Raw genomic sequence first — 126,300 nt, 5'->3', positions numbered from 1 at the left:
AGCCGCTCTGAGTTTCTGATTCAGAGAGAAGGGCGGGGGTGTAAATCTGCAGCCTTCTTCTTCTTCTTCCACTTGGTTGTTTTTGCCCAATGTGTTTAATATCAGGGACGCAAAAACATTCAGCCAAAGTCTCACACTTTACGTTTTTATCCCTCAAAGAAGGTTTACGTTTGCGGCCTGGCCTAACTGGACGGGGACTTTTAACGCTTGCCTGGTCTGTTATTCAGAGGAGAAAGGTGAACGTGGTGGGAAGGGAGAGGAATTTGCCCAATGAATAACGCCCCCCCCCCCGCTCCCTCATGGCTGGCAGAAAGAAATAAAAATATTCCCCGTTTTCCCTCTTTAACCTACCCCGATTATTCTTTAAATGACCAGACGCTTTCTATTTCTGCTTGACTGCGGATGCTTTGTGAATGGCGAAATGTTTGCGGGGCTGAAGCGTTTGCCTAAATATTTCTTTTGGACTGTAAAGAAACAACATTTTTAAAAGCTCGGAGAAGGGGCAGAGCAGGGGGCTGAGAACTGAGCCCACGAACTTGTAGAAGCCACGGAATTCTTTCCCCTGCTTGGCAAACTCTTATTTCCCCTTTGCACATATCCTGGCAAGCCGGAGTCCTCCGTCACCCCATTTTGAGACCATCTTCTTCGCACACATGAAGGGCAAGGATGCCTTTCGGTGTGGCTTCAGCCCCTGGCTAATTTTGACACTGGGTAGACATTTGGCAAGAGCGGAAAAGGAAAAGGAAAGGTCCCCTGTGTAAGCACCAGTCGTTTCCGACTCTGGGGTGATGTTGCTTTCACAATGTTTTCAGACTTTTTTATGGGGTGGTTTGCCATTGTCTTCCCCAGTCATCTACGCTTTCCCCCCAGCAAGCTGGGTACTCATTTTACCGACCTCGGAAGGATGGAAGGCTAAGTCAACCTCGAGCCGGCTACCTGAAAACCCAGCTTCCTCCGGGGATCGAACTCATGTCGTGAGCAGAGCTTAGGACTGCAGTACTGCAGCTTTAACGCTCTGTGCCGCGGGGCTCTTGGCAAGAGTGAGCCGTTTCTAAATCAAACAGGCGTTCTGGTCAACCTCTACTTTATGCAGGAAAATGCAAAAACCTAGGCCTGCGAAAGCATCACTTGGGAAAAGGGCCTCGGAGGCCGTGATGGATTTCCTTTTCTTTCGTCTTCGACTGGCGTCTTACGGTTTGAAGCTTTCCAGCCGTCTTGAAAGCGAGTATTTTTTTTTCCACCCTAGGAGACATTAAAGTACTCTGCCCGCATTTCCTCCCCCCCCCCTTCCAATACCCTATCCCTAAATCCCTAGTTACATCTGGAACTGGGCAATTCTTGCAAATCTGGAAAGAAAGAAAAAAAGAAAAGAGGGGGGGGGGTACAGAGTGTTGGAAGATTCGGCCTCCCCCTTTTTCTCTCTCTTGGCCTCTTTTGACGTACACGATCTGAAAGTTCCGTAGAGACACTCACTTAACAGTTACACCGTGCTGGACCTTTGCTGCAAATATTTGCGTAGCATATGGTGCGTGAACTTGTATAATGTATAGCCGGGAACACTCTGTCTCTCTTTCTAGCTACCCATCCAGATCTAGAGGGGGAAAAGTGTGGGAGGGGAGGAGAGAGGGGACAGACGTCACTGGCTGAAGACATAAATCACGCAACCGGATGGAGGTGGGGGCTCTCTGCCTTCCAAATGAGGCCTTCAGAATAACTGTCACCCCAGCAGAAATAATTTCTTACGGCCCATAATGACTTCTCGCAGAGCGAGCCGATCTACATTTTCCGTGATTTTCCTCTAGAACAATAAGACCCGTCAATCAGCTGTAGGATCAAGATCCCTGGTTTTAAAAGGTGCGCGGATTCGCTTTTTCAAAAATAGAGAAAGCAGAGAAAGAAGTCCTTTTCTCCCTTTCTCGCAATACGAGAACGCGTGGACGTTGGATGAAATTGCTGAGCAGTCGGGTTAGGAGAAAGCCTTTTTTCACCCAAAGGGTGATTAGCACGTGGAATTCACTGCCACAGGAGGTGGTGACGGTTAGCTTCAAGAGGGGACTGGATAAACATATGGAGCAGAGATCCATCAGTGGCTATTAGCCACAGCGTAACTAATTGAACTCTCTGTCTGGGGCAAGTGATGTTTTGTATTCTTGGTGCTTGGGGTGGGGGGGCACAATGGGAGGGCTTCTCGTGTCCTGGCTCCACTGGTGGATCTCCTGATGGCATCTGTTTTTTTGGCCACTGTGTGGCACAGAGTGCTGGACTGAATGGGCCATTGGCCTGATCCAACATGGCTTCTCTTATGTATTATGTATTTTCTCACAATACGAGAACTTGCGGACATTCAATGAAATTGTTGAGCAGTCGGGTCAAAAAAGGAAGTCCTTTTTCACCCAAAGGGTGATTAACACATGCCACTGCCACAGGAGGTGGTGGCAGCTACAAGCATAGCCAGCTTCAAGAGGGGATTGGATAAACATATGGAGCAGAGGTCCATCAGTGGCTATTAGCCACAGCATATTGTTGGAACTCTCTGTCTCGGGCAAGTAATGCTCTGTATTCTTGGTGCTTGGGAGGGACAACTGTGCGAGGACTTCTAGTGTCCTAGCCCCACTAGTGGACTTCCTGATGGTACTTGGTGTTTTGGCAACTGTGATGCAGATTGTTGGATTGGATGGGCCACTGGCCTGATCCAACATGGCTTTTCTTATGTTCTTAAAAAGGGGGTTTCTCTAGGAGCCGGCTCACGTATTTGCGCTTCTTGCCCGATGCTCATGTGTGAACCAACAGTCTGATGTGAAACTGTCTCATACAGCATCAGACTGTTGGTTCAGTTCAATGCTGTCTACTCAGAATGGCAGTGGTCTTCAGGGTCTCGGGTAAAGGTCCTTCAACATCACCTACTGCCTTGTCTATTTTACCTGGAGATGCTAAGGACTGAACCTGTGATTGTCAACCAGAGGCTCTGCCACTGAGCCACAGCCCAATTCATGGCTCTCCAGAGTCTCAGGCTGAGGTCTTTCCCATCACCTACTGCCTGGTCCTTTTAAACTGGGGATGCTGGGGATTGAACCCAGGACCTTCTGCATGCCAAGCAGAAGCTCTACCACTGAGCCACAGCCTCACTTTATGGTTCTCCAGGCTCTCAGACAGAGGTCTTTCCCATCACCTCGTGCCTGGTCGTTTTAACTGGAGATGGTGGGGATTGAACCCGGGACCTTCTGCATGCCAAGCAGAAGCTCTACCCACTGAGCCACAGCCTCACTTTATGGTTCTCCAGGCTCTCAGACAGAGGTCTTTCCCATCACCTCGTGCCTGGTCGTTTTAACTGGAGATGGTGGGGATTGAACCCGGGACCTTCTACATGCCAAGCAGAAGCTCTACCACTGAGCCACAGTCCAATTTCATGGCTCTCCAGGGTCTCAGGCGGAAGTCTTTCCCATCCCCTCCTGCCTGGTCCTTTCAACTGGAGATGCCGGGGATTGAACTGAGGACCTTCTGCATGCCAAACAGAGGCTCTACCACTGAGCCACAGCCCCACTTCATGGCTCTCCAGGGTCTCAGGCAGAGGACTTGGCACTGACCTACAGCCCCTCCTGAGCCACAGCTCCCCTGAAGAAAATGGCTGCTTGGGAGGCTGGACTTTATGGCATTGTAGAAGAAGAAGAAGAAGAAAAGGAAGAAGAAGATGATATTGGATTTATATCCTGCCCTCCACTCTGAATCTCAGATTCTCAGAGTGACTCACAGTCTCCTTTATCTTCCTCCCCCACAACAGACACCCTGTGAGATAGGTGGGGCTGAGAGAGCTCTCCCAGAAGCTGCCCTTTCAAGAACAACCGCTGCTGGAGCTATGGCTGACCCAAGGCCATTCCAGCAGGTGCAAGTGGAGGAGTGGGGAATCAAAGCCGGTTCTCCCAGATAAGAGTCTGCCCTTTCAAGGACAACCGCTGCCAGAGCTATGGCTGGTCATTCCAGCAGCTGCAAGTGGAGGTCATTCCAGCAGCTGCAAGTGGAGGAGTGGGGAATCAAACCCGGTTCTCCCCAGATAAGAGTCCGCGCACTTCACCACTACACCAAACTGACTCTCACTGGCTTGTACCCTGCTGAGGGCCCTCCCCTTCCCAAAATCTGCCCTCCCCAGGCTCCACCCCCAAAATCTCCAGGTATTTCTCTGCCTAGATCTGGTAACCCTATGTAATAGGGCTGGAGGATAATGAAATGGTTCAGGAAGTTGCATCGGTAGGAACTGGGGACTACACTACCGTGCACTGACTGTTCATCTTCGTTGCTTCTGTGCAATCCTGCAGTTCTCTTTTGGGGGCAGGTGTGCCCTCAGTCCCCCCCCTCCGCCCACCATGTGTGCCTGTACAGAAGGCCAATCAATGCACAATGGTTAGGCAGGCCTCGGATTCAGTGGGAGCTCACAGGAGCACAGCTCCTGAACCTTTCTACCTCCTCCTTCTGAGACTTCCACCTCCTCCTTCATAGAGTAGCTCCTTGTCCATTGAATAGTAGGTGCAGCTGCATAACAATCCCTGGATTAGCTCCACCACCTATTTTTTTTAACAAAATGACCCCAGTTACAGGGGTCACAACCTCATTTTACTCCTGCTGTGTGATTTCTGTATCGTTTAACGTGGCATCGGGTTTGTTTCAGATTTCTGGTCGGCTCCAGGTTTCTGCCATCCAAATCCTATTGCACCGTTCATCGGAAGTCCAGTTTTTTGGTATTTTTGTATTTTTAAAACGTGCAAGCATGTGAGTGTGTGCACCTGGAAGTCATGGCGACCTCTGGTGACTGGCCCCTACTGGGGGCCTGGAGGATACTCAAAGAGGTGACTGAATAAAGCCTACCCCTGCCTCCCAGCTCTGGTATACCAAGAAGGTCTCCCATCTAGCCAGAGTTGACCCTGCTTAGCTTCCAAACTTTGACGAGATCGGGCTTGCTTGGGCTGTCCAAATCAGGGCATTGGAATTCCTCTCCTGTTGATTGCCGTTTGACTTATGCTATGTAATTAGATTTGTTGTTCAGTCACACAGTCAAGTCCGACTCTTTGCAACCCCATGGACCAAGTCATGTTAGGCCCTCCTGTCTTCAACCATCCTCCGAAGTTTGCTCAAATTCACGTTAGTTACATCAATAACGCTGTCCAGCCATCTCCTCTTTTTCCGTCCCCTTCGGAAGCTGGGTTTTCAGGTAGCCGGCTCAAGGTTGACTCAGCCTTCCATCCTTCCGAGGTCTGTAAAATGAGTCCCCAGCTTGCTGGGGGGGAAGTGTAGAGGACTGGGGGAAGGCAATGGCAAACCACGCCTTAAAAAGTTTGCTGTGAAAATGTTGTGAAAGCAACGTCACCCTAGAGTCGGAAACGACTGGTTCTTGCACAGGGGACCTTTCCTTTCCTTCTTCTTTTGCCTTCTGTCTTTCCCAGCATCAGGATCTTCTCCAGTGAGTGCTCCCTTCTCATTAGGTGGCCAAAGTATTTGAGTTTTATAATTAGATTAGATTTATTAGATTTATATCCCGCCCTCCCCGCCAAAGCAGGTTCAGGGCGTCTCACAACAATGAAAACAATAAGTTACAATAAAACATCCATTCAACAATTACAACAATTAAAACAATATAGAACAATACAGCAGTTTGGCGCTAGTATCAAATTTTCGATGGCATTTCATGCTCTTAGGTATCCTTTTGTATTACTATATTGGCAATTCCATCCACTTTGCTCCTGTTTCGTAATGTCCGTTTTGATGACATTATTTGAACTCTGTGGTTTTTTTATTGTAAGCCACCCTTGGCCCGCTTGTGGAATAGGTCAGGATATAAATCTTTTTTAAAAAAAACCCTAAAAGAAAAATCTAAAATCTAAAATAAATAAATCCAAAAATTAAATTGGAGTCTCAGTGGGAAAGGTGGACTCTAAACAGACAAGCGCACAACAGTCTTGCGAGGTGGCTGTCTTTGACTCCCCTAATCGGCTGTGGCTCAATGTCTCCTTTGGCACCACAGGCACCCCTTGTTCCCGCTCCTGGCGCTCGTCTTTGAGAAATGTGAATTGGCCACCTGCTCTCCCAGGGACACCTCCGGCTCTTATCCGGGAGGCGACGTCTGCTCGTCGGATTCCTTCAATGAAGACATTGCTGTGTTTGCCAAACAGGTATGAATCTCAGAGGGAAGGCGGGGGGGGGGGGGGGGAGCTACGGGCTGCAGCGGAAGGGGGAGGGGAACGCTGGCTGGCTGGGGTGCGGGACACACAGTCCTCGAGACGACGCTTGGAAATAAATCCAGGACGTTAATGGTCCGTTAGAAGAGGGATGTCAAACTCATGAGGGTCAAATGTGATATAAAGGAGATCTTGTTGGGCCGAGCCATGTCAGGTTGGGCTGGGCCAGGTGTGTACCTATTTATGATTACGTAGCAGAGATAGAAACTTTATACAGGACAAAAAGATTTTTTTTTAAAAAAACTTAAAACATCCTGCGGGGTGACATGATAGAGGTTTACAAGATTATGCATGGGATGGAGAAGGCAGAGAAAGAAGGACTTTTCTCCCTTTCTCACAATACAAGAACTTGTGGGCATTTGATGAAATTGCTGAGCAGACAGGTTAAAACGGAGTGATTAACATGTGGAATTCACTGCCACAGGAGGTGGTGGTGGCTACAAGCATAGCCAGCTTCAAGAGGGGTTTAGATAAAAATATGGAGCAGAGGTCCATCAGTGGCTATTAGCCACAGTGTGTGAGTGTGTGTGTGTATAGATATATAATTTTTTTTTTTTTGGCCACTGTGTGACACAGAGTGTTGGACTGGATGGACCATTGGCCTGATCTAACATGGCTTCTCTTATGTTCTTATCCTTAAAATATTAGCACTTGGTCTTAAAGGTACTTTTTGTATTTCTCCCATGGGGCCCAGGCAACTGGGCAAAGGAAGCTCTGGCTCTTTCCTTCCTTCCCCAGGGGGCCAGGAGGGGGAGGAGCCTCAGCCAATAGACAGAAGAGAGGCTTGGCTCAGTAGCTCTGCTGTGCCTGGCAAAGCAGCTCTGCCTCCCCCCCTTCCTCCCTAAGGCAGGAGCCTCAGCCAATGGAGAAAATAGAGGCTTTGCTCTGTAGCTCCTGTGCGATTGAGCAAGCCTGGCAAAACAAACAGGGACACAGAAGGAAGCAAGAGAGAGCGAGAAGGAAGCAGATGACAGCCAGTTGCTTGAGGAGAGGGGCTGATAGGAGCCCTCTGGGGGCCTGATTCGTCCCCCAGGCCGCATGTTTGTCACCCCTGCGTTAGAAAGTGTACTTCCTGTCCATGCTGCTTTGTAAGTTGGAACAAAACAAGTGCGGTCTTGCGAGAAACGTGCGGGAGCAGTTATCCCATGCCCCCCTCGCCTCCTCCCCCTACTTCTCTTTCTCCCTCCTGCTGCCCCTCATCTTACTCTCTCTCCTCATGGCTGTCACTTCACTTCTCTTTCTGACCCCTACCCCATCACTCCCTCTTTTGCTGACTCCCCACCTTATGACTCTTTCTTTTTGTGCTTCCTCATCTCATCACTCTCTGTCATTCTGCCCCCACCCATTGCTCTTTTTCTTTCTTTCTACCCACCCTCCCTCACTCTCCCTTTCTGCCCGACCACTCTCCCAGCTGCCTGCCTGCTTCCCCCCTCCCACACCGCAGCAGCGGTGACACCCCTGGCGACCCACTGACCCCTAGGGCTGCCAGGTCCAATTCATGAAATAGATGGGGACTTTGGGGGTGGAGCCAGGAGACATTGGGGGCGGAGCCAGGAGCAAGGTCGCGACAAGCAGAAGTGAACTCCAAAGGGAGTCCTGGTCATCACATTTCAAGGGACCGCACACCTTTTCAATGCCTTCCCTCCATTTGGCAATAATGGGGGACGGGGCACCTTCTTTGGGGGCTCACAGACATGGACCCCCTGGTCCAATCTTTTTGAAACCTGGAGGGCATTTTGGGGAGAGGCACTGGATGCTATGCTGAAAATGTGATGCCTCTACCTCAAAAAACAGCTCCTCCAGAACCCCAGATACCTGCAGATCAATTCTCCATTATACCCTGCGGGAATCAGTCTTCACAGGGAATAATGGAGTGCCCAGCAGACATTCCCCGGCCCCTGCTTTCTGATGACCCTGAAGTGCGGGGAGGGCCTCCAAACTGGGAGATCCCCTGCCCCCACCAGGGACGCAACCAGCCGTAGAATTTGTGGGAGGCGATGCCCATTAACGTAGCAGGCCTGGGTCCTATTTAGCGAACGTTTGTTCCAAAAAATTGGAGAAGTTTGACACAGCTATTTGGATTGTGAGTGACGACTGAGAAAGGTGTGGCCGAAACCAGTCTCTATTTTCTTCTCCAACACTTCTTACAAGAGAGTCTAGATTGCATCTTAAAGCGTGTTTTGGAATACAGTGGACTTTTGTGGACTGGGACTTTAAGAATATGTTTGTATGGTTTGTGTATATGGAATGAGCAATTGATGAGTAACTTAATCTACGGTGTTTGTTTGCGCTACCCGAACTCTGTTGTTTTTGATACATCTATATCGGGTATCCTCTGTTCTTACCCACCTGGGGATTAGGCAAAACTGGAAACTGTAGTGGACTGATTAGAAACAACTGAAATAAACCACTGCATTACTTATTTATTGCAAATAATTGCTCCACAGATACTTCTTATATCCTATTTATGTATTCTTCACCAAAATTCTTACAGATGCCCATGAATACAGCACAACTCAAAATACAAATTACGGTAATTTCCAATTGCTGTAATGGTACCAAAGTCCACTGTCCGCATCCTTTCGTTTCGTTGCGCAGTACCAATAAATGTGCTACTTCTTGCTTGGGTAGCAGGCCGAAATTTAACAGATATGGCGTGTGCTACTTCTTACTTGGGTAGCAGTCCGAAATCCAACAGATATGGTGTGTGCTACTTCTTGCTTGGGTAGCAGTCTGAAATCCAACAGATATGGCGTGTGCTACTTCTTGCTTGGGTAGCAGTCCGAAATCCAACAGATATGGCGTGTGCTACTTCTTGCTTGGGTAGCAGTCCGAAATCCAACAGATATGGCGTGTGCTACTTCTTGCTTGGGTAGCAGTCCGAAATCCAACAGATATGGCGTGTGCTACTTCTTGCTTGGGTAGCAGTCTGAAATCCAACAGATATGGTATGTGCTACTTCTTGCTTGGGTAGCAGTCCGAAATCCAACAGATATGGAGTGTGCTTCCTCTTGCTTGGGTAGCAGTCCGAAATCCAACAGATATGGAGTGTGCTTCCTCTTGCTTGGGTAGCAGTCTGAAATCCAACAGATATGGTGTGTGCTACTTCTTGCTTCGGTAGCAGTCCGAAATCCAACAGATATGGTGTGTGCTACTTCTTGCTTGGGTAGCAGTCCGAAATCCAACAGGTGCAGTGACACAGGTCCTAGGTAGAAAAAAAACCCAGTAAGATTTTAGATTTTTCTGCAAGCCTGGGGATTTTTCTGCAAGCCTGCACCAAATTTGCAGCATAGCATCCGATGCCTCTCCTCAAAATACCCCCCCAAGTTTCAAAAGGATTGGACCAGGGGCTCCAATTCTATGAGCCCCCAAAGAAGGTGCCCCATCCTTCATTATTTCCAATGGAGGGAAGGCATTTAAAAGGTGTGCGGTCCCTTTCAATGTGATGGCCCTTTGGAGTTCAGTTGTGCTTGTCACAACCTTGCTCCTGGCCCCACCCCTGAGGTCTCCTGGCCCCACCCCCAAAGCCCCCAGATATTTCTTGAATTGGACCGGGCCCCCCTATTTTTAAAGCTGTCCATATTGGATGAATACATGTCTCTTCTGTATGGGATGTGCCTGAAGATTTGAGGGCGGAGCTTAGAGAGGGTGGGGTTTGGGAGGAGGTGGAGCCTTGGGATGGCAGGGTTTGGAAGGGGAGGGACCACAGAAGGGTACATTGTCATAAAGTCCCCCCTCCGAAGCATCCGTTTTCTCCAGGGGAAATGATCTCTGTAGTCTGGAGATCAGGTATGGTTGCCAACTCCTGCTTAGGAAATACCTGAAGATTTGGGGCTGGAGCCCAGAGAGGGCGGAGTCTGGAGAGATCTCTGTGGGGAGCCAGTTTGGTGTAGTGGCTAAGTGCGTAGACACTTATCTGGGAGAACCGGGTTTGATTCCCAGCTCCACCACTTGCAGCTGCTGGAATGGCCTTGGGTCAGCCAGAGGTCTCATAGAGGTTGTCCTTGAAAGGGCAGTTTCTGTCAGCGCTCTCTCAGCCCCACCCACCTCACAGGGTGTCTGTTGTGGGGGAAGAAGATAAAGGAGATTGTAAGTCGCTCTGAGACTCTGATTCAGGGTTTTGCAGTCGTCTTCTTCAATGCCATAGAGCAGGGGTGTCGAACTCATTTGTTATGAGGGCCGGATCTGACATAAATGAGACCTTGTTGGGCCGGGCCAAGTTTGGCTGGGCCACATGTGTACCTATTTAAGATTAGGTAGAAGAGATATAAACTTTTTAAAGGACACAGGCAAACACAAAGGTTTTTTTTAAAACCTTAAAATAAAACATGCTTAAAACGTTAGCACTCATTGGTCTTAAAGATGCTTTCTTTATATTTCTCCCATGAGATCCAGGGCAAAGGAAACGCTGACTCTTTTCTTCCTTCCCCAGGGGACCAGGAGGGGGGAGGAGCCTCAGCCAATAGAAGGAAGAGAGGCTTGACTCAGTAACTTTCCTGTCAGATTGAGGGAACCTGGCAAAGCAAGCTCTCCCTCCCCCCCCTTCCTCCCCAAGGAAGGAGCTTCAGCCAATGGAGAAAATAGAGGATTTGCTCTGTAGCTCCTGTGTGATTGAGCGAGGCAAGCTATTATTGAGAAGGAAGCCAGAGAGAGAGAGAGAGAAGGAAGCAGACAAGATCCAGTTGCCCCCGGAATTGCTCCAGCCCACCAGCTCCAATACTAAACTCACTCTCAGCCCCTCCCTGATCCCCAAATTTTGGAATCCTCATGACAGAGAGGCCTGTCCTCGATTCTGGAAGGGAGCGAGTGAGACCGAAAAACCCCTGACTCGGTTTGAAGCTCCGAAACTGTTTACCCGTCGGAGATTCTTACAGGAGACATATGGAAGAGAACTGACCTTGTGTTTGAAAAGGCAAGGAAAATGCTGAGGAATTTAAAAAGGGGAGGCAATGAGAGGGGAGTGAGTGAGAGAGACCACGGAGGATGCAAACTTTCGAAAGGGAAATATACAAACTCCTGCCAGCTGGGAAGAAACTCAGGGGGGGAAATTGCATATTTTTTTTTTGCCATCTCTTTACAGTTTCTGGGAAATGAGAGAAACAGATTTTTTTCACCAATGCGCATCTTCTGCCTCCCTCTCCCTCTTGTTTCCCCCCCTCTTTTCCCGCTCATACCCCTCCTGTCTTGCTTGGGTCCCCTTCCCTCCCCCCACCCCAATTGTCTATTTTTAGGTTAGGACGGAAAAGCCGCTATTTTCTTCGAATCCAGAGCTGGATAATTTGGTAAGGATACATCTTATTTCTCTCTCTTTTTGAAATAACTCCACAAGTGGCACCAACAACATAATCCATAATCCAGCCCCAAGGAGCCCCGTGGTGCAGAGTGATAAAGCTGCAGTACTGCAGTCGGAGCCCTCTGCTCATGACCTGAGTTCGATCCCAGCAGAAGCTGGGTTCAGGTAGCCGGCTTAAGGTTGACTCAGCCTTCCATGGTCGGTAAAATGAGGGCCCAGCTTGCTGGGGGGGAAGTGTAGAGGACTGGGGAAGGCAATGGCAAACCACCCGGTAAAAAGTCTGCCGTGAAAACGTTGTGAAAGCAACGTCACCCCAGAGTCGAAAACCAGCTTCCCCCTTACCCACTTTGACACGGGAATCTCAGTAAAGCGAGAGTGTATGACAATGCTTCCGCCCCTCCCTTCCAGATCTGCTTTACAGAGATTCCCGCCTTGAAGCGGGTAAGGGGGAAGCTGGCGTCACTCCTCTGAGCACCCCGGGGGGGGGGGGGAAACAGGAGGAATTAGGCATTTGTCTGGGGTACTGGGAGAGGGGAGCCCAATTCGGCGCCCCCCCTCCTGGCGTCCTAGGCAAATGCCTAATTTGCCTACTGGATGAGCCGGTCCTGCTTAAATCTAATCTCCTTTCCAACTTGGACCTGTTCCAAAACCGCAAGTTTCTAGTCCATAAGAAGCTTCAGAGAGAACAGAATGCCAAGCCAAAGTCTGATGCCGTATGGACCAGCTATGTGCTTGCAGGTTTCCCCTTCTTCTATGTCTGGTGCCAGTCCAGTATTTCCAATTTAGTGCAACCCCCTGTTTGCTCACAACGTCCAGCTCTGGGGCTCGAGCTTCTCTTCCGAATTGGGATTGTGAAACAGAATTTGAAGCTGGATGCAGTCCTTCAGTTGAAGAAGGAGCACACACCGCAGCCAACGTGCCCCTGCAAATTACGGATGCTGCCAGCGTAAATGCGGCGATCTCGGGGAATGCAAGGAAATATTGGGACTGGAGTTTGTCTGTTGCCGAGCTTCCGTCCTGACTTACGATGATGGATTTCCCATCGCATGTTCTTTGCTCGCTGTGAAATAGCTTCAACTTTGATTTGAGCCAGCGGCGTTTTTGTGGCTGGGTTGCATTCTATAAAGCAATCGAGAGTTTGAACGTTTCTGCGAGAGTGCAGGAATAGTTGACGTACATTTCTTGATGTTGGTACATTTCTATGAGAGTACAGGAGTATTTGATGTATGTTTGCAGGTAAGGAGCAGACTGTAAGGCTGGATTTAAACCCGTGGGCACCCCCCAACACTTTTATGCAGGGCTTTTTTTGTAGCAGGAACTCCTTTGCATATTAGACTACAACCCCCTGATGTAGCCAATCCTCCTGGAACTTACAGTAGGCCCTGTACTAAGAACCCTGAAAGCTCTTTATGGCACCCACCAACAATATTCCTTCTAAGCTGCAGAACCTTGTGAGCAAAAATTCTGCTTTGTGAGCTATTGTGAGCTACTGCATAAATTATTAAGCTTCGGGGCTATTTTTCCTGAGCTAAGGCAAAAATGTGTGAGTTGGAGGCTAAAAATCCGTGAGCTAGCTCACACTAACTCAGCTAAGAGGGAACACTGCCCGCCAAGTGTTTTTAGGAAGTGGGTGGGGCCCAGGTGGGACTGTTGCCCTGCAAGGTTTCTGATTGGCCCCTGGAGATTTGATTGGCTGTTGTTTTTTTTTAAGCGTTGCTTTGGCAACAGCTGCCGCCACAGCCCAAGGATCTTCACTGGGTGACTGAAGGGAAGCCGAGCCGCCATTTTGTGGCTGCACCCATCATGCTGTGTCAGAATTCCAAAGGGGCCCACGGGCCCAAAAAAGCAGCAGTGTTCTCTCTGAGTTAGTGTGAGCTAGCTCGCAGGTTTTTTAGCCTCCGGCTCACACCTTTTTCTCTTCGCTCAGGAAAAATGGCCCCAGAGCAAACTAATTTACGCAGTAACTCACAACTTTCATGCCAGTCGCTCACACAGTAGAATTGTTGCTCACCAGACTCCACAGCTTAGAGGGAGTATTGGTCTTCCCTGGCTGCTGGCGGGGTGTCTTTTTTCTATGGTACCATAGAGTTTTTTACCCAAATGCTAAGTATTTTTTACCCAAATGCTAGAGTATCCCTGCATGGCATGTCCGGTGCAATGATGTCACTTCTGGGTGATGTTATTGTGCCGGGCACATTGGGCAACAATGGAGCTCTTCACACCAGCCTTCATTGTACCGGTGGGCTGGAGGCCCTGAAATCAGGGGAACCCCCACGGGTGCAGGGGAATGGGAACCCTACCCCTGCCTTACCCACTCCTCCACTTGCAGCTACTGGAATGGCCTTGGGTTAGCCATAGCCTTTTGTAGGAGTTGTCCTTGAAAGGGCAGCTTCTGTCAGAGTCCTCTCAGCCCCACCCGCCTCACGGGGTGTCTGTTGCGGCGGGAGAAGATATAGGAGATTGTGAGCCGCTCTGATTCAGAGAGAAGGGCGGGGTATAAATCTGCAGTCGTCTTCTTCTTGCCATGCTGCTGCTTTCCCCATTTTCAGTAAAACTAGGGTTGCCAAGTCCTCTTCACCCCCCAGCGGGGGACATATGGATATTGTATCATAGAGTTTTACCTCCCAAATGGCTAGAACATCCGGGAAAAGCCATAGCGTTTTCCCGGAAGCGCCTAGAGCGGCCCTGCACGGGCGACGCCATTTTGATGACATCACTTCCAGGGGACGTCATTGTGCCAGCAACACAGGGGGAGGTTCCCCCCGCCGGCCCAATGTGGGCCAGCGGGTTGAGAACCTCCCGGGCGGGAGATTCCCCACCCGGACGAGGGGCTTGGCAGCCCTAAGCAAAACACCAGTTGAGTGCAAAGTCCCATGGGTGGGTGGGCTTACCCCTCCCGTGCTCCGGTTCAATCAAACCAAAGAACTTGAAGGACACCCCCCACCTCCCCATGCAGAGCCAACCCCAAACTGTCTGGCACCCTAGGCGAGTCTAACGGCTAGCGTCCCCCACTGCATTGATAACGTCACTGAGTCACATAGGAGACGTCCAATTCGGTGCCCCCAGAATGCCGTTGCCCTGGGCCATCACCTAGTTTGCCTAGGGGCATGGCCGACCCTGTCCCTGTAAAACCTTTTGTTTGAAGCCTAAAAACATGCTGTCAGAAACATCAGGGGCTCCGGAAGCAGAGAAGTCTACCATGCGGCCAACGTGCACGCACGCACGCACACCCCTGCGTTTTGAAAAAAGCCAGGTACCTGTGTCCAATGCAGTCACTGTTTTTCCAAATGGACGCGCCCAGGTGTTTAAAGATGTGTTCTGCAGAAGCCAACTGGCCTGTTTTATCGCCCGAGCCACTGCACGCTTACTCAGAAGTAAACCTTCCTATATGCAGCGCTGGCCCAAGGGCACGTGGTGCCCCGGTAAGGTGCCCCACACCGCCGCCCCTGCAGCGCTGAAACGCAGCACTGCACTCCGTCGTACCCCCCAAGTGCACCGCACTTCTGCGCAGTGTCCGCCCACCCCTTCCCATTGCCCCCCCCCACCTCCTGCGGGTGATCAGAGTGAGCTGTACCTGGGCCATACCGGCTGCAACGCAGCATGCATCATCTTTCGAAGAATACGCTGGAGGCTTCTCCTCCCCTTTCCGGAAGGGAGGGGGAGCCAAGCCTCCTCCACGTCACAGACAGCAGGGCCCAGGTGCAGGGCACTCTGATTGCACCAGGGGGGGAGGTGAAGGGGCAGGAAGGGAAAGGAGGGGGCGGGCGGTGGTGTCGGCTGGGCAGACAGGGAGGCAGGCAAACTAGGGGCTTGCCTGGGGCACTGGCGGGGGGAGAGCCCAATTCGGTGCCCCCACCCTCTCTGCGTCCGAGGCAAGCACCTAGTTTGCCTAGTGCAGGGGTGGGGAACAGTGGCTCTCCAGATGTTTTTTGCCTACAACTCCCATCAGCCCCAGCCATTGGCCATGCTGATGGGAGCTGTAGGCAAAAAAACATCTGGAGAGCCACTGTTCCCCACCCCTGGCCGAGTGGGTGAGCCACTCCTGCCTATATTTTATTTATTTATTTTATTCCATTTATATCCCGCCCTCCTCGCCCAGGCGGGCTCAGGGCAGCTTACATAGACATGCGTATGCATGAGTAGGCATAGGGGTGTGACATTAAAACTGTAAAACGTAGAGTAATAAAAAAAACATCAAATGCATAAAACTATTTCGGTGCGACGATCTAAAGTTTTCATATTTATAATTCTCCGTAAAGTGGATCTTAAGTTGTCCTCTCCACAGCTGCTGCACAGCAGCTTGTAAGGGGTGGTTCGTATGTTGCCCGGAGCACTAGTGGCCAGCAGTCTAGTTTAAAAATGGCTGGGGGAAGAGTGCCGTTTTACAGGCCGGCCCTAGGCTTTCTGGCGCCCTAGGCAAATCACCCACGAGCTCCCCCCCTCCCCATTATTAAAAAACATAGGGAAATTGAAGAGCGCCACACTTGAAACTTTTCACATTTTTAATTTACTGATTTTTAATATGACGTTATAAAAAAAACCTGGGAGAATAAGGTGTTTGCCGGCCGTGTCAGGAAGGAGGGTGGCAGGATAGGATGAGGTGGGAGGCCAAGTCACACTAGGGTTGCCAATCCCCAGGTGGGGGCAGGGGATCCCCGGTTTGGAGACCCTCCCCCCGCTTCAGGGTTGTCAGAAAGCGGGGGGAGGGGAAGGAAATGTCTGTTGGGAACTCTATTATTCCCTATGGAGATTTATTCCCATAGAAAATCATGGAGAATTGATCTGCGGGTATCTGGGGCTCTGGGGGGGGGCCTGTTTTTTGGAGTAGAGGCACCACATTTTCAGTATAGCATCTAGTGCCTCTCCCCAAAGTACCCCCCAAGTTTCAAAAAGATTGGACAAGGGGGTCCAATTCTATGCGCCCCAAATGAAGGTGCCCCTATCCTTCATTATTTCCTATGGAAGGAAGGAATTGAAAAGGTGTGCTGTACCTTTAAAGGTGATGGCCAGAACTCCTTTTGGAGTTCAATTATGCTTGTCACAGCCTTGATCTTGGCTCCACCCTAACGTCTCCTGGCTCCACCCCCAAAATCTCCTGGCTCCACCCCCAAAGTCCCCAGATATTTCTTGAATTGGACTTGGCAACCCTAAGTCATACATTGGGGAGAGGGGGGTGGCTTGGCTTTGTTGAAGGCAGCTTGGTGATGGGAAAGGACAAGGTGACAGCGATCAGGAGCCAGAGTAGTGCGTCAGGGAGGGGGCACTGGATAGCACCCTGGGCAACTTCCTACTTTGCCTACTCCCACGCATCGGCCCTGCCTGCAGAACTGTATGAGCTCTCGCAGGGCCCTGACCTCTTCTGGCAACTCATTCCACCAGCGTGGAGCCACTACAGAGAAGGCGCTGGCTCTAGTTGTCATGAGCCTGGTCTCCTTAGGGCCGCGGATTGTAAGTAGATTTTGTGATCCGTACTGAAGTGCAGTGGGGCTTACTTCCAAGTAAGTGTGCGGGGAATGTGTTCCGCTTCAATCTGTTCGCTATGTTTTAGAAACAAGCTGATTTTCTTTTTTCTTCCTTTCTGAAAAACAGATGATCCAAGCTATCCAAGTTCTGAGGTTCCACCTTCTGGAATTAGAAAAAGTAAGTTGTTCCTTTTGAAAGTGATAGATGCACTTGTCGTTTTTCTTCTCAGCATAGGAGGAGAGATTTGGCCAGCTGGCAGATGATTTCGGCTTGATCAGAAACACTCTGAACAGGAAACCTTCTAATCGATCAATCAACCGGACAATCAATCAATTAATTAGTATCCTGCCTTTCTTAAAGTAAGAGCCCCGTGGTGCAGAGTGTTAAAGCTGCAGTACTGCAGTCCTAAGCTCTGCTCACGACCTGAGTTCGATCCCCGGCGGAAGCTGGGTTTGCAGGTAGCTGGCTCGAGGCTGACTCAGCCTTCCATCCTTCCGAGGTCGGTCAAATGAGTACCCAGCTTGCTGGGGGGGAAAGCGTAGATGACTAGGGAAGGCAATGGCAAACCACCCCGTAAAAAGTCTGCCGTGAAAACGTTGTGAGAGCAACGTCACCCCAGAGTCGGAAACGACTGGTGCTTGCACAGCGGACCTTTCCTTTGCTTTCCTTTTCTTAAAGTGACTTACATTGTTCGCTCCTTCACTTTATCCTTTCAACAACCCTAAGAGGTAGGAAGGTTAGGCTGGGAGCGTGTGATTGGCCCAAGGTCACCTGGTGAGCTTCTATAGCACAAGGGGAGGCTTGAACTCAGGTCTTTCAGATCATATCCGATACACGTAACCCCTACACCACAGTGGCCTGCAGTTTGCGTCCGCAACCGTTAAAAGAGAACTGGGCTGTACGAATCCCACGTTAATAAAATCTAAAATCCTGCTATCCAAATTCTGTGAAGAGGAAAACAGGGTTTTGCTTGTGTGTGATACAAACCCACCGCATTTGCATGCTCTCTCCTGGCTTTACCTAATTGATTCTCGGTTTTAAAATAAATTTATGAGTTATTTTTGGTTTTGCTGATGGGGGCGTCAAAACCAGCCACTGAAAAGCATATTGATTGCCCGTCTGGCTTCCAAGCAGGCATTGCCTATACGGGGGGTGTCAAACATGCAGTTCGGGGGCCGAATCAGGTCCTTGAGCCACTGGGAATGGGAAGGACTTCAATGGAGAAGAATGTCACAGAGTCCACCTTCCAAAGCAGCCATTTTCTTCTGGGGAACTGATCTCTGTCACCTGGAGATCCGTTGTAATCCCAGGAGATGAAGAGGAGAAGAGATTGGATTGATACCCCACCCTTCACCACCTGAATGAGTCTCAAAGCGGCTTGCAATCTCCTTTCCCGCTCCCTCCGCACAACAGACAACCTGTGAGGCAGGTGGGGCTGAGAGAGCTCTGACAGAAACTGCTCTTGAGTGGAACAGCTCTGAGAGAGTTACGACTGATCCAAAGTTGCTCCAGCAGTTGCATGTGGAGGAGTGGGGAATCACCCTGTTCTCCCCTACACCAAACTGGCTCTCTCCAAGTGCCGCGTGGAAGTTGGCAACCATAGTTTACAGCCTATATTCCCCCCCTTCTTATCCAGTTTGGTGTAGTGGTTAAGTGTGTGGACTCTTATCTGGGAGAACTGGGTTTGATTCCCTGCTCCTCCACTTGCAGCTGCTGGAATGGCCTTGGGTCAGCCATAGCAATCGCAGGAATTGTCCTTGAAAGGGCAGCTGCTGTGAGAGCCCTCTCAGCCCCACCCACCTCACAAGGTGTCTGTTGTGGGGGGGGGGAGGTAAAAGAGATTTTGACCACTCTGAGATTCAGAGTATAGGACGGGATATAAATCCAGTTTCTTCTTCTTCTTCTTCTTCTTCTTCTTCTTCTTCTTCTTCTCTTTCTCAAATCATAGAGTTGGAAGGGACTTCGAGGGTCATCTAGTCCAACCCCCTGCACAATGCAGGAAACTCACAAATCCCTCCCCCTAAATTCACAGGATCTTCGTTGCTGTCAGATGGCCATCCAGCCTCTGTTTCAAAACCTCCAAGGAAGGAGAGCCCACCACCTCCCCAGGAAGCCTGTTCCACTGAGGAACCGCTCTAATGGTCAGGAAGTTCTTCCTAATGTTGAGCCGGAAATTCTTTTGATTTAATTTCAACCCATTGGTTCTGGTCTGGGGGCCACAGAAAACAATTCCACACCATCCTCTAGATGACAGCCCTTCCAGTACTTCTTCTTCTTCTCAATGGTTGCCCAGCATTGCAGGGGAGGCGCCCTTATTGTTTCAAATGGTGTGCCGGAGCCCCCTCCAGAGGGAAAACAAACCATTCCAAACTATAGGCTTTTGGCTTTTTTTTTTTTTTAAAAAGCTGTCCCTCCAGCAACGAAAAAGTTTACAAATAATTTCCCCTTTTCTCACTTGCAACGGCAACAGCTGGCTCCAATTTGGAGCGATCTCCTCTGATGAGAACGGCCGGGAGGGAGAGGTTTTGCAAATAGATTCTGGGCCTCGTTGGCTGTGCCCTTCTGGATTCTGTACCAGGCCCTGGATCAGTGTGCGGGGGGATTCTGGCATCAAATTGCTAGCAGTGCTCCCCCCGCCGCAACAATCATACCTCCCCCCCCCCACAGCCAACACCTGTCCTGAAAAGGAGGCCAAGAGCAGGGTGAAAAGCCAAATCTGCATTTATCATACCATCATTAGTTCTGTGGTTTCATCCACCTGTGTATCTCCTGGCAGACGGGTTATTGTTATTATTTTTACCTCCCAAATCATGCTCTGAGCCAGGGGTAGCCAAACATGCTTAACATAAGAGCCACATAGAATAAACATCAGATGTTTAAGAGCCACAAGACATGAGAGCCAGTTTGGTATGGTGGTTAAGTGTGTGGACTCTTATCTGGGAGAACCGGGTTTGATTCCCCACTCCTCCACTTGCAGCTGCTGGAATGGCCTTGGGTCAGCCGTAGCTCTCGCAGAGCTGTCCTTGAAAGGGTAGCCGCTGTGAGAGCCCTCTCAGCCCCATCCACCTCACAAGGTGTCTGTTGTGGGGGGAGAAGATATAGGAGATTGTAAGCCGCTCTAAGTCTCTGATTCAGAGAGAAGGGCGGCGTATAAATCTGCAGTTCTTCTTCTGATGAATGTCAGGTGTTTGAGACCAGGAAGGAAGGAAGGAAGGAAGGAAGGAAGGAAGGAAGGAAGGAAGGAAGGAAGGAAAATAGATGTGAAGAGGGAGGAGGGAAGGAGAGGTGGAAAGAAAGCAACTTTAAATGTGTTTTCCAAGCTGCCGGCTGGCTTGGCTTGGAGAAGTGATTTAAAGAGAGAAATTCCTTCTCCAAGCCAGCCAACGGGACAGTGGGGGCTTTGAGAGCCACACAATAAGTGTGGGCTTTGAGAGCCACAGTTTGGGAAACCTGCTCTGAGCCATTCCTTTAGCAAAACCTTTGTGCCATTGTTTCAGGAATCTGGCCCGGGCAGCTTACAAAATCAAAATAAGTTTAAAGATTTTTTAATTCAGATGTTATAGGGTACAGAAAGAAAAAAGGAAAGACGGGAATTAGTTGGAATCAAAGGAAATGGCCATTTTTAAAAAATCAGTTTATCCCTAAGCTCATTACAAAGCTACTCATAATTTAAGACTAACATCCAGTACATTTCATTTTAACACCAGTCTTCTAATGTTACACATTTAGTTTTTTAAAGCCAAATTATTTCCCATAACAGTTATCAGTTTTCTTCTTCTACCATATCCTCTTATCCTCAATCAATAGCTATTAACCATCTGCATAAAAAGAAAAACATCAAAATTATTAATAAAATAGTTATTAATAATTAAGTATAAACGTGAAATAATTGAAATTACATTATCACATTCAAGTAGAGCATTATAACAACGTAGGCGTCCAGTAGCACCTTTAAGACCAACAAAATTTTATTTGGAATGTCAGCTTTCGTGTGCAGGCACACTTCTTCAAGCAATGGAATGGGGTACAGTGAGCACAGCTACATATAGCTGGTGGGCTATAAGTGTGTTATATGAATGTTAACACACATATATGTTAAGAATGCAAAGTAGTACAAAGTTAGAATCCACTGCCACAGGAGGTGGCGGCGGCTACAAGCATAGCCAGCTTTAAGAGGGGATTGGATAAAAATATGGAGCAGAGGTCCATCAGTGGCTATTAGCCACAGTATATATATGTGTGTGTGTGTGTGTGTGCGCACACACACATATATTGGCCACTGTGTGACACAGAGTGTTGAACTGGATGGGCCATTGGCCTGATCCAACATGGCTTCTCCTATGTTCTTATGTTCTTTCATTTGGATTGTGCTTGAAATTACCGGAGTAGTCTCCGTGAAAAAAGACTGCAGAGTGTACCTTGCTGGATGGAGCTTCGAAGCAGAATATGAAGTCGACCGCCTGTGACAAGGGGACTCTACTTTGTATTGTGAACTTCTAGTGTGTTGAGACATTTTTGAGAGTGTTCCATAACTTAATGTATGTGTGCTTTTGCATTTCACCTATAAATTTGGAATTATAGTGCATGAAATTTTAGTAATTGCAGTCACTATAACCCTGTGGGTAGTTTCCATTTTGAAATCCCCAGGTGAGGGCAGGGGAGGCCCTCCCCCCCGCTGAGGGGTCATCAGAAAGCGGGGGGGGGGAGAGGAAATGTCTGCTGGAGACTCCATTATTCCCTATGGAGACCGATTCCCATAGGGCAGGGGTGGCCAACGGTAGCTCTCCGGATGTTTTTTTGCCTACAACTCCCATCAGCCCCAGCCAGCATGGCCAATTTGGAGAGCCAGTTTGGTGTAGTGGTTAAGTGTGTGGACTCTTAACTGGAAGAACCAGGTTTGATTCCCCACTCCTCCGCTTGCACCTGCTGGATTGGTCTTGGGTTCACCATTAGCTCTGGCAGAGGTTGTCCTCGAAAGGGCAGCTGCTGTGAGAGCCCTCTCAGCTCCATTCACCTCACAGGATGTCTGTTGTGGGGGGAGAAGATACAGGAGATTGTAAGCCGCTCTGAGTCTCTGATTCAGAGAGAAGGGCGGGGTATAAATCTGCAATTCTTCTTCTTCTTCAATGGCTGGGGCTGATGGGAGTTGTAGGCAAAAACATCTGGAGAGCTACTGTTGGCCATCCCTGCCATAGGGCATAATGGAGAATTGGTTCGTGGGTACCTGGGGCTCTGGGGAAGGTGTTTCTTGAGGTGGAGGCACCAGATTTTCAGCATAGTTTCTGGTGCCTCTCCCTAAAATGCCCTCCAAGTTTCAAAAAGAGTGGCAGTTTCCAATTCTATGAGCCCCAAAAGAAGGTGCCCCTATCCTTCATTATTTCCAATGGAGGGAAGGCATTTAAAGGGTGTGCGGTGCCTTTCAATGGGATGGCAGAACTCCCTTTGGAGTTCAGTTCTGCTTGTCACACCCTTGCTCCTGGCTCCACCCTGAATGCCTCCTGGCTCCACCCCCAAAGTCCCCAGATATTTCTTGAATTGGACTTGGCAACCCTACCAGGAATTTCCCAACTAGAGTTGCCAAGTCCAATTCAAGAAATATCTGGGGACTTTGGGGGGTGGAGCCAGGAGACATTGGGGCGGAGCCAGGAGCAAGGGTGTGACAAACATCACTGAACTCCAAAGGTTCACATTTAAAGGGACTGCACATCTTTTTTAAACACCTTCCTTCCGTAGGAAATAATGAAGGATAGGGGCACCTTCTTTTGGGGCTCATAGAATTGGACTCCCCGGTCCAATCTTTTTGAAACTTGGGGAGTATTTTGGGGAGAGGCACTGGATGCTCTACTGAAAATGTAGTGCCTCTACCTCAAAAACCAGCTCTCCCCCAGAGCCCCGCAGATCAATTCTCCATGATTTCCTATGGGAATAAGTCTCCATAGGGAATAATAGAGTTCCCAGTAGCCATTTCCTTCCCCTCCCCCCCGCTTTCTGATGGCCCTGAAGCGGGGGGAGGGCCTCCGAACCGGGGGATCCCCTGCCCTTGCCTGGGGATTGGCAACCCTATTCCCAACCTAGAGCCGGCAGTTCTGTCTGCAAGTCCTCCTGGCTGCTGTGTTTGGAGAAATCCTGCCTCCCCTGTGCTGACGGAAGGAACTCGTTACCCACTCAATAAAACCCTGTGTGCAAAACCTGATAAATCCCTCATTAATGTCCTAATTAACCCTTTGATTCACGCAGCGGAGGCCTGCTGGGGGGGTGGGGGGAACAGGCCCTCTGTAACCAGGTTTTAATCTTCCAGCGTGGATAAAGGGTGGGGGGAGAGCGACTGAGCTTGCAGGAGGGAGAGAGGGAGGACCCGGTGTTGATTTAGGGGTGGGGGGGGGCGTGCAGAGATGAAAAGATCCTGGGGGTGATTGAGGAGGTCTGGCCTCCTTTAGCCACCCGGAGTGAAACAAGCAACTGGCTTAGACAACTGGTGTGCATCATATTTCAGTCTCGTTGAGGGGACTCTGAAGCAGGTTGGTCCCCTCCTGGTTTGGGGGTCTAAAATAATTTAAAATAATCTAGGGCAGGCCTCAGATTCAGCAGGAGCTCACAGGAGCGCAGCTGCTGATCCTTTCTGACGGTTCACCCCTTTTCCTCTCCACCTACCTTGTCCGTTGAGTAGTAGGTGCAGCTGCATAACAATCCCTGGATTAGGAGAGCGGGCAGCCAGCCGGCCACCAGGGACTTTGCCACACCCCCTGGAGACACCCACACCACCCTTTCTCCACTTCTTATGTGATTTTGGACCGTGGGTCACTTGTTGACCTTTTGACTGGGGGGGGGGAGCAGCCCAGCAGAGCCCCAGGTGAGCGAGGCCTGCTTGGACTGGCTGGATCTCTAGCCAGCCCAAGCAGGCTTTGCTTGCCCAGGGCTTTCCTTTCTTGCATCAGGTTGCTTTTGGCTGGGGGGGGGCATATGCTAATGAATTTAGGGCTGCCAAGACTGCTAGAGTGTCCAGGAAAACCATAGAGTTTTACTGGAAATGTCTAGAGTGCCCAGCATACGACATCGCCAGTGCGAAGACGTCACTTGTGGGTGAGGTCAACGTGCTGGCGACGTCAGGGGAGGTTCCTCCCACCAGCCCAATGAGGGCCGACGGGTTGGCAACCTCCTGGGTGGGAGAACCCCCACCTGGCCCAGGAGCTTAGCAGCCCTAGACTAGATGGACCACTGGATGAGAATGCTGGTCTGATCCAGCAGGGCTCTTCTGATGTTCTTCTCAGGGGAAGGCCTCGGCCTCTCTGCCCTGTTGTTGGCCCTCCAGAGGAACTGGTGGTCCAGTGTTTGAGACAGGATGCTGGATGAGATGGAACATTGGTCTGATCCAGCAGAACTCTTTTCATGTTCTTATGAAGGCCTCAGCCTCTGTGCCCTGTTGCTGGCCCTCCAGAGGGATAACATGTGAATGTAAGAAGAGCCCTGCTGAATCAAAGCAGTGGTCCATCTAGCAGTCCAGCATCCTGTCTCAGAGTGGCCATCTAGTTCCTCTGGAGGTCCAACAACATGACATAGAAGACAAGACCTTCATTAGAACACAAAAAGACCCCTGGTGGATCAGACCAGTGGTCCTTCTAGTCCAGCCTCCTGTCTCACACAATGGTCAACCAGTTATTCTGGAGGGCCAACCACAGGGCAGAGAGGCTGAGGCCTTTCCCTGATGTTGTGCCCTGACTCTAGGAATCTGAGGTTTAGTTCCCCTCAGTCCCCATGGCTAGCAGTCACTGACAGACTTCTCCTCCATGAATCTACCTAATCCTCTGCTCAAGCTGTTTATTCCTGTGGTCATCTCCACATCCTCCGGTAGCAAATGCCACATTTCAATCACTCTCCGTGTAACTTAGCGTTTTGTCCATCCTCACCTGACCTCACCTACTTCCTAAAAACAGTTGATGGGTGCCAGGAAAGGTGTGGGTGGGCACCACAATAGGGACCCCTGACTTAAATGAAATACATGATAAGGACTCCCAATGGGAAACTACCAAATAGGCTAGCATCCATCTAGCCCAGGGGGGGCCGAACTTGCTTAATGCAAGAGCCAGATCGAATAAATGTCAGATGTTTGAGAGCCAGAAGACGTGAACGTGAGATGTTTGAGAGCCAGAAGACGTGAACGTGAGATGTTTGGGAGCTGGAAGGAAGGAAGAGAGGGAGGGAGGAAGGAAAATAGATTTGGGGAAGAGGTGGAAAGAAAGCAACTTTAAATGTGTTCTCCAAGTTGCTGGCTGACTTGGCTCAGCGAGGGATTTAAAAGAGACAAATGCCTTCTCCAAGCCAGCCGATGGGGCAGCGGGGGCTTTGCGAGCCACACAATACGTGTGAAAGAGCCACACGTGGCTCCCGAGCTGCGGTTTGGCCACCCCTGATGCGCTTTTCTTTTTAATGGCGTTTTTGTTGTCGCTGTTGTCCCCTGGTGCTGTGACAGGTCCACGACCTCTGTGACAACTTCTGCCACCGTTACATCACTTGCCTCAAGGGGAAGATGCCCATCGACCTGGTGATAGACGACAGAGACGGGGGCTCCAAATCGGACTTGGAAGATTTTGGCGGGTCTTGCGCGAGCCTCTCAGACCAGGTGAACCCCCACCCCACCCCGGGCAGCCTGGCCTCCCAGCCCCGGGAATGATTCCGAAAGCCTGTGTTGGCAAGGGTCACCAAACTGGCTCCCTGTTGTGCGGCTGGTCAAACTCTGCGGATGTGTAAAATCTCTGGCAGGGGCTAGAGGAGCAGGGTTGCCAAGTCCAATTCAAGAAATACCTGGGGACTTTGGGGGTGGAGCCAGGAGACATTAGGGGCGGAGCCAGGAGCAAGGGTGTGACAAGCATAAATGAACTCCAAGGGAGTTCTGGCCATCACATTTAAAGGGACCGCACACCTTTTCAATTCCTTCCTTCCATAGGAAATAATGAAGGATAGGGGCACCTTCTTTTGGGGCTCATAGAATTGGACCCCCTGGTCCAATCTTTTTGAAACTTGGGGGGTATTTTGGGGAGAGGCACTAGATGCTATACTGAAAATTTGGTGGCTCTACCCCAAAAAACAGCCCCCCCAGAGCCCTAGATACCTGTGGATCAATTCTCCATGATTTTCTATGGGAATAAATTTCCATAGAGAATAATAGACATTTTCCTCCCCTCCCTTCGCTTTCTGACGACCCTGAAGTGGGGGGAGGGTCTCCAAACCGGGGGATCCCCTGCCCCCACCTGGGGATTGGCAACCCTATAGAGGAGTCATCTGCCAAGCTGACCTCAGAATTTTGTAAACCCAGATTTTGGGGGGTGGTTGTTGTTTGGTTCTCGTGCTTGTGCTGAAATGCATTCCTGAGGCTCAGCACTTTTCGGTATATCACAGGGGTGGCCAAACTTGCTTAACATGAGAGCCACATGGAATACACATCAGATGTTTTAAGAGCCACAAATATGAACATCAGATGTTTGAGAGCCGCAAATATGAACATCAGATGTTTGAGAGTCGCAAATATGAACATCAGATGTTTGAGAGCCACAAATATGAACATCAGATGTTTGAGAGCCACAAATATGAACATCACATGTTTGAGAGGCGCAAATATGAACATCACATGTTTGAGAGCCACAAATATGAACATCAGATGTTTGAGAGGCGCAAATATGAACATCAGATGTTTGAGAGCCGCAAATATGAGCATCAGATGTTTGAGAGCCGCAAATATGAACATCACATGTTTGAGAGCCGCAAATATGAACATCAGATGTTTGAGAGCCGCAAATATGAACATCACATGTTTGAGAGCCGCAAATATGAACATCAGATGTTTGACAGCAGCAAATATGAACATCAGATGTTTGAGAGTCGCAAATATGAACATCACATGTTTGAGAGCCACAAATATGAACATCAGATGTTTGAGAGGCGCAAATATGAACATCAGATGTTTGAGAGCCGCAAATATGAGCATCAGATGTTTGAGAGCCGCAAATATGAACATCACATGTTTGAGAGCCGCAAATATGAACATCAGATGTTTGAGAGCCGCAAATATGAACATCACATGTTTGAGAGCCGCAAATATGAACATCAGATGTTTGACAGCAGCAAATATGAACATCAGATGTTTGAGAGCCGCAAATATGAACATCACATGTTTGAGAGCCACAAATATGAACATCAGATGTTTAAGAGCCACAAATATGAACATCACATGTTTGAGAGCCACAAATATGAACATCAGATGTTTGAGAGCCACAAATATGAACATCAGATGTTTGAGAGCCACAAATATGAACATCAGATGTTTGACAGCCAAAGAAAGGAAAGAAGAAAGGAAAGCAAATAAATGGGGGAGGAAGGGAGAGGTAGAAAGAAAGAAACTTTAACTTTAAATGCATTCTCCAAGCTGCTGGCTGGCTTTTCTGGGAGAAGTGATTTAAAGAGACAAATACCTTCTCCAGGCTGGCCAACAGGGTGGTGGGGGCTTTGTGAGCCACACGATATGTGTGAAAGAGCCACATGTGGCTCTTGAGCTGCAGTTTGGCCACCCCTGGTATATCCGTTTACAAAGAAAATTGTCCGTGTTTCAGAAAATGCTTCAGCTGAGATTAGGAGTGATGTGGGGATCCAGCTTGCCAAACAGTGGCCGTGGCATGTTCGGAACATTTGTGAGAAGATGTTGGAAACGACTCGTGTGTAGTTTCACTTGGAATTGTCCTCTCTTTCCTATTGTTTTTTAAAGGCTCAGAAATGGTACCTTTATGAATGCTTCTATCCAGGGGTCATTTCATGGACTAACAGGTGCTGGAGCTCATTAGCGCTACTCATTTGCAGATGCCACACACCCCCTGACATCACCGGAAGGTGGACTCAATTAGATCAGCTCAGCGTCTACCTTAACATGCTTCTTGAAGTAGAATTGTCCTCATACAACTTTACTCCCATCATACTTTTCAAATTCCTTCCTCCTATCTGGCCACAGTGGTAGGAGGAAGATTTCCATCTGTCTGCTCGATATTATTGCCCCAGTTTTGGTGGGGAAGAAATATTAGAAAGTTTGACAAATCTTAAGTGTTTAGCAAAATTCTCGCAGGGGGTTTGAACGATAGAGCCCAGAAGCAAGTATTTTGGGGGACTGGTAAGAAAGAAAGAGCATAATAAAATGTAGAGCCCCTGTTCAAAATGAGTTGCCAAGTCCTCTTTAAGTCACAGACAAAATGACGTCACCCGGAAGTGATGTCATCAAAATGGCAGCGCGCACGCGGGCCGCTCTAGGCGTTTCCGGGAAAACTCTGTGGTTTCCCCCGGGTGATCTAGCCATTTGGGAGGTTAAAACTCTATGGTACCTATATCTATCTATCTATCTATCTATCTATCCATCTATCTATCCATCTATCTATCTATCTATCTATCTATCTATCTATCTATCTATCTATCTATCTATCTATCTATCTATCTATCTATCTATCTATCTATCTATCTATCTATCTATCTATCTATCTATCTATCCACCCATCTATCCACCCATCTATCCATTTATCTATCTATCTATCTATCTATCTATCTATCCACCCATCTATCCACCCATCTATCTATCTATCTATCTATCTATCTATCTATCTATCTATCTATCTATCTATCTATCTATCTATCTATCTATCTATCTATCTATCTATCTATCTATCTATCTATCTATCCACCCATCTATCCACCCATCTATCCACCCATCTATCCACCCATCTATCCACCCATCTATCTATCTATCCACCCATCTATCTATCTATCTATCTATCTATCTATCTATCTATCTATCTATCTATCTATCTATCTATCTATCTATCTATCTATCTATCTATCTATCTATCTATCTATCTATCTATCTATCCACCCATCTATCCACCCATCTATCCACCCATCTATCCACCCATCTATCCACCCATCTATCCACCCATCTATCCACCCATCTATCCACCCATCTATCCACCCATCTATCCACCCATCTATCCACCCATCTATCTATCCATCTATCTATCTATCTATCTATCTATCTATCTATCTATCTATCTATCTATCTATCTATCTATCTATCTATCTATCTATCTATCCACCCATCTATCCACCCATCTATCCACCCATCTATCTATCTATCTATCTATCTATCTATCTATCTATCTATCTATCTATCTATCTATCTATCTATCTATCTATCTATCTATCTATCTATCTATCTATCTATCTATCTATCTATCCACCCATCTATCTATCCACCCATCTATCTATCTATCCATCATCTATCTATCTATCTATCTATCTATCTATCTATCTATCTATCTATCTATCTATCTATCTATCTATCATCTATCTATCATCTATCTATCTATCTATCTATCTATCTATCTATCTATCTATCTATCTATCTATCTATCTATCTATCTATCTATCTTCTTTCTTTCAAGATTTGGCTGCCACAAGTTCTCTCAGAGCTGTCCTGCTCCAGAGCAGTTCTGTCAGAGATCTCTCAGCCCCACCTACCCCACAGGCAGTGTTCCCTCTAAGCTGCAGAGTCTTGTGAGCAAAAATTCTACTTTGTGAGCTCCTGGCATGAAAGTTATGAGCTCCTGTATCAATGATTGTGCTCTGGGGGCATCCTTCCTGAGCTAAGACAAAAATGGGTGAGCTGGAGGCTAGACATCTGTGAGCTGGCTCACGCTAACTCAGCTTAGAGGGAACACTGTTCACAGGGTGTCTGTTGTGAAGGGCGGGATATAAATCCAATATCATCATCAGCTTCTTCTTCTTCTTCCTCTCCTCCTCCTCCTTATTCTTCCTCTCCTCCTCCTCTTCCTCCTTCTCTCGGTCTTGCCCCCATTTTTGCCTCTGGCCATACATATTTGATTGACTTTTTTTGGGGGGGGGGGGTGGGGGAGTTTTACTCAAAATCCTTTTTGGTCCAGACGGCCATCCTTCGTGTACACCTCCTAGAAAATCAAATCCGTCCCCCTTGCTAATGATAGCCTGTCTCCAGGCTTGTATTCACAGGGTAGTGATGGATTAATAAAATAACAACAACACAACCTTTGCCGTTCCTCGCCCTCCCATCAGCCTACCGAAACCAAACACACTCCCCGTTGCTTAAAAAGGGGGAGAAACCCTCCCACATCCTTCCATCTTCTTTGCAACATCCATGAGCTGAAAGAAAAGAGTCCGGGTTTTTTGGAAAATAATCGCCCCTGACAGATCGCTGGTCATGAAAGAGGCCTGGTCCTCTCTCGCGCCTCCCCCCAGCTTCTGTCCTCCCCCTCCAAAGTTTCCCTGCCTTTCCTGTGCGCTGCTAATGCAGCCGACGCATTCATTTGCCTATAGCTACAATCCTGCATTTTTCATGTGCCCTGGGGCTATCGAGCTGAGAGCTGCACAGAAAGGAGTTTTGGGGGTCGGGGAGAAGAGAGGGGGCTAGGTGGGGCAGCCCAACCCACCGACATGGGGGACCCTCCATAGACTGGAAAATGGAGCATCCTTTCCCAGTCCTGCGTGCCATTGGCCTGGACTCAATGCAAGTCTGAAGTATAATTCCCCCCCCCCCCCTTCCGATCCAATCCCCTATGTATCCACTCACTGTGAAATAAAAGGGTTTTTTCCCCTTGAAAGAAAATGGATAGCCTGTAGTGCAATAATGAGTTTGAAAACCAGGCAGGGAACCTCCAAAGTGTATCCCTCCACATTTCCTGCACAATAGGGTTGCCAATCTCCAGGTGGGGGCTGGAGATCTCCGGAAATCGCAGCCAGTCCCCAGGGGACAGAGATCAGTTCCCCTGGCGAAAACGGCAACTTTGTAGAATAAACAGTCTGCCCAGGGCCTTTTTGTTAAAGCAGGAACATGCAGGAAGGCAGATCCGGCTGGCTTGGTGTCAGGGGGTGGGCTTGGGGACTGTGAAGGGTCACAGCAGGGCAGAATGCCCTCGACTTAAGGTTGCCAAGTCCCCTGCGCTTGCCAGACACTCTAGCCATTTGGGAGGGAAGGACTCTATGGTACCTATGGTACCATAGAGTTTTTCCCTCCCAAATGGCTACAGCGTCTGGGAAAACCATAGAGTTTTCCCGGAAACACCTAGAGCAGCCACAGTGAGACATCACTGGCATGATGACATCACTTCCAGGTGACATCATCACACCTGCGACGTAGGGGGAGGTTCCCCCCACCTGCCCAATGTTGGCCAGCGGGTTGGGAAACTCCCAGAAGGGGGAACCCCCACCCGGACCGGGGGCCTGGCAGCCCTACCTCAGCTCCACCCTCCCAAGCAGCCATTTTCTTCAGGGGAACCGAGCTTGGATTGCAGAAACCTATGGAGCAGAGGTCCATCAGTGGCTATTAGCCACAGCGTATTGTTGGAGCTCTTTGTCTGGGGCAGGGATGCTCTGTATTCTTGGTGCTTGCAGGGGGCACAGTGGGAGGACCCCGCTGATGGACCTCCTTATGGAGCCTGGTTTTTTGGCCACTGTATGACACAGAGTGTTGGAGAGGATGAGCCACTGGTCTGATCCAACATGGCTACTCTTATGTTGTTTTATGAGAACATTACGAGAGCCAGTTTGGCATAGTGGTTAAGTGCGCGGACTAGGGTTGCCAAGTCCAATTCAAGAAATATCTGGGGACTTTGGGGGTGGAGCCAGGAAACTTTGGGGGTGGAGCCAGGAGACATTAGGGGTGGAGCCAAGATCAAGGCTGTGACAAGCGTAATTGAACTCCAAAGGGAGTTCTGGCCATCACATTTAAAGGGACGGCACACCTTTTCACTTCCTTCCATAGGAAATCATGAAGGATAGGGGCACCTTCTTTTGGGGCTCATAGAATTGGACCCCCTGGTCCAATCTTTTTGAAACTTGGGGGGTATTTTGGGGAGAGGCACTAGATGCTATACTGAAAATTTGGTGCCTCTACCCCAAAAAACAGCCCCTCCACAGCCCCAGATACCCGCAGATCAATTCTCCATGATTTTCTATGGGAATAAATCCCCATAGGGAATAATAAGCGTTCCCAGCAGGCATTTCCCTCCCCTCCCCCCGCTTTCTGATGACCCTGAAGCGGGGGGAGGGCCTCCAAACCGGGGGATCCCCTGCCCCCACCTGGGGATTGGCAACCCTAGCGCGGACTCTTATCCAGGAGAACCAGGTTTGATTCCCCACTCCTCCACTTGCACCTGCTGGAATGGCCTTGGGTCAGCCTTAGCTTTCACAGGAGTTGTCCTTGAAGGGGCAGCTGCTGTAAAAAGTGTCTGTTGTGGGGGGTGGGAGAAGGTAAAAGGAGATTGTGACCACTCTGAGATTCAGAGTGTAGGGTGAGATATAAATCCATCATCATCATCATCTTCTTCTTCTACCTTCTTCTTCTTCTTCATCTTCTTCTTCTATTTTATTTTAGTATATTTCTGTTCTGCCCATTCCCCATAGGGCTCAGGGCAGAGTACAACACATGATAAAACAATAAAATACAATAGAAACGTTTTATAAACAGACGACAGCACTCAGAACATTTTCCATATCATCACATATTGCCCATATCATCGCTTCTCCTCTCCCTCCTCTCCCGGAGAACAACTGCAGAAACTGGAGATCTCCAGGCCCTGCCTGGAGGCTGGCAACCCGTGCCCTCCCCTTCCTGCCCTTGACTCCAAGCGGCTCTAATGAAGGCGCTTCCCAGGGCCTGCTCTTAATTAAGGGTTAGTGTTGCTACCAGGGCTTCCTAGAGCTTCGGCAGTGACCCCCTGACCCCCCCTCCCCTCCCCACTCATTGGGGGCTACAAGTGTTGATTTCTCTTTTGAAATCCCGGGCTCCTTAACCCTTTGAACCCCAGGGCTTCTTGCTTGTGGCGCTCCTGTGATCTGCCCTGCCAGGTTAATTAGGCAGGGCATGTGTGGGGCAGAGGTGGGGGGGAGGGCTTTGTCTTAGTCCTCCCGGCAAGAGCGGATAAGGGGGAGGGGGGGTTGCAATCTGAGCTCTTTTGGTAGCTGCCTGGCGGGTTCCTCCCGGGGGCAATGGGGAGAGGGGGGCGCCGCCCCCCCATGTCCCTCTTTGAACTCGGCTCAGTTGGGTAAAAGGGAGAGGGTCAAAATAATTACAGCCCCAATGGAGGCATTGTGGAAATCCTCGCTAAATCCCGGCCTCCTCCTTAAAGGATTTGCAAAAAGAGGGACTTGGGGATGCCGAGCAGGCGGGCTGGGGGGTTGGGGAGGGGTGGCGTAGCCACTGGTTTCCCGGCAGGGCAGCGGCGCGCCGGGCAGAAGCTCAACAGGTGAAGGTCTTCCTCGTTGCCCATTGTGAGAGCGTTCCACCTGTTGGATTTCTGCCCATTGTGCAGCCTATCGGAGTCCTCTTTTCCTGACTTGAAACAGCCCGAGAGGGGACTGATGCTTTGCCCCTCAGTGCAGGTGGTTTTGCCCCAAGAGGGGAAATACTGAACAAAGCAGGATTCAAGTTGTACCTTTAAGACCAACCAATTTTTATTTTGTATGTCAGCTTTCGTGTGCTCTTAAGCACACTTCATCAGACGAGGAATCCGGCGCAGTGAGCAAAGCCATACAGAGCTTAGCAGAGCCATACATAACTGGTAGGCAGTGGCCCAGAATGCAACATGGTACATTTAAGAACCAATGACAGTGAAGGAAAATTATCTGGTAGGCAGTGGTTTAGAATGTAAAATGGTACAATGACTTGATTCCTGCTTTGTTCAACTGCTTTAGACCAACACGGCTGCCCGCTAAGATCTCTCTAGGGAAATACTGTTATGTGAAGTTTGCCTCTGGTAAACTGAGGCAGGAGACAGACTTAAGCCTGGGGGGCGGGGAAGGCCAACGCCATGCTGGGAATTATTAGGAAGGGAACTGAAAACATATCAGCCAGTATCATCATGCCCCTGTATCAATCGATGGTGCGGTCTCATTTGGAGTACTGCGTACAATTCTGGTCGCCGCACCTCAAAAAAGATATTATAACATTGGAGAAAGTCCAGAAAAGGGCAACTGGAATGATTAAAGGGTTGGAACACTTTCACTATGAAGAAAGGTTAAAACGCTTGGGGCTCTTTAGCCTGGAGTAACGTCGACTGCGGGGTGACATGATAGAGGTTGACAAGATTATGCATGGGATGGAGAAAGTAGAGAAAGAAGTCCTTTTCTCCCTTTCCCACAATACAAGAACTTGTGGGCATTCGATGAAATTGCTGAGCAGTTGGGTTAGAATGGGTAAAAGGAAGTCCTTCTTCACCCAAAGGGTAAGCTCACTTTGGTGGGCTCTCCCAGTCAAAGGGCAGAGCTACTGAGCCAAGCTTCTTTTCCTTCTATTGGCTGAGTCCCACCCCCCGCCAGCCCCCTGGGGAAGGAAGGAAAGAGCCAGAGCTTCCTTTGCTCAGTTCCCTGGATCCCATGGGAGAAAAACAAAGAAAGCATCTTTAAAACCAATGAGGGCTAATGTTTTAAGGATGTTTTGAGTTTTTAAAAATATATATATGGGCTTGTCTGCTACCTAATCTTAAATAGGTACACACATGGCCTGGCCCAGCATGGCTTGGCCCAACCAGACATGGCCCAGCCCAACAAGGTCTCATTTATGTCAGATCTGGCCCTCATAACAAATGAGTTCGACACCCTTGCTCTAGCTGCTACATTGTGCTAGCTCTTGATCTGTAATAGCAGTATACTAGTACAGATCATACCTTGCAGCAGTTGTTGGAGTTATTGAGACAAAGCATGCGACGCACCTGGTAGGGGAATTTCCTACCGACCCAACACTCAGCCCTATGGTAATGAGAAGAAGAGGAATTGCAGATTTATACCCCGCCTTTCTCCCTGAATCAGAGACTCAGAGCGGCTTACAATCTCCTATATCGTCTCCCCCCACAACAGACACCCTGTGAGGTGGGTGGGGCCAAGAGGGCTCTCACAGCAGCTGCCCTTTCAAGGACAAGTCCTTCGACTACTATGGCTGACTCAAGGCCATTCCAGCAGGCGCAAGTGGACGAGTGGGGAATCAAACCCGGTTCTCCCAGATAAGAGTCTGCCCTTTCAAGGACAACTTCTGCCAGAGCTACGGCTGACCCAAGGCCATTCCAGCAGCTGCAAGTGGAGCAGTGGGGAATCAAACCCGGTTCTCCCAGATAAGAGTCTGCCCTTTCAAGGACAACCTCTGCCAGAGCTATGGCTGACCCAAGGCCATTCCAGCAGCTGCAAGTGAAGGAGTGGGGAATAAAACCCGGTTCTCTCAGATAAGAGTCCACATACTTCACCACTACACCAAACAGGCTCTCTAATGAAAGTTACAGCCCGTAATTTTTCAGGGAAAGGGGTTTTCACTGGGTTCGGAGAAAACCCTGCTCGAAGAAGCGATGGCTTTGCTTTGTGGAAGACGCAGGGCTGTTTTTTTTTTAACAGGAACGCAGTTCCAGCTGGCTTGGTGTCAGGAGGTGTGGCTTAATGTATAAATGAGTTCCTGCTGGGCATTTTCTACCAAAAAGCCCTGTGCGAAACAATGGTGACATCAGGGGGTGTGGCCTAATATGCAAATGAGTTCCTGCTGGGCTTTTTCCTACAAAAAGCCTTGGGAAGACGTACCTGCCTGGTGTGGTGGTTTGACTGTTGGATTGGGTCCTAGGGCCAGAGATAGCCCAGTTCTCTGTCTCCAATAATTGCACCATTCTGATCTCTTTGCATGTAGAACAACTCCTGGATTCGAGACCACGACGAGACAGGATCCACGCACTCAGGAACGCCGGGACCATCCAGCGGCGGGATTGCGTCGCAAAGTGGTGATAACTCCAGTGAACAAGGTGAGGACTGCTGGGGCCGGAGAAACTGGGGGGAGGGGGAGGAGGAGCTGCTCTCCGAAAATGTTCCTTTACAAATAAGCTCTTTCGGTTAGAAGCAGAAGGGGGGGGGGAGAAACAGGCCCCCCCCCACCGCTTTGGCGTCATTTGCTTCCCTGAACATAGGGTTGCCAAGTCCAATTCAAGAAATATCTGGGTACTTTGGGGGTGGAGCCAGGAGCCTTTGGGGGTGGAGGCAGGAGCAAGGTTGTGACAAGCATCACTGAACTCCAAGGGAGTTCTGGCCATCACATTGAAAGGGACCTCTCTCTCTCTCTCGGCTTGGCTTCGCGAACGAAGATTTAAGAAGGGTGCAATAGTCCACGTTTGCTGCAGGCTCGCTGGTGGCTGACAAGACCAATGTGGGACAGGCAGGTCCGGCCACAGTGGCTGCAGGGAAAAGTCTGATTTAGGGTTGGTCCTGTAGCAGTGCGATTCTTCCTCAATCTCCTTTTGTCCTCAAGACCAGCTATGCGTGCGTTCTCAAAGGAAGAGACAGCCTGGTGGATGGTGTGCCTCCATGCTTTGCGATCTGAGGCTAGGTCAGACCACTGGTGATGGTTGATGGCCCTTTTAAATGCCTTCCTTGCATAGGAAATAATGAAGAATAGGGGCACCTTCTTTGGGGACTCATAGAATTGCACCCCCTGGTCCAATCTTTTTGAAACTTGGAGGGTACTTTGGGGAGAGGCACTAGATGCTATACTGAAAATCTGGTGCCTCTCCCTCAAAACACAGCTCTCCCAGAGCCCCAGATACCTGCAGGTCAATTCTCCATTATTCTCTATGGGAATAAATCTCTGTAGGGAATAATGGGGTTCCCAGCAGACATTTCCCTTCCCTTCCCCCCGCTTTCTGATGACCCTGAAGCGGAAGGAGGGCCTCCAAACCAGGGGATCCCCTGCCCCCACCTGGGGGTTGGCAACCGTACCTGAACGCGGTCCTTGCCTTTCAGGGAATGGCTCTGTTTGCATTCTGTTTGCAAACAAAGTCATTTGGGAGCAAGGGCAATTCTCCTTGCATTGCTTTGCCCTCGCTCTGAATAGAAGCTGCTGCTCCTGAATGGCTGCACTGCCTTCTCCCCAGTTTTGAGCCCCTTCCCATTGACAAGGATGGGGGTGGGGATTGTACAGATTATCATAGGCATCCAGACAACAACCCTATAAGGGATGCCCACAGTTCCCACATTGCAGAGGAAGAGCTGCGGTCAAGAGCTGCAGTGTAATGAGTGGCCTTGGCCTTTGCAGAAGATCGACGGGATTTTGAGGCCTTTTGGACACTGGACATTATCGATTCATTCGCTGGATAAAATCAATCATTGTCTTGCTTCTTTGATACAAGAGCCAGAGTGGTTTTGTAATCGGAGTGTTGGACTCGGATCTGGGAGGTCTGAGTTCAGATCTTCAGTCTGCCATGGAAGCTTGCTGGGTGACCTTGGGCTGGCTGCGCACACAAACTCAACCTTACCTACCTAGCAGGGTTGTTGTGCGGGTAAACAGAAGAATGCCATTACCCACTTTGAGTCCCCCAGTAGGGTTGCCAGGTTCCCTGGCCGCTGGCAGGGGGTGAGGGGCAGGGTGACCAGGTCCAGGTTAGGAGCAGTGTTAGAATCATAGAGTTGGAAGGGGCCTCTACGGTCATCCAGTCCAACCCCCTGCAGAATGCAGGAAACTCACAAACTCTTCCGCCTATATTCACAGTTCCCTCTAAGCTGAGTTAGTGTGAGCTAGCTCTCAGATCTTTAGCCTCCAGCTCACACATTTTTGTCTTCGCTCAGGAAAAATGGCCCCAGAGCACACCAATTGATGCAGGAGCTCACTACTTTAATGCCAGTGGCTCACGAAGTAGAATTTTTGCTCGCAAGACTCTGCAGCTTAGACGTTGGGAGACTCCTGAAGAATTTGAGATAGAGCTTGGGGATGATGATGATGATATTGGATTTATATCCCGCCTTCCACTTTGAATCTCAGAGTGGCTCACAATCTCCTTTATCTTCCTCCCCCACAACAGACACCCTGTGAGGTAGGTGGGACTGAGAGAGCTCTGACAGAAGCTGCCCTTTCAAGGACAACTCCTACGAGAGCTATGACTAACCCAAGGCCATTCCAGCAGCTGCAAGTAGAGGAGTGGGGAATCAAACCCAGTTCTCCCAGATAAGAGTCCGCACACTTCACCACTACACCAAAGTGGGAGGATATTAGTGGAATATAACGCCAAAGAGTCCACCCTCCAAAGTATCTATTTCTCCCAGGGGAACTGATCTCTGTAGGACTGGAGATAAGCTGTCATTCAGGGGATCCCCAGGTCCCACCTGGAGGCTGGCATCCCTAGTATCAACAAAGCAAATAAATAATAAAGCATTATCCATGTAAGGCAAAAGACCTGTCCAAAATACATTGCAATCAAAGTGAGTCTCCTTGCATTTTTTTAAAAAAATTTAAAAAGTAGCAGAGCTCCGATCTGGATTGAGGGTGTACTTTTGACTGTGTATTAGAGCAGGGGTTCCCAACCCCCAGGCTGTGGACCAGTACCAGTCCGTGGCCGGTTAGCAACTGGGCTGGGAGTTGTATAATTATTTAATTATATATTACAATGTAGTAATAATAATACAACGACACTGGATTTATATCTTGCCCTCCAAATCTCCTTTATTTTCCTCCCCCGCAACAGACACCCTGTGAGGTAGGTGGGGCTGAGAGAGCTCTTACAGCAACTGCCATTTGAAGGACAGATCTGTGGGAGCTATGGCTGACCATAGCTGACCACAGGTGGATGACCTCCAGCGGCACCTGGACTGAGGCAGCTCGCCGGTGCTGATGTTTTTAGACCTATCGGCAGCGTTCGATATGGTCGACCATCGGTTGCTGACTTGCCGTCTCGCCGACGCGGGGATTCAGAGGCTGGCCTTACAATGGCTTTCCTTTTTCCTCGATGGTCGGGGACAAAGGGTGCCATTTGGGGGTGAACTGTCCCGGATACACACGCTTGATTGCGGGGTGCCTCAGGGGGCGGTGCTTTCCCCGATGCTGTTCAACAGCTACATGCGCCCCCTTGCCCAGAGGTATGGGTTGGGTTGTCACCAGTATGCTGATGACACCCAGCTCTATCTACTTATGGACGACCGGCCTGATTGTGTCCCAGAAAATCTGGACCTGGCGTTGCAAGCCGTGGCTGGATGGCTCATGCTGAGTAGATTGAAACTAAATCCAGCGAAGACAGAGATCCTTTGCTTGGGTCGGTAGGAAATTCCCCTACCGGCCTTTGACGGTGCGCCACTGACGGTGGCGTGCAGGGTCAGGAGCTTGGGGGTACTACTGGAGCCTGCCCTGACAATGGAGGCCCAGATAGCAGCCACTGCTAAGTCCGCATTTTTTCATCTTAGGCGGGCGAGGCAGTTGGCCCCTTTCCTGGAACACGGCAACCTGGCAACAGTGATCCATGCAATGGTCACCTGGAGGTTGGACTACTGTAATGCCCTCTACATGGGGCTGCCCCTGTGCCGAACCCGGAAGTTGCAGCTAGTGCAGAATACTGCTACCCGGCTGTTATTAGGGCTTCCTAGGTGGGAGCACATTCAGCTGGGGCTCCGGGGACTGCACTGGCTGCCAATAATATACTGGGTTCGTTACAAGGTGCTGGTTATTACCTTTAAAGCCCTATATGGCCTAGGACCTCCCTACCTTAGGGACCGTCTCTCCCCACGTGTTCCCCAGAGAGTACTCAGATCTGGCTCCCAAAATCTGCTAGTAATCCCCGGGCCGAAGGAGGCCTGTCTGAAGTCAACCAGGGATAAGGCCTTTTCAATCACAGCCCCCTGCTGGTGGAACCAGCCTCCAGATTTATACAAAGTGCTGTTACCAGTAAGAATTTCTCAAGTAGTCATCAACAAATTAAAAGAACATCACCCAGTCACCCAAAGTCACTGAATAACAAATTAATGTCCAATTTTCATAGTAAGAGAGTGCAGGTGGCGATTCCAATGCTGTAGTCCTTCATGGAAGAAGAAGAAGATATTGGATTTATATCCTGCCCTCCACTCCGAAGAGTCTCAGAACGGCTCACAATCTCCTTTACCTTCCTCCCCCACAACAGACACCCTGTGAGGTGGGTGGGGCTGAGAGAGCTCTGACAGAAGCTGCCCTTTCAAGGACAACCTCTGCCACAGCTATGGCTGACCCAAGGCCATGCTAGCAGGTGCAAGTGGAGGAGTGGGGGACTTTTTCTTGTACAGCAAGGCACAAAATAATTTGCTACGCAGTTGTACTTCATCCCACGTTTTGCTTTTGCTTCGATAACACCATTGGAAAACGTTGCGAGAGACAGCAGTTGGAACACGAAGCAATTTTTGGGAAGCTCGTCGAAGCAAAAGCGAAACGCGGGATGAAGCACAACCGTGTAGCAAATTATTTTGTGCCTTGCTGTACAAGAAAAAGTCATTTGGAGCTTCGGTCTCCGTGAAGGACTACAGCATTGGAATCGCTACCTGCACCCTCTATGAAAATTGGACATTAATTTGTTATTCGGTGACTTTGGGTGACTGGGTGAGGTTCCTTTAATGTTTAGTTCTGTACAAATTTGTTGGGAAATCTGCCCCATGGCGCAGAGTGGTAAAGCTGCAGTACTGCGGTCCTAAGCTCTGCTCATGACCTGAGTTCGATCCCGGCGGAAGCTGGGTTCAGGTAGCCAGCTCGTGTTTGACTCAGCCTTTCATCCTTCCGCGGTCGGTCAAATGAGTCCCCAGCTTGCTGGGGGCGGGGAAGTGTAGATGACTGGGGAAGGCAAGGGCAAACCACCCCGTAAAAAAGTCTGCCGTGAAAACGTCGTGATGCGACATCACCCCAGAGTCGAAAACAACTGGTGCTTGCACAGGGAACTGCCTTTATCTTTACTTGAGAAATTCGTCCCCCGCAACAGACACCCTGTGAGGTAGGTGGGGCTGAGAGAGCTATTACAGCAGCTGCCATTTGAAGGACAGATCTGCGAGAGCTATGGCTGATAACAGTCTCAGTCAACACTTTATATAAATCTGGAAGCCGGTTTTCGTGGAAACTTATACCTTTATTCCTGCCCCACCTGGGGATTGGCAACTGTACCCAGAACATCTTTGCCTGTATGAGGCAGAAAGCTGGCGTTATGGTAATTAGTGTGCGTGTGTGTGTGTGTGCTGGGGAGGTGCACTCGCACACAGAGGCCTCTCGGCATTCCTGCACTCGCCATCTGTTGAGCAAATACCCTGAGAATGGGGGCACCCAGCCGAAGAAAGGGAGAGAAAAAGGCACAGAGGAAGGCTGGAGAGACGGCAGCGGCTGGAAGCTGGGGGTCACCCTGGGGGTCGCCGTTTCTGAGCTCCGGCGATGTGGCAGAGCAGAGAAGTCAGGCTTCCAGTTGTGGGGGCGGGAGAGAAGGGTGGAGGAGGGAGGAGGAGGAGGAGAAGGAGGGTAGGTCTGCCTTCAGCAGGCCTTAGAGGTGGAGGAAAGGAAGTCGGGTTGCCAATCTCCAGGTACGGGCAGGGGATCCTCCCCGGTTTGGAGGCCTTCCCCTGAGAACAACAACCCACTTCAGGCTCAACCGAAAGGGGAGGGAATGTCTGTTGGGCATTCCATTATTCCCTATGGAGACTGATAGGGTATAATGGAGAATTGATCTGGGGGTTTCTGGAGCTCTGGGGGGGGGGTGTTGTGTTTTGAGCTAGAGGCACCAAATCTGCAGCATAGCGTCCCATGCCTCTCCCCAAAATACCCTCCAAGTTTCAAAAAGGTTGGACCAGGGGGTCCAATCCTATGAGCCCCCAAAGAAGATGCCCCTATCCTTCATTATTTCCAAAGGAGGGAAGGCTTTTGAAAGGTGCACAGTCTCTTTAAATGTGATGGCCAGAAGAAGAAGAAGATATTGGATTTATATCCCGCCCTCCACTCCGAAGAGTCTCAGAGCGGCTCACAATCTCCTTTATCTTCCTCCCCCACAACAGACACCCTGTGAGGTGGGTGGGGCTGAGAGGGCTCTCACAGCAGCTGCCCTTTCAAGGACAACCTCTGCCAGAGCTATGGCTGACCCAAGGCCATTCCAGCAGCTGCAAGTGGAGGAGGGGGGAATCAAACCCCGTTCTCCCAGATAAGAGTCCGCACACTTAACCACTACACCAAACTGGCTCTCCACCAAACCCTTTGGAGTTCAATGATGCTTGTCCCAACCTTGCTCCTGGCTCCACCCATAATGTCTCCTGGCTCCGCCCCCAAAGTCCCCAGATATTTCTTGAATTGGACTCGGCAACCCTAGGGAAGGAAGTGTGGGCCCTGGGGAAGAGAAGGCAGACTGGTTTCCAAATATGGCCTGGTTGGAGGGGGGAAATCTTCACTCCATCCCCCTTTCCCCAGCTCTAACCTTCTGGGCTGTTCTCCTTGAGAGCCAGTTTAGTATAGTGGTTAAGAACAGCGGTCTCTAATATGGATAAGGTTGCCAAGCCGCTGTGGCCTCTGATGAGGGACGTTTTTCGCACACACAGTGCATAAGTGACATTATCGCACTGGCGATGTTTTCCGGAAAATCTGTATAGTTTTCCCGGACACTCTAGCAATTTGGGAGAGAAACCTCTATGGTACAATGGATACCATAGAGTTTTGCCCTCCCAAATTGCTAGAGTGTCTGGGAAACCCATAGAGTGTTCCCGGAATTGCTGAGAGCGGCCGTGCATGATGTTGCCAGCGTGATGACATCACTTCCGGATGATGTCATCGTGCCAGTGATGTCGGGGGAGGTCCCCCCCCCCCTACTCAATGTGGGCCGGCGGGTTGGGAACCTCCAGGGCGGGAGAAACCCTGCCCGGCCCGGGGGCTTAGCAGCCCTAAATATGGAGAACTGGATTTGATTCTCCAGCTCTCCACATGTCGCTGCCGGGTGGCCTCGGGTCGGTCCCAGTTCTTTCAGAGTTCTCTCAGCCCCACCTGCCTCTCAGGGCAGGAGAGGCGCTTTAGGGAGTCACTGCTCACTTCTTCGAAGTAGCACTTTAAAAGACTAACAGATTTTCTGGCGGGGAATGAGCTTTTGGGAATCACTGCTCACTTCACCTCTGCCGATTGCTCTTCCAATGCAGATGCCACCTGCCAAAGTCCTTTGTCAGCATTAGAAGCCCATCTTCCCCAAACATAAGAACCTTGCTGCACCAGTGGTCCTCCTAGTCCAGTGGCCAGCCAGTTCCTCTGGAGGGCCAGCAAAAGGGCTGAGAGGCTGAGGCCTTCAGAAGAACATCAGAAGAGCCCTGCTGGATCAGATCAGTGAGGGTCCATCTAGTGCAGCCTCCTGTCTCACACAGTGGCCAACCAGTTCCTCTGGAGGGCCAACAATAGGGCTGAGGGGCCGAGGCCTCCCCCTGAGAAGAACATCAGAAGAGTCCTGCTGGATCAGACCATAAGAGAACATAAGAACATAAGAGAAGCCATGTTGGATCAGGCCAACGGCCCATCAAGTCCAACCCTCTGTGTCACACAGTGGCAAAAAATGTTATATACACACATACACTGTGGCTAATAGCCACTGATGGACCTGTGCTCCATATTTTTATCTAAACCCCTCTTGAAGGTGGCTATACTTGTGGCCGCCACCACCTCCTGTGGCAGTGAATTCCACATGTTAATCACATGCACTAGATGGACATTACCAGTGAGGGTCCATCTAGTGCAGCCTCCTGTCTCACACAGTGGCCAGCCAGTTCCTCTGGAGGGCCAACAACAGGGCAGAGAGGCCGAGGCCTTCCCCTGAGAAGAACCTCAGAAGAGCCCTGCTGGATCAGACCAGTGAGGGTCCATCTAGTGCAGCCTCCTGTCTCACACAGTGGCCAACGAGTTCCTCTGGGGGGACAAGAACAGGGCACAGAGGCCAAGGCCCTGATGTTGCCTCCTGGCTCTGGGATTCAAAGGTTGGCTGTCTTTGAATGTGACGGTTCCCCCCAGTCCCCATGGCTAGTAGCCACTGATGGGGGAATTCATTGAAGAGAAGCCCCTCTCTCTTTGAAAGCCAGGGTATAACACCATTGAGTCCCCCCTTTTCCACAGGGGAACTGATTTCTGTAGGTCAGTTGCAATTCCAGGAGATATCCAGGCCTCACCTGGAGGGTGGCAAGCCTATGTGACAGTCATGGGAGGTAAACGACTCCTGCAGCTTTTCTTGGAACTGCAAATTCTCACCCAGATCTGCAGCAGAGTTTAGGAAGAAAAAGACAGCGGAGGTGGATTTATTTTTGCATTTTAGGCTTGGGGTGTATGTGGGGAGAAGAAAAGCGGGGTGGGGCAGGGGATCGCGTGGGGGCATGGGGGATGGCTGGTGGAGTCCCCCCCCCACCCCAGAGCAGCTATGCTTCCTCTGATGCATAATTAACTTTCCCCTCCGGGCAGGGCTTTTAAGCTGCCTTTTAGCCGGAGGATAGAAAAGTGTAACAGCTGTTCCGCTGGGGTAAGATTCGGGGTGGGGGGGAGAGAGAGCAGGGGAGGGAGAGACAGGATTTCGTGTTTGCCAAGCGAGGCCTGTGTACAGTTGGTATGGGGGGGGGAACATGAGCTAGAAGACGTTCTGCCCCCTCCCCTTTCCTTGAGAATTCACGGGAAGCGAAAAGTTCTGTTTGTTTTTAATTGTTTGAGCCCCGGAAGGAATAAGAGGGTCGGGGAAGACTTGAGGAAGTGGGGTTTTCTTTGCAAGGGGGGAGAGGCAGATTTGGGGATTTTTTTTTTTTGTGGGGAGGGGAGATCACAAATCAAGAAGGTCCCAGGGAGAGTTCTTATAATCTGGTCATCGCACCTCAAAAGTGATATATATATAGCATTGGGAAAAGTGCAGAAAAGGGCAACTAGAATGATTAAAGGGTTGGAACACTTTCCTATGAAGAAAGGTGTTGGTATTGACCTTTAAAGCCCTATATGATCAGGGGCCTGCCTATCTTCGGGACTGCCTTTCACCACATGTTCCCCAGAGAGCACTGCGTTCAGGGACGCAACATCTATTGTCCATCCCCAGACCAAGGGAGGCCAGGTTGTGCTTGGTCCAGGGCCTTCTCAGTGGCAGCACCTGAAATTTGGAATGCACTCCCGGAGGCCATAAGGGCCCAGCAGGACCTCTCTCAGTTTTGCAGACCCTGCAAAACTGAGTTATTTCAACAGGTCTTTGGCATCTAAACCAGTAGGTGACTGACTGCCACCCTACACTACTGAGAAACTGGAATCACTATGGGGTCACTGTTAGTAAAGGATGATCCCGACGAGGTTGTTGCTTAACAGCACCATAAAATGTTTTAAAATGCTTTAATTATACTTACTGTTTGAAGTTTTGAACAGTTTAATTGAATTTATTGTTTGAAGTTTTGAAATGAGTGTTAGCCACCCTGAGTCTGCTTGCGGAGAGGGTGGGATACAAATTAAAGGTAGTAGTAGTAATAATAATAATAAAAATAACAACAAAAGGTTAAAGCGCTTGCAGCTCTTTAGCTTGGAGAAACGTCGACTGCGGGGTGACACGACAAGAGGTTTACAAGATGAGATAGAGAAGGTAGAGAAAGAAGTCCTTTTCTCCCTTTCTCACAATACATGAACTCGTGGGCACGCAATGAAATTGCTGAGCAGTCGGGTTAGAACGGATAAAAGGAAGTCCTTCTTCACCCAAAGGGTGATTAACACGTGGAATTCACGGCCACAGGAGGTGGCGGCGGCTACAAGCATAGCCAGCTTCAAGAGGGGGATTGGGTAAACATATGGAGCAGAGGTCCATCAGTGGCTCTTAGCCACAGTGTATTGTTGGAACTCTCTGTCTGGGGCAAGTGATGCTCTGTATTCTTGGTGCTTGGGGGGGCACAGTGGGAGAGCTTCTAGTGTCCTGGCCCCGCTGGTGGACCTCCTGATGGCACCTGGGTTTTTTGGCCAGTGTGTGACACAGAGTGTTGGATTGGATGGGCCACTGGCCTGATCCAACATGGCTTCTCTTATGTCCTTAATCATTTTATTGAGTCTTTCTCCAAGGGGACCAGGGTGACATCCATCTGTTTCCTTCTCCCTCCTCCGTTTTATCTCTACAACAGCCCTGCAATGTAGATGAGGCTGCATAGAGGGTTGCCAATCCCCAGTTGGGGGCAGGGGATCCCCCAGTTTGGAGGCCCTTCCCCCATTTCAGGGTTATCAGAAAGCGCGTGTGTGTGTGTGGGGGGGGGTTGAATGTCTGTTGGATACTCTATTATACCTGATGGAGACTGATCCCCATACGATATAGTGGAAAATTGATCTGTGGGTATCTGGAACCCTGGGAGATGTTTTTTTGAGCTAGAGGCACCACATTTTCACCATAGCATTTGGTGCCTCTCCTCAAAACACCCTCCAAGTTTCAAAAAGATTGGACTAGGGGGTCCAATTCTATGAGCCCCCAAAGAAGGTGCCCCTGCCCTTCATTATTTCCATATGGTCCCCTGGGAAAGGAAGCAAAGAGCCAGAACTTCCTTATCCCAGTTCCCCGGATCACACAGGAGAGATACAAAGAAATCACCTTTAGACCAACGAGTGCTGATGTTTTAAGGATGTTTTAGTTAAGTTTTTTTAAAAAATCTTTAATTGTGCTTGTCTGTGTCCTTTATAAAGTTTATGTCTCTGCTACCTGGCATTACATTTTATATTAACATTTTTATTATTTTTTTGAAGTAATCAAGTAAATATCAATATTAATATGTGCATACAATTAATTAATCTTATTTAAAAACAAGTTATAAACTAGCACCTATACTTAGATACATATCATAAATATCGAGGAAGGCTATTAAGTGACATCAGTGTAACCAGACATGCTAACCATTCTCTATTCAAGAAGAGAGGTCAAGGAGTATCAAGATACAATCAATCCAAAAAATACTTATATTGTTTAAAAAAATATATAAATCATATATATTAATTCCTGCATTACATTTTAGGACACGCATGGCCCGGCCCAACAAGGTCTCATTTATGTTGGATCCGTCCCTCATAACAAATGAGTTTGACACCCCTGGTCTAGATGTGCACGGATTACTAACGGCTGCTTCATAGGTTTCAGTTTCCTAGTCTCACAAGCTGAACTTCCTCCTCTTGCCTCTGGAGCAGGGGTGGGGAACAGTGGCTTTCCAGATGTTTTTTTGCCTACAACTCCCATCAGCCCCAGCCATTGGCCATGCTGGCTGGGGCTGATGGGAGTTGTAGGCAAAAAACATCTGGAGAACCTCTGTTCCCCACCCCTGCTCTAGAGGGTCTATTCTGTTCTGCGCAAGGCGCCGTGTCTCCCTCTAGTGGTTAAATTATGCATGACTTCCAACCAATGGCATTGTTGAGTGATGGTAGCCATTCTGCCTTTTCCTAATAGGGTCTTTCCTCCCCTTCTTTGTTTCCCTTTAGGGGACTGTCTAGATAACAGTGTAGCCTCGCCCAGCACGGGAGACGATGACGACTTAGACCGAGACAAGAAACGGAACAAGAAACGAGGGATCTTTCCCAAAGTGGCTACAAATATTATGCGAGCGTGGCTGTTCCAACACTTGTCGGTAAGAACCTGAACCATTTTGGGGTCACTTTGTAGAAAAAAATGGTGGTGGAGCTCATCCAGGGATTGTTATGCAGCTGCACCTACTATTCAGTGGACAAGGTGGGAAGGAGGAGGTGGAACTCCGACTGAATCCGAGGCATGGCTTTGAGTCTGAGAGATGGACGTTGATTTTAAAGCAGTTTCCTTCAAGCGTTTGTGTCCCAAAACCCTGGATGCTGTAAGCTCAGAGTTACATGACAGGAAGTGATGTAACATCAGAGTCACATCGCACAAAGCCATGTAGCATCAGAGTCACATGACAGGAAGAGGTCCAGTCAGAGTTATGACCTCACTGGGGTCAACAGAAGGATGTCAGGAAGTGGAGGTGGAAGGCCAGAGACCAGAATTTGAACCAAGCGCTGGGAGCTATACTCCCTCTAAGCTGTGGGGTCTTGTGAGCAAAAATTCTATTTCATGAGCTACTAGTATTAAAGTTCTGAGCTACTATATAAGTTAGAGAGCCAGTTTGGTGTAGTGGTGAAGTGCATGGACTCTTATCTGGGGGAACTGGGTTTGATTCCCCACTCCTCCACTTGCAGCTGCTGGAATGGCCTTGGGTCAGCCATAGCTCTGGCAGAGGTTGTCCTTGAAAGGGCAGACTCTTATCTTGGAGAACCGGGTTTGATTCCCCACTCCTCCACTTGCACCTGCTGGAATGGCCTTGAGTGAGCCATAGCTCTGGCAGAGCTGTCCTTGAAAGGGCAGCTGCTGTGAGAGTCCTCTCAGCTCCACCCACCTCACAGGGTGTCTGTTGTGGGGGAGGAAGATAAAGGAGATTGTGAGCCGCTCTGAGACTCTTGAGATTCGGAGTGGAGGGCAGGATATAAATCCAATATCATCATCATCTTCTTCATTTTCATTTGCTCTAGGACCATTTTTCCTGAGCTAGGACAAAAATGAGTGATGTGGAGGCTGAAAAACTGTGAGCTAGCTTACACTAACCCAGCTTAGAAGGAACACTGATTGGGAGTAATACTTTAATGGGGAGCACACTAAGGATTTAGGCCAAGATGGAATCCTTTCTACCACCATGAGACCTGACCACAACATTCTGATGAAGTACTTGTTCTGTATGCCTGTATGTTAGAGTGGGAAGGGCATGCAAAAGGTCCCAGCTTGGCATGCAAAAGGTCTCCGGTTCAATCCCCAGCATCTCCAGTTTTAAAAGGACCAGGCAGGGGAAAGACCTCAGCCTGAGACCCTGGAGAGCCACGAAGTGGGACTGTAGTTCAGTGGTAGAGCCTCTGCTTGGCATGCAGAAGGTCCCCAGCTCAATCTCCATTCGAAAAGGACCAGGCAGGAGGGGATGGAAAAGACCTCAGCCTGAGACCCTGGAGAGCCATGAAGTAGGGATGTAGCTCAGTGGAAGAGCCTCTGCTTGGCATGCAGAAGGGCCCAGGTTCAAGCCCTGGCATCTCCAGTCGAAAAGGACCAGGTGATGTGAAAGACCTCTTCCCAAGATCCCGGAGAGAGGCTTTTTCCACTGAGCAGACAAGACTGACCTTGGAGTGGTGGGCAGATTCTGTATAAGGAAACTTTGTGTTTTCACAAGCGGGTGATTGTGCTGAGATGGCATACCCTTGTCTATACCAGGACCAGAAACCCAGTTCGACCTTTGGCCTCTGAGTCCAGGAATCCGAGAACTGTTTTTATTCACTACACTTAACATCTTCCACTCTTAGAATCCAGTCCAGGAACACCTGAGGCCAAGGGGTATTTTTTTTTTGGGGGGGGGGGGTGAGGGAAGCAGCAATTGGACTCTCCACACCTCCTCCACTTTAAAGGTAAAGGTAGTCCCCTGTGCAAGCACCGGTCGTTTCCGACTCCGGGGTGACGTTGCTTTCGCAACGTTTTCACGGCAGACTTTTTACGAGGTGGTTTGCCATTACCTTCCCCAGTCAGCTACACTTTCCCCCCTGGCAAGCCAGGGACTCATTTGACTGACCTCGGAAGGATGGAAGGCTGAGTCAACCTCGAGCCGGCTACCTGAAAACCCAGCTTCTGCCGGGGATCGAATTCAGGTCGTGAGCAGAGCTTAGGACTGCAGTACTGCAGCTTTACCACTCTGCGCCACGGGGCTATTAACCATCATAAAAAGGTAAAGGTAGTCCCCTGTGCAAGCACCAGTCGTCTCCGACTCTGGGGTGACGTTGCTTTCACAACGTTTTCACAGCAGACTTTTTATGGGGTGGTTTTCCATCCTTCCGAGGTCGGTAAAAGGAGTCCCCAGCTTGCTGGGGAAAAGTGTAGAGGACTGGGGAAGGCAAGGGCAAACCACCCCGTAAAAAGTCTGTCGTGAAAACGTTGTGAAAGCAACGTCACCCCAGAGTCGGAAATGACTGGTGCTTGCACAGGGGACCTTTCCTTTCCTTGCCCTTGCTTTCCCCAGTCACCTACACTTCCCCCCCAGCAAACTGGGGACTCCTTTTACTGACTTCAGAAGGATGGCTCCGACTGCAGTACTGCAGCTTTACCACTCTGTGCCATGGACCTCCACTTTACCTTTCTAAAGAAATATTTCCTGTACTGATAGCACAGCGAGAGAAATCCTCCACTTGGGAAATGCTTACAAAGACACCAACCACCGCAAGAAGCTTCTTCCAGGGCATTTAATGCCCTGTTTTATCAGAGCAGTTCTCGAAAGAACGCTCTGACTTCCACCTACCTCACAGGGCGTCTGTTGTGGGAAGAGGAAGGGAAAGAGAATTGTAAGCTGCTCTTCAGATACTGAAGGGCAGGGTTCAAATCCAATCTCTTCTTCTTGAGAGCCAGTTTGGTGTAGTGGTTTAATGTGCGGACTCTTATCTGGGAGAACTGGGTTTGATTCCCCGCTCTTCCTCCACATGCAGCCAACTGGAATGACCTTGGCTCAGTCACAGTTAACTCAGAGCCATTATTGCCTGTCGTTGGGGAGGATGGGAAAGTAAGCCACTCTGAGACTCTGAGAGTGAAGGGCAGGGTATAAATCCAATATCCTCTTTCTTCTTCTGTGATTCTTGGAAGAGTCTTTTATGCAGCCTGTCACTGGCGTGTGCTTGTTCTAAGCAGATGGCGAAGAAGTATAACACAACCTGTTTAGGCAAGTTTATCATCATGACCCGATAGCCCCTCCCAGTGGTTTGAAATAGTCCAACCTAAGTTCTTTCCTGCTGACATAGGCACGCTGAGCGACAATGCTTCAAGGGATGTCGGTCCATCTGGGGCAAGAATACCACACAAAGAATACTGAGCATCACTACCCCAGACAGAAGAACATAAGAGAAGCCATGTTGGATCAGGCCAAATTGCCCATCCAGTCCAACACTCTGTGTCACACAGTGGCCAAAAAAACCAAGTGCCATCAGGAGGTCCACCAGTGGAGCCAGGACACTAGAAGTCCTCCCACTGCTGCTCCTCCAAGCACCAAGAATACAGAGCATCACTTGACCCAGTCATAAGAACATAAGAGAAGCCATCTTGGACCAGGCCAATGGCCTATCCAGTCCAACACTCTGTACACACAGTGGCCAAAAAACCCAGGTGCCATCAGGAGGTCCATCAGTGGGGCCAGGACACTAGAAGCCCTTCCAATGTGCCCCCTCCAGGCACAAGAATACAGAGCATCACTGCCCCAGACAGAGAGTTCCACCAATACACTAATAGCCACTGATAGACTTCTGCTCCATATGCTTATCCAACCCCTTCTTGAAGCTGTCTATGCTTGTAGCCGCCACCACCATCTGTGGCAGTGAATTCCACGTGTTAAGAACATAAGAGAAGCCATGTTGGATCAGGCCAATGGCCCATCCAGTCCAACACTGTGTCACAGTGGCCAAAAAAAGTTATATATATACACACTGTGGCTAATAGCCACTGAAGGACCTCTGCTCCATATTTTTATCTAACCCCCTCTTGAAGGTGGCTATGCTTGTGGCTGCCACCACCTCCTGTGGCAGTGAGTTCCACGTTAATCACCCTTTGCGTGAAGAAGTACTTCCTTTTATCCGTTTTAACCTGTCTGCTCAGCAATTTCATTGAATGCCCACGAGTTCTTGTATTGTGAGAAAGGGAGAAAAGTACTTCTTTCTCTACTTTCTCATCCCATGCATTATCTTGTCAACCTCTATCATGTCACCCCGCAGTCGACGTTTCTCCAAGCTAAAGAGTCCCAAGCGTTTCAACCTTTCTTCATAGAGAAAGTTTTCCAGCCCTTTAATCATTCTAGTTGCCCTTTTCTGGACTTTCTCCAATGCTATAATATCCTTTTTGAGGTACGGCGACCAGAACTGCACACACTACTCCAAATGAGACCGCACCATCGATTTATACAGGGGCATTATGATACTGGCTGATTTGTTTTCAATTCCCTTCCTAATAATTCCCAGCATGGCGTTGGCCTTTGAGTGAAGAAGGACTTCCTTATATCAATTCTAACCAATTCATTGAATGCCCACGAGTTCTCATATTGTGAGAAAGGGAGAAAAGGTCTTCTTTCTCTACCTTCTCTAAACCCATGCATAATCTTGTAAACTTCTATCATGTCACCCCCAGTCGACGTTTTTCCCTGCACCACTCTTCTGCTGTGGAATTCAAAGGGAGGGTCTACAAGGTACCAACCAGACCCTGGCCCTTAGAGACAGCTGTCTGACACCCTTGCAAAGATCTCCTTAAAGCGCATCTTGGAGAAGATGCCTTTTGCAGCAGATTCTAAGCTGGGGTGGCCAAAATGTGGCTCTTTCACACGTATTGTGTGGCTCTCAAAGACCCCATTGCCCCGTTGGCCAGCCCAGAGAAGACATTTCTCTTTTTAAGCCACTTCTCCAAGTCAAGCCAGCTGATGGCTTAGACAATGCATTGAAAGTTGCTTTCTTTCCACCTCTCTCTCCCTCTTCCCTCATCTATTCTCCTTCCTTCCTTCCTTCCTTCCTTCCTTCCTTCCTTCCTTCCTTCCTTCCTTCCTTCCTTCCTTCCTTCCTTCCTTCCTTCCTTCCTTCCTTCCTTCCTTCCTTCCTTCCTTCCTTCCTCCCTCCCTCCCTCCCCTCCTCCCTCCCTCCCTCCCTCCCTCCCTTCCTTCCTTCCTTCCTTCCTTCCTTCCTTCCTTCCTTCCTTCCTTCCTTCCTTCCTTCCTTCCTTCCTTCCTTCCTCCGTCCCTGCCCTTCCTCCCTCCCTTGTGGCTCTTATGTTAAGCAAGTTTGGCACCCTTGTTCTAAGCACTGGCTACAATTCCAAGAAGCCACGGAAGCAAATTCAGGTTGCGACCGCTCCGAATCATGTAGATTTGTAACATGGCGGTGCACATAATCTTTCCCAAGTGGGTGCCTTCGACCACCGCCTCCCACCGGCAAAGCTCTTTGCCGCAACCGCAGGGGTTCTGGCGGGTTCAGGGGTCTGCAGCTCTTCTCTTGCGTTTCCTTTCGGGAAGGGCGAGCGGGCAACTTGCGAGCGACGGGCATCTTCCAGGGTCGCTGTCCTGCTATCCCTCTCTGCCCCCGGTCCTGCCAGGCAATTAGGCAGAGCCTCTCCTGGTTAGTTAAACAAAGGCGAGTTAATGAGCGCTGGCCAATTAGTGGCTAATTGAAGGAGCTATAAAGCTATTAGAGGCTGGTGAAGGGTAATCAATTCTAGCCAATTACCCTGAACGCATTGGCAGGGAGAGGAGTGGGGGGGGGCGGGGAAATTGATGGTTGTGCTGGGTCTTGCCCAGCTCAGAGAGATGGGGGGTGAAGCCGGGGAAGCCAAGCGATTCTTGGAAGAGCCATGCTCTCTGTCGACCCTGCCCCTGGCGATGCGAAAGGTCCCCGGGCTAGGACAGAGAGCAGCCGCAGATCAGAACGGAAGGTCTTGGTTCTGCTGGGCCGGCCCTCGACCGTCTGGCACCCTAGGCGGGGCTAACTTCTGCCCCCGCCCTGCACTGATGACATCACAGAGTCACATGGGTGGTGCCTAATTTTGTGCCCCCAGAAGACCAGCGCCCTAGGCGATAACCTAGTGGCAGGGCCAGCCGTGGGTTTCAGAGTATGTTTCTTAGCTTGCGGTGACTCTCTGAAGAGAAGAAGAAGAAGAGGAGGAGGAAGATGATGATATTGGATTAATATCCCACCCTATACTCTGAATCTCAGAACCTTCGAGTGGACACAGTCTCCTTTGCCTTCCCTGCCTCCCACAACAGACCACACCCTGTGAGGTGGGTGAGACTGAGAGAGCTCTCACAGCAGCTGCCCTTTCAAGGACAACCTCTGCCAGAGCTATGGCTGACCCAAGGCCATTCCAGCCGCTGCAAGTGGAGGAGTGGGGGAATCAAACCCAGTTCTCCCAGAAAAGAGTCTGCCCTTTCAAAGACAACCTCTGCCAGAGCTATGGCTGACCCAAGGCCATTCCAGCAGCTGCAAGCGGAGGAGTGGGGAATCAAACCTGGTTCTCCCAGATAAGAGTCCGCACACTTAACTACGACACCAAACTGGAAGAAGAAGAAGAAATTGGATTTATATCCTGCCCTATACTCTGAATCTCAGAGTGGTCACAATCTCCTTTTACCTTCCTCCCCCCCCCCCCCCCGAGAACAGACACCGTGTGAGGTGGGTGGGGTTGAGAGAGCCCTTGCAGCAGCTGCCCTTTCAAGGACAACTCGCACGAGAGCTATGGCTGACCCAAGGCCATTCCAGCAGGAATCAAACCCAGTTCTCCCAGATAAGAGTCAGCACATTTAACCGCTACACCAAACTGGAGGCATCTCGTATCCTCATTTGTAGATCGATTAGGGACATGCCTGCCATTGTGACTGGTGTGGGTGAACGGAAGGCTTGCGCCTTGAGCGTCAGGTGCCCTCAGACCCCGTTGTCTGGGGGAGAGCAGCGTTCTCTCTACTGCAAAGTGCTCTCAAATCACAGTAGACTCTGTAGGGCAGAGGTGGCCAAACTGTGGCCAAACAGGGGTGGACACATGTGGCTCTTTCACACATATTGTGTGGTTCTTAAAGACCCCACCACCCCATCAGCTGGCTTGGAGAAGATATTTGTCTCTGGAAATCGTTTCTCCAAGCTAAGCCAGCCGGCAACTTGGAGAATGCATTTAAAATTAAAGTTGCTTTCTTTCCACTGCTCTCTGCCTTCTCCCCATCTATCTCCCTTCCCTTCCTCCCTCCCTCCCTTCTTTCCTCCCTCCCTCTCTCTCTCTCCCTCCCTCCCTTCCGCTCACCAACATCTAACATTCATGTTTTGTGGCTCTCAAACATCTGACATTCATTAAAAATCTGATGTGCATTTAAAATTAAAGTTGCTTTCTTTCCACTGCTCTCTGCCTTCTCCCATCTATCTCCCTTCCCTTCCTCCCTCCCTCCCTCTCTCTCTCCCTCCCTCCCTTCCGCTCACCAACATCTAACATTCATGTTTTGTGGCTCTCAAACATCTGACATTCATTAAAAATCTGATGTGCATTTAAAATTAAAGTTGCTTTCTTTCCACTGCTCTCTCCCTTCTTCCCATCTATCTCCCTTCCCTCCCTCCCTCCCTCTCTCCTTCCCTTCCTCCCTCCCTCCCTCCCTTCCTTCCGCTCTCAAACATCTGATGTTCCTGTTTTGTGGCTCTCAGACATCTGACGTTTATTCTACACGGCTTTTACATTAAGTAAGTCTGGCCACCCCTGCTTTAGGGTTTTCGAGGCAAGAGATGTTCAGAGGTGTTTCGCCATTGCCTGCTTTTGCATAGCAACTTTGGACTTCCTTGGTGGTCTCCCACCCAAGTACTAACCCAGGACAACCTCCCCTTTATGAATCCCTCTATCAGGAGCTATTAGCCATGGGGACTGGGGGGGAACCTCCACATTCAGAGGCACTGATCCTCTGGATCCCAGTGCCAGGAGGCAACCTCAGCCTCTCTGCCCTGTTGCTGACCCTCCCAGAGGAACTGGTTGGCCACTGTAGTGAGACAGCCTGCTGGACTAGGTGGACCACTGATCTGATCAGGAAGGAAGGAAGGAGAGGTGGAAAGAGAGAAGGGAAGGAGAGGTGGGAAGAGAGAAGGGAAGGAGAGGTGGGAAGAGAGAAGGGAAGGAGAGGTGGGAAGAGAGAAGGGAAGGAGAAGTGGGAAGAGAGAAGGGAAGGAGAGGTGGGAAGAGAGAAGGGAAGGAGAGGTGGAAAGAGAGAAGGGAAGGAGAAGTGGGAAGAGAGAAGGGAAGGAGAGGTGGGAAGAGAGAAGGGAAGGAGAGGTGGAAAGAGAGAAGGGAAGGAGAGGTGGGAAGAGAGAAGGGAAGGAGAGGTGGGAAGAGAGAAGGGAAGGAGAGGTGGGAAGAGAGAAGGGAAGGAGAGGTGGGAAGAGAGAAGGGAAGGAGAGGTGGGAAGAGAGAAGGGAAGGAGAGGTGGGAAGAGAGAAGGGAAGGAGAGGTGGAAAGAAAGCAACTTTATCTTTATTGGCCCTGGGCCCGACCTGGTGGAATCAGCTCCCCGTGGAGATCCGGGCCCTACTGGGCTTGTTACCATTTCGTAGGGCCTGTAAGATGGAGCATCCCACCAGGCTTCGGTTGAGGCAAGCGGGCGTCCTTTGTTTTCACTGTCTACACCATCTTTATCCTCCCCCACAATGACATTCCATCTGAACCAGGCCTCAGATTCAGCGGGAGCTCACAGGCGTGCAGCTCCTGAACCTTTTTGAGAGTACTGCCTCCTCCTTCCCACTTTGTCCATTGAACAGTAGGTGTAGCTGCATAATAATCCCTGGATGAGCTCCACCACCTATTTTTCTACAAAACGACCCCTGATCTGAACTATTATATTTGGGCCGATAACAATATTGTGCTCTGCAATATGAGCCTGCCCCGCCTTTGCTATATTTACTGAGCTGTGAGTTGTTTAATTGTATTTTATTAATTTACGGCTGTATTTTAACTGATTTAATCCTTCTGTAATCTGTCCTGAGCCCACTTGGGAAAGGGCGGAATATAAATCCACCAAATAAAATAAAAATAATAGATAGACAGACAGATGGATGGAAGGATGGATGGGCGGATGGATAGATAGAGGGACGGACAGACAGACAGACAGATAGGTAATGGATGGACGGATGGACAGACAGACAGATAGGTAATGGATGGACAGACAGACAGATAGGTAATGGATGGACGGACAGATAGATAGATAGATAGATAGATAGATAGATAGATAGATAGATAGATAGATAATGGATGGACAGAGAGACAGAGAGACAGACAGACAGACAGACAGACAGACAGACAGACAGACAGACAGACAGACAGATAGATAGATAGATAGATAGATAGATAGATAGATAGATAGATAGATAGATAGATAGATAGATAGATAGATAGATGCATTCTCCACACTGCCGTTGGCTTGGCAAAGTGATTTAAAGAGAGAAATGCCTTCTCCAAGCTGGCCAATGGGCTGGCCACATGATATGTGTGAAGGAGCCACAATAGATGTGAAAGAGCTGCAGTTTGGTCACCGCTGTTCCAGATTGTTCATCAGCAGTGGTTTTGAAAAGGCACCCTGAGAAGGCCCAGCAGTGATTTCTTCTCAACTTAGGAGGCATTCCCTGCTCATGAGGGATGACTGGAACATCTGCGAAGTAGGCATTGATTTTCTCCTACTGCCGGTTTCAAATAAGCCCAACTCAGTTAGGGATGTCATTGTCTTTGAGACCCAGAGCGTATTCGAAGCTGGGCCACATAGCAGTTGTCCTGCAGTCTCCGCGTGACCCCAGAGGCCTGAGGGAGGCCCTGGATCATCCGTCACCGGGCTGTCAGAGCTGGGGCCCCCTGGAGGTCCATCTGTGACCCATGGGCAAGGTCCTAGTTCATCCATCATCCAGGGCTGGCAGCTAAAAGGCTGCAGGGGGGGAAGGAAAAAGGGTTGTCAGATGCCCACTCGAAGAAGAGAAAAGGGGGACATCTGCTTGGAAAGCCCAGGGAAGAAAAGGATATTGTGCTCGGTCTTTGGATGCAGAGAAAAGAAAGGTGATTTCCCCCAAGCCTTTGCTACTTGCAAATAGGGTGGCCAGCCCCAGGCGGGCAACAAAGCAAGAAACAACGGTGTAAGGTTGAGCAGCCGCAAAAATAAACACAGTGTAAATTCACTTACGTTGGGGTGTTCTTGTATTATTCTCACAAAACACACTCGACAGTAATGTATCATACGTAGAACTTAGCACTCTCCGTTGATTCAGTAAGCCCTATGGAACCAGATGTGTTTCCAGTGCTGCTTGATAAATGGTGATCATACCTACCTGTATCTGACTCTTGAAATGTCCCCAAGCCACTTCCGACCTTTTTTGTTTCATATATATCCAGGAGGATTGGCTACATCAGGGAGGGCGTGGCCTAATATGCAAAGGAGCTCCTGCTAGAAAAATATATATATCTTTTTTTCTAGCAGGAGCTCCTTTGCATATTAGGCCACGCCCCCTGATATAGCCAATCCTCCTGGAGCTTTATAGTAGGCCCTGTACGAAGAGCCCTGTAAGCTCTTGGAGGATTGGCTACCTCAGGGGGCGTGGCCTAATATGCAATGGAGCTCCTGCTAGAAAAAAGAGATATATATCTTTTTCTAGTAGAAGCTCCTTTGCCTATTAGGCCACACACCCCTGATGTAGCCAATCCTCCTGGAGCTTACAGTAGGCCCTGTACGAAGAGCCCTGTAAGCTCTTGGAGGATTGGCTACATCAGGGGGGCGTGGCCTAATATGCAGAAGCGCTCCTGCTAGAAAAAGAGCCCAAAGTGCACAGGTGTATTGGTGCATGAATGCACATGCACATAACCAACAAATGAATGGGGTAAAAAGAAACCCAAACCAAGCTGGAGGGATAGTGTACAGTAGCTGTCAGATTGCACCAAGTTCCCCCACAGATGGGATGGGAATGGCTTGCGGGGGGGGGGGGGAGCGTTTAGGATTGTTTTTTTCTGAGCTGGCCCGATTTGGGATGCCTCCCATGTGCCTGTCTGTAAGCAGCTGTTGTTTCCCTGAAGCTCCCCTTCTTGTTTCCCAAGATGTCTTCTCCAGTGCTAGAAAGCAGAGCGAATCCAGAAGGAAACGGGGCTGTTGACAAAGACACACACACACACACAGAGATTCTTCCGCCAGATGTTTCTCTCCTGACTAGGCAGAAGTTGTTAAAATGGTTTTCAGAAGCTGTCCTGCTAACAGGTCGCTGTGGACTTAACCTTAAAAAGAGGGGGAGGGGGGTTGTACGTTGGGGGGGGGGGGTGTCTGAATTAGCATCGATTCTTCCTGTTTTGTTTGTTAGGGTTTCAGATCAGAGGTCCCACCGGGGATCTGCAAACACTATCTCGGTTGGGAAGGCAGTATTGTGTGGTTAGATTCAGTGGCAAACCCGCAGAGGTGTGTGCCGTTTCCCCAGCAGAGCTTTTCTACTCCTGGGAGGGCTTTAATAAAAAGAATTAAAGAGAGGAATCCTTTCTCAGCATGAAGGCTCACTGATCCAGAATCTTCCGCTGTTGTATTCAAGGATGACCCCTGGAGGCTGGCTTTCCCCATCAATATTTCCCTCTCTGTCCTTTTCTTCTTCCCCAACAGCCAACCCCAGTTAAGCTTTTATTTATTTCACTTATTGATTGCAATTTTTTATTAGTCACCAACCTTTCTTGCAGGAGCCCGTAGCGAAGCTGCAGTACTGCAATCTGAGCTCTCTGCTCACGACTTGAGTTCGTTCCTGACGGAAGCTGGGTTCAGGTAGCCGGCTCAAGGTTGACTCAGCCTTACATCCTTCCGAGGTCAGTAAAACGAGTCCCCAGCTTGCTGGGGGTAAAGTGTAGATGACTGGGGAAGGCAAGGGCAAACCACCCTGTAACAAAAAGTCTACCATGAAAACGTCGTGACGCACATGGAACTACTTTTCCCTTTCTTGTAGAGCTCAGTGCCACAAAATAAATGTTTCTAAAAACAGAAAATGAAAACAGCTATAAGAGCCTGTAAAAAGGTCAAGGTAGTCCCCCGTGCAAGCACTAGTTGTTTCCGACTCTGGGATGACGTCACATCACGATGTTTTCCCAGCAGACTTTTTACGGGGTGGTTTGCCATTGCCTTCCCCGGTCATCTACACTTTCCCCCCAGCAAGCTGGGGACTCATTTGACCAACCTCGGAAGGATGGAAGGCTGAGTCAACCTCAAGACGGCTACCTGCACCCAGCTTCGGCTGGGATCGAACTCAGGTCGTGAGCAGAGCTTAGGACTGCAGTACTGCAGCTTACCACTCTGTGCCACGGGACTCCTAATAAAAGCCTGTACAAAGTCATGATTTAAAAACTAGGACTGTGACTAATAACGAAATCAGTTAATCGTCATCCTCAACGTCATTCTCTTATGTTCTCATGGATAAACACGGAGCAGAGGTCCAGCAGTGGCTATTAGCGTATTGGTGGAACTCTCTGTCTGGGGCAAGTGATGCTCTATATTCTTGGTGCTTGGGAGGGGCAACAGTGGGAGGGCTTCTAGTGTCCTGACCCCAGTGATGGACCTCCTGATGGCACCTGTGTTTTTTGGCCACTGTGTTACACAGAGTGTTGGACTGGGTGGACCATTGGCCTGATCCAACATGGCTTCTCTTATGTTCTTATGTGACACAGAGTGTTAGACTGGATGGGCCATTGGCCTGATCCAAGATGGCTTCTCTTATGTTCTTATGTGACACAGAGTGTTGGACTGGATGGGCCATTGGCCTGATCCAACATGGCTTCTCTTATGTGGCACAGAGTGTTTAGACTGGATGGGCCATTGGCCTGATCCAACAGGGCTTCTCTTATGTTCTTATGTGACGCAGAGTGTTAGACTGGATGGGCCATTGGCCTGATCCAAGATGGCTTCTCTTATGTTCTTATGTGACACAGAGTGTTGGACTGGATGGGCCATTGCCCTGATCCAACATGGCTTCTCTTATGTGGCACAGAGTGTTAGACTGGATGGGCCATTAGCCTGATCCAACAGGGCTTCTCTTATGTTCTTATGTGACTCAGAGTGTTGGACTGGACCGGCCATTGGCCTGACCCAACATGGCTTTTCTTATGTTCTTATGTGACTCAGAGTGTTGGACTGGATGGGCCATTGGCCTGATCCAACAGGGCTTCTCTTATGTTCTTATGTGACTCAGAGTGTTGGAATGGAGGGGCCATTGGCCTGATCCAACAGGGCTTCTCTTATGTTCTTATGTGACACAGAGTGTTGGACTGGATGGGCCATTGGCCTGATCCAACAGGGCTTCTCTTATGTTCTTATGTGACACAGAGTGTTGGACTGGATGGGCCATTGCCCTGATCCAACATGGCTTCTCGTATGTTCTTATGTGCCACAGAGTGTTGGACTGGATGGGGCCATTGCCCTGATCCAACATGGCTTCTCTTATGTTCTTATGTGCCACAGAGTGTTGGACTGGAGGGGCCACTGGCCTGATCCAACATGGCTTCTCTTATGTTCTTATGTGACACAGAGTGTTGGACTGGATGGGCCATTGCCCTGATCCAACATGGCTTTTCTTATGTTATGTTCTCAGTCAAACTGTCTTCAACTGCCTCCTGAAGATTGACAGTGAGGGGGCCAGGTGCACCTCCCTGGGGAGCTTGTTCCATAGTTGTGGGGCTGCTACCAAAAGGGCCCTTTCTGATGTTCTTGCACATGGACACTGGACAAGCCTCTTTGATTGGTGTGACAATCAGGAGGACCTCTCTCCACAATCTTAATTCTTGAGCAAGAACATTTAGAAGAACACAGTCCCTCAGATAACCTAGTCCCAAACCACTTAGGGCTTTAAAGGTCAAAACCAACAGGTTGAATTGGGCTTGGGAGCAGATCAGTAGCCGGCATAATTGCTGTAGTATCAGGGTCCCAATAGCTGGCTCCAATCAGCAGTCTAGCTGCTATGTTCTGCACTACTGCAGCTTCCGAACGCTCTTCAAGGGTAGCCCCTAGTTGATCACATTGCAGTAGTCCAGCCAAGATGTAACTAGGGCACGGATCTGACTGAATTAGGAACAGGTACAGCTGACTCTGCAGTTTCTTGTAATACATTGTCAGTAACGCTGTTTACCTCCTACCTAGAATTAATTTTGTTTTTCTGACACGGACGAAGGACAGCTCCAGAAGGAGCAAACTTGGGATCATTCTGTGAGCTCCCTCATTTCTCTCTTGCTCTCCCCAGCATCCCTATCCCTCAGAAGAGCAGAAGAAGCAGCTGGCTCAGGATACGGGGCTGACAATTTTGCAAGTGAATAATTGGTAAGATTCTTGGTGGGGACACTGAGAGGAGGAATCTTGCTGGATACCTGAGCTGGCAGATCTCACAATGGATGAGAACCAGGATTGGCTACATCAGGGGTGTGTGGCCTAATATGCAAAGGAACTCCTGCTAGAATTCCACCCCTGCGTATACCCTCAAAATCTCATTGGTCACTCTCTTTCACATTCATAGGTCTAGTAGACTTGAAGTGCCGCAATTCTTCTCCCGGCTTCCTCTGATTTTTTTTATTATTTTTTAATATTCTTTTTGTGAAACGCCTCTGTCAGTTTCTATCTGTCAGCATTTAGTTGCATCCCCAGAAGAAGGATAGCTCATATCTGAAATGAAATTGGGCCGGTTCTTTTATCGTCGGACTCTGTTTAGAAAGCGTTATGATTTTTGGATAGTCGCTATGTCGTGCGCTGGATGGTTTTCGAACGGCATTATTGTATTGTATTGTAATCTATCATGAATTGTTGAGGATTATTTAGATTACACGGAGAAATTATTTTTTACCCAGAGAGAGTTCACTGTTTTTCTCTGGCGCTCAGACTTAGCGCGCTTGGAAATTTGCTATTTGCAACCCATATGTTGTAGCTGAATATTAGATGCAAAAAATGTCAAAACCCTGTCTCGAGGAAATCTAGATTCTGTCCTTAGAAAAGCTAAATTCCGTAAACTTTATATAGCTAAATAGAACTTCCAGAGAGCCAGTTTGGTGTAGTGGTTAAGTGTGCGGACTCTTATCTGGGAGAACCGGGTTTGATTCCCCATTCCTCCACTTGCACCTGCTGGAATGGCCTTGGGTCAGCCATAGCTCTGGCAGAGGTTGTCTTTGAAGGGGCAGACTCTTCTCTGGGAGAACCGGGTTTGATTCCCCACTCCTCCCCTTGCAGCTGCTGGAATGGCCTTGGGTCAGCCGTAGCTCTGGCAGAGGTTGTCCTTGAAAGGGCAGACTCTTCTCTGGGAGAACCGGGTTTGATTCCCCACTCCTCCCCTTGCAGCTGCTGGAATGGCCTTGGGTCAGCCGTAGCTCTGGCAGAGGTTGTCCTTGAAAGGGCAGACTCTTATCTGGGAGAACCGTGTTTGATTCTCCACTCCTTCCCTTGCAGCTGCTGGAATGGCCTTGGGTCAGCCGTAGCTCTGGCAGAGGTTGTCCTTGAAAGGGCAGACTCTTATCTGGGGGAACCGGGTTTGATTCCCCACTCCTCCACTTGCACCTGCTGGAATGGCCTTAGATCAGCCATAGCTCTGGCAGAGGTTGTCTTTGAAGGGGCAGACTCTTATCTGGGAGAACCGGGTTTGATTCCCCACTCCTCTCCTTGCAGCTGCTGGAATGGCCTTGGGTCAGCTGTAGCTCTGGCAGAGGTTATCCTTGAAAGGGCAGCTGCTGTGAGAGCCCTCTCCAGCCCCACCCACCTCACAGGGTGTCTGTTGTGGGGGAGGAAGGTAAAGGAGATTGTGAGCCGCTCTGAGACTCTTCGGAGTGGAGGGCGGGATATAAACCCAATATCTTCTTCTTCTTCTTCCCTGTGCAAGGGCAGTATACCACAGGGAACCAGATGCTGGTTATAGGGATCCCCTCTAAGCTAGAGAGAATCCAGAATATCTGGCAGGCTTCCAGGTATGGGAGACTGGAACTTTGATCAGATCCAGCATCTGATGTTCTTTGAAGGGCTTTGACAGCCAACCAGGGAGGAAACAGATAGAATTTCTGAGAACGGCTACAATCCAAAATTGCAGGGATGCTTTTCATGCTTTTTACGTTGCTGGTTTTTAACCTGGTGTGGTTTTAGCGTTCTGTTCAAAAATAAATCAGAAGTTGGCCTGGAGAATATTTTCTGCAGAGATGGCATGTAAATATCCCCCCCCCCCCGATTTAATTTAATTTAATTTTTAGATTTATATCCCGCCCTATCCCTCAAGAGGGCTCAGGGTGGTTTACAACAATAACACAACAGAGTTAAAATAGTATAATAAAAACAGACATTACAAAACAGGAGCAGCACAGTAAACAGCCTTACAGACATAGGCGATAAACAGCACGCGGCTGGTGGCTAACAGCATAATCTAACACCATCATGGTGAAATGCTGGGGGAAGTGATAACTTTCAAAGGACGCCCGCTGGATTAATTAAAAGCCTGGCGGAAGAGCTCCGTCTTACAGGCCCTGGGAAACCTTGATAAGTCCCGCAGGGCCCGGATCTCCAGCAGGAGCTCATTCCACCAGGTAGGGGCCTGGACCAAAAAGGCCCTGGCCCTCGTTGAAGCCAGCTGGACGTTCTTAGGATCAGGGACTATGAGAAAATGTTGAGCAGCAGACCTCAGAGCCCAGGGGGGTTCATATGAGGGGAGGCGGTCCCGAAGATATGAAAACCGCACTCCAGCCTTCTGTTTGACTTGCCGTTTCTTATCCTACCTCTTGTAGGTTTATTAATGCCAGGAGGCGTATAGTTCAACCCATGATTGATCAATCAAATCGCACAGGTATGGGATGCGAGGTTGAACCCTGGAGGGGGAGAGCGGGGAATTGGTGGGGGAGGTAAGCGTGGTGCCAAGTGGCTGGTGTCTCTCCTTTCACGCTTTTTCGCTTCCTTCCAAGTAGGTCAGGGAGCACCGTATAGTCCTGATGGGCAACCAATGGGAGGCTACGTTATGGATGGACAGCAGCACATGACGATCCGCCCCCCAGGTAAACGGGGACCACAATGAAGGATGTGGGGGACGAAGGGCCACGATGGGACAGTGCTGGGGTGACATTGCAGAAATCCACTTTGCTGAGAAGATGTCGTTCTCCCTTGGGACCAGTTTCATTCTTTAGATTTCTATGCCTTTTGAGGTTCCTTGGAAGTTTCTTCAGAACAAAGTTCTGATCAATGATGGGAGGCGAACGTCCCATTGAAAGGCAGCTTGTCTTCTATCGCTGAGCCACCATGGTAGTGTGAGTTTTAGATGCGCTCTAAGGATGTGACTCTTGGTCATGCTCAGAGCTTTTTTTTGTAGCAGGAACTCCTTTGCATATTAGGCCACACGCCCCTGGCGTAGCCAATCCTCCAAGAGCTTACAGGGCTTTTCTTACAGGGCCTACTGAAAGCTCCAAGAAAATTGGCTACATCAGGGGTGTGTGGCCTAATATGCAAAGGAGTTCCTGCTACAAAAAAGTCCTGGTCATGCTAACAACAACGTCTAGCTGGTCTGGGGCCATGTCAGCTGAGAGCATGCTGTAGAAGGTGATTAAGAAGTCCACCGACAGGAACAGATACTGCATGTGAAATACACGGAATTCTAGAAATGCTAAGCATTTCTTTTTTAAAGAAGGCATTGTACTCGAGAACAGTAGTTTAAATGCAAGAGCTGGGTACTGGGACGTTCCTGGTTCCAGATTCATCTCAGCCACGAACACACCACAGTATGGTTAGTTTGCACATGCATGTATATAACTTAACAGGCTCTGAGATGCTGAAGAGAAAGGTGGACCTGCAAATACTTTAAGTAAATATTAAACATATTGATGGGTTGACACTCAGAGACTCCGGCTAAAGACATCTTTGTTTACCCAAATTATGGTTTGTATAGGGTTTTTAAAAATTATCTGTAATCCACCACAAGTGCCTCTGGGAAAGAGAGGAGGGTAAAAATTATTGAAATAAATAAGGGGTGGCGTGGAGTAGAACGGGCCTCCACAAAAGTATCCTTTCCATTCCTTCCCCATAAGCCTCATAACGAATAATCTCCCAAACCAGTCTGAAAGCATTCCAGATACTGAGGTTTTGGGGGGTTTTACCTCCTGAAAGGCAAACGCTGAATTTTTATTTCCAAATGGCTGCATCCTAGTGGTGAGAAAGGAAATTTAGCATCTTTTGAATCAGTACAAATATTCGTTTGGGTTCATTGAGATGGCAGAAATTGCGACTTCTTTACAGTAGCGCCGCCTTTTGCAATTCCGAATGTTCAGACATGTATGAATTCACTGCCACAGGTGGTGGTGGCAGCTACAAGCATAGGCAGCTTCAAGAGGGGATTAGATAAACATCTGGAGCAGAGGTCCATCAGCGGCTATTAGTCATAGGGTTATTGATGGAACTCTGTCTGAGGCAGGGGTGCTCTGTATTCTTGATGCTTGGGGGAGCAGCAGTGGGAGGGCTTCTAGTGTGCTGGTCCCACTGATAGACCTCCTGATGGCACCTGGTTTGGGTTTTTGGGGGCCATTGTGTGACACAGAGTGTTGGACTGGATGGGCCATTGGCGTGATCCAACATGGTTTCTCTTATGTTCTTAATCAGCGGTCAGAAGCTGCCCTCCAAGTGTATGAAATGGAACTAGGGGCGCATAAGTGGGAACTCAGGATTCCCATGCTCTGTCTAGGCTATTCCTTTATCATTCTTTTCTCCTTGGTTTGCAGGACCAATGGGAATGGCGATGGGAATGGAGGGCCAATGGCACTACATGTAAACCCTGACCTCACTGCTGATGCCAGAGGGGGAAGTGAGTATCGCAAGAGCAGACTGGGCTGCTGGTCCAGGTGCACAAAGTATTTTGGGAAATGAGTTGAGTTGAAACCTGGATGGATTTGTAGATTAGTCCAGCAATGCATGTTTGTTTGGTCATATGAATCGGCCTTTTGGTCATTTGTTGACTACTTGCATCTTTTGTTTCCTGCAGGAATCCCGGCTAAGCCAGGTGTGCTGGACAACACACCCTACCAGGTTTACGGGCACGAGACTCGCGGCATGTTGGGGGTCCGGCGTGTCCTTCCTCCCACTTTCCCCTCCGCTGAACGTGCCACCGAGCGTCCTCCCTCCCCACTCCACCCCCTCCAGCCATGTTGCACTGCCACGACGACGAGAGGAAGTGACCCCTCCCCAAGACGGACCAAGCACGGACAGAGCATTCCATGTTAATGCCCTTCCCTCCACCAGCCCCCTTCTCTCCCCCACTCCTTTTCCAAATCAAGGACCATTCCGGCAAGTTGCTGGACTTCCAAGTTTCCGAATCTCCTGCGGCTCTTACCTGTCAAGGTTTTGGGACCAGTCGACGGATCACAGTAGACAAATTGGACATTGGTGGAAACTGATTGCTCTCTTCCTGCCCCCCCCCCAAAGAAATGTAAAAAGAGGGAGGGAGATAAACAGTGCTGTTCATCTGGAAAGAGAAATTCGGAGAGGGGGAGGCCAAGGGGTTATCTTTTAGTTTGTTGAGCTGTGCTTTATAATTTTTTCACCACACAAATAGACACATGCACATTTGTAGGATCCAGCCACCAGCTCAAAAGCAAGAGCCACGATCAGGCACAGCTGTTGTCTCCCCCATCACCTTCCCGCTATGGACTTCTTTTCCCAAACGAGATAACTTTCCAAACAGGGTGGATTTTGTTTTCCCTCGCTTTCTATTTTCTTTTTTTCCCTTTCTCCTGGATGTTTTAATTATTAATTAATTATTGATGTTGATGCTCAGAAAGGGGAAGTAAATTAAATTGTACATTTTATTTTCCTTTCTCGGGAATTCTTGTTTTTATGTGCTTGTTTGTTTTTGGGGTTATTTTTTTGTTTGTTTTTAAAATGAGAATAATTCAAGAAAAGAAAACCAAAATGAAACGACTTTGGCCCTCTTGTGTCATTTCCCCCACACACACTTTGTTGAGCGTTAGAGAAAAGTTTGCTTAAAATCTCTAAGGATAGAGAGGTGAGAAGATAATTTCTCAGGTTTGGAGAGAAACGGAAGAAGACAACTCGAGCAAATCAGACAATTATGGGTGCTGAAAGTGAAAGTTTGTAGTCTATATTACAAATTAAACCAGTTTGGCTATCAGGACTGATCGTTTCTGGGATACCTGGGAATCGTAGTTCTCTGTAAGGATTAGAAAAACACTTGGAGTACCCTTACTCAGAGTACCCTTGGGCAAAAGTCCCCAGCATGGTATCAATTTATTTTATTTTTTTTATTTATTATTGAATATCTATCCAGCTCTCCCCCAACATAGCAGGACTTAGGGCAGATTACATCAAAAATTTGCAATTCAATTAACAATAATTTAGCAGTTAAAACATAATTACAAATATTACCATGGCATTGGGTTGCCAAGTCCAATTCAAGAAATATCTGGGGACTTTGGGGGTGGAGCCAGGAGACTTTGGGGGTGGAGCCAGGAGCAAGGGTGTGACAAGCATAATTGAACTCCAAAGGGAGTTCTGGCCATCATATTTAAAGGGACTGCACACTTTTTAAAACCCTTCCTTCCATAGGAAATAATGAAGGATAGGGGCACCTTCTTCGGGGGCTCATAGAATTGGACCCATGGGTCCAATCTTTTTTGGAGGGTCTTTTTAGGAGAGGTGTTGGATACTATAGTGCAAATTTGGTGCCTTATCTCAAAAAACAGCCTACTCAAAGCTCCAGATACCCGCAGATCAATTCCCCATTATACCCTATGGGAATCAGTCTCCATAGGGAATAATAGAGTTCCCTGCAGACATTTTCCTCCCCTACTGCTTTCTGATGATCCTGAAGTGGGGGGAGACCATCCAAACTGAGAGATCCTCTGCCTCCACCTGGGGTTTGGTAGCCCTACCATGGCACCCACCAAGTGTTTCTGCAAAGTGGGTGGGGCAAGATGGGACTATCGCCCTGCAACATCTCTGATGGGCCACTGGAGATTTGATCACCTGTACATCTTTTTTAAAACGCTGCTTAGGCAGCAGCTGCCGCCACAGCACAAGGATCTTCACTATGTGACTGAAGGTAAGCTGCAGCAGCCATTTTGTGGCTGGCTCCATCTTAAGGTTCTCAGGTCCCAACCGGGGTTCCCATGCTTTTGAGGGCTTTCATTTGCCACCAGCCAACTATACGGTGGAGGAAACCACCTCCTGATGTCTCTGATGCAATGACATCATTCAAAAGTTATATCATTGTGAGGCCAACGTAGGGGAGTGAAGTTTTGGATAAACTCTATGGTTTTGAAGGCAAAAAACCATAGAGTTTTGCCCCAAAACTAGAGCATCACCCCCCCCCCCCTTTACATCATCACACAAGGACCCAGGAGCCCCTCATTGGCTGTTAGGTAAGACCTGGCAACCTCCCATCTCCTGCTGCAGCTGTTTCAAGGCAGCTATTTTGTGGCTGTGCCCACCAAGTTGTGTCAGAATTCCAAAGGTGACCACAGGCTCAAAAAGGTTGGGGACCCCTGTTCTAGAGCCATACATGCTTGACACTCATACCTTCACTTGAAATCCTGGAAATTCATTGGGAAGTGTGCTGTGACTTCTCTGATACAAATCCTTCCTCTGCTTCCTGACAAAACCACAGGACCCAGAATTCCCTGAGGAGATGAGTCATTTGGGTTTTTACAAATATGGACTTTTTTCGATATTCAAGACATCTTAAGAACATAAGAGAAGCCATGTTGGATCAGGCCAATGGCCCATCCAGTCCAACACTATCACACAGTATATATATATACACATATACATATACACACTGTGGCTAATAGCCACTGATGGACCTCTGTTCCATATTTTTCTCTAACCCCCTCTTGAAGCTGGCTATGCTTGTAGCCGCCACCACCTCCTGTGGCAGTGAATTCCACAAGTTAATCACCCTTTGGGTGAAGAAGTACCTCCTTTTATCCGTTCTAACCTGACTGCTCAGCAATTTAATTGAATGCCCACGAGTTCTTGTATTGTGAGAAAGGGAGAAAAGTACTTCTTTCTCTACCTTCTCCATCCCATACCTTTCTCTACCTTCTGCATCTTACAATGCATTGAACTATAATCAAGCAATTAACTATTGGAATAAAGAATAAAAAACCAGAATCCTTCATGACGGGCTCAGCAGAAACAAAACCTCGTCCAACAGTGCAATCCTAGGCAGAGTTACTTCAGTCTAGGCACCCTGTGAGGTGGGTGGGGCTGAGAGGACTCTCACAGCAGCTGCCCTTTCAAGGACAACCTCTGCCAGAGCTTCAGTCTAGGCTGCAATCAGACACCAAATAATGCACTTTCAATGCACTTTCCAACTGGATTTTTCAGTTCACAAAGTAAAATCCACTTGGAATGTGCATTGGAAGTAGGTTTAAAGTGCATTATTTAGTGTGTGTGCGATCTCCATGCAAATTGAGGCCTTGTGCATATGTAATTTACCATTCACAGACGGTTGGAGACTTCTGATTGGTTTGTTTCTTGAGACCCATGATGAATTTACATTCCCATCAGCCCCAAGCATTCAAATGTCCCTGGTCTTGGCCTAGACACTGCCAAGCATTAGTACTATATAAACACCTTTACACTGTGTCCTGTCCTTTATGTGCATTTTGTCCTACAGTCCTCTGGCCAATTTATATGGCTATCGCGTCCTTTGGTTGTTGCCAAGTTTCCCATCCCCATTTAGATGGCCTAGAACACTGAAGCCATCATCTTCTACGCGCTAGTTTTCCGGATGCTCCCTGGTACCTGTTGGCTTTCTCCCAGATCAGTTTCAAAGTTGTTCTATGACCTTTTGGATGAGGAAGCCCCAGAAATCTGCTTTCATTTCAAACGTAACCTATGTGTGTATTACAAATGGAGTGTCTCACTTTATCTAAATCTTCCCTTCATATGGATACCCATCAGCTTTCTCTGTTGAGCTAAACCAGGGCATGAACTAGCAGAATATCTGAAAGACCAATTCCTCACTAGCAGTTGCTCGGCCCCAGATCTTCTGCATTCCGTGGCTCAAGAGAGCCATTTTCCCCACCACTTGCTGTGCGGGAGCATTTTTGATCAGCTCCCTCCAATTTACCTCATGGCTTCTGAAAATCCAAAAAACAAGATCAGGAAGCAGCAAGAGAAATTGGAGGGAGTCACACGTCAAAATGCGCCCACACATCAGTTGCTGGGGAATTGATCACCAATTGATGGTGCTTGGAGGGAGCTTGGGGGGACGCCAGGCAGCAAATCTGCCTAGGGTGCCATGGGTGTCAGGCCGGTCCTGACTGGAGGGACCACTGGTCTGATCCAGTGGTGCTCTTATGTTCTTACTAAGGCCAAAGTTTCTGTGACCTGTTGACCTGTGACCTGTTGTTGGCCCTCCAGAGGAGCTGATTGGCCTCTGTGTGAGACGATGCTAGACTGGAGGGACCACTGGTCTGATCCAGCCTTACCTTAGAGGTACTGCCTGCGAAGCTAATACATTCTTTCTGGGGTTTCGTAACCACATTTTCCATTGCCACTGGTGCTGGCATGCACCAAATCAGCTAACTCCTTTTGCCTGCTACCTACACAGCCCATAATGCCCACAAACTTTGCATCTTGGTGGGCAAAACCATTTCCATAATGATCGAACCCACTATGAACGATGCTCCTCAGCCCTCCATTCCTGGGAGAAAACAGTACAATGCAAAAGGAAGGATACACGCGTGTGCACACAGCCCCTCTGAGAACTTCATTCTTCTTGATAGCTGATGAGGAGTGAGGATGCTTCAACCACATCTGTGAAGGTGTATGTACCTCTCTTGGCTGCCTCTGGTTGGCTACAAAGCCACGTACCTGATTCTTTCATATCACATGAAGCTATCTTATACTGAATCAGACCATTGGTCCATCAAGATAAAAATTATCTACTTAGAGCCCTGACCTGGATAGTCCAGGCAAGCCCAATCTTGTCAGATCTCGTAAACTAATCAGGGTAGTATTTGGAAGGGCAACCTCCAAGGAATACCAGGGATGTGACCAGGGGTGGAATTGTAGCAGGAGCTCCTTTGCATAGTAGGCCCCACCCCCCTGATATAGTCAGTCCCTCAAGAGCTTACAAGGCTCTTTTTTGTAAGCTCTTGAAGGATTGGCTACATCAGTGGGGTGTGGCCTAATATGCAAAGGAGTTCCTGCTAGAATTCCACCCCTGGGTGTGACACAGAGACAGGCAAGGGCAAGCCACCTCTGAAATGTCTCTTGCCTTAAAAAAAAAAGTCTAGCTCGCCCCCTAGTGGTTCATAATGCTAAAAGAGCTCGAACTTCTGGCTGCCAGTCTATCTTGGGATCTCCTCTCTATACTACACACACTGCCATATGATAATTAATTAACTGATTTATCTACTCAGACTGGCAGCAACTTTCCAGGATTTCAAGCAGAGATCTTTCGCATTACCTACTACCTGGTCCTTTCAGCTGGAGATGCCAGGGATTGAACCTGCCACCTTCTGTGTGCCATCTCAGACTGATGGCAGCTCTCCAGGGTCTCCAGTGGAGGTCTTTCACACCACCTGTGACCTGAGATCCGATGAGACTGGAGATGCCAGGGATCGAACCTGGACTTTCTGCATACCAAGCAGATGCTCTACCACCAGGGGCGGAATTTTAGCAGGAGCTCCTTTGCATATTAGACCACACCCCCTGATGTAGCCAATCCTCCAAGAGCTTACAAGGCTCTTTTTGGTACGCTCTTGGAGGATTGGCTACATCAGGGAGGTGTGGCCTAATATGCAAAGGAGCTGTTGCTAAAATTCCACCCCTGACGTAGCCAGCCCTCCAAGAGCTTACATAAAAGAGCCTTATAAGCTCTTGGAGGATTGGCTACATCAGGGAGGTGTGGCCTAATATGCAAAGGAGCTCCTGCTAGAATTCCACCCCTGTCTACCGCTTTGTGCACTGGATCGCTCCTGTTGGCTTCTCGGCTTTGTAATGAATGTTGGTCCTTACACCTCTTTGTGTTAGAAAGCAGCCTGTTTTCCTGTTTATTCGGAAGCGAGGGCTGCAAGCTGTTCTGGTGGGGGCAGGGGAGAGAGACCTTCCTTCGGCAGCTTGCTTCGTTCGCCCTCTTGTCAAACTCACCCAGGGGCTGAATTTGCTAAACTCCTTTGCCTTTGCTGAGATCCTGGGCTGCTGTGATACTTGTTTATGGGTAGCTCCTCAGGGAGTTTGTGCAACGAGATAAGCCCTTGGGGAGGTCCCTCTCGGAGGAATCCTGCTCAGAGATATCCTTGTTCAGATAAGCATTGCCGTTGGAAGAACTGGGGGCGAGGGGTAGGAGGCAGCTCAGAATCCAGATCTGAACAACAACACCTTTTAAATGCCTTCCATAGTAAATAATGAAGGATTGGGGCTCCTTCTCTTGGGGTTCATAGAATTGGACCCCCTAGTCCAATGCTTTTGAAACTTGGGGGGGGGGGGGTGTTGAAAAGAGTTTCCAGTTGCTATACTGCAAATTTGGTGCCTCTATCTCAAAAAAACAGCCTCCCCAGAGCCCCAGGTCAATTCTCCATATTTTCCTATTGGAATAAGTCTCCATAGGGAATAATGGAGGGCCCAGCAGTAGGCTTGCCAATCCCCAGGTCCCAGCGGGGGTTCTTACACTTTCCCAGGCTCCTTTCCACCCCTAGTCAGCTGGCCGGGGGGGGGGGGAGCCCCACCCCCAGAGGACCATGTGCCTTTCCACCTCCGGAGGCTTCAGTCTCCGATTGAAAGGCTTCATCTTGGGATGGGGTGTCTGTGTTACTTTGAAGAAGTTGGCAGCAACTCGTGAGTAGAGAGGCCAATCCCTCTTCAGAGTCGCCAGAAACGGGGGGAGGGGGGTGCTGAGCACTTCATTATTCCCTATGTGGAGATCGATTCTCATAAGGTATAATGGGGAATTGATCTGGAGGTTTCGGGGGCTCTGGGGGAGCTGTTTTTTGAGGTAGAGGCACCATTTTTTCAGTAATCTAGTGCCTCTCCCCAAAGTACCCCTCAAGTTTCAAAACGATTGGACCAGGGGGTCCAATTCTATGAGCCCCAAAAGAAGGTGCCCCTATCTTTCATTATTTCCTATGGAAGGAAGACATTTTAAAAGGTGTGCTGTCCCTTTAAATGTGATGGCCAGAACTCCCTTGGAGTTCAATTATGCTTGTCAAGCATAATTGCAAGCTGTGCTGCAGAAGGAAGCAAGAGGGAGGGAGAAGGAAGCAGATGACGGCCAGTTCCTCAGGGGCCTGATAGGAGCCCTCTGGGGCCTGAATCGTCCCTCAGACCGCATGTTTGACACCCCTGGTTTACAGGGTTCTTAGTACAGGGCCTCCTGTAAGCTCCAAGAGGATTGGCTACATCAGGGGCGTGTGGCCTAATATGCAAAGCAGTTCTTGCTACAAAAAAAGCCCTGGTATGGACCAAATGGCCTCCCCCCCAAATACAAGTGGGCCGAATGCATCAAGATGGGCAACTTCCCCCAAAATGCCCCTTCCAGTTTGGGCTGAAAGTTTTAACCATTTTTTCCCCTCATCTACGCTGAAGCAAAGGAAGAACCTGAAGATGGTGAGCAGGGGAGGAATTCTAGCAGGAGCTCCTTTGCATATTAGGCCACACACCCCTGATGTAGCCAGTCCTCCAAGAGCTCACAAGGCTCTTTTTTGTAAGCTCTTGGGAGGATTGGCTACATCAGTGGGGTGTGGCCTAATAGGCAAAGGAGCCCCTGCTAGAATTCCACCCCTGATTGGGTGAAATGTTGTCAGCTCACAGCTGTCTTATGGCAACCCTGTAGGGTTTTTAAGGCAAGAGAAGTTCAGAGGTTTGCCCTTTCCTGCCTCTGCTTAGCAACCCTGGACTTCCTTGGTGGTCCCCCATCCAAGTACTGACCAGGGCTGACCCTGATTAGCTTCTGAGATCTGAAGAGACTGGGCTACCCTAAGCCATCCAGCTCAAGGCAGGAGATGGACAGAGGTGGTTTGCCCTTGCCTGCCTCTGCGTAGCTACCCTGCACTTCCTTGGTGGTCTCCCATCCAAATACTAACCAGGGCTGACCCTACTTAGCTTCCAAGTGGTGGAAAGTGTCAAGCCACAGCTGACTTACCCCTTATAGCTTTCAAGGCAAGAGAAACACAGAGGTGGTTGGCCCTTGCCTGCCTCTGTGCAGCAACCCTGGACTTCCTTGGTGGTCTCCCATCCAAGTACTAACCAGGGCTGACCCTGCTTAGCTTCTGAGATCTGAAGAGACTGGGCTACCCTAGGCCATCCAGTTCAAGGCAGGAGATGGACAGAGGTGGTTTGCCCTTGCCTGCCTCTGCGTAGCTACCCTGCACTTCCTTGGTGGTCTCCCATCCAAATACTAACCAGGGCTGACCCAGTTAGCTCCCAAGTGGTGGAGAGTGTCAAGCCACAGCTGACTTATGGTGACCCCTTATAGCTTTCAAGGCAAGAGAAACACAGAGGTGGTTTGCCCTTGCCTGCCTCTGTGTAGCAACCCTGGACTTCCTTGGTGGTCTCCCATCCAAATACTAACCAGGGCTAACCCTGGTTAACCAGGGCTAACCCTGGTTAATCAGGGCTAACTGGAGAGCCAGTTTGGTGTAGTGGTTAAGTGTGCGGACTCTTATCTGGGAGAACCGGGTTTGATTCCCCTCTCCTCCACTTGCAGCTGCTGGAATGGCCTTGGGTCAGCCATAGCTCTGGCAGAGGTTGTCCTTGAAAGGGCAGCTGCTGTGAGAGCCCTCTCCAGCCCCACCCACCTCACAGGGTCTCTGTTGTGGGGGAGGAAGGGAAAGGAGATTGTGAGCCGCTCTGAGACTCTTCGGAGTGGAGGGAGGGATATAAATCCAATATTATCATCTTCTTCTTCTACTTAGCTTCCAAGTGGTGGAAAGTGTCAAGCCACAGCTGACTTACCCCTTATAGCTTTCGAGGCAAGAGAAACACAGAGGTGGTTGGCCCTTGCCTGCCTCTGCGTAGCAACCCTGGACTTCCTTGGTGGTCTCCCATCCAAGTACTCACCAGGGCTGACCCTGCTTAGCTTCTGAGATCTGAAGAGACTGGGCTACCCTAGGCCACCCAAGTCAAGGCAGAGATGGACAGAGGTAGTTTGCCCTTGCCTGCCTCTGCGTAGCCACCCTGGACTTCCTAGGTGGTCTCCCATCCAAGTCCTCACCAGGGCGGATCCTGCTTAGCTTCTGAGCTCTGCTTGGACTCATGAAAGCTCAAGCCCTTGAAAAGGCTGTTCTCTGGGGCACTCTGGGACTCAAATCTTCCTCTTTCGCTGGAGACCAACATGGCTGCCCCCCCGACACCATGCTTTATTTGCAATCTCTTCATGCAACCTGGGTCGCGTGTTATGTTTGCGTGCCGGGGGAGTGGATTGGAAGGCAGACCTGAGAAGCACGCCTCAGCCAAATTTCTCAGCCCAGGGGAAGCAGCTGCCGCATCCGCCCCCCCCCCCTTCCTGCTCCATCCCCCTTTACCTGCTGTCAATGCAGAGAACAGGAGAATCAATCGAGATGCCGTCTGGCTGTAATATCTCACCCGCCCGTCAACCTCTTGATTAGGGAAAGGGGATAACGGCCCTCACTGGGCCTGCAGCCGGACAACCTGATGGATGGCCCCGCCGGTCTGGAGAGGGATTAAAGGCAGCCAGAAGAGTTAAGAGCTCTCGGGGTGAGGCGGGCTGCGATCCATCAGGTCTGGCTGGACAGGCGTGCTCGAGCTCCGTCCTGGGGTATTGAACCCCAGAGAGCACCACCTTCGCACTGGCTGGAGATGCCCCCACAGGGGCCCAATTGGCACATCAAGCTTTTCCAACCTCGCCAGGACAGAAATTATTCTGCGTCAGAAATAATAGATGAGGGAAGGGGATGATTCCGGGGGTGGAGCCAGCACCTTCCCTAAGAGAAAAGGGCTGCGGCATTTGGGGTTTTTTACTTTTAGGAGATGGGCGGGGTGTTTTTAAGATAATGCAGGTTTTGCTTACCTGGACATATGAACACATGAAGCTGCCTTCTACTGAATCAGACCCCCCTCGGTCCATCAAAGTCAGTATTGTCCACTCAGACTGGCAGCAGCTCTCCAGGGTCTCAAGCTGAGGTTTTTCACGCTTATTTGCCTGGACCCTTTTTAGTTGGAGATTCCAGAGATTAAACCTGGGACCCTCTGCTTACCAAGCAGATGCTCTACCACTGAGCCACCATCCCACAAGGTGAGCAGAAGCACACACTCCCCTAAACTGGTTTAGCACATGATTCTTGTCAAATTAAGACCCCCGTGGCGCAGAGTGGTAAAGCTGCAGTACTGCAGTCCTAAGCTCTGTTCACAACCTGAGTTCGATCCCCAGCAGAAGCTGGGTTTTCAGGTAGCCGGCTCGAAGTTGACTCAGCCTTCCATCCTTCCAAGGTCAGTAAAATGAGTCCCCAACTTGCTGGGGGGAAAGTGTAGATGACTGGGGAAGGCAATGGCAAACCACCCCATAAAAAGTCTGCCATGAAAACGCTCAAGCAACATCACCCCAGAGTCGGAAGGAGGGAGGGAAGGAGGGAGGGAGGAAGGAAATCAGAAGGGGGAGGGGGAGGTAGAAAGAAAGCAACTTTAGCTTTAAATGCATTCTCCAAGCCAGCGCCTTTAAAGAGACAGATGTTTTCTCCAAGCTGGCAGCGGAAGGGGGGCTTCAAGAGCCACACAATATGTGTAAAAGAGCCACGTGTGGCTCCTGAGTCACAGGCCAGACCCTGCGAGGAATCTCTGCTGCTTCTGATGTTGTGGGGCATCGCCCCCCTTGCTGAATGGTGCTTAGGGGCACAGCCTTGAACATAAACAATTTTTATTAGTAACATATGGTAGCAAAACTATATGTACAACTTATAAAACTTAAAGAAAAAGAACAAATTTTTCTACCCCATATCTTACTTTTCCCCCACCCCTCCCCCCGTTACTTGACCCCCGCCAGTGTTATTTACTTAAAGGAAACAAATATTAAAGGTACCCTTAACTGTTAAGAAAAAAACCCCAAAAGTTATATTCTTATTTTTTTAAAAAAACTTGATCATTATCAAAGATCAAAGATTTGTCCAATGTCCTTTTATTTTCCACTCTTTTTCTACGTATCTTCTGAACTTCTTCCACTCCAACTTAAAAAGTTCCAAATCATAGTCTCTTAATTTTCTTGTTAATTTGTCCATTTCACTCCATGACATAACTTTTGTAATCCAATCCCATTTCTCTGGTATTTTTTCTTGCTTCCACAGCTGCGCATACAATGTCCTAGCAGCTGAGAGCAAGTACCATATTAAAGTTCTGTCTTCTTTTGGAAATTTTTCCATTTGTAATCCCAGCAGAAAAGTCTCTGCCACTTTGTTGAATTCATATCCCAAAATCTTAGAAATCTCTTGCTGAATCATTTGGCAAATGAAAGGGGCGCAGCCTTGAAGACCTGCCATGGCCTCCTGCTGTTTCTGACCCGGACCAGCATCCTTCGCCTGGCTTCATCCTGTGACCCGCATGGAGGCCGCGGACTCGGAGTAGGGTTGCCAATCCCCAGGTGGGGGCAGGGGATCCCCCGGTTTGTAGGCCCTCCCCCCACTTCAGGGTCATCAGAAAGCAGAGGGGAGGGAGGAGGGAAAGGTCTGCTGGGCACTCCATTATTCCCTATGATTCCCGTAGGGTATAATGGAGAATTGATCTGTGGGTATCTGGGGCTCTGTATTTTGAGGTTGAGGCGTCAAATTTGCAGCATAGCATTCAGTATCTCTCCCCAAACCACTCTCCAAGTTTCAAAAGGATTGGACCACTGGGCCCAATTCGACGAGCCCCCAAAGAAGGTGCCCCTATCCTTCATTATTTCCAATGGAGGGAAGGCATTGAAAAGCTCTGCAGTCCCTTGAAATGTGATGGCCAGAACCCTCTTTGGAGTTCAACCATGCTTGTCGCAACCTCGCTCCTGGCTCCACCCCCAAAGTCTCCTGGCTCCACCCCCAAAGTCCCCAGATATTTCTTGAATTGGACTTGGCAACCCTAGGCCAGAGGGCGTCCCATTTCCCCACTGAGGGCTCTGCAGCTGCTCAGGGTAGGATTCACGCAGGCAGGATTAGTGCGGCTGGGGGGCGGGGTTGGGGAGGCCGACAGCGTCGATGATGGATGGGCCGTGCCAAGGAGGGAGAATGAGGTGCGGGGGAGGGGGGGCTTCACGGGAGGGAAATCAGCATCCTAATAAAGTCATTCATCACCCGGCGACGCTCAGGCAGCCAAGCTGTGGCTCTCTCAGGGGGAGCCAAGGAGGGGGCTGTTTTCTGAGCCACTGAGCTTTAAACACAGGCAGGGAAAACCAGACGTGGGGGGGGGGGGCGGTGGAGATGGGCCTTCGGGTTCAGGCTGGCCATAAGAACCTCAGAGGAGCCCTGCTGGATCAGACCAGTGAGGATCGATCTAGCCCAACCTCCTGTCTCACACAGTGGCCAGCTAGTTCCCCTGAAGGGCCAACAACAGGGCAGAGAGGCCGAGGCCTTCATAAGAACATCAGAAGAGCTCTGCTGGATCAGACCAGTGGTCCATCTACTCCAGCATCCTGTCTCACAAAGTGGCCAGCCGGTTCCTCTGAAGGGCCAACAACAGGGCAGAGAGGCCGAGGCCTTCATAAGAACATAACAAGAGCCCTGCTGGATCAGACCAGTGAGGATCGATCTAGTCCAGCATCCTGTCTCACACAGTGGCCAGCCGGTTCCTCTGAAGGGCCAACAACAGGGCAGAGAGGCTGAGGCCTTCTTAAGAACATCAGAAGAGCCCTACTGGGTCAGACTAGTGAGGGTCCATCTAGTCCAGCATCCTGTCTCATACAGTGGCCAACCAGTTCCTCTGGAGGGCCAACAACAGGGCAGAGACGCTGAGGCCTTCCCTTGAGAAGAACACCAGAAGAGCCCTGCCAGATCAGACCAGTGAGGGTCCATCTAGTCCAGCATCCACAGTGGCCAGCCAGTTCCTCTGGATGGTCAACAACAGGGCATAGAGGCGGAGGTCTTCATAACAACACAAGAGCCCTGCTGGATCAGACCAGTGGTCCATCTAGTCCAGCATCCTGTCTCACACAGTGGCCAGCTAGCTCCTCTGGAGCGCCAACAATAGGGCGGAGAGGCCGAAGCCTTCAGAAGAACATCAGAAGAGCCCTGCTGGATCACACCAGTGAGGATCCATCTAGTCCAGCACCCACAGTGGCCAGACAGTTCCTCTGGATGGTCAACAACAGGGCATAGAGGCTGAGGCTTCATATGAACATCAGAAGAGCCCTGATGGATCAGACCAGTGGTCCATCTAGCCCAACATCCTGTCTCACACAGTGGCCAAACAGTTCCTCTGGATGGTTAACAACAGAGCATAGAGTCCTTCAGACACCACCACCCCAATTACCTCCTGGAGTACCCAGACCTCGGACTCAGTGGGAGCTCACAGGAGCACAGTTCCTGAACCTTTCTGAGAGTTCCACCTCCTCCTTCTGAGAGTTCCACCTCCTCCTTCTGAGAGTTCCTCCTCCTTGTCCATTGAATATTATGTGCAGCTGCATAACAATCCCTGGATGAGCTCCACCACCTATTTTTCTACAAAACGACCCCTGGGAGTACCCATCTCTCTCTCTCTCTCTCAGACCAACAGCTTCTGGACAATGGGGGCCATGATCCAAAGGACCTGGCGCTAACAAATTGCTGATTCCCCACTAACACCCCCAGCATCCTCCCCATCTATTATTGGTAGCTTCTCCCCCTTTGGTTTTTTTGATGCCCCCCCCCTTCACAAGCCTTTTGTGAAGAAGTGAGCGGTGACTCACAGAAGCTTACACCCTGCCACAAGTTGTGTTAGTCTTAGGGTTGCCAAGTCCCTTGCAGCCTCTGGCGGGGGACTGTTTTTGGAGCAATGACATTATTCGCAAGTGACGTCATTGCGCCGGCGATGCAATTTTGGAGGGAAAACTCTATGGTACAATCGGTACCATATGAAAAACCTGTGCACAAGTGGCTCTTTCACACATATTGTGCAGCTCTCTAAGTCCACTCTGCCCCATTGGCCAGATTGGAGGAGGCATTTGACTCTATAAATCACCTCTCCAAGCCAAGCCAGCGAGCAGCTTGGGGAATGCTTTTTAAGTTAAAGTTGCTTTCTTTCCACCTCTTCTTCCCTCTTCCCTCCCTGTTTTCCTTCATTCCTTCCCTTCCTCCCTCCCTGTTTTCCTCCTTCCTTCCTTCCTTCTTTCCTTCCTTCCTTCCTTCCTTCCTTCCTTCCCTTCCTCCCTCCGTCTCCCTCCCTCCCTCCTTCCTCCTTCCTTCCTTCCTTCCTTCCTTCCTTCCTTCCTTCCTTCCTTCCTTCCTTCCTTCCTTCCTTCCTTCCTTCCTTCCTTCCTTCCTTCCTTCCTTCCTTCCTTCCTTCCTCCCTGTCTCCCACCCTCCCTTCCTGCCCTGCAGCTCTCCAACATCTGATGTTCATGTCTTGCGGCTCTCACACATCTGACGTTCGTTCTATGTGGTCTTGCATTAAGCTAGGCTGTGGGCCACCCAGGCTCGAATCTCTGCTCTGCCGTGGGAGCTCACTGGCTATCCTCTGGTCAGCCACACACAGCCTAACCTATCTCATAGAGTTGTTGTGAAGGGGAATGCTTTCTTGTCTCCTCTAAGAACGACATAAGCCATTTTGGGCTCCCATTAGGGAGACAAGTGTGGGAGAGATGAAGTCAAAGAAAAACTGAGAAACGTCTCCTGCTCCTGTGCACGGGCCATGCAGCCTGGGACAACCTGAGTGCTTCAAGTCTCCTTGCCACAAAAATCATCCTTGGCTTTGTTTTCTGCAGCTGGCAAAAGGCCCAGCTGCTGTGCTGGGGTGGTCTTTCTTTCCTGGTCAGTTGGCAACCAGTGTTCCCTCTGAGCTGAGCTAGTGTGAGTCGGCTCGCAGTTTTTTAGCCTCCGGCTCACACCTTTTTGTCTTGGCTCACAAAAAATGGCCGCAGAGCAAAGTAAGTTATGCAGTGGCTCACCACTTACATGCCAGTAGCACACAAGGTAGAATTTTTGCTCACAAGACTCCACAGGTTAGAGGGAACACTGCTGGCAACCAGTGTTCCCTCTAAGCTGAGTTAGTGTGAGCTAGCTCATAGTTTTTTAGCCTCTGGCTCACACATTTTTTTTCTTGGCTCAGGAAAAATGGCTCCAGAGCAAACTCATGTATACACGAGCTCACCACTTTCATGCCAGTAGCTCATGAAGCAGAATTTTTGCTCACAAGACTCCACAACTTAGAGGGAACGTTGCTGGCAACCAACGTTCCTTCTAAGCTGCAGAGTCTTGTGAGCAACAATTCTACTTTGTGAGCTCCTTGCAAGAAAGTTGTGAACTGCTGCATCCATTATTGCGCTCGGGGGCCATTTTTCCTGAGCGGAGAGAAAAAGGTGTGAGCTGGAGCTCACGCCAACTCAGTTTAGAGGGAACACCGCTGGCAACCAGTGAGCCAGCTCACGGGGTTTTTTTTAAGCCTCCTGCTCACGCCTTTTTGTCTTGGCTCACAAAAAAAATGGCCCCGGAGCAAACGGATTTGTACAGTCGTTCGCCACTTTCCTGCTAGTTGCTCGCACAGTAGAATTTTTGCTCGCAAGACTCCACGGCTCCGAGGGAACGTTGTTGGCAACTGTACGGGCGGGTGGGGCATCCTCCCCCCCCCTGCCCCCCAGATCCCTTTCAATATTGCTCAGATAGAAAAATCAAATCAAAACAAGCAAGCGGGGAAGTCAAGCGCTGGCCTGCGGGAAAGGCACAAGGCTTTGGCGGGCGCCGCTGGAGACCCTCCATTGTTGCCAGAGAAGAACAAAAGGCTTTAAACAGATGGGGGGAGGGCAGCCCCTTCCTCCCCCCCCCCTCCCTCCAGCCTCGCCAGGGTCTCCGGGAAAGCCAGTGCTCAATGCTTGGCCATCCCCCTGGTTCAATCACAGGCTAACGAAGCCACATTAATCATCCAATTATACACCTGTCGGGCCAGGAACAATGGCAGAAGCAGCTCTGAATGAGGCGGGAGGGGGGGGGAATCTAAGATGGGGAGGGAGGCTACGGGCAGAAGAGATCCAAGGGGGCACAATGGGAAGCACAACAGAGATGTCCTCCCCCAAGAAGGAGGGGAATGAACTGGGGGCAGGGGTGTTGGGGAGGGAAAGAGAGTTTTGTTCCCAAAAACGGCACCCACGGTGGCTCTCTCTTTGCTTACAGAGCCAGTTTGGCGTAATGGTGAAATGTGCGGACTCTTATCTAGGAGAACCGGGTTTGATTCTCCACTCCTCCACTTGCACCTGCTGGAATGGCCTTGGGTCAGCCAGAGCTCTGGCAGAGCTGTCCTTGAAAGAGCAGCTGCTGTGAGAGCTCTCTCAGCCCCACCTACCTCACAGGGTGTCTGTTGTGTGTGTGTGTGGGGGGGGGGGAGAAAGGTAAAGGAGATTGTGACCGCTCTGAGATTCAGAGTGTATATAAAGCCAATATCTTCTTCTTCTTCGGAACAGAGTTGGGTCTCTCTGCCAGCATCTGCTACTGAGCAAAGGGGTTCTGAGTCTAAGGAAGGAAGGAAGGAAGGAAGGAAGGAAGGAAGGAAGGAAGGAAGGAAGGAAGGAAGGAAGGAAGGAAGGAAGGAAGGAAGGAGAATAGATGGGGAGGGAGAGGTGGAAAGAAAGCAACTTTATACTTTAAAGGCATTCTTCAAGCTGCTGACTGGCTTGGCTTTTGAGAAGTGATTTAAAGAAACAAATGTTTTCTCCAAGTCAGCCAATGGGGCGATGGGGGCTTTGAGGGTCACACACACTGTATGAAAGAGCCACATGTGGCTCCCGACGCAGTTTGGCCACCCCTGTTAAAGACTAACAAAATCTGTGGAAGGGCAGGAGCTTCCGGAAGTCACTGCTCACTTCTCCAGATACCAGAAGGGGAAGGTTGGCAACTTCCACCGCCACTCCCAGCCATGTTCTCGTGCCTTTAACCACAGTCATGAAAAACAGCAGAGCTTTTTTCTTGTAGAAAAAATCCAGCAGGAACTCATTTGCATATTAAGCCCCCCCCATGTCACCATTGTTTTGCGCAGACCTTTTTTGTTAAGGAGAACCCAGCAGGAACTCATTTCCCTATTAGGCCACACCTCCTGAAGTCACCATTGCTTCATGCAGGCCTTCTTTTGTAGAGAAAGACCAGCAGGGACTCATTTGGTTACTAGGCCACACCTCCTGAAGTCACCATTGCTTCACGCAGGCCTTGTTTTGTAGAGAAAGCCCAGCAGGGACTCATTTGGTTATTAGGCCACACCCCCTGATGTCACCATTGCTTCACGCAGGCCTTCTTTTGTAGAGAAAATCCAGCAGGGACTCATTTGGATATTAGGCCACACCCCCCGATGTCACCATTGCTTCACGCAGGCCTTGTTTTGTAGAGAAAGCCCAGCAGGGACTCATTTGGTTATTAGGCCACACCCCCTGATGTCACCATTGCTTCACGCAGGCCTTCTTTTGTAGAGAAAATCCAGCAGGGACTCATTTGGATATTAGGCCACACCCCCCGATGTCACCATTGCTTCACGCAGGCCTTGTTTTGTAGAGAAAGCCCAGCAGGGACTCATTTGGTTATTAGGCCACACCCACAGATGTCTCCATTGCTCCACGCTGGCCTTTTTTGTAGAAAAAGCCCAGCAGGAACTCATTTGCATATCCAAGCCAGCCGGAACTGCTTTCCTGTGTGTTCCTGCTCAAAAAAAGCCCTGCAAAGCAGTAACACAGGACGTTTTGGCTACTAGCCCAGAGGTGCAGGGGCTGATTAAACAAGGTGCCAGAAGCAAGACGGGTGCCGCTTCTCCCCGCACCGACATTTGCGAGTCGCAGCTTGCTCGGTCAGATGGATTTCCGCTTGCATCCGACGAAGCCAGCCCCGACTCCGAGTCCCAGCGCCCTGAGCTGGAATCAATTTTGCCAGGCTTTTAAGACGCCGCTGGGCCCCGTTGGACTCCGCCGCAACAGAGTCTGGAATTATTTTCCCAGGGAGAAAGAGTGTCACTTCCTACATATGCCAGACAGCCGGGTGTTGAAAGCTCAGATGGGAGGGTGGGAAACGGCAGGCTTTCGGGGAAGGGCGTGCGACATCTCTGCGCCTTCCTTTGGAGAAACGGTTGTGTCTGGAGAGAAGTGGAATCCCTGTCTATTAGGGTAGCGGTTAGGGTTGCCAAGTCCCCCCCCCAGCCCCCGGTGAGGGGGACTTGTTTCACGCGCGCGGTGTGATGACATCACCCGCGAGTGGCGTCATCGTGCCGGTGATGTTGCATTCCAGCCGTTCTAGGCATTTCTAAAAAAAAAAACCTCTATGGTTTCCCCCAGTTGCTCTAGCATTTTGGGAGGGAAAAACTCTATGGCAGCCCTAGTTGGGGTCCGCAACATGGTGCCCATGGGCACCACGGTGACCCGTTGACACCTTCCCTGGTGCCCCCCAAGTAGGCTTACCAATCCCCAGGTCCCAGAAGGGGATCCCCCAGTTTTACAGGCTTTCCCCCTCCCCCAGCCAGCTGGCCAGCGGGGGAAGCCCCACCCCCACAGCCATCATGCACCTCCATGAACGATTCCCATAGGGAATGATGGGGAATTGAGCCGCGGGTATCAGGGGCTCTGGGGGGGCTGTTTTTTGAGATAGAGGCACCAAATTTTCAGTATAGCATCTAGTGCCTCTCCCCAAAATACCTTCCAAGTTTCAAAAAGATTGGACCAGGGGGTCCAATTCTGTGAGCCCCAAAAGAAGGTGCCCCTATCCTTCATTATTTCCTATGGAAGGAAGGCATTTAAAAAGGTGTGCAGTCCCTTTAAATGTGATGGCCAGAACTCCCTTGGAGTTCAATTATGCTTGTCGCACCCTTGCGCCTGGCCCCACCCCCAAAGTCTCCTGGCTCCACCCCCAAAGTCTCCTGGCTCCACCCCCAAAGTCCCCAGGTATTTCTTAAATTGGACTTGGCAACCCTAACCCCAAGTCTTGTTTGAAAGTGGGTGTGGCTTCTGTCCAGCAGGGCTTCTGATAGGCCTCGGGGGATCTAATCGCAAATTGAAATAAGGTTGTTTAGGCTGGCAGTGCTGGGTTTAGTCTATCTTTCCCTAGGCCTGTTTTACAATTACTTCTCCTGCTTCCTGCACTTGGGTCTCCTTGGTGTGTGTGGCTCCGCTTCCCATGCTGGCCATTGTGTGGTTGCCAACCCCAGCACCTTGCGTCACAAATCTAAAAGTGCACACAAGTTTGAAAACGTTGGAGATCCTGCTGCTACCATCACATATGTACAGGACCGCCTCTCCTCATATGAGCCCCGCCCCCAGGTCCTGAGGTCTGCTTCGTAAGATCTTCTTGTGGTCCCTGGGCCTAAGGATGCCTGATTGGCTTCATGAAGGGTCAGGGCCTTTTCGGTCTGGGCCCCTACCTGGTGGAATGAGCTCCCCCTGGAGGTTTGAGCCCTGCAGGACTTGTCAAAGTTCCGCAGGGCTTGCAAGCTGGAGCTCTTCCACCAGGCTTTTAACTGATCCAGTGGGCGTCCTTTTGAACATCATTACTTCCCCCCACAATTTTACACTCATGGTGCTTGTATAGAGCTGACAGTCATTGGCCATACGTGCTGTTGTATGTTTGCTGCTTATGTCTGAAATAGTGTTTGTTTCTCCTGAATATGCTGTTCTGGTTTTATTGAAATTGTTTTCTGGTGTCTTGATTTTGTTGTTTGTTTTTATTGTTGTAGGTTTGCAACTTGCAGACATACACCTGAACAGCATTCTCAAGCTTGCTACAGCACAGACACTGTCTCCAGATTTTGATGCAATAATTCAGAGCAAGAGGTGTGCGTTATCAGGGACTTTTAAATAAACAAAATATTGCAAGAGTGCTAATCTTTTAAACATATTTTAAGGTGTGTTTTTTTTTAAAAAAAAAACCTTTTATTGTGTTTGTCTGTGTCCTTTATAAAGTTTATATCTCTGCTACCTGGCATTACATTTTATGACACACGTGGCCCAATAAGGTCTCATTTATGTCAGATCTGGCTCTCATAACAAATAAGTTGACACCCTTTAATTTCCATGCCTTGGTCTGCTCTTAAAGAAGAAGAAGAAGAAGAAGATATTGGATTTATATCCCGCCCTCCACTCTGAAGAGTCTCAGAGCGGCTCACAATCTCTACCTTCCTCCCCCACAACAGACACCCTGTGAGGTGGGTGGGGCTGGAGAGGGCTCTCACAGCAGCTGCCCTTTCAAGGACAACCTCTGCCAGAGCTATGGCTGACCCAAGGCCATGCTAGCAGGTGCAAGTGGAGGAGTGGAGAATCAAACCCAGTTCTCCCAGATAAGAGTCCGCACACTTAACCACTACACCAAACTGGCTCTCTGGACCTGACGTGGGGGTGGGGGGGTGGGGAGGGAAGAGAAGAAAAGTTGGCAAAAAACGACCTATACAAACTCCCTTCCTGTTGCTTGTCCACAGATCAGATCAAGAAAAACCAAACAAGGAGTTCAACCCACGCAATCAGCTCTCGTTTCAGAGAGATCATGTATAATCTCTGGGAAGTCATAAATATTCCCACTTCAAATCGATCAAGCCTCAACCCCCATTCTTCATCTGGATTTTGCGGCGAGGGCGAGCCGAAATTGCTCTGTCACCTGGATGAGACGGAATACCGGGCCTGATTGCTGGGCATTATTTCAACAACACAAAATTAAATTTAACCAACAACACAAAAGAGAGAGAGAAAAGAAAGCACAAAATGATAAATGCACTCCAGTATTAGCATGCAGAAACACACCTCAAACGTCGCATGGCGAGGAAACAGGGCGGCGAGACACATCACGACGGGTATGAGGACTGGCACTTCGATTAGAGGTCAGCGGCTGGCAGCCGCTACGTCTAATCTGGCTGTCTCTCGAAAAGAAAATTAGGGTAAGGTTTTAAAATATTCCTGGTTTGCGAGAAGGCCAACCACGCAGATGCTTTTTAACTTTATGCTTGAACCAAGGAGGGAAAGGGCTAAGAGAATCCTCTCACTGGGGTAAGCTTGGTAGTTAGCCCCACTCCCTCATGGGTTAGATCAGGGATGTCGAACTGATTTGCTATGAGGGCCAGATCTTCAACAAATGAGACTTTGTCGGGCCGGACGATGTGTGTCATAAAATGTAATAGCACATAGCAGAGTTTAAAAATGTGCCATAAAATGTAATACCGGGTAGCAAACTTTATAAAGCACATAAACACATTTTTTTTTAATAATATGCCTAATACATTAGTCTTAAAGGTGCTTTCTTTGTATCTCTCCCGTGCGATCCAGGGAACTGGGCAAAGGAAGCGCAGGGGACTGGGGGGGGAGCCTCAGCCAATAGAAGGATGAGTGGCTTGGCTCACTAGCTCTGCTCTGCAATTCAGAGAGCCTGGCAAAGCAAGCTCTCCCTCCCTCCCCAAACAAACCTCAGCCAATGGAGAAAACAGAGGCTCTGTAACTCCTGTGCGATTGAGCGAGCCTGGCAAAGCAAGTTGTGATCTAGAAGGCAGCAAGAGAGAGGGAGAAGGAAGCAGGCGACAGCCAGTTGCTCGGGGGCCTGATAAGAGCCCTCTGGGGCCTGATTTGCCTCCCAGGCCAGATGTTTGACACCCCTGATTTAGCCTCTGATGGACCTCTGCTCCAAATGTTTCTTCAATCCTCTCTCGAAGCTGTCTGTGCTTGTAGCCGCCACTGTTTTCTGTGGCAGGGAATTCCACCTGTCGATTATTCTTTGGATGAAGGACTTTTCGTCTGTTCCAAGCCCGCTGCCCATCAATTTCATGGAGCGCCCGTGGGTTCTTGTATTGTGAGAAAGGGAGAAAGATACTTCTTTCTCCATCTTCTCTATTCCACCCATAATTCTGCACTAGGGTTGCCAATCCCCAGGTGGAGGCAGGGGATCCCCCGTTTTGGAGGCCCTCCTCTCATTTCAGGGTCATCAGAAAGCGGGAGGGGGGGGGAAATGTTTGCTGGGCACTCCATTATTCCCTATGGAGACTTATTCCCATAGAAAATAATGGAGAATTGTTCTGCGGGTATCTGGGGCTCTGTGGGGGGAGGGTGCTGTATTTTGAGGTAGAGGCACCAAATTTTCAGTATAGTATCCAGTGCCTCTCCCCAAAACACCCCCCCAAGTCCCAAAAAGATTGGACCAGCGGATCCAATTCTGTGAGCTCCCAAATAAGGTGCCCTTGTCCTTTATTATTTTCTATGGAAGGAAGGCATTGAAAAGGTGTGCGGTCCTTTTAAATGCGATGGCCAGAACTCCCTTTGGAGTTCAATTATGCTTGTCACACTCTTGCTCCTGGCTCCACCCCAACGTCTCCTGGCTCCACCCCCAAAGTCCCCATACATTTCGTGAATTGGACTTGGCAACCCTTTTCTGTCCACCTCTATGTCACCCCTCCATCATCCTTTCTCCAAGCTAAAGAGCCGTAGCCTCTTTAAACCGGGAAACCAACCCCCAGCCTGAGAAGGTAACCCTTGGCCTGTTCTCTGATTTCACGAGGAAGGCAGCTTTGCGTGTTCAAGTTCTCTTGGCTCAGCCATTTCTTTCTCTGCCCCTCCCTCTTGCCTCTCTGTTGGCAAAGAATGGACCCAGCTAGCATTCCCCAAGGACGGCAGGTTTGGCCGGTGGGAGCAGGGCCTGACCCAAGGCCATGCTAGCAGGTGCAAGTGGAGGGGTGGGGAATCAAACCCAGTTCTCCCAGATAAGAATCCGCACACTTCACCACTACACAAATATATTGTTTTTAAAAACTTAAAAAAAAACATGCTTAAAATGTTAGCACTCGTTGGTCTTCAAGGTGCATTCTTTGTATTTCTCCCATGGGATCCAGGGAACTGGGCAAAGGAAGCTCTGGCTCTTTCCTGCCTTCCCCAGGAGACCAGGAGGGGGAGGAGCCTCAGCCAATAGAAGGAAGAGAGGCTTGGCTCACGAGCTCTGGTGTGTGATTAAGAGAGCCTGGCAAAGCAAGCTATTCCGTCGCAAGGGAGGAGCCTCAGCCAACAGAGAAAATAAGAAGTTTTGCTCCATAGCTCCTGTGCAATTGAGCGAGCCTTGCAAAGCAAGCTGTGATGCAGAAGGAAGCAAGAGAGAGAGGGAGAAGGAAGCAGATGACAGCCAGTTGCTCGGGGGCCTGAGAGGAGCCCTCTGGGGGCCTGAGTCAGCCCTCGAACTGTATGTTTGACACCCCTGGCTTAAGTGTTCCATGAAAGAAAGAAAGAAAAAAGAAATGTCAGCTCTGCCATGATCTTGACTGGGGTCTGCCAGATTTCCAACTGGCCGCTGATGCTGTGGTTTATTAGGCAGAGTTGATTTCCTTGGTCTAGGGAGTTTGTAAGCTCCAAAGATCTGCGTGTGAGGCTCCCACTAGAGGCACTAAAGCACTCGCTTGGGGTTTTTTTCCTGATCAGTTGACTTCCACTGTGGGTCATTTCTGAGCGTACCCATGCTGGTCTGCAGCGGAAGACCGGGATTTGAATCCAGTACCGCTTCAGAGAGGAGTCCCCCCAAAAAATCTTGTTCGGTCTTTAAGGTGCAACTGGATTAGAATCTGGTCCCCTAAGTAAAGAAGTCCCTACTGCCTTGCCTTCCTTTCTAACACCTTGCCGCATCTATCTGATTCCACAATTTGAAACGAAGTGCCAATCTGTGTTTTATTCCTCTGAAACCTTAAATTGGGTTCCCCACCAGGTACAAGAGCACCACCTAGTGACCAATCCTGGTAATTGTTTGCAGCCTCCTACATGATCCCATTTTGGGGGTTGCGTTTGGATCACATCTTTTGGATAATTTAGGACTCGAATGCTGTCCATCTTCCTTGCTGTGTGTGTGTGTGTGTGCATGTGCGCTCTTCCCATTACCAAATATTGACATCTCTCCACCTGAGAACAAAGGATTTGATATTAGTATGAAACATACCGTATATCTTTTTTTTTGTTTCCCAAAAATGTTCTTGACCAACAAGCCAACGCAACAGTGCCATCTTGTGGCCAGATGTTTGCTTCGTGCCGCTGGGCAAAAGAGTTCCTGCTACAAAAAAAAGCTCTAGACATAAGTATATTACCACTGGGTCGAGCCAAAAAACATCCTTACTAGTCACATGAATGTAGTTGTTGCTGTCTATGGCAGAAATTTTGAAGGCTCAGTGCTGATTGGCTAGTGCCCACAGGTCACTAACTTTCCCTTCTTAGCAACTTTTCATTTTTTAAAAAATATGTCTCTTCTAACTGATACACCAGCAAATGAAAAAGTAAAAGGAGAAATACATGAATTATATTTTTTAAAATTAGAAGGATAAATACACCAATGGTCCACCCTGAAACACAGGGGGAAACTGGCCATGGAGGCAGAGTTCTGTTAGCTGGTCTGTATTCCTGCTATTTTGTTTGTGGGTCACCCTATGGCTGAGGGAGGTTGTGTGACATTAATCCAAAAAGAGCTCCAACGGACTGCTAGCAGTATAAAGCCCATTTCAGACTGCTATGTCCTTCCTCCAGGGAGAGTCTTGCAGAACCTGCGGTATATGCGTAGAGAATTTCACAATGTTCAGATCTTTCACAAATTTATGCAAAAAATTGGAATGCTGCTGCCTCCATCTGGTCAGCAATTAACTTGCCGACCAGATGGAGGCAGCAGCATTCCAATTCCAAATGATGAGGCTGCTGTATGGCACTTTTTTTCTTGTCTGAATCACATTTTGTAAATATATTTTTCACAGAGTGGTTTTGATTTATTTGGTTGCAACCTCTTGGTGGCTGACCATTTTATTGACAGGGTGGTCTTAAAGGCACAAGAGCAGGGGCTGGCAGAGAACATGGCAACCCCATTTTAAAATGAAACAACCAGCAGAGTGGGTGTTTTATCCTCTGTTTTATCTGGCCCACTGAAGCCAAATATTTCCATTTAATGTTTCATAGAATGGTGTCTTTCAAAATCACCCCTGTCCCTTGATTTATTCCTGGGGGGGGGGGGGTCTCATCCTCTCCAGTATAGCAGCGCACCCCCTTCCCCCTTAAAAATAAGGTAATAGCAAAAGACTATTGGTCTGCCCCTCCCCAGCACCCTGGGATAGACTATCGATCAATAAATTTTTTTTGTATTGGTTGTGTGTATGTACATGCACACACACACACACACACACACATGCATGCACTTGGAATTCATGCCAACTTCTGGCGACTGACCCCTACTGAGAGCCTGGAGGATACTTAAAGAGGTGGCTGAAGAAAGCCTGCCCCATCTCCTGACTGCTGGTATTCCAAGGAGGTCTCCCATCCAAGTACTAACCAGAGTCAGCCCTGCTTCACTTCTTTCTTTCTTTCTTTCTTTCTTTCTTTCTTTCTTTCTTTCTTTCTTTCTTTCTTTCTTTCTTTCTTTCTTTCTTTCTTTCTTTCTTTCTTTCTTTCTTTCTTTCTTTCATCTATCCATCCATCCATCTATCTATCTATCTATCTATCTATCTATCTATCTATCTATCTATCTATCTATCTATCTATCTATCTATCTATCCCTTGAATTCAGCAGGAGCTCACAGGGGCACAGCTCCTGAACCTTTCTGAGGGTTCCCCCTCTTCCTCCCCACCTACCTTGTCCATTGAATAGGAGGTGCAGCTGCATAACAATCCCTGGATTAGGAAAGCAGGCAGCCAGCCAGCCACCAGGGGCTTTGCCACACCCCCGGCAGCTCCCTGGAGAAGCCCACACCACCATTTCTCCACTTCTTATGTGATTTTGGATGGCAGGTGGCTTGCTGGCCTTTTGACTGTGCTGCAGGGGGGGGGGAGGCCAAAGAGAGCCCCTGGCTAGAGATCCAGCCAGCTCAAGCAGGCCTTGCTTGCCTGGGGCTCTCCTTTCTTGTGTTTTGGCTGGTGGGAGGTGGCATATTCTAATGAGTTATGCTAATAAGCTCCACCATCTATCTGTCTATCTGTCTATCTGTCTATCTGTCTATCTGTCTATCTGTCTATCTGTCTATCTGTCTATCTGTCTATCTGTCTATCTATCTATCTATCTATCTATCTATCTATCTATCTATCTATCTATCTATCTATCTATCTATCTATCTATCTATCTATCTATCTAGTTAATCTTCATCCAATGTGCCTGAAGAATGAGCTCATACCTTGAATAAAACTTTGTAAGTCCATGTGCCACTGGACTCAAAACATCTTAACCACTGCTGTCAATTTGGAATGGAAGGACATTGGTCTATGAAGTTTCATTCTTATTCTGCCATCTAGTGGCCACTCCTCTCTGTGCATATGTTCTATTTTGAAGATTCTTTCCTTGCTCCGTACAACCTTATATATCAGGTTTTGTCCCAATTTCAGTGTCTTGCATTTCTCAAAAGACCCCTGCCTCTCTTCCTCTCCCTTTCAGCTTCATCCATTTTTAGGTCACCTACGATCCAAGGAGATCGAAGTGGGATGCATGGTTCCCCCGTCCCATTTAATTTGCACAACAACCCTGTAAGGTAGGCGAGGTTAAGAGAGAGATGGGGAGGACTGACTGGCCCTAAGTGTCACCCAGCAAATTTTGTTATGTGGGGTTTAAAATGGGTCTCCCACATCTTAGTCTGGTGCTTGGAATGGCCTGGGATCAGCCATAGCTTTCGTAGGTGTTGTCCTTGAAAGGGCAGCTGCTGTAAGAGCTCTCTCAGCCCCACCCACCTCACAGGGTGCCTATTGTGGGGAGGGGGGAGGTAAAAAGGAGATTGTGAGCCGCTCTGAGACTCTGAGATTCAGAGTATAGGGTGGGATATAAATCCAGTATTATCTTCTTCTTCCTGCCTTGCGGCTCTCAAACATCTGATGTTCACGTCTTGCAGCTCTCAAACATCTGACATTTATTCTTTGTGGCTCTTACGTTAAGCAAGTTTGGCCACCCCTGCAACAGGTCACCTCATCTGACGTTCGCTGTCAGACAGAACAAATGGGAGATCTGCAAACAACCGGAGTCAGGGAGAGGATAAAACTATTTCTCACTGCCATAGCAATATTTGGGGGCTAACACAATTCCTCTCATCTCTTGCTCTTCTTTTACCTCTTTTGTGCTAACTCTCAGTTGTTTTCTAAATTCCCCGCTTCCTGAAACATGGCCAGTCCCCTTCCCCCTTTTGTGTCAATTTACTAACAAGTACAAGGGTCATTTTGTAGAAAAAAAAGGTGCCGGAGCTTATTAGCACAACTCATTTGCATATACTACTCTAATAGCAGAAAGTGAGGAGGACCTAAAGAACCTCTTGTTGAGGGTGAAAGAGGAGAGCACAAAAGTCGGCTTGAAACCCAACATTAAAACAACTAAGATATAGGGGAGGGGAGGGGACGGTGGCTCAGTGGTAGAGCATCTGCTTGGTAAGCAGAAGGTCCCAGGTTCAATCCCCGGCATCTCCAAAAAAGGGTCCAGGCAAAATGGTGTGAAAAACCTCAGCTTGAGACCCTGGAGAGCCACTGCCCGTCTGAGAAGGCAATACTGACTGTGATGGACCAAGGGTCTGATTCAGTATAAGGCAGCTTCATATGTTCATATGTTCAAGATCATGGCATCTGGCCCCATCACCCCTTGGCAAATAGAAGGGGAAGACATGGAAGTAGTGACAGACTTCACATTTCTGGGATCCAAGATCACTGCAGATGGTGCCTGTAGCCATGAAATTGCTCCTTGGGAGGACAGCTATGGTGAACCTGGGCAGTATAATAAAAAGTAGAGACATCACCCTGCCAACAAAAGTCCGTATAGTCAAAGCGATGGTATTCCCAGTAGTAATGTATGGCTGTGAGAGCTGGACCATAAGGAAGGCCGAGCGCAGAAGAATAGATGCTTTTGAGCTGTGGTGTTGGAGAAGAGAGTCCCTTGGACTGCAAGATGATCAAATCAGTCAGTCCTAAGGGAGATCAACCCAGACTGTTCCCTGGAAGGTCAGATGCTGAAGCTGAAGCTCAAATACTTTGGCCACTAAATGAGAAGGGAGCAGTCCTTGGAGAAGACCCTGATGCTGGGAAAGACAGAAGGCAAAAGAAGAAGGGGACGGTGAAAGAGGAGATGGCTGGACAGCGTTACTGATGTAACAAACACGAATCCGAGCAGACTTCGGAGGATGGTGGAAGACAGGAGGGCCTGGCGTGACTTTGTCCATGGGGTTGCAAAGAGTTGGACTCGACTGTGCGACTGAACAACAACAACACACACCCTGACTTCACCGGAAGGTATACTCAATTATATCAGCTCAGCATCTACCTTCAAAGGCTTCTTGAATGATAATTGTTATAACAAAACCTGACTCCCATCATACTTTTTAAATGACTTTCTCCTCTGTGGCCACAGTGGCATGAGGAAGATTTCCATCTGTCTGCTTTCTGTGTTTTGGTTATTTTCCCTTTTTTGTGTGTGCGTGGGGAAAAATATTAGAAAGTGGCTGCAATCAGGCACATTAAAGAATGCACCTTCAATGCACTTTCCAACTGGATTTTCCTGTGTTAACTGGCAAAAAACCCAGTCGGAATGTGCATGAAAAGTGGATTGAAGGTGCATTATTCTGTGTGTGCGATCACAGCCAGTTTGTCAAATCTTGGAGTTCAGCAAAATTCTCCCAGGGGGTTTGAAGAATGGAACCCATTAGCAACTTTTGTGGGGAGGGAGGGAGGAAGAAAGAGCACAGTAAAATTTAGAGGTTCTGGAGCCCTGCCCCAAATGAGGTCTGAACATGTACACAGGGAATGTCCTTTGTGTACATAAAAACCCCTACCTTGTCTGTGGTGTGCCCTGGCTTACTTGCTGTCACTTTTTACACAAGCCATCTGTTGTTGTTGTTGTTATTTACAGCAGGGGTCTTCAACATGGTGTCCGTGGGCTCCATGACACCCACCATCTTTCCTGGGGCCCACCACGTGTTTTAAGAAAATGAGCAGGCCCTCTGATTGGCTGTGCAGATTCCAAAGGCAACCTGTTAAACAGACCTTCCACCTATAATGTTAAAGAGTTCTTATGAGTGTTATGCCTGACCTTGCTCCCTGACATTCTGTGGGGGGACATTCCAGTCCCCTCAGGCAGCCATTTTGTTATTCTGTCCCAGAATTCCTGAGGTGCCTATTGGCATTAAAGATTCATATTTCCAAAAATCTAAATATGTATTTCAGCATATGCAACACTGTTCGGGTTGCCAATCCCCAGGTGAGGGCAGGGTATCCCCCAGTTTGGAGGCCCTCCCTGCCCTCAGGCAGCCATTTTGTTATTCTGTCCCAGAATTCCTGAGGTGCCTATTGGCGTTAAAGATTCATATTTCCAAAAATCTAAATATGTATTTCAGCATATGCAACACCGTTCGGGTTGCCAATCCCCAGGTGAGGGCAGGGTATCCCCCAGTTTGGAGACCCTCCCTGCCCTCAGGCAGCCATTTTGTTATTCTGTCCCAGAATTCCTGAGGTGCCTATTGGCGTTAAAGATTCATATTTCCAAAAATCTAAATATGTATTTCAGCATATGCAACACCGTTCGGGTTGCCAATCCCCAGGTGAGGGCAGGGTATCCCCCCAGTTTGGAGGCCCTCCCTGCCCTCAGGCAGCCATTTTGTTATTCTGTCCCAGAATTCCTGAGGTGCCTATTGGCGTTAAAGATTCATATTTCCAAAAATCTAAATATGTATTTCAGCATATGCAACACCGTTCGGGTTGCCAATCCCCAGGTGAGGGCAGGGTATCCCCCCAGTTTGGAGGCCCTCCCTGCCCTCAGGCAGCCATTTTGTTATTCTGTCCCAGAATTCCTGAGGTGCCTATTGGCGTTAAAGATTCATGTTTCCAAAAATCTAACTATGTATTTCAGCATATGCAACACCGTTTGGGTTGCCAATCCCCAGGTGAGGGCAGGGTATCCCCCAGTTTGGAGGCCCTCCCTCCCCTCAGGCAGCCATTTTGTTATTCTGTCCCAGAATTCCTGAGGTTTGGAGGCCCTTCCCCTACTTCAGGGTCATCAGAAAGTATATGGGGGGGGGGGGGAGGAAATGTCTGCTGGGCACTCCATTATCCCCTATGCATACCGATTCCCAAGGGGTATAATGGAAAATTGATCTGCGGGTATCTGAGGCTCTTGGGGGGCTGTTTTTTAAGATAGAGGCACCAAATGTTTAGCATAGCATCCAGTGCCTCTCCCCAAAACACCCCCCAAGCTTCAAAAAGATTGGAGCAGGGGATCCGATTCTATAAGCCCCCAAAGGAGGTGCCCCTATCCATTATTTCCAATTAAGGGGAAGCATTTAAAAGGCATGCGGTCCCTTTCAATGTAATGGCCAGAGTTCCTTTTGAAGTTGAATTATGCTTGCCACACCCTTGCTCTTGGCTCCACCCCCAAAGTCTTCTGGCTCCACCCCCAAAGTCCCCAGATATTTCTGGAGTTGGACTTGGCAGCCCTAAACACAGTCCAAAGAGGTGGGTGAAACAAAACACAAAAAGGATTTTGTCTAAAAAAAATAACCACTCCTTTAGGATCTAGGGTGCTTTTTTTTCTCTTCAAAATAAAATGTATTCGTCAACTTGTTCATTGGTCCCTGGTGGGCACCGTGCATGCTCAGCTAAACAAGATTTCTCGTCTGCGAAATAAAGAACAGGCAGAATTAAACGTTTTTATGGCAACCTGTACAAAGAGAGAGAGCGAGACAGAGCGCACAATCCAGAGTTCTTAAAAAACAGAATCAAGGAGAGAGGAAGTGGGAGAAGAGCGAGAGAGCGTTGGTGGGGGGGGGGGGGTTGAAGGTTTTTTGCTCCACATGGGCTTTGTGCCGCTGCCCGGCTGTGCAGAAAGAAGCTACAAATGTCCTTTTGTCTGAAAATCGGTATGTCAAAAAAGGGAGGTGTTACGAAAACCAGATATCAAAAACGCACACACTCGTGCCTGGATGGGTTCACCTTTCCTCTCCACACCCCGCCTCCCTTCCCCACGATGTGTTAGAAAATTGTTCCCCTACTTTAGGTTTCCTTAGAAATTCAGATGAGAATCGAAGCAACTTTTCCTTTAAAAGAAAACAGTCAAGGGTCCAGACTGTGGGGCCGTTTGGGCAGATCTTCTCCCCGCCCCACTGTAAAGCAACCCCCCCCCCCCCGAGTCACAAATGGAAAAGCGGGAGGATGTGATTGCCAACCCCAGGCTGGAAAATTCCTGGAGATTTGAAGGTGGAGCTTGGAGGAGGTGGGATATAATGCCATAGAGTCTACCCTCCAGAACAGCCTTCTTTGGCGGGGAAGGGGGAGGGGCAAAGCAACCTCTGTCCTCTGAAGATTGGTTGGAATTCCAGGAGATCTCTAGGCCCCAACCAGTGCCAGCCAGAGTGTGCGCAGCTCCCCAGGCTGGCTACCTGCCCACCGCCCCCCCCCTCCACCACTGCCCTTGCCCACTCTCTGCAGTGCCGCAACACAGCACCACGCTCCATGGCCCACCCCCCAGCATGATCAGAAGAGTGCTACAATGAGGCTCAGCCCTATCTGCTTCGCAGGGGCCTGGGATTCTTCTAGGGTTGCCGAGTCCAATTCAAGAAATATCTGGGGACTTTGGGGGTGGAGCCAGGAGACATTGGGGTGGAGCCAGGAGACATTGGGGTGGAGCCAGGAGACATTAGGGGTGGAGCCAAGATCAAGGCTGTGACAAGCATCATTGAACTCCAAAGTGAGTTCTGGCCATCACATTGAAAGGGACGGCACACCTTTTCAATGCCTTCCTTCCATAGGAAATCATGAAGGATAGGGGCACCTTCTTTTAGGGCTCATAAAATTGGACCCCTTGGTCCAATCTTTTTGAAACTTGGGGGTTATTTTGGGGAGAGGCACCAGATGTTATACTGAAAATTAGGTGCCTCTACCTCAAAAAACAGGCCCCCCCAGATCCCCAGATACCCGTGGATCAATTCTCCATCATTTTCTATGGGAATAAATCTCCATAGGGAATAACAGAGTTCCCAGCAGACATTTCCCTCCCTCTCCCCCCGCTTTCTGACGACTCTAAAGCGGGGGGAGGGCCTCCAAACCGGGGGATCCCCTGCCCCCACCTGGGGACTGGCAACCCTAGCTTGTTCAAAGTTTTTTGAAGAGCACGCTGGAGGAGGCTTCTTCCCCCTCACTTCCAGAAGCGGAAGCGAGAGAGGAGCGAAACTCCAGGGTGCTCTTCAAACAACTTAGAAGAAGCCCGGGCCCTTGCGAAGTGGGTAGGGCCGAGCCTCGTTGCTCCTCTGATCGCATGGGAGGGGGTGTGTGCACGGCGCTGCACTGTGCTGGGGAAGGGAGGAGGTGGGCGGTGGTGGCGGGGGAGGGGTGGGGGGAGACAACCAGGCAATTGTCTTGTGTGGGGGGATGCCCAATTCATCACTTCCCCTTCCCGGCACCCTAGGCAAATGCCTAGTATGCCTAGTGGGTGAGCCGGCCCTGGCCCCAAATAGAGATCGACATCCCTATGAGAAGGGGGATATCTGCCCAACTGCAAATTCTTGTCTGATTTAAATGTGACGCTGGGGAGGCAAAAGCCATCACCTTCAGGCCTTTGCATTCATACAGTGTCCCTAAGGAGAAATACCTGGAGATTTTAGGGGTGGAGCCTGAAGAGGGCAGGGTTTTGGGAAGAGGAGGGGCTTCAGTGGGGTAGAATGCCCTAGAGTCTGCCTTCCGAAGCAGCCATTTTCTGCCCCCCCCCAGGCCCTCCGTTAGAGGGAGATATCCAGGCTGCACCTGGAGGTTGGCAACCCTCCCTGCTGTCAAACCCTTTGAGGGCACAAAATGGTAAAAACCCCGCTCGGCCTTCCTAGACCAGCCTTGGGGGTTACCCTGTTTCTCTTTCTCAGGCTGGCCAGCCCTGGGTGGGGATATCCCTGGTGATGTGGGGGGCGGAGTCTGAGGGGGTGGGGTTTGGGGAGGGGAGGGACTTCGGTGGGGTCTCATGCCCTGAAGTCCGCCTTCCAAAGCTGCCATTTTCTCCAGGGAAACTGATCTCTGCCGCCTGGAGATTCGTAGTAATAGTGGGAGCGTTTCAGCCACCAACTGGAGGCTGAGCAAACCAAAGAGAGAATCTTGGAAGGAAATAGCAGAAGTACTAAAAAAAGAGCTGTGATACCAGTAACAAAAAATAGCTAGAAATTTTAGAAAAAAATTTAAGGAGCTTTACTGTAAACATATAACGCTCTAATAAAGAGCTCATTCATAAACCATTGCGATTCTTGTCTAATAAATGCTCGTATCAAAAATCTCACTACTAGTGCAAACTCTCTGGGGCAGTGATGCTCTGTATTCTTGTGCTTGTGGGGGGCCCAGTGGAAGGGCTTCTAGCCCCACTGGTGGACCTCCTGATGGCACTTGGGGTTTTGGCCACTGTGTGACACAGAGTGTTGGACTGGATGGGCCGTTGGCCTGATCCAACATGGCTTCTCTTATGTTCTTAACGTTGCAATATTTCATACGCAATGTAAAAGTTCATAAATGCAGAAACTGGAGTTAGGACGAATCAACGGAGAGCCAACTGGGAAGGTGTCCTCTTCTTAGAACTTCATTCAAGCCCACAGTTCCTCTGTGTGTGGTCCTAGAAGCCAGTAATCTGGTTCTCTAATATATAACACGCAGGCTTCATTTTGGGCAGGAGCTCACGGGAGCGGAGCTCCGTAACCTCTAAATTTTATTGTGCTCTTTCTTTCTTACCACCCCCCTCCAAATACTTGCTTCTGGGATCCATCGTTCAAACCCCCTGTGAGAATTTTGCTGGAGATTTGAGAAACTTTCTAATATTTCCCTTCCCCCCCAAAAAAAATGGAGGAAAGAACCAAAACATATAAAGCAGAGAGATGGAAATCTTCCTCATGCCACCATGACCACATAGGAAAAAGTTAATTTTAAATGTATGATGGGAGTCAGGTTTTATTATGACAATTACAATTCAAGAAGCATTTTAAGGCAGATGCTGAGCTGATAGAATTGAGTACACCTTTCGGTGATGTCAGGGGTGTGTGGCATATGCAAATGAGTTGTGCTAATGAGCTCCAGCACCTCTTTTTCTATGAAATGACCCCCATATAGCACGTAGGTAGGACCGGTAAACACTCTTCCTCCCTCCACGCAGCAATTCGTTAAATTTCCAGAGTTCGGATTCTCTTACGGCAACTGCTGGCCCTCGAATATCCTCCCACTTAGCCGCTTTGATTAAAGATTCCGAAAATTCACATTGCCACTTTGACATGGAACAAATTCTCATTGCGACCTCAACGAAGTCATACAGATTATAGATTCAGACAGAAGTAGATTCACGCTGACCGGAAATTTCACCAGTTGCTGCATGGAGAAGGAAGAACGTTTACCTGTCCGAAAAAGATAAAAGGTAGTCCCCCTGTGAAAGCACCAGTCGTTTTCAACTCTGGGGTGATGTTGCTTTCACAATGTTTTCACAGCAGACTTTTTACGGGGTGGTTTGCCATTGCCTTCCCCAGTCATCTACACTTCCCCCCCCCCCAGCAAGCTGGGGACTCATTTTATGGACCTCGGAAAGATGGAAGGCTAAATCATCTGGAGCCAGCTACCTGAACCCAGCTTCTGCCGGGATCAAACTCAGGTCTTGAGCAGAGCTTAGGACTGCAGCACTGCAGCTTTACCACTCTGCACCACGGGGCTCTTTTACCTGTTCTACCTGTGTGCTATATTTTAGAGAACCAGGTGACTGGCTTCTAGGATCACACGGAGGAACCACAGGCTTGAATGAAGGTCTAAGAAGAAGACACCTTCCTGGTTGGATGTCCGTTGATTTGTCCCAACTCCAGTTTCTGCATGTATGAACTTTTGCATTGCATATGCACTTTTGGCAATGTTTGTACTAGTGAGGTGTCTGATATGAGCAAGGCTTGTTTTGTAGCAGGAACTCCTTTGCATGTTAGGCCACATGCCCCTGATGTAGCCAATCCCCCAAACGCTTACAGTAGGCCCTGCAAGAAGAGCTCTGTAAACTCTTGGGGGATTGACTACATTAGGGGTGTGCGGCCTAATATGCAAAGGAGTTCCTGCTACAAAAAAAGGCCCTGGAGGTATATATTTATTAGATGAGAATCGCAATGGTTTATGAATGAGCACTTTATTAGGGTGTTACACATTTACAGTAAAACTCCTTAATTTTTTTCCAAAATTTCTAGCTATTTTTGTTACTGATATCACGGTTCTTTTTGGTACTTTGCTACCAGCTGGAGATTGGCAACCATGTCCAAGGTGGACCAGGATAGAAGGCCCACCAGGTAAAGCTGCAGAGGTGGGATGGAGCACCCCCCTTGGTCTTAAGGGTCTCACAGCAATAGCCTTTCTCCAAACACACCTGTGCTACCGTTTTGAGCCTCATCCTCAACTTAGGTCCCAAACCAAGTTGACATTCTACACTCCATTTCAGATGGGACGGTGGCTCAGTGGTAGAGCATCTGCTTGGTAAGCAGAAGGTCCCAGTTTCAATCCCCAACATCTCCAACTAAAAAGGGTCATAAGAACATAAGAGAAGCCATGTTGGATCAGGCCAATGGCCCATCCAGTCCAACACTCTGTGTCACACAGTGGCAAAAAAACAAAAAAACAAAAAAGCAAGTGCCATCAGGAGGTTCATAAGTGGGTCGAGAAGCCCTGCCACTTTGCCCCCCCACCCCAAGCACCAAGAATACAGAGCATCACTGCCCCAGACAGTTCCAATAATATATTGTGGCTAATAGCCACTGATGGACCTCTGCTCCATATTTTTATCCAACCCCTTCTTGAAGCTGGCTATGCTTGTAGCTGCCACCACCTCCTGTGGCAGTGAATTCCACATGTTAATCACCCTTTGGGTGAAGAAGGACTTCCTTTTATCTGTTTTAACCTGACTGCTCAGCAATTTCATTGAATGCCCTCGAATTCTTGTATTGTGAGAAAGGGAGAAAAGTACTTCTTTCTCAACTTTCTCCATCCCATGCATAATCTTGTAAACCTCTATCATGTCACCCCGCAGTCGACGTTTCTCCAAGCTAAAAAGCCCCAAGCGTTTTAACCTTTCTTCATGGGGAAAGTGTTCCAAACCTTTAATCATTCTAGTTGCCCTTTTCTGGACTTTTTCCAATGCTATAATATCCTTTTTGAGGTGCGGCGACCAGAATGCACACAGTACTCCAAATGAGACCGCACCATCGATTTATTCAGGGGCATTATGATACTGGCTGATTTGTTTTCAATTTCCTTCCTAATAATTCCGAGCATGGCGTTGGCCTTTTTTATTGCAATTGCAGACTGTCTTGACATTTTCAGTGAGTTATCTACCATGACCCCAAGATCTCTCTCTTGGTCAGTCTCTGCCAGTTCACACCCCCATCAACTTGTATTTGTAGCTGGGATTCTTGGCCCCAATGTGCATTACTTTGCACTTGGCCACATTGAACCTCATCTGCCTCGTTGACGCCCACTCACTCAGCCTCAACAGATCCCTTTGGAGTGCCTCACAATCCTCTCTGGTTCTCATCACCCTGAACAATTTAGTGTCTTCTGAAAACTTGGCCACTTTACTGCTTACTCCCAACTCCAAATCATTAATGATCAAGTTAAAGAGCATGGGACCCAGTACTGAGCCCTGCGGCACTGTCCGTCCTCCACTGCAGCACTTACCATCCTCCACTGCAAAGAATGTCCATTTATACTCACTCTCTGCTTCCTATTAATTAGCCAGTTTTTGATCCACAAATGGACCTGTCCTTTTACTCCATGACTCTCAAGCTTACTAAGGAGCCTTTGATGAGGAACTTTATCAAAAGCTTTCTTGAAGTCAAGGTAAACAAGTCTATTTGGTCCCCTTTGAAGTCTATTGAAGTCTATTGGGTCCCGTTTGTCCACATGTTTGTTCCCCAGCTCAAAGAACTGTAACAGGTTAGTGAGGCAAGATTTTCCCTTACAGAACCCATGCTGAGTCTTCCTCAATAATTCATCAATGTGCCTACTCATTCTGTCCTTGATAATGCTTTCTACCAACTTTCCCAGTATTGAAATCAGACTGTAATTTCCCAGATCTCCTCTGGAACCCTTTTTAAAGATGGGGGTGACATTTGCTACCCTCCAGTCCTCAGGAACGGAGGCAGCTTTCAATGAAAGATTACATATTTTTGTCAGGAGATCCACAAGTTCAACTTTGAGTTCTTTCAGAACTCTTGGATGTATGCCATCCAGACCTGGTGACTTATTAGTTTTTAATTCATCAATCAGTTGTAGGACCTCCTCTCTTGTCACCTCAATCTGACTCAGGACTTTCAACACCCCTTCCAAAATTAGTGCTTCTGGAGCGGGCAAACACTTCCCCCACAGTGAAGATGGAGGCAAAAAATGCATTCAGCTTCTCAGCCATTTCCCTATCCTCCTTCAGTAATCCTTTTACCCCTTGGTCATCCAAGGGCCCCACTGCCTCCCTGGCTGGTTTCCTGCTTCTAGTATATTTGAAGAAATTTTTATTGTTGGTCTTTATGTTTTTTGCAATATGCTGCTCATAACCCTTTTTGCCTGCGTGATCACAGTCTTGCATTTGATTTGCCACAACCTGTGTCCCCTTTTATTAATCTCACTTGGACTAGCTTTCCACTGCTTAAAGGTATCCTTCTTACGTTTTACAGCTTCCATTACTTTGTTTGTTAACCATGCAGGCCTTTTCATATACCTGTTTGTGCCTTTCCTAACTTGTGGTAGATATTTTATCTGAGCTTCTAGGATTGTAGTTTTAAATAGCCTCCAAGCTTTCCCAAGGGTTTTGACTGTATTTACCTTTCCTTTCAGTTTCCTCTTCACAAATAGGATCCAGGCCAACAGGCGTGAAAAACCTCAGCTTGAGACCCTGGAGAGCCGCTGCCAGTCTGAGTAGACAATACTGTCTTTGATGGACTGAAGGTCTGATTCAGTATAAGGCAGCTTCATATATGTTCCCTTTTCGTTGTGCGTTTGTCTCTTTCATGGTTGACACATTGAATAGAAGTTCTGTGGGGTCAGGGAGCTGCCTTCTTGGTGTGGCAGCAAAGCCCCAGGTTCTGTGCAAGTAATGTGTGTAATAAGACACACAAAATATAAAGAGTCAGGTCTCTTTCAGGGGTATAAAATTGGCAGGGCTTTTTTTTTTTGTAGCAGCAGCTCCTTTGCATATTAGGCCACACACCCCCAATGTAGCCAATCTTCCTGAAGCTTACAGTAGGTCCTGTAATAAAAGCTCTATAAGCTCATGGAGGATTGGCTACATCGGGGGGGGGGGGGGTGGCCTAATACGCAAAGGAGTTCCTGGTACAAAAGAAGCCCTGGAAATTGGTACCTGTTCTACTCATTCTGGTTGTCTTTGGGGATCACTCCTGGTCTCATAAAAAAGCCCAGATTTGCAGGTGACAACTGAGCTGTGTGGTGCAAATGTCAGATGTTTCAGAACCACAAAACATGGACGTCGGATGTTTGAGAGAAGGAAGGAAGGAAGGAAGGAAGGAAGGAAGGAAGGAAGGAAGGAAGGAAGGAAGGAAGGAAGGAAGGAAGGAAGGAAGGAAGGAAGGAAGGAAGGAAGGAAGGAAAATAGATGGGAAGGAGAGGTGGAAAGAAAGCGACTTTAACTCTAAATGCATTCTCCAAGCTGCCAGCTGGTTTGGGTTGGAGAAATTATTTAAAGAGAGAAATGTCTTCTCCAAGCCAGCCAGTGGGAGCCACACAATATGTGTAAAAGAGCCACATGTGGCTCCTGGGCCACAGTTTGGCCAACCCTGAGCTAGCATTTCACCGGTCTGGCCATGGAATGTCCTACGCAAACTTGGCAAAAGGGAGATTTCCTGGACTTCACAATTAAGCGGTGGGCTTTCCCTGATCCCTTGGCTCCATACAGGCAGGTCTGGTCCTCCCCTTGCCCTTCATGGGCTGCCCCACGGAATGAGCTAGAATTTTTGAAATCAGAAGCTGACAATGCAAATAAATGGGGATTGTGCGGAGGCACCCTATCACGCTCCACCTGATGTCCCCAAGATGGGTCACGCCAAGAATTCCAAGAGAGGGCAAACGTTTGCCACTCGTCTTCTGTTATGTATGTGGGCTTCATGTTAGATGGACTGAGTAGTTCCTGCCTGGCTCATGGAAGCCTGTAGGACCAAGCTTGGGGACTAAAGAACAATGGGCAGTGGGGTCCAAATCCCTGCTGCCCTGGTCCAATCATGGGCCCCCTGCTGGTTCAAATGACCCAATGGTGTTCTAGCGCGGGAACCTTGAACTGTATATAGTTGGCCCCATTGGACAGTTTTCTAGTTCAGTCGTTACCATGCTGTAACTCAGGGGTGGGGAACCTCCATTCCGAGGGCCATATACGGCCCTCGAGGTCACTTGGGGTGGCCCCCGGGGATTGCTGGACTGAACTGAGCCATGTGGCAGCCTCCCTGGGGCCTGGCTGGCCAGTGAGGATCGTGGGGCCCAGCTCCACTGTGCAGCAGCCTCCCCAAGGCCAGGCAGGGATCACAGGGCCCAGATGTACTGTGTGGCAGCCTCCCTGGGGCCTGGCTGGCTGGCCATAATTGCTGCAGGGCCTGGAAAAGTTACTGTCACAGTTCAGTTTGCATTTGGTTATCCCAGATGGTGTGGCCTAATATACTAATGAGTGTGTGACCTCATATGCTAATATTAGGGGATGTGGTCTAATGTCCTACTGAGTTCTACAAAAAAGCCCTGTACCTATGCATTTGCCTAGGGCAGCGGGCCGGGTGTGTTTGTGTGTGTGTGCCAGATTAGGCTCTCCCCACATGACTTCAAATAGAAAAACAATTATTTGCATTAATTTTTCTGGCCTGAATCATTCTCCCTCAGCGGAGCACTCTTTTTTAAGTTGATAATTTTTTATGGCCCGCAAATGATGTTATAAATATCCATATGGCCCTTGGCAGAAAAAAGATTCCCCACCCCTGCTGTAACTGAATAAACAGAGCTATGATCACTGCAACCACAGGTCTTCCATGCATTGAACCCACTATATTATGTCTTCCTTTTCTAGGAAGGGGGCCCAGCCTAGGACTTCTGCCATCCAACAAAAAGGGAGGGCCTCAGATGCCTGTGCTTCAGTCAGTGGCAATGCACCTGTGTTGCGTGCAGAAAGTCCCCGGTTCGATTCCCACTGCTTCCGCCTTAAAGAGCTCAGGCCGAAGGGAGCAGGAAGATCCTTTACCTGCCTGAGACATCAAGATAAGGCAGCGTCAGAAACCGTCTCGTTGGACATTGGTATCTGAGCAGGAGGTGGATATCTGTGATGCCTCAGGTAGCGGGATTTGAATCGGGAGTTGCCTGGAGTTTTTGGGGAAGGGGGCGGAGCCTGGGCAGGGTGGCGTTTGGGCCACCCTTCTCTAAAGCAGCCATTCTCTCCGGGGTACTGTTCTTGGAGATCAATTGTAGCAGCCGGAAAGTTTCAGGTGCTACCAGGAGGATAATGACAAGTGGCTGGAAATACAGGAGAGGGAGGAAAGAGTCTGTTTTCTGGATGTGTGCTTGATGTCAGAGAGAGACAGAGAGAGAGAGGGAGGGGGAGAACTCCTTTGCATGTTAGGCCACTCCCTTCTTATGTAGCCAATCCTTTTAGAGCTTACAGGGCTCTTATTGCTACAAAAAAGCCCCGATTATCTCAGCCCACCTTCATACAAATGCTAGTCTAGGGAGGGTCAAGTCCCCCTCCTTTAAGCAGGGAACAGAGACTTGGAGGAATTAAAACTAGAAAGACTTCAGGAATAAAATTTCTTGAGATGTCAGAAAAAACATCCTTGACCTTGCCTGACCCGGTCAGCGGGAGGGGAAAGAGAGAAGATAAAACCCCTGGAAGCAAGGAGAAAGGTCTCTTTTGTGCTGAGTTCATCAGAGCAGACAGAGCTCTTAACTGAACTCTGGAGTAGAAGACCACCTAACTATGTGCTTGTCTGAAGAGTTGGAGGAAGCTGCAAGGTAATGGTGACTCTGTAGAAATCTAACTTCCTACGTTAAGGAGCCCATCCTACATTTTAACATCTGATAGGGTATACCCAAAGAGAGGGACAGAAGAGTTGTATTTGACCCATTTCTTTTGAATCCCTTGCTCCGTCGGGTGCTGTGCTAAAAGTAGGCATGTGAACATTTTATCTGTAAAAAGGTAAAAAGTAGTCCCCTGTGCAAGCACTAGTCATTTCCAACTCTGGGGTGGCATCGCATCACAACGTTTTCACGGCAGAATTTTTACGGGGTGGTTTGCCATTGCCTTCCCCAGTCATCTACGCTTCCCCCCCAGCAAGCTGGGCACTCATTTTACCGACCTCGGAAGGATGGAAGGCTGAGTCAACCTGGAGCCAGAGACCTGAACCCAGCTGGGATCGAACTCAGATCGTGAGCAGAGAGCTCAGACTGCAGCTTTACCACTCTGCGCCACGGGGCTGCTATTTTCTCTGTAATAAATACTTTATAACTTTGGATGCTAGGAGCGGTTCTCTGTACTGCATAGACCTCCACCGTCTAGGACATGCTGTTTTAAAAGGAGCACCGAGGGAAGGCAGGCAGTTGGCAAGTGGCTATTCTCCAGGGGCTCACAAGGCAGTAAACAGTTCCCATGGTGACCAGGCGCTGGGCAGCGGGAGACCCAGAGGCCAGGACTCGGAACGGGAAGGAAGCTGGGAGTCCTGACCCTCCCAGTAGGCAATTCCTACAAAGGTGGTGGCAGATTACCAGAGAGAGAGAGAGAAAAGCCTCTCCAAGTTTTGTGAAAACCTTGGAGAATATAGTGGATTGGGGCCTGCAGGTCAGAGCAGGCTCCGTTCCACCCCACGGCCATTTGTCGGAAATGCTGTAGCTTTGAATTCCCTGAGCGGGGCGGTTGAACCAAGTGTCCTAGAAGGATGCTTCCAGCTCAAGGACTCTAATTGGTGCTCCAGAAAGAGAAACTTGAAGGCTTGTGAAGATCTACAACCTCTGGTCTACATCTTCAGTACCATGACCCAAAAAACATCAGCGTTTGCTCTAGTCAGGGCCTGGATTATCTCACTATTTGTATGCGTACGAGAGAACGGGACAGCTTTCTGAACGGTGAGGGGCCTCATTCAGCAATTTCCTATATTTCTGGGGCCTTGGAGTCCCACCTTCAACGTGATTTTGATCCCTCACTGTGCCAAGAGGGTTTGGATGGTGGAATCGCTGGGGATGGACGGATCTCCTGGGATTTCCCACCATCAGGACTCCAAGGGGAGGTATGGCTGTGATGAAGGGACGCCCTAGGAGAGCCATCCAACGCATGCAACATCAACATTCCTACTGCATAGTGGTGGGGTGGGAAATGCCATCGAGTCACAGCAACCCTGTAAGGTTTTCAAGGCAAGAGACACACACCAAGGTGCTCTGTCATGGCCTGCTGCTGCAGAGCAATTCTGGACTTCCTTGGTGGTCTCCCGTCCAAGTAATGATCAGGGTTGACCCTGCTTAGCTTCTGAGAACTGACGAGATCAGGTTAGCCTGGGCCATCCATGTCAAGCCAGGAGACATTCAGAATGGGTTTGCTGTTCCCTGCCTCTGGGTAGAGACCCTGGACTTCCTCGGTGGTCTCCCATCCAAATACTAACCAAGGACAACCTTGCTTAGCTTCTGACAAGATCAGGCCAACCTGGGCCATCCAGGACAGGAAAGAAACAAACAGTGGTAGTTTACCATTGCCTGCCTCTACCAAACAACCCTGGTAGAGGTCTCTCATCCAAATACTGACCAGAGCTGACCCTGCATAATTTCTGAGATTTTATGATATCGAGCTATCCTAGGCCATCCAGTTCAGGGCTTCAGAGAGCCAGTTTGGTGTAGTGGTTAAGAGTGCGGACTCTTATCTGGGAGAACTGAGTTTGATTCCCCACTCCTCCACTTGCAGCTCCTGGAATGGCCTTGGGTCAGCCGTAGCTCTGGCAGAGGTTGTCCTTGAAAGGGCAGACTCTTATCTGGGAGAACCGGGTTTGATTCCCCACTCCTCCACTTGCAGCTGCTGGAATGGCCTAGGGTCAGCCATAGCTCTCGCAGAGGTTGTCCTTGAAAGGTCAGCTGCTGTGAGAGTCCTCTCAGCCCCACCCGCCTCACAGGGTGTCTGTTGTGGGGGGAGAAGATATAGGAGATTGCAAGCCGCTCTGAGTCTCTGATTCAGAGAGAAGGGTGGGGGTATAAATCTGCAGTCTTCTTCATATGGGGGTCACTTGTTGATTCAGCTGTGGGTGACATGAATTAGGTCACAGAGCGGATGTCACAGAATTGTTTACCGATAGGAGGTCTCCTAAAGGAGGGCATGTAGAAGGTGATTTACTCTGGCGATCGATGGTCTGTTAACGGAAAGATCAGGAGAAGGAATCCTCCTTTAACTAGGGGTATGATCTTTTTTTCTTAAACCCCTCCTGCCAGAGAGAGTGAAACAGATGTTTAAGAAGCACATTAAGGCTGCGATCGCACACACTAAATCCTGCACTTTCAATCCACTCATGATGCACTTTCCAACTGGATTTTACTGTGACCGATTTCCCACTGGCCTTAGGTCGCTCTCATGCTCCTCTTCTCTGTGGGGCTTCCGTCAGATTTCACACTATTAGCCCCGGGGCTGAAACTAGCTTTGCCTTTTTTGCATGGCAAACAGAAACCTCTAAACACCAGTTTCTGTTTGCTGCACAAAAAAGGCAATGCTAGTTGCAGCCCCGGGGCAGATAGTGTGAAATCCAACGGAAGCCCCGCAGAGAAGAGGAGCGTGAGAGCGGCGTAAGGCTAGTGGGGAATCGGTCTGTGTAAACTGGAAAAATCCAGTTCGAAACTGCATCGAAAGTGGATTGAAATGGCATTATTTAGTGCGTGTGATTGATGCCTAAGAGTGGTTCAACCCAAAGTTAACGGCGCATGTGAAACCCGCTGATATTCGCCCTTCCCAAAAAAAATCACAAAGGGGAAGAGCTCCCCTCCTTCTTTTGTTGCACCAAGTCTGGGCAAAACAGCCTTGACAACCCCAACATAACCCCGGCTTAGCAAGACATTTTGAAAACCACAAGACGACTATCAAAAACGCCAAACGGGGGAAAAAAGTAAGACAGAGAGAGAGGGAGAGAGAGAGAGGAGAGAGAATAAACGTTAAACCTCCATCTCATTCCAGCAACTGTCCCTCTCTAGCGTCTCCTCTTCCCACTCCATGTGGGCCCCCCCCCCATTAAAAACAGAACATGGGGAGACAACTCGTTTCACAAGACCCCTGATGTCACAAGAGGCCTCGTTCTTCTCGGTTCTGGGGTTCACGCTGAGGCAGAGCTGTGGAGAACCACTGGATGGCATTTAGAAGAGACGCCCTTCGGGTCCTTCAACCAGATAGGAGGCCAAGAGAATGTTCCCAGAAACCCCTTGTTCCACTTCCTGTTGGTTTCCCACCGAGTCACCCAGGTCTGCGGGGCGGGGAGGAAGATTCCCCTCCAACGTACACACACAAAAACTGTTGGAATGTTTGCCGCAGAAGGAAGAAGGGGGCCTCCTCGCTTCAGCTGCAAGTTAGAAAAATATGCAACCTCTCCCCTCCCACCGGCCTGGCAGCAAGGAGAGAGGAGATTTGTGGTACAAACAGATGCTCGGGTGGGTGAGGGTCTCTGTCCAGAGCTACCCTCTTGCAGACTAGCTCATTCTCTGGCCTCCCTCTTAGCCCACACTGCCCCCATCTCTTTGCTCTCTGAGTCTTCAGAAGCCGTTGATGTGGCAGTAAGCCTCCAAGCTGGCAAAGAGGATGTAGATGAACCACAAGCCCAGGAAGAGGCTGGCCGTGAGGATTTTGGCGGTTCGGGGCCCCCCCAGCTCGCCCCCTATGTGCGGACGGCGCCGGTACATGAGGACGCTGATGCAGATGAAGGCGAAGATGGTGAAGAGGGTGACGGAGAAGGCCAGTGTGCCCGCCTCCACCTTGAAGTCTTTGCCCTGGAAGGCCCAATAGATGGCGGCGACCGACCACGCCACGCCCAGGCCCAGGAAGACGTTGACCGCGTTGCTGCCGGTAACGTTGCCAATGGAGGCGTCAGCACACTGATCCTGGAGGGCTGCCACTTTGCTGGCAAAAGTGTCTGTAGGAGAGAGAAGAGCCAGGTCAGAAGGGTGTTCAGAAGCAAGCGAAGAAGAAGAAGAAGAAAAAGAAAAAGAAGAGGAGGAAGAAGAAGAAGAAGAGGAAGAGAAAAAAAGAAGAAGAAAAGGAAGATGATGAAGAAGAAGATGATGATGATATTGGATTTATATCCCGCCCTCCACTCCAAATCTCAGAGCGGTCACAATCTCCTCTACCTTCCCCCCTCTACAACAGACACCCTGTGAGGTGGGTGGGGCTGAGAGTGCTCTCACAGCAGCTGCCCTTTCAAGGACAACCTCTGCCAGAGCTACGGCTGACCCAAGGCCATTCCAGCAGCTGCAGGTGGAGGAGTGGGGAATCAAACCCGGCTCTCCCAGATAAGAGTCTGCCCTTTCAAGGACAACCTCTGCCAGGGCTATGGCTGACCCAAGGCCATTCCAGCAGCTGCAAGTGGAGGAGTGGGGAATCAAACCCGGTTCTCCCAGATAAGAGTCCAGGCACTTAACCACTACACCAAACTTTGCCCCTCAATGCAGGTAGATTTGTCCCAAGAGGGGAAATACTGTTTCCTTTGGGCTGTTTCACGCTGGTAAACTGAGGCAGGAGGCAGACTGATGCCCGAAGCCAGGTTGGTATAGTGGTTACGTTCACGAGCCCTAATCTGGGAGAACCAAGTAGAAGAAGAAGAAGTTGGATTTACATCCCGCCCTTCTCTCTGAATCGGAGTCTCAGAGCTGTCACAATCTCCTTTATATTCTTCCCCCACAAAAGACACCCTGTGATTTGGGTGGGGCTGAGATAGCTGTCTGCTCTTTCAAGGACAGCTCTGTGAGAGCTATGGCTGACCCAAGGCCATTCCAGCAGCTGCGAGTGAAGTGGGTTGCTGACCCTCCAAGTGGCACCTAGAGATCTTCTGCTGTTACAACTGATCTCCAGGCTACTGAGATCGGTTTCCCCTGGAGAAAATGGCGGCTTTGGAAGTGGACTCCAATAGAACTGTACTCTGCTGTGGTCCCTCTCCTCTACAACCCCCACCAGTTTGATGTAGTGGTTAAGTGTGGACTCTTATCTGGGAGAACCGAGTTTGATTCCCCACGCCTCCACTTGCAGCTGCTGGAATGGCCTTGGTTCAGCCATAGCTCTGGCAGAGGTTGTCCTTGAAAGGGCAGCTGCTGTGAGAGCCCTCTCAGCCTCACCCACCTCACAGGGTGTCTGTTGCGGGGCGGGTGGGGGGGAGATAAAGGAGATTGTGACTGCTCTGAGATTCAGAGTATAGGGCGAGATATAAATCCAGTATCTTCTTTATCTCCACCCCACAAATATCCATATATTTCCCTTCCTGGAGCTGGTAGCTGCCCTGGGCCCTCTTATAACCCAGGAGAGCCAGTTTGGTGTGGTGATTAAGTGTGCGGACTCTTATCTGGGAGAACCGGGTTTGCTTCCCCATTCCTCCACTTGCAGCTGCTGGAATGGCCTTGGGTCAGCCATAGCTCTGGCAAAGGTTGTCCTTGAAAGGGTAGACTCTTATCTGGGAGAACCGGGTTTGATTCCTCACTCCTCCACTTGCAGCTGCTGGAATGGCCTTGGTTCAGCCATAGCTCTGGCAGAGGTTGTCCTTGAAAGAGCAGACTCTTATCTGGGAGAACCGGGTTTGATTCCCCACTCCTCCACTTGCAGCTGCTGGAACGGCCTTGGGTCAGCCATAGCTCTGGCAGAGGTTGTCCTTGAAAGGAAGCACCCGCCCCCTCCGGAAACCCAGCGCTTCGCGAGCGCCAGCTGTGGAGGGGGCGGCGTGCTTTCTCCATACCTGTCTGCCTGGCTCCAGCTCTGATGCTTAAAGCAAGCGCTGGGATCGGATGGTGGAGGGAGTGATCCTGGCACTTGCTGTAAGCGTCAGAGCTGGAGCCAGGCAGACAGGCACGGAGGAAGCACGCTGCCCTCACCGCAGCCGGCGCTCGAGAAGCACTGCGTTTGCGGTGGGGGCAGCGTGGAGCGATCCCAGCGCTTGCTGGAAGAAGCTGGAGCCAGGCAGGCAGGCGCGGGGGAAGCGCCGGGATCAGAGGCGGAGGCAACGGACCCCCCCCCCCCCGGAGGAAGGTACCTTCGCTCCATAAGACGCATACACTTTTCCCTCCACTTTTTTTTGGGGGGGGAAGTGCGTCTTATGGTCCGAAAAATACGGTACTCAGGGCGCCTACTGCCCTTATGTGGCTGAAAACCACTAAATTACATTCAGTCCAGTATTAAAAGTAGGTGATCCAACAGAGAGCCGGTCCGCTTTGCAAGCCGTTTCGGATGTCAAATCCTTCTAGGGACCATTCTTACAAGTATTGTACAGTCTTCCAGGTCCAGTAGTGCCAAATTAATTCATAACGATGGTTCCTGGAAGAAGGATTTGAGATTTGAGAAAGAAGTACTTTTCTCCCTTTCTCACAATACAAGAACTCGTGGGCATTCGATGAAATTGCTGAGCAGTCAGGTTAAAACGGATAAAAGGAAGTCCTTCTTCACCCAAAGGGTGATTAGCATGTGGAATTCACTGCCACAGAAGGTGGTGGCGGCCACAAGTATAGCCACCTTCAAGAGGGGTTTAGATAAAAATATGGAGCAGAGGTCCATCAGTGGCTATTAGCCACAGTGTGAGTGTATATATAAAAAATTTTGCCACTGTGTGACACAGAGTGTTGGACTGGATGGGCCGTTGGCCTGATCCAACATGGCTTCTCTTATGTTCTTATCCAAAACGGCTTGCAAAGCGGACTGGCTCTCCGTAGGACCACCTGCTTTTAATACTGGACTGAATGTAATTTAGTGGTTTTCAGCCACATAAGGGCAGTAGGAGCACTGAGTAACTTATGAGGTTTTAACTTGGTGATCCATACTGATAATATTCGTTTTGTATTTTGATACTTATTATTCACAACACGTTAAAATTGCACTTTACACGGAGAGTTTTCCCCCCCCCTTTTTGTGGTGTCCCAGAAAGGAAATGCCAGACCAGCACGCCAGTCCTCGCAGTACCTGGTATGGAGGTGCCGAGGGCCACGAACACGACGGCGTTGACGGAGTCCTTGAGGCCGATGGTGCAGCCGAAGTGTGAGGCCAGGTCTCCGATGAAGGCAGTCAGGATGCCGATCACCATGATGCTGACGCTGAAGCAGGCCCAGCCATTCCAGTACTCGGTGGGCGGCACGCAGGCGAAGAGAACTTTCCAGAAGACAGTCAGGAAGTGCATGACGTAGTCGAAGCAGGAAGGGAGCCGCTCCTCCCGCCCATCCTCCTCATCTTCCTCGTCACCTGGGATGAGGAAATCTGAGAATCAGAGGCCTTCGCAAGGGAAAAGCAGTTGGCGGTGGGGAAGGGTTGCCAACTCGGATTCAAGAAATATCTGGGGGCTTTGGGGGTGGAGCCAGGAGATATTGGGGGTGGAGCCATAAGCAAAGTTGTGACGCGCACAACTGAACTCCAAAGGGAGTTCTGGCCATTACATTTAAAGGACCCACACACCTTTTCAATGCCTTCCCTACATTAGAAATATTGAAGGATAGGGGCACCTTCTTTAGGAGCTCAAAAAATTGGACACCCTGGTCCAATCTTTTGAAACTTGGCGTGCATTTTGAGGAAAGTCCTTAGATGCTATGCTGAAAATTTGGTGCCTCTACCTAAAAGAACAGCTCCTCCAGAGTCCCAGATACCCTCGGATCAATTTTCCATTATTCCCTATGGGAATCGATCTCCTTAGGAATAATGAAGTGCCCACAGAGAGAGGACTGTTCACAGAAAGAGGGAGGCTTCCCATGCAGAATTACGAAATGCGGGGCATTCTCTATTCTCAAGGTGTGGAGAAAGCGGCCACCTTAGGTTTGGGGCCTGGAGATTACAACTAGTCTCCAGATGACAGTCTCCTTCTCCCCAGGAGAAAATGGCTGCTTTGGAGGATCCCCAAACTTTACCTCAGCAGGCTTAGAAGAAGAAGAATTGCAGATTTATACCCTGCCCTTCTCTCTGAAAGAGACTCAGAGCGGCTTACAATCTCCTATATCTTCTCCCCTCTACAACAGACACCCTGTGAGGTGGGTGGGGCTGAGAGGGCTCTCACAGCAGCTGTCCTTTCAAGGACAACCTCTGCCAGAGCTATGGCTGACCCAAGGCCATTCCAGCAGCTGCAAGGGGAGGAGTGGGGAATCGAACCTGGTTCTCCCAGATAAGAGTCCATGCACTTAATCACCACACCAAACATAGGGTAGCCAAGTCCAATTCAAGAAATATCTGGAGACTTTGGGGGTGGAGCCAGGAGACATTGGGGGTGGAGCCAGGAGCAAGGAACTGCACACCATTTAAATGCCTTCCCTCCATTGGGAATGACGGCTAGGGGCACCGTCTTTGGGGGCTCATACAATTGGACCCTCTTGTCCAATCCTTTTGAAATTTGGAGGGTGTTTTGAGGAGAGGTATTGGATGCTATGCCACAAATTTGGTGCCTCTACCACAAAATGCAGCCCCCCCCCCCGAGCCCCAAATACCCACAGATCAATTCTCCATTATTTCCTATGGGAATAACGGGGTGCCCAGCAGACCCCCGTTTTCTGATGACCCTAAAGCATGGGGATCTCCAAACCAGGGAATCCCCTGCCCCCGCCTGGGGATTGGCAACCCTAGGCAGGCTCCACCCCACGATCTCCAGCAAGATCTCCAGCAACCACAGTTGGGAACCCTTTGCATACATACTTGGGAGAAAAATAACCTTATTCTTGGCCACTGAATGATCATAGAATATGGAAAGGCATTTAGAAGGGCTCAGATGGATATTTTACAATTGGCCATTTTGAAGGGCCACAACAATCAGATCCCATTTGATGATCGAGTGTGCTCCAGGGTCCACAGATCCATTGAAGATCCGGCTCATGTTACATTTCAATGCCCAAGATTTGTAACTTGTCAGGAGAAGTACCCAAGAAATATTTTACAATGTTTGCCAGACAGTGTAAAATAAATTAGTTGCGTTACTGGCAGATAAGAATAGATGGATCACAGTGTAAACAGCAAAGTTTGTAGCATCTGTTATCAAGATACAGCTAAAGCGACTGAAGTAAATTATATTTATGAATAAATGTATTTAATAAGATCCTTTTTATAGGATTTATATAATTAGAAGAAGAAGAAAAAGATATTGGATTTATATCCCGCCCTCCACTCTGAAGAGTCTCAGAGCGGCTCACAATCTCCTTTACCTTCCTCCCCCACAACAGACACCCTGTGAGGTGGGTGGGGCTGGAGAGGGCTCTCACAGCAGCTGCCCTTCCAAGGACAACCTCTGCCAGAGCTATGGCTGACTCAAGGCCATGCTAGCAGGTGCAAGTGGAGGAGTGGGGAATCCAACCCGGTTCTCCCAGATAAGAGTCTGCCCTTTCAAGGACAACCTCTGCCAGAGCTATGGCTGACCAAAGGCCATTCCAGCAGCTGTAAGTTGAGGAGTGGGGAATCCAACCTGGTTCTCCCAGATAAGAGTCTGCCCTTTCAAGGACAACCTCTGCCAGAGCTATGGCTGACCCAAGGCCATTCCAGCAGCTGCAAGTGGAGGAGTGGGGAATCCAACCCGGTTCTCCCAGATAAGAGTCTGCCCTTTCAAGGACAACCTCTGCCAGAGCTATGGCTGACTCAAGGCGATGCTAGCAGGTGCAAGTGGAGGAGTGGGGAATCAAACCCGGTTCTCCCAGATAAGAGTCCGCACATTTAACCACTACACCAAACTGGCTCTCAGTTAGATATGATTGTATGGATACTAGGGATTTAGACTTATTTAGCGGGTTATCTTAATTTTGCAGGTGTGCAAATATAAAGGTAAAGGTAGTCTCCTGTGCAAGCACCAGTCATTTGCGACCCTGGAGTGATGTTGTTTTCACAGCAAACTTTTTTTTACAGGGTGGTTTGCCATTGCCTTCCCCAGTCATCTATGCTTTCCCCCCAGCAAGCTGGCTACTAATTTTACTGACCTCGGAAGGATGGAAGGCTGAGTCAACCTGAACCAGCTTCTGCTGGGATCGAACTCAGGTTGTGAGCAGAGGGCTCTGACTGCAGTACTATAGTATACTGGACCCAAAAAAATTAAAGTATTTCTGAAAAATCCCAGTCCCTCAATACCGGTATCATATTCGTATCTGGGATTTTTTGGAAATGCTGAAGTTTTGGGAGTCCAATAAACTTGAGAACTACCATTTAAAAAAAAAAAAGCCAGCCCAATGCTGAGGCTGGCTTGGCTTCTCTTGAAGCATGGTTTAAACTGCTCTGCAGAGAAGCTGGTCCCAGGATTTGCTGCTTTGGGGAGGTCTCACATCTTGCTGCCCTGGCAAACCTGGGGCTGGCTGCTCTTGCAGCTTGCTTTAAACTGAGCTAAAAGAGGAGCCAGCCCCAGCTAAGGCAGTGCAGAGCTCTCAGCTCCCACTGCCCATTGGGTATTGCTGAATATATAAAAGCCCATAAATTTGGTATTGCTGAAATAAAAGCCCATTTGGTATTGCAGAATATAACTGAATAAAAGCCAAGCAATTTGGTTTTTATTTGGGCTCAGCTATACAGGTAGCCAATTAGATTCTCTGATCTGCATTCAGCTTAAATAAAACCTGAAAAATACCGGTAAGGTATTTTGGGGGGGCAGGGGGGAGGGTTGGCTCAGTTTATGTCAAATGCACACCCCCCCTAGTTAATTTGTATTATTGTTTTATTGATCAATTTATGTGATAGCTTGTATCGACATTGTAATTTGTTTTTAACTGTATTTTTCTTTTTTCTGTGTTTTGTTTTGTTTACTGCTGTGGCTGAGCTGAAGCAATAGTTACCTGTTGACCCCAGAACTACAAAAGCTATTTTTTTCTGTTAATGATTAGTAATTATTGTTTGCCACTTTCTCCTGGTAATCATTAGTAATTAGTGTTTGCAATAGCCATTGACTTTTTGTACACGTTCAGTCTGTTTTCGCATTCCCTCCCACTATTGTTGTCAAACCTCCTGGTGGTTGCTGGAGATTAGGCCACACCCCCTGATGTAGCCAATCCTCCATGAGCTTACAAAGAAGAGCCCTGTAAACTCCTGGAGGATTGGCTACATCAGGGGTGTGCGGCCTAATATGCAAAGGAGCTCCTGCTAGAATTCCACCCCTGGGACTTTATAGCATTCTACCCTGCTGAGGTCCTTCCCCTCCCCTTCCCAATCCCTGCCTTCCCCAAATTCCCCCCACCCAGTCTCCAGGTATTTCCCAATCCAGAAATAGTAATCCTTCTTAGAGTGCATGTGAGATAAATGGCAAAGAATTGGGGGACAAAGAATTGCAGGATGCTGTAAAGTCTGGTCAAGGGTGTGCTCTAATAAAAATATTGTATTTATATTTATTTATATTATAATGCCCATACCTTCACACATGAAGCTGCCTCTACTGAATCAGACCTTTGGTCCATCCAGGTCAGTATTGTCTACTCAGGCTGACAGCAGCTCTCTGGGGTCTCAGGCTGAGGTCTTTCCTGAGGACCTTCTGCCTGGTCTTTTGAACCAGGGATTTAACCTGGGATCTTCTGCCTGCCAAGCAGATGCTCTGCCACTGAGATACAGCCCCACTTCCTGGCTCTCCAGGGTCTCAGGCTGAGGTCTTTCCCATCACCTCCTGCCTGGTCCTTCGAACTGGAGATGCTGGGAATTGAACCTGGGATCTTCTGCATGTCAAGCAGAGGCTCTTCCCACTGAGCTACAGCCCTCTTCAAGGCTCTCCAGGGTCTCAGGCTGAGGTCTTTCCCATTACCTTCTACCTGGTCCTTTTAACTGGAGATGCCGGGGATTGAACCTGGAACCTTCTGAATGCCAAGCAGAGGCTCCAGCACTGAGCTACAGCCCCACTTCGTGACTCTCCAGAGTCTCAGGCTGAGGTCTTTCCCATCACCTCCTGCCTGGTCCTTTGAATTGGAGATGTCGGGGATTGAACCTAGGACCTTCTGCAATCCAAGAAAATTCTCTACCGCTGAGATGTGACCCCCTCCCCTCTTGAATCATAGGTGTTCCCCTTTTGATTCTATTGCCCTCCCCCCTCTGTGATTTTCCCAGCAGCCAGACCTGAGAGACAGGAGAAAAGGGGCTGAAGCTTTTCTTGGCATTTCATTAATCCAGTCAATCTGTCAATATTTGGAGGGGTGCGTGTGCAGAGTGGGAGAGCTGTACGCAAGGACAAAATATTAGGAGGAAACGACTCAAATAGAATGGAACATGTCATGAGGCAGCACAACCAGTAGAGGCCGCCACTGCCACACCACATGCTGTGATGGCGCTCCAGTGCTAATTTTAACCTCTTTTCACCTAGGTGGGTGGTAGACAGGTGGGCAGCAATCAGAGGAGGGTTTGTGTGCTTTTGGAGGGGTACAGGAGGGAACAGAAGTCAGCCCAAATACAACCACACAAGCCTGTGTTACCTATCATTTATAGCCCTCAGCCAAGAACCCCATAGGTCAGGGGCACCCAAACTGTGGCTCGGAAGCCACATGTGCGCCTTTCACACATATTGTGGGGCTCTCAAAGCCCCCACCACCTAAGTGAGTGGTTTGGAGAAGGCATTTCTCTCTTTAAATCACTTCTACAAGCCAAAGTAGCCAGTGGCCTGGCAAATGCATTTAAAGTTACTTCCTTCTCCCTCCCTCCCATCTTTTTCCCTCCCTCCCTTCATTATTCCTCCCTCCCTTCCTTCTTCTTCCCTCCCTCCCTTCTTTCTCTCTCCTTTCATTATTCCTCCCTCCCTTCCATCTTTTCCCCTCCCTTCTTTCTTTCTCCCTCCCTTAATTATTCCTTCCTCCCTCCCTTCCATCTTTTCCCCTCCTTCCCTTCCTTCCTTCTTTCCTTCCTTCCTTCCTTCTTCCTCTCTCACTTCCTTCTTCCTCCCTCCCGTCTGTCTTTTTCCCTCACTCCCCCCCTCCCTCCCTTCCTTCTTCCTCTTTCCCTTCATTATTCCTCCCTCCCTTCCTTCCCTCCTTCCATCCTTCTGTCTTCCTCCCTCTCTTCATTATTCCTCCCTCCCTCCCTTCCATCTTTTTTCCTCCCTCCCTCCCTCCCTTCCTTCTTTCTTTCTCTCTCCCTTCATTATTCCTTCCTCCCTCCCTCCCTCCCATCTTTTCCCCTCCTTCCTTCCTTTCCTTCCTTCTTTCCTTCCTTCTTCCTCTCTCACTTCCTTCTTCCTCCCTCCGTTCTGTCTTTTCCCCTCCCTCCCTTCTTCCTCCCTCCCTTCATTATTCCTCCCTCCCTCCCTCCCTCCTTCCTTCCTTCCTCCCTCCCTCCTTCCTTCTTCCTCCCTCCCTTCATTATTCCTCCCTCCCTCCCTTCCATCCATTCTTCCTTCTTCCTTTCTCTCTTTATTATTCCTCCCTCCCTTCCGTCTGTTCCCCTCCCTCCCCCTCCTTCCCTTCCCTTCCTTCCTTCTTTCCTCTTTTCCTTCTTCCTCCTTTCCGTCTTTTTCCTTCCCTCCCTCCATTCCTCCCTCCCTTCCTTCCCAACTTCTTCCTCCCTCTCTTCATTATTCCTCCCTCCCCCTTCTTCCATTCCTTCTTTCCTCACTTCCTTCTTCCTCCCTCCCTTCCGTCTTTTTCCCTCCCTCCCTTCTCTCTTGTGGCTCTTAAACATCTGCCATTTATTCTTTGGGGCTCTTTCATTAAGCAAGTTTGGCCACCCACTGTACATGCACATCTTTTAAGGGGTCAACCCCAATTCATGGTGGCCTCATAGTTGTTTTCAAGGCAAGAGGTGGTTTGCTGTTGTCTGCCTCTGTGTAGCCAACCTGGACTTCCTTGGTGGTCTCCCCTCCCTGCTGAGCTTCTGAGATCTGACGAGATTGGGTTAGCCTGAGAAATCTAGGTCAGGGGAGCAGGCCAGCCTGTCGCAGTTGACCAATGACAATAGGGCTGCCAAGTTCCAGGCCAGGCAGGGGTTACCTCGCCCGGGAAGTTCCCAGTCTGCCAGCCTGCATTGGGCTTGCAGTGGGGATCCTCCCCCGACATTGCCAGCGTGATGACATCACTTGCACAACTGCCGCTCTAGGAGCTTCCGAGAAAACTCTATTGTTTTCCCGGATGCTCTAGCAATTTGGGAGGGAAAACTCTATGGCTGCGGGGGACTTGGCAGCCCTATATGGCAACCCCATAAGGTTTTCAAGACAAGAGACATTCGAAGGTATTGCCATTGCCTGCCTCTGTGTAGCAACCCTGGGTCCGCTTTCCCAGGCAAAAGAACCATTGGAAAGGCCCTTTTCAAAGTCTAAAGCAAGGGGGAAATTGTGTTTTTTGCCTCACGCAGGAAGCTGAGGCAAAAAGACAGGACTGTGCGCATGAAGAGAGATGGGGGTGGGGAAAGGTGTGGGCGCATCACAGCGCGGGAGCGAAAAAATAATATCACCCCCCTCCCCTTTTTTGCCAGCACTGGAAACACCCACACTGTTATCAAGGATGCTGTCATTTTCAGAAATTTCGAAGCGGTGGTAAAAGCATGAGTGGCTTGGCCTTTTATTTATTTATTTCCCCCCGCAAAGCAAATTCTAGATTTCTTGGTTTGAGAAGCAAAACACAGATTCATGGCAGCCTCAGTCCAGTCACTGGCTCAAAAGCCATTTCCACCTTATAGACAAGGCCTGAATATAAGAACATAAGCTGAGAACTGCTGCATCAGACCAAAGGTCCATCTAGTCCAGCATCCTGTCTCACGCAGTGGCCACCCAGTCCTTCCGGAGGGCCAATAACAGGGCAGAGAGGCTGAGGCCTTCCTCTGAGAAGAACATCAGAGGAGCCCTGCTGGATCAGACCAGGGGTCCATCTAGTCCAGCCTCCTGTCTCACACAGGGGCCAACCAGTCCCTCTGGAAGGCCAACAACAGGGCAGAGAGGCCGAGGCCTTCCTCCGAGAAGAACATCAGAAGAGCCCTGCTGGATCAGTCCAGTGAGGGTCCATCTAGTCCAGCCTCCTGTCTCACACAGTGGCCAACCAGTCCCTCTGGAGGGCCAACAACAGGGCAGAGAGGCCGAGCCCTTCCTAAGAACATCAGAAGAGCCCTGCTGGATCAGACCAGTAGTCCATCTAGTCCGGGGGTGGCCAGACTTACTTAACATAAGAGCCACATAAAATAAATATTGTGTGCTTAAGAGCAGCAAGACATGGACGTCAGATGTTTGAGAGCTACAAGGGAAGGGAGGGAGGTTGATCTTGTCAGATGTCAGAAGCTAAGTAGAGCTGGCCCTGTTCAGTATTTGGTTGGGAGACCAATAGGGAAAGTCCAGGGTTGCTACGCAGAGGCAGGCAATGGCAAACCACCTCTGAATGACTCTTGCCTTGACCTGGGTGGGCCAAGCTCGCCCAATCTCAACAGATCTCAGAAGCGAAGAAAGGTTGACCCTGGTTACAAGTAGGGGTGTGCAAAAAAAAAAAATTCGGCATTACACGGATTCGGAAGTATACGGGGGGGAAAATTCGGAATCCCCGTATACTGCTGAATACCGTATTCGGAATAGCTGCATATACGGTAGATGCGCGGCTATTTCCGAATATATGGCCCTATTGTACCCTATGGGCCATCGAAATCAATGGCAAATAGGGTATATTTGAAGCTGCCTGGAGGGGAGGGGGGTTGAGGGAGAGCCCCCAAATTTGCAGGGGGCCTGCAGGGGACTCTCCCCTCCAGCCCCCCCAAGTCCCAAAAAGATTGGGCCAGGGGATCCCATTCCAGGGGCACCCAAAGAGGGTGCCCCTATTCCATCATTATACCCTATGGGCCATTGACATCAATGGCAACATATGAACATATGAAGCTGCCTTATACTGAATCAGACCCTCGGTCCATCAAAGTCAGTATTGTCTTCTCAGACTGGCAGCGGCTCTCCAGGGTCTCAAGCTGAGGTTTTTCACACCTATTTGCCTGGACCCTTTTTTGGAGATGCCAGGGATTGAACCTGGGACCTTCTGCTTCCCAAGCAGATGCTCTACCACTGAGCCACCGTCCCTCCCCGGGCATAATTAGGGCATAATTAGAGGCTCCAGGGGGGGGGAGCAGGGGGTTTGAGGCAGACCTGGCTGCAACAAACCCAGATGCCAGCTCTCCAGCCCTGCCCCAAACAACAGAACAGGTGGGAGAGCTGGCCAACCACAACAAGCCTGCTGGTTCTGGGTCTCTCACCCAGATGCCAGCTTCCTTGCCACAGAACACACAATCTACAGATGCCAGCTCTCCAGCCCTGCCCCAAACAACACGGGGAGAGCTGGCCAACCACAGCAAGCCTGCTGGCTCTGGGTCTCTCACCCAGGTGCCAGCTTCTCTGCCACAGAACACACAATCTACAGATGCCAGCTCTCCAGCCCTGCCCCAAACAACACGGGAGAGCTGGCCAACCACAACAAGCCTGCTGGCTCTGGGTCTCTCACCCAGGTGTCAGCTTCCCTGCCACAGAACACACAATCTACTCTATAAAAACAAGAAAGTGACCCAGCCCACACAGCCCGCACACACCCTCGCCAACCCCCACACCAACCAGAGGAAATTTAAAAAAACCAAAACAAAACCAACAGAATCACAAAAGGCCAAGTGTTAAAAAAGTGGCCTTTTCACCAACAAGAAAGCTCAGGCCAAATCAGTCAACAACAACATCCCCACCCCTAAAACCAGAACCAGGAAAAGGGGGACAAAAGTGGCCTTTTAAACAATGAAAATTAGGCCAAACAGCACCCCCCCCAATAACCTGAAGATAAAAGTAACAGCAGCAGCACAACACAGCAGCAACAAATCAAACACTGAATACTTTAAAACAGTAAAAAAACCTCAACTTTTAACAATACAGGAACTTTGCCAATCCCCCCCCCCCCAAAAAAAAACCCTTCACCCTAACCCCAAGAAATCCAAGCCACCCAAATCAGGAGAAGTAAAAGGACACTGCACTTTTAAAAGTCCTCTCACTAAATTAAGATATGGGCAAATTGGCAACCCCCCCACACCCCAGGCCCCCTCCCCAAGCAGAAACCCCTAACCCCCTAACCCCAAATAAGCTACCCCACCACCACCCAAATCTGGATAAGTAAAGGGACTCTAAGTCTTAAAAGTCCTTTTACCAACAATAAATAAAAACAAGAACCCCAAGACTGTCTTACCTTGTCTTCTCTAGTCCAGGGAAGTCTGGTAAGGCTGAGCGAGAGAGCAGCAGGCAGCAGCTGAAGCCAAGGGCCAGCCAGCAGCAGCACAATCTCTCACACCAACCAACACAGCAGCAATGGAGGAGTCCAGCCAGGAAGACTCCTTAAAAAGCCCTGCAAAGCATGCATTTGCAATGCATTTTGCAAATGCATGCTTTGGATTGGCTGCTGGGGCTCCTCTTCCCCCTCCCCCCCTCCCTGATCCCAGGGAGGCTATGGGAGAGGCGGGAAAAGGCAACTAAAGGCGGGAAAGTAGGCAAGCAGCTCCTTTGAGGCTGCAGAAGCTACTTTCCCGCCTTTTGAATTGACAGCCGTATACTTCCAAATAGCTATTCGGAAGCATACGGCGAGCCATATTCGGCTGCCGTGTAATGGGCGCCTATGGGGATCGGCTTCAGCCTATTCCGTATACAGCCGAATCAGTGGTGATTCGGCTGTAAATACGGTTCGGCCGAACCGAATGCACATCCCGAGTTACAAGTTGGAGACCATCAGGGAATGTCCAGGATTGCTACACAGAGGCAGGCAATAGCAAAGCAGTCCTGAACATCCCTTGCCTTATCCACTCTATGTGACAACCAGAAGTCAGTCGCGACTCAATGGCATCTTCTGCCACCACCATCTCTCCCAAAGTCAGCCTAGGTAGGGATCCACCTACCCGCACTCACGGTGATTGCCTCGAGGAACTGTTCCCGCCAGGAATGCGTGCCAATCACCAGCGCCAGGTTGGTTTTCTTGATGAGCTTGTCCACAGTGTTCTAGAGACGAGGGAGCAACAGAGACACAATGAGGGTTTCGGGTTCTTCCAAGGCTGAGAGAGGGGCAGGGCCTGGGAACTCAGGGGGTGGAGACTAGTAGGGCAGGAGGCGGAGTCAGATTAGGGGACCCAGTCTGGCAGTCATGGTGGATTGGGCAGATAGAAGAAGGGATGAAAACACCCCCGTTGGATACATTTAGACATAGGAATTCCAGAACATAATGCGTTAGATTCTTCTCTTTACAAGAAGGAAGGTAAGAATATAGAAAACCGTAAAACAGAGTTGTTCTGCCAGGCTTATGACTAAGGACAGCAATGGGTTCCATTTTCAATTGGCCACCTCCTTTCTCCTCCCTCCCCCTTTCCCCCCACTCCCTCGGGGCTTTTCATTGGTCACAGGAACTCTTTTGCATATTAGGCCACACACCCAGGGGTGGAATTCTAGCAGGAGTTTCTTTGCATATTAGGCCACACGTCCCTGATGCAGCCAATCCTTCAAGAGCTTACAGAAAAGAGCTCCTGCTAGAATTCCATCCCTGCATACACCCCTGATGTATCCAATCCTCTTGGAGTTTACAGTAGGCCCTGTAAGAAGAGCCCTGTAAGCTCTTGGAGGAGTGGCTACATCAGGGGTGTGTGGCCCAATATGCAAAGCGGTTCCTGTTACAAAAAAAGGGCTGCTTAGACTAGACAGGCTATACATCACCCCACCCCCCGGAGAAGTTAAACCGTTTTAAAACTACGTTGTTGGTTTAAATCTATTATGTATTCATTTTATTATTTACTATTAGATATTGCATTCGGGGCTTTTTCTGAGCAGGAACACATGGGAATGCAGATCCAGCTGGCTTGGCATCAGGAGGTGTGGCCTAATATGCAAATGAGTTCCTCCTGGGCTTTTCTACCAAAAAAGCCC

The 126,300-nt window shown here is 49.3% G+C and overlaps 2 protein-coding genes across 2 annotated transcripts in view; one reads left to right on the top strand and one right to left on the bottom strand.

Annotated features, from left to right (window-relative positions):
* Window positions 1–5,999: 5,999 nt before the first annotated feature.
* On the top strand, window positions 6,000–67,233 carry MEIS3 (Meis homeobox 3; the record flags this gene model as incomplete). Its single annotated transcript, XM_060258254.1, has 11 exons — window positions 6,000–6,158; window positions 11,456–11,506; window positions 17,107–17,157; window positions 25,448–25,597; window positions 35,699–35,810; window positions 47,237–47,382; window positions 61,559–61,635; window positions 64,065–64,123; window positions 64,242–64,328; window positions 66,039–66,121; window positions 66,299–67,233. Coding segments are annotated over 10 exons (942 nt in total), but the record flags the coding sequence as incomplete, so codon positions are not given.
* A 43,828-nt stretch (window positions 67,234–111,061) lies between these two features.
* SLC8A2 (solute carrier family 8 member A2) overlaps window positions 111,062–126,300 on the bottom strand; it is a 92,241-nt gene continuing 77,002 nt past the window's right edge. The window contains exons 5-7 of the mRNA XM_060258322.1: window positions 125,286–125,385; window positions 114,459–114,734; window positions 111,062–111,438 (exon numbers count right to left, since the gene is read on the bottom strand). Coding sequence (XP_060114305.1) covers window positions 111,062–111,438; window positions 114,459–114,734; window positions 125,286–125,385 — 753 coding nt within the window. The remainder of the gene's footprint in view (window positions 111,439–114,458; window positions 114,735–125,285; window positions 125,386–126,300) is intronic.

Source organism: Heteronotia binoei, chromosome 17 (genome assembly GCF_032191835.1).
Source record: "Heteronotia binoei isolate CCM8104 ecotype False Entrance Well chromosome 17, APGP_CSIRO_Hbin_v1, whole genome shotgun sequence".
In the NCBI taxonomy this organism is placed as follows: domain Eukaryota; kingdom Metazoa; phylum Chordata; class Lepidosauria; order Squamata; family Gekkonidae; genus Heteronotia; species Heteronotia binoei.
This window is presented reverse-complemented; position numbering and strand designations above follow the sequence as displayed.